This window comes from Nipponia nippon, unplaced genomic scaffold (genome assembly GCF_047370975.1).
Source record: "Nipponia nippon isolate SJK-2023a ecotype South Korea unplaced genomic scaffold, ASM4737097v1 scaffold_1, whole genome shotgun sequence".
Classification (NCBI taxonomy): Eukaryota; Metazoa; Chordata; class Aves; order Pelecaniformes; family Threskiornithidae; genus Nipponia; species Nipponia nippon.
In genome coordinates this window covers 37,667,404-37,772,774 of record NW_028262290.1, presented here as the reverse complement: position 1 = coordinate 37,772,774, position 105,371 = coordinate 37,667,404, and the positions used below count along the sequence as shown (strand labels likewise).

General features: G+C 41.1%; 1 protein-coding gene across 1 annotated transcript; it reads right to left on the bottom strand.

The window, feature by feature from the left end:
• Positions 1 to 15,946: 15,946 nt before the first annotated feature.
• On the bottom strand, positions 15,947 to 102,341 carry CPA6 (carboxypeptidase A6). The gene is made up of 11 exons (XM_087735154.1): positions 102,244 to 102,341; positions 63,937 to 64,012; positions 50,494 to 50,618; positions 46,847 to 46,961; positions 45,786 to 45,887; positions 44,838 to 44,942; positions 29,412 to 29,522; positions 29,071 to 29,161; positions 24,201 to 24,403; positions 17,769 to 17,853; positions 15,947 to 16,134 (listed from the first exon to the last, which is right to left on the bottom strand). Exons 1-11 carry the CDS (start codon positions 102,339 to 102,341, stop codon positions 15,947 to 15,949), a joined length of 1,299 nt encoding a protein of 432 aa, XP_087591280.1.
• Positions 102,342 to 105,371: the final 3,030 nt, after the last annotated feature.

Genomic DNA, 105,371 nt, shown 5'->3' with positions numbered 1-105,371 from the left:
CAGATACAGATAATCAGTGCGTGATGGATCAGGGTCCAGATGGATCCAGCAGATGGGAACCTGGAACAGGAGAGAAGCCGCGATTCTGTTCTGCAACTGCAGGCACGTTGGTGGAGAAGTTTCCAAGTCTCTTACTGAATGCATAAGATTTAACAGGTCTGCTGGTGGTGCTTGGTCATGTAATACTGAGGTAGAACAAAGGCATTTCTCTCTGTCCCTTTGTGGGGTCCTAGGCCTGCCACTCTTGTAATAAAATAAGTGAAGCATAATTAAAAATATCCACTGTATCCATTATGCAAAGGATCACAATCTATCAACCAAACTGCAAGAAATATACTCACCATAAATGTACTTCAGTATTTTTAAGAGGGGTTTTTTTTTAGATAAATTCTAGAGCTGAAATTAAGAGTTCATAGTTTGTTCGTAGCGTGAGTATTCTAAGAGGTTAAAACAGTATTCTAAGATGTTCAAACATCCACTGCTGCACTGAAAGAACAAAAAGCAAATGTTTATTAGCACAGGGAATATTAATCAATAGGTAATTCCTAGGTTGCTTCCAGACGTTTGTACAAAAGCGTATGACACCCTGGAGTGACCAATAAGAAAATAAACATCCATCACTGTGAGGAGGCTCTTGCAAGGTGACAAATTTATTCCTTAAAGCTAAGAAGTACGGGCTCTTGCTGTATTGAAATACATTCTCGATACTGCAGTTAAGTGAGGATACATACTCCTAGTAAAGCATGATATTTGTCAGTTTGTGACAGGTGCAGGAAAAATGTCAGATAGCAGTGAAGAAAAAAAAATACTTCTTGTGGTTGATGGAATAAAGTTTTGAATTGTGGCTGGAAACTGTGGAGGATATCAAACGTTCCCCGCTGTACCTTGCATTTATGCGCTGGGAGCTTATACTGCTGCATTTGCTGCAATATGTGATCCCTTTTTGCTAGGAATTTTTCTGTGGGAATACATTTTCTTCTAGCCTACCTATAGGAGTTTTCAACTTCTTTCTTCAGCATTTTGCTCCTGCTAATAGATGAATAATTCAGTTCCCGGCTCCATGGCACTTCAGCGTACCATTCCCTAATATTGTGAATGAAGAAGGAAAACGAGTACACATCTTAAAGAGAGAAGGAAATATATTTTTAAAAAATTGGTTATATAGGGGTTTTTTTTTAAGTTTCTTTAGTAGTTTTTCAAACTCGAGGACCTGATTATGGATATATCGGCCATAAGTGTCTGAGAAGGTGATACCCTGTCTGAGAAAAGATAGAGTGTTTCTTTTGGGGAACATAGAAATGAATACCACATCTTCACCCTGAACCAGGAACCTACTACACAGTTGTTGTTGTATGTGAGGCTATGCAAACGCAAAGGTAAATCCAAGCTAGTATAGTGACTCCTTCATAATGGCAAGTATCTCTTTCTCTGAATACCAAGAATACAAAGTTCTGGCCATTTTCTGGGAGCCTTGCACTGCAGAAGACGATGTGTGGAGGATGTATGGCAAAGGTAGCAATAAGATCCACTGATTTATTGCTTCTCCTAGCCAACTGCAGCAGATAAAATTGCTAAGGAGCTGTTATTGGATTTTAAGGAGAAACTATTGAAGGGAGGGAGCCACAACATGATTGCCTTCTTTCTTGGGAGGTCACTACCGTTATGGCTTTCCTAGATTACTCTGGGTGTGAGCCTGGTTAATTAGTTATCTCCCCAACCACCTGGAATAGAAAGGACTACCATAGTGTATGGTTATCCCAAATTCTTAATCTCCAGTTTCAGTTTACTAAATAGGAATATTCTGACTTTTAACAAATTAGAAAAGTAACATATTTACTGAAAGTGATGACTCTCCTACCGTTAAATCCTAGCTTCAGACTCCTGCAGGTCTTTGTAACTGATGTGACATGACCAGCATAATGCATGCTGAGTTGTCTTACAGATTAGGCATTAAATTATAGAGTCATAGAATCATTAAGGTTGGAAAAGACCCTTAAGATCATCGAGCCCACCCATGAACCTAGCACTGCCAAGTCCACCACTAAACTATGTCCTCAAGCACCACGTCTACCCTTCTTTTAAATACCTCCAGGGATGGGGACTCAACCACTTCCCTGGGCAGCCTCTTCCAATGCCTGACTGCCCTTTCGGTGAAGAAGTTTTTCCTAATATCCAACCTAAACTTCCCCTGGTGCAGCTTGAGGCAGTTTCCTCTCGTCCTATCGCTTGTTACTTGGGAGAAGAGACCGACCCCCATCTCGCTACAACCTCCTTTCAGGTAGTTGTAGAGAGCAATAAGGTCTCCCCTCAGCCTCCTCTTCTCCAAACTAAACAACCCCAGCTCCCTCAGCTGCTCCTCATAAGACTTGTGCTCCAGACCCTTCACCAGCTTCGTTGCCCTTCTTTGGACACGCTCCAGCACCTCAATGTCCTTCTTGTAGTGAGGGGCCCAAAACTGAACCCAGTACTCAAGGTGCGGCCTCACCAGTGCTGAGTACAGGGGCACTATCACCTCCCTGGTCCTGCTGGCCACACTATTCCAAGTCTGTCAACAAGCCAGGATGCCATTGGCCTTCTTGGCCACCTGAGCACACTGCTGGCTCATGTTCAGGCGGCTGTCAGCCAACACCCCCAGGTCCACTCGTGACTGGCCGCCAACTGGATTTGACTCCATTCACCACCACTCTCTGGGCTTGGCCGTCCAGCCAGTTTTTAACCCAGCGCAGAGTGCACTTAATCAAGCTGTGAGCAGCCAGCTTCTCCAGGAGAATGATGTGGGAGACAGTGTCAAAGGCCTTACTAAAGTCCAAGTAGACAACATCCACAGCCTTCCCCTCATCCACTAAGTGGGTCACCTTGTCATAGAAGGAGACCAGGTTAGTGAAGCAGGACCTCCCTTTCATAAACCCATGCTGGCTGGGCCTGATCCCCCGGTTGTCCCGCAGGTGCTGCGTAATGGCACTCAAGATGATCTGCTCCATGACCTTTCCCGGCACCGAGGTCAGGCTGACAGACCTGTAGTTCCCTGCATCCTCCTTCCAACCCTTCTTGTAGATGGGCATCACATTTGCTAACTTCCAGTCATCTGGGACCTCCCCGGTTGACCAGGACTGCTGATAGATGATGGAGAGTGGCTTGGCAAGCTCCTCTGCCAGCTCCCTCAGTATCGTCGGGTGGATAAATAGCTGTGCTGGTTTTGGCTGGGACAGAGTTAATTTTCCTCATAGTAGCTAGTATGGGGCTATATTTTGGATTTATGCTGAAAACAGCGTTGACAATACAGAGACGTTTTCATTACTGCTGAGCAGTGCTTACACAGCATCAAGACCTCTTCTGCTTCTCACCCCACCCCACCAGTGAGTAGGCTGGGGGTGCACAAGAAGCTGGGAGGGGACACAGCTGGGACAGCTGACCCCAACTGACCAAAGGGATATCCCACACCATATGACATCATGCTCAGCATATAAAGCTGGGGGAAGAAGAAGGAAGGGGGGGACGTTTGGAGTGATGGCGTTTTGTCTTCCCAAGTAACCACTATGCGTGATGGAGCCCTGCTTTCCTGGAGATGGCTGAACACCTGCCTGCCGATGGGAAGTAGTGAATGAATTCCTTCTTTTGCTTTGCTTGCATGTGCGGCTTTTGCTTTACCTATTAAACTGTCTTTATCTCAACCCACGAGTTTTCTCACTTTTACCTTTCTGATTCTCTCCCCCATCCCACCAGGGGGGAGTGAGCGAGCGGCTGCGTGGTGCTTAGTTGCCGGCTGGGATTAAACCGCAACAATAGCCTAGATATTGGGAGCACGAAGCATTAGTTTTAACCTAATTTTTACATGCTGAATGACTCTCTTGCCCTTGATCTGAGGTGAATTCAGCTTTAGAATTTGTGCATTTTCAAAGGTTTACGCAGATCTTTTTCAATAAGCTGATAATAACAAAAGAAGGGTTGAAAATGAAAAGGAACTGAGAAAAGTTGAATGGAATTCAGCTGGAGAAAAATATCCCTTTAATCTGTGGGCAGGGTAAGTGAAATGAATAACAAGGATGGTTTCCAAGTATTTTAATATCCGTGTTGAAAAGCTTAGACAGAGAGGTCGTAAAAGTCATGTGAATTAAGGTGAGAAGCAATGAGACTGGAGCAATAACCACTTTTAACTGCCATGAAGTGATCCTTGAATCTGCCTGATTGTTTCCTCCAGCAACTGCAGTGGGTTATTTCCTGTCAAAAATGCAATAACTGGTATTTCAGCATATACGTTATAAACTGTGGGCTTCGTGGCAGGAATGAAAGATTTTGCATATGAATAACTAGGAAGATAAAATTGAATGGGAGTTATGGATATTCTTGCCTAGAAGAAAGACATTAAAGAAGCACTGTAGTGATTCATTCTAGTACCCCAATTAACTCCCTAAGTATTTACTAGATGTGTATTCACTCAAATATCTTTACAAGACATTTTGAAATACCTGTGACAGTTTTAATTAGAATTCCAAGATGTTTCTAGTTTCAAGTCAAGTGTCAGAGCTGATGTGCAATCTGGATCATTAAAAACTTGACTGACTGGTTCACAGCATGTATGATGGATGGTTTCTCATGACATTCAAAGCTGCTGCTGTCTGGGTTTAGATCCAGGCAGATCTGGAGTGTTTAGTTTTAATATCTGAAAGTGTGTATTGTGTGCTGTTTCTTGCTAAAAGCTTTATAATTTTAGATCTCCTCATACAGGAGTAGGGACAGTGGCTATCAGAAAATGTTGCTATGCCACTGGTGGGACTGTTGAGGTGCAATTTATAATTGTTTGTAGCTGAGAAGGCCAAGCAAATAAATGTTGTTGGGCTGGTAAAAATCTTCTTTATCGTAGTTTGTGAGACATGCAGCAGATAATTCTACAGGGCCAAGTTCCTCCGAATCCATAGAGCCATTACTGATTTTTGTGACTGCATTTCTTCTTTGCAGTTCCTGACAAATGTGATTTGAGGTAAGTTGTGCTTACCAGTACTGCAACCCTCACTTAAACAAGGAGTCTGTGAAGAGGAGGCGTTGCACAGGGCCCCTATAATAGATACCTAACAATACAAGTCAACACTAATGATGATTTTTATGGCGTTTTACATGTGATTGGACCAAACTTGCTTCTTTGGCTAGCACTGGGACTAGATACATTTTGCAATAAAAGCTTGCTTACATGAATTTCATAGCAGGTTATGGCAGTGGGGCTTGAACTGGTCTACTTGTGTGTCCATGGGATGGGGGTCACACCTCTGGATAGCTGCAGGTGTCATCCTTAAAATGCTCACTTGACAAACCATTTCTGTTCATTAGTTTGTTCTTCCTTAACTTTTCCTGGATTAAACTCTTGTCAGCACATTGCTTCGCCTTTGCTCGCGATTTTAGAACAGAAATAATATGTGGGATATTATCGCGCACAAGCGGCATGAACACACATGTAAGAAGGAAACAATATGGTACGGTTTTTCAAAACGAAGTGTGCTGGCAGTAAGCTCTCTCACATGGATGAGGTCAACCCAAATCTGGATACTCAGAAACGAGAACACTCAGCACAGGCAACTGGAATTTCTGCCTTTTTTGGTGCGGCTGCATGTATGGCACCTGCAAGGTAACTTCCTTAATCTTAAGGCATAATAGTCCATGGAGAAATATGTAAAGGAGGGTAGACAATTGTACATAATTTTAAAATAGTAATTTGAGGCATTCATGTCACAAAATGTGAGACCCCACCAGAATTTTCCCCAAGTTTGTGGAGGTTTAAATTCATGGTTTCACTTCTTTTCATTGCAGTGCTGGATCAAAGGTAGAAGATTAAAATCCAAATTGCCTTGAAATTCACAGTGTACCGTATAAGAATGAGGTTGTGTCCTTCGAAATAGGTGTGAGCCTTCTATGGAAGCTGACTGTGCTCTGTTTTAAAAATGCGAGAGAGAACAGCAATGTCTTATAAGCAGGCTTTGCATATTTGTGCACATTTGGTAAATGTGGTCACCGTGTGAAATACAATATGAAAACATTCTGGTGTATTTGCAAACCTAAATGTTGTTGCAATAATTGCAAACATTCATTTATTTAAAAAAATCACAGAACACAGAAATCTGTAGTCAATATTCTACGCATAAATTCTGAGGTTATTTTTACTACGTCATTTACTAGAAAGCATTTAGTTCACTCATACAATTCTAATAAATGTTTTACCACGAAGCTATGACTGCATTTTGGTTTTGCTGCTCATAAAAAGCTCAGAGCGGATTTTCTTTCTAATGAAGGTATTGGCTTTTGTAAGAACAAGATTGGTTTCTGCAGTGGGAAGCTGAAGAGGCTATAGCTTACTTTGAATATCTGTTTGCTAATCTCAATTACTGCTCACTTGCACCAAACGTGAAATTCTTATACAGTCTTATACAAATAAGATAACATTTTCACTTTAAATTCAGGGAGCGCTTTAAACTCAGTAGCCTTTAAATATTGTATAATGCCTGCTAGAAGCAGGAAAAAGAGATAATTAACAGAGGAGACTGACTGCTTAAAGGGGCGTCTCCTATGGATTCAGCAGGCAGCTGGTTGCCAGTCAGCTGCTGGGGTAAAATCCACAGCGTCTCACCAACCCTGGAATTTGCTATTTTCGGTGACAGATTTAGAACTGCCCTATGATAGATTTTGAATACTCTACATTGCTTGATTATTCATGTACTGGTATGTTGTGTGTCTTTGGTATTTTCTGTATGCTGTACAGTAGCATTTGTTTAACTTGTAAAAAATCTGTCCAGGAAAATAGAAGAAAAAGAATGCATCAGGCAGCAAACTCAAAGTTAGACAGCTAATTGTTATTTATGGGGGCTCTTACATTTTTGGCTCCCTCTCCAGCAAACTACAAGGACGAGAAATTAAATGTGAATGTAGCCTTACAAAAATAACTGGCGGGATTAAAAGAGACTTGAGAGAGAAGGACAGAAAAGGAGAAGCATTCATGGTCCACAGAACCTGAAAGATGCCAGGCTTCACTTGTGGTGGCTGAAGAAATTAGGTCTGCCTGAATTATAGTTGAAGTTACATGACAGAAATATATGTAGACAGTTTGCTGATTATGTGTACATTATTTTCTATTAGACAAATATTTACAACTGAAAAAAAAAACACATTTATTTTTAAGAAGGCTTTTTGTTCACTGGATCTCCCCTGTGCTATGGGCAGCCCTGAGATATAAAGAACTTCAGGCATCTGAATTCAGCCAGAGCTGGTGTGTAAGCATGGTTGATGTACTGGAAGTTAAAGGATATGTCTCATCCTAGGGTGGAATGTGTCTTAATTTTGACAGTGGGAAAAACTAGGCACCTAGTCTAAACTGTCATCTGGACTCTTGCTGTGCAAAAAGACTAACATCTAATGAGTAACTCATGCAGTACTGATGGTACCAAGTCTAAGATAGATGTGACCCATCATCCTCTACATCCTTGATTTTTCTCTACCAACTACAGAGGGAACCAAGTCAATTTAGTTTAGATGAATAGCTGTCATACAGTTGAAGTCGGATGAGTTAAATCCCACCTTCAGAGCAGAAGGACTGTGAAATTCACCTCCCAGACAGGTGAAAGTTGAGGCCTGCAACCCCAGGGGATGAATACAGAAAAAACAGGAGGTGAATGGCAGCATTGGTAAGCCTGTAACTCTAACACCTCCTTATTCTTAGTACCCTGCTTTACTGGCCCTTAGGAGGAGGTACAAGGGCTGCCTGTTTTTTTTTTTTTTTTCCAGACATGAAAGAATGGGATGATTTACTGGGATATCTCAGAAATCTCAAGTAACGCTTTTGGCTGTATGATTATTGCCAGTTGTTGTCGATATGCTGAATAACAGTGATTGGGTTGTTAAAGGTTTGGATCTTTTTTGTGGTGGTGTGTATAATTGTCAGGGAACACCTAAGGTGAAGCACAGAGAGATTTGTAATTGATGTGTGTGAGCCTTGATAAGTAATACTTTTTTGTATAGCAAAGAAATTTGCAGAGGTTAAAGATTATTTCTTATTTATTGTTCCTTTTTTTAAAAGACATATACTAGGCAAATAGACTGATTCTGGCTGTGTTAAAATAATTTCCCACACTGAATGGCAAGTAAAATGATACATATCCAATAGTATTCCCTTTCATTCCAGCCTTGACTTCTGTACTCCAGTGAATTTGAGCATAAAGTGTGGTTTAAACAGATATACATTGTCAAGATTTAGTGAAGCCTAGGAGAGCCTTCCTTGGAAACATCCCATATGTGTCTCATCTCTTGGGTTCCAGTACTGCTTTTTGCTTGGAATTTATTGCATGTCTTTAATTTCATTCTGTATATTGGTGGTAGTGCAAGTTTATCCTTTTCAGCTATAGTATCAATCTATTCTTGAAAAGCTGTGTACTTATGAAATGCATTGCAGTGCAGAAGAATAGAGAAAAATCATCATTGCGTGGCGTTATGGATGTCTAATGAAAAGTGGAAGAATAAATGCACTTCTACCATGCAATGGGATCAATATTTTGATGAATTTTATGACAAGTGAGGCTCTCCATAAAGGAAGCTAATCTTAACCCTCTTCACCTTTTGGTCTCCAGTATCTTGCAGGAGATATATGGCACTTTTTACACTTGTATGCATTCCCTTGTGGAAATACAGCCCAAATGTAATGCAGATGACTTCTGCTACCTCTGTATGGAATCTGCTCCCCTGCTTCTTCACACAGCAGATACCCATCCTGTTTTGCTGTGTTAGGCTTTATCCACACGTACAGCTGGAGAGGTGGAGATAAAGGTGCCAACTGCATGGAGTGGGAAACACTGTAATTGGCAGGGAAGGTAGTGAACGTTCCTAGATACCTTTACCTCTTTGCTAATATCCACATACACTAAAAATTAATTATGTCCCAGGGTTCCTGAATATTAATTAACTTTGTCCCCATGGGAATACTCCGAAGGCAGGTAATTTTTTAGGTAAGAGAAGCTTGATTGTGGGTTCTGACACCATCAGATGAACGGAGAAGTGATTCTCTTGATTTTAGTGTCCCTTTGATCTTCTCTGCTTATTACTTTTAGAAATAATCCCAGCAGTATCTGTTTACTTTACTTACTCAGGAAAAAGATATTTTTATACTTCTCACAGAGTGTCATTCAATCTAAAATGATTAGTCTCTGCTTGTTTGCCAATTTTTTTCTAACTTTCGTTCTTCCAACTGTTTGTTTAGTCACAGATAGCCGTTTGCTCTCCCAGCAGGCCATCTGACCCAGCAGTCCTCTAATTATTCAACACATTAACATTATTCAACATTATTTCCTTTCATCTTTCTTAAGTATTGGTGCTTCAGTGATTTTATTCCTGGTTAAAAATAAACATGCCTTTTTATACTATTCCAAGTAATCTCTGCTGCTCTCAGGGCCGAGAGTCTTGCTATTTAATTTGGACTTTTTCCTCTACTCCATGTTAGACTTCTGTCCTTTGCCTTTATTTTTAGTCCTTTATTTTTACCGAGTGAAAACGGAAAACATGCTCCAACTGTTCCACCTTTGGTCTGTGCGTTCAGAATTAGAGTATGAAGATGATTGATACATACTGTACTTGGTATGGTTTTGGATAAAACTTTTCGTAAATCATTTGTCTCCTGGGATTTCGTTTTCTCCCCCTGTGCGTACAAACTCTTAGTTTTCAGCAGAATGGAAATAATTGAATCCAAAAAGGATTTTTTAAGAAATCAGCTTTTTGTGTGTCCTTCAATAGACACCTAAATGCATGAGAGTTATTCTTGCGCCTGTTCAGGCTTTAGCACTGACAGATTGTTTCAGATTCTCAAAGAGGCAAAAGCAAAAACCGGGTGATTCCAGCAATTTTAAATACGCTGTTTCTGATGGGCTGGGTGCCAGCAGATCTGCAGCCAGGCTCACCAGCGAAGGAGCCCTTCCCCTGGTGCCGTGCAGAGGAGTGCGAAATGAGCGGGGACCTTCCTTTCTCTGTTAAAACTCTGATACAGACTTTAATGTTTTTTTGAAAAGTGCAGTCCTGACAGCTGTGGAAACGTGATGTTCCTACTCTCAGCTCAAGAGGAGAGAGTTGTAGACGAGCTTCCCAACATTCATTAGCCAGTCTGCATCAAAACTGCTCTCTGAAGAGTAGCCCTGTCTTCAGAAATGTTTGCTGTGAGGTCTCTGCTGAGACATCTCCTGAAAGTTGCACTTATTATCAGCAGTGTTGGTAGCTGTGTGTTTGACAGGTAGTGGACTGCATCCACTGACTCCCTGAACAGCCTTCAGCATGACAGCAACGTCAGGTTATTTCTACCTCAGCTTCTCGGAAAAGAGAGCTAATTTCTCAGAAAAGAAACCTCATTAAAATAATCACAATAGCTTTAACAGGAAACCTTTAAAATGTATAAGAAAAGGGTTTTTTGGTCTAAAATTATTGTTTTACAAATGTATTCCTGCAAATGGCTCATATATGGAAGAATTGTCCAGAAGCAGTCCAGAAGTCCTGGTGGCAGCTGGTATGGGCCTGTACGCTCTCCAGTGCTCTCCGTAGTGTTTCCAGACTTCACAGGAACAGCCTTAGACAAACCTTTGGTCAGTATGGACAATGGTATAGAGCCTTCTTCATAACCCACGAGGTAATGAAGGCTTTCTGGGATGCAGTCCACATTGGGAGTTGAGGGTGTAACACCTTCTTACAGCCTCTGCCCTAAGCGTTTGCAAAAGCAAAACCCAACCTCTTCGCTCTATACGGTTGCAACACACGAAGGGCTTGGCCCGTGATCTGAGCTTGTAGCTGGTATATTAATGGTAGTAGCAGATAACCCACATAAATATGCTGCAGCAGCCTCAGGAGGAGAACTTCTTGCGTTGCACCAGTGAAATAGTGTTGGGGGCTTTTAGGGAGCTGGGCAAACAAGCTGAACTTGCGTGTGCTTACAGCAGGCAGAGGAGAGATGCTGAACACATGCTGCCTGCTATCAGCAGCCCTGTGGTTGCCAAGAATTGCAGCTACACCATTACGTAAACCATCACACAGTACACATTGTGCAGACAGACATCTTGTTTGTGTGTGAATGGATCTGCGTAGGTATGTGGGGAAGTTCACATATTTTAACAGGTTCATGATTTAAATTTAGTACCAAAAGTTAGGGACTTTCGTAGCCTGAAGTCGTCACCGACAGACAGTATTCACTTCTTTTTTGAAACGGAGGAAGAGAAATGGAGATGCATGCAGCATGATATAGCAAATTTATCCTGTTAGATAAGGCTCAAGTGTATTTTGCCTTTTTGACAGATTCTGTGCTAACAAGGCCAAAGGGCAGCTCTGGTTCTCCTACTGCACTAGCAGGCATTTCACTCATTTAACCCTTAGAAAACTGGCTGGCTCCCAGGAAAATAACAATGCATCATTCCAAACCATGATAAGTTCTGTGAATGTGATAATTTAATTCAAACAGAGTAAAGCAATTAGTCTGTATAAAGCACTTAAAATATAACAAGTTGCTTTTTTTTTTTTTTTTTTAAAGTAGCTATTTCTAGCTCATTAAGCACAGAAGAACCCTTTACACTCAGCTTTTTGACTGTGATCCTTCAATTCAGCCCAATCAACCCAGATTTTCTCAATCTAGAAACAAAGTGAAATGGAACAGGGGAAATGAAGCAGTAAGTAGATCAGTCATTTCTGCTCGGCTTTTCAGGCTGCTATACTGTTTTTTTCAGTTATGACATGCTGAAAACAATAAGCCGCCTGAAAACTCTGGCTGTGATTTTAACAGATGCATTATTTTCAAGAAAACTGAAAATTCTATTATAAAATGAAACTTTCTCAGGCTCTTTTGTGTGTATATATCTTCAAACCTAACTTGATATTCTGCTCAGAATTGGTAAAATAAAAAGGGTTCATTATTTAGTTAAAAAATGAGACAGCCGTCCCAGCATCGAGCCATCCTGGTATGCAGAGGAATAGCCTGGCACATAGTCAGCATGAAAGACTAAAACACCCACTCGCAGTCGTGCCACAATATTTATTTCAGAAGCGGTTATCTATTATTTGAGATAAAGTATATGCTCCTACAGACCTGGGGGTAGATTAAAATATTTCATTGTTATGGCTATTCTGCTGCATGTCTTTTTCAATAACGCCGAGGAGTGCTAAGGTGGCTGGACTCTAAGAGCAGGCAGGACAGATGAAATATATTACTTCGTGTCTTTACGGCAATGGATGGATTCTCTTTGTCACAGGCAAAGTGCAGTTTCTGCATGGCTGGGGACAGTGGCAGATTTTTTTTAATTAACATTTGAATCTATTATGTATGAGTGCATTCCCTGATGTCTAAATCCAAGGGCAAGCCCTGCCATGCTTAACTCAGTCTCTCAGGAGAGGGCTTGAAAGGATCTGCAAGCGGAGAGAGCCGAGACTTTCTGCTTGACCACTCCTGCCTGTCAGGCAAGGACAAGCATTCAGGGGCTAAAGATTTGCCTGTTCTAAACGTCCTTGGCCCAAACGTTTGCTAAGGAGAACCATGTGTTAGCTCACTGCGCTGGAGTGACTCTGGTTATCCCGAGTTTGCAGATATTAGCAGCAGACCTTGTTGTTAAGGCAGGCCCTTTTGACACCGCATGCAGCCTAAGGCTGTGAGTTTCCAACAAGCTGCTCAACCAGTGCATCGCGCTTAGGGCGACAGGCACGTTCAGCCGAGGACTGCGAAAACCACTCTGGAGTTGTTCGCCTTCCTCCAAGACAGATCCGCCAACAGCATCAGTACTCGTGACTTCATGGTGTTGATGGGGCTTGAAAGCCTACCGGTGCAGTCAGCCCGAAGGCAGCTCTCTCTGCACCCAGCTTTCCTCCTGCGCAGTGAAGGAGGAAGCAATTACAGCTGTTCGGACCTTAATTTTTTTATCCTGAATGAGTATGAGAATCGGGCGTACGTTAAGCATGCCAAATGGCCTACGTTTTCCGTGGACAGAAGTCTTTTAAATTTGTAACTCAGAAAAGCTATTTTGTGCGGTGAAAACGTTTTTAAAGAAGTGTAGCTACTATCACGGGGTTTATATTTAAAACGTCTCTCTGTAATTTATTTGAATTTTTGTTCTCTTTTCTTGTTTTCTACAGCAGAGGGGTAGTTGTATCTCTACGCATCTAAAATATTATCCTGGTGTTTTACCATCGCTTAAGAACTGCACAAAAATGGTAGCATCTGGTTTTTAGGTACAGAAGCCAAAACCATGAAGTCGTTATGTGAGACTAACATTTTTTAACAATGAATGTGACTGCTATATAACAACAAAGTATGGAAATTATATAGTAGGTTTGCATAGGCAAACGACAGCTCAGAGGGCTTACAAAAATACTTATTACACTACCTATGCTACTGAATTTCTTATTCTTTGAGTGGTACCATTAAATTGAATGTAAACATAAAAAGGGAAGGAATTGTTTAATGTGAATAAACTCCAACAGTTGAATAGTAACTCTTGCTGATAAATTGTCTTACAAATTCTTAATTCAGGACATAGGGCTAGTTCTTTTCTAGTGACTGTCTTTCTGACCAGCTTTAGTGACCCTGAAATTAAAGGGCTCAGAGACTGTTTACTGTATTCAGTTATGGGGCACTAAATTACCCTGCACAGGTCTTCAAAACTCAGCTCAGAGTTTTCAGTTGCACATAATACATAGTATTCAGGCTGAGTCCATCCAGATACCAGGTGGTAGCTTTGTTCATGGACTGTTTTTGATATCAAGTACTTCTAAATGTCAAAGCTTCTTAGATAAATGTAAGAATACTTGCAATTATTCCTGTCCAAGAAGGTCAACTAGATCTACAATGTTAGGTCATTTTGGTAACTAAAAGAGGGGTTTTATTTTTTTTTCTTTCTTGCTCCAAGAGTTCAATTACTTTTCAGTACCAGTGGAGATGTGATGGTATGAAGATAGATGGAATGTTTCATATGACGAACTGCTGGACTACGAGCAGGAATCAAACCATCACATCTGAATCTGGTTTCCCCTGGCCCTTACTTGGAAAGGTTTGTACTGTAGCAATTCAGAGGTAAATTTGCCTCATGCTGATTAGGCATCTCTCACGCCTTCTGTCCTTCACTTCAGTCTTTTATGTCCTTGTAGGAGTTCAATCATGTCACCTAAATCCAGAATAACTCACAACAATTGGTGCTAATATTTAATTTACACCACTATCAATACCGTTGGTTAAGAATCTGTGCATAGCAAAAGACAGTTATTGCTGTCTTCAAAATATTTAATGATTATGGTCATAAGCCATTGGAGATGACTAGTGGATAGATATTTTGAAATCTTCTGTCCCCTAGGTTTTTATTAAACCCTAATAGAAACTTGCATTACTCAAATAAGTCTGAACTAATCAAATCTGAACAAACTTTCAGAAACCTTGTTTAACAGAAATACTTTTTATTAACAGAATGTTAAATAAATAGAATGCAATTCGGTCATCTTTGCTCACTGATTGCCTTTTGCAGTCCTGAAAACAATGGTATTCTTAATTAAATACAGGGCTCCCTAGTCTCATAAAGATTGCTCATTTGCTAAATTCAAGTATGTATTTAGAGAGGATGTGGGTTTTTTAAAATATCGCACCCTTGGTGTCAGTAATGTTTTACAGATAGGTAAAACTGTCACATCCTTGAACTAAAGATTTAACAATTAAATGAAATATGAGGAATACTTCAAAAGCCTTTGATGATTTTATTAAGAAATATGTTTTATTTAACATGTTATGGCATAAGATTAAACTCAAAATTAATAAAGTAAAATATATGCTTTTGCAGATATAAGAAGATCAAAAAATAGTATTTTAAAAGTACCAAAAAACCCTCAATAAGTTGTTACATTCTCTGTGCTTTCGTTATTATTCTTTTAAACATGGTGCTTATTCACTGTATTTCAGCTGTAAAGCTTCTGCTTTCACTTCTGGCTCACTTAAGAATCTATTATTAATTCCTTTAAAACATGCAAAAAATACAACTTCCAAGAAGAACAGCCACATAGCCATAGAGCTACAGAACTCACTGCAAGAATACTGATAAATAAAACATCAGTTAAATACAGTTTAAGGCTAGATCCTTGGCTGGTGGAAATGGGCAGCCACTGACGACAGCAGAACCCAGATGCACCAGTCGACTGCCGGCTTTCAAGTTCCAAGTCATGGCAAGTTGCTTTGTCTCTCCATAAAGCAGAGTATTGTATACCTCAATAATATTTCATTATCATTCTTGCATATCTCTAGGAAAGTTACATTTTCAAAGGCAATATGTTGATTTTGAGTCCCTCCAAATATATACATTTGAAAATAGGTTTCTCTGAACAATTAAAGGAAACCTTGGGTCAAATTCTTGCATTACATGAAAAAAAGAAACCACAAAAGTGCATATACATATGTATGTATACATGCAGAAGAAAGCCGCGTTGCTACTTGCAGCGTGGCCAGCTGCAACTATATGCCATTTACTGCTATAGACATGGACCTGCGTTGGGTCACAGAGTACATATGCATGAATGTAAACTTTATCCCTTGGTTCAAGAGACCCCACTAAGGGAAGTCTTCCTGGTAGGGAAACCAGTAAGGCCAGGGACTGTCTGGAAGTGGAGTTTTATTTCAGGCACCTGTGTATGGACCTGGATCTGCCCCACTGAAGTTTCAGAATCAAAGCTTTATTGCAAAAAGAACAGACTATTTTACACCAAACTTGTAACTAAGTTAGTATATCAACTTTATGGACTTTTGTAGAGCAGATGTTAAATGATTTTTTCCATTTTCCACCAAGTAAATCTGGTAGAAACAATACCATATTTCCCATTAGCGTCTATAATTTTGAAGTGGCCAAGCTTAGAATGGCAACTGAACACGCTGAAGGGCAGCAGCACTGGGAGTAAAACACTCACTTCCAGCTCCTAGAAATAGCTCTCAATGACATTTCTTCAGCAGATGAAGAGTTATATTTTTAACTGCAAGCATGGTCTCTGTGCAGGTTGGTTTGATCAGCGTCTCGGGAAGTAAAAATCCAAAATGGCCAGTGTCACGCAGCTCAAACGCAAATGCGTAGGGGATGCCATTTTTGTAGGCCCAGTCCATAGAGCTCCCAGAACTCACATCTGAAAGAGGGAATGCAGAGAAAAATTTTAAAAAATGTTAAATGCAGGTCATGTTGAAAGCACCACCGGGTTCTTGTGGCATTTTGTTTCCAGGAGTCAGTGAATATACTTGCAACTCCAGCTGTTACTTGCCCTGATCCTGAACACCCTTCAGAGAAGGGCATGGGCACCCAGCACCTGGTGAAAGGTGCTCAGCACAATATGGATTAGACCCTTGATTTTCACAGGAAAAAAATTAATAACTGACTTGTTTGTGTAAAGCAAAACTTTAATAAAAGAGAACATTTAGAATAAAGCCTCAAACCGTGCTTGTTCCCAGGCGAGTGCAGTCTAAAGCTTTGCTTCCACAAAGATTTCCCAGCTGGACTGGAGCTCTTCACGCTCCTAGGTTTAACATGGGTTTTTTAGGCAATTCCTTTGCAGGGAGAAGGGAGAAAGTTGATAAAGTAATCTACATTCTCCTTTTCAAAGTGCTTTTAAAATTCTTTTCATTTCTGTCTTATTTTCTCACCATTTCCCTACAGCATAGAGAGCATTTGCATAGGTGGTGTCTAATATTAACAAACCTTCTCGAGGAAGTGTGCTTCTTATGCTTTCGTTATCTCCATATGTTGATTACCCAAGATACTTATATTTATATAAAGATCCATCTCTCATGTGGCCTGCTGTCTTCTGTGCAATTCGGGCATTAATTCACACTGCTCTTTCTTTGACATCGCGACTGACTGCACTGTAATGAGCACAAGATGATGACCGTGCTGTGAGATGAGGCCCACAATAAAGTGGAGCTCTAGCCAAAACATGGCAACAGCAGAGGAGATGCAGGAGGTTACTTGTGAAAAATCTTGCTATTTACTTAAGCTTCTTACTTTTCCAGTGTCTGTTATCATTACTGAGAGCATTCAAGCCTCATAGTTTCAGTAAAAAAAAAAGTGTTTTGTTGAAACCTGTTGAACTTCTTTTTCTCTTATCTGTCTATGCGGAGAGCTTCCCTGAAAATGTTGTTACATATTTAAAAGGCGTATTTTAAAGATATTTTGTTATAGGGAAAAATGCATTTGAAATCGCTCTCTGAAAAATGGAAGATGTCCAAATAAAGATACTGTTGCTATTATTTATCATCATCTAGACACAGAGACATTTGAAACCTAGCTTTTAAAGACATCACCCTAAATTTTAGAATGAGCTCCATGAATAGCTGTATCTATCACAATTACACGGAAGGAGAGGCAAAGTAATGGTGAAAAAAGAAACCTACTTTGAATTATTTCCTCCCAGATACTTTATAACTTAGGAGTGCATTTACAGTATCTGATAAAGACATACTTTTTAAGATCTTGTTTTATCTTTCTTTTTTTAAAAATCTGGTTTTATACATTCTGAACATGTTATTTTCTGGCTTTGCCTCTCAAATGCATTGCATTTTAATCCCTTTTATTGCATCAATGGAGTTAATCTTACTGCAATCAACTGACTGAATCAGTTACAAAACTTCATCTTCCGCCTTCCTCACCACATACAACTGGAACAAAGTTCACTTTAAACAGTGTTTGCTTTCTTTCTTATAATTAGGATAATCTCCTTCTTACTATAGGTAGGTCAAAGTCACAAACCTGTGCCAGAGGAAAACTTACACAAAGTGCTAGATGCAGGACCGTATCTGTATCTTATGCCATAGGCTGACTGAAGAGCGTTAACAGCATTATAGGCTGCCGATTCCTGTGTAGAGGGGAAAAACAAATATGTAAATTAGACTTTGAATTCAATACTGTAATGGGACTGGAAGCTGAGCTATGGATCATTGACTTCTGGTGCAACGCTGTGTTCCATGAGCCTGTGGCAGTTAATTTAAAATTATTTTAAAGGATAAATGCATTATTTATTTTTATTGACAGCAATTCCCTAATTCCCTGAAAAACCTGGTTTGGTATTATCTTGGCATAAAGCAGCTCACTGCACTGTGAATGATCAGCCATTAACCATTTGTAATTATAGGTATATATACCAATTTAGTGACACAACAAATTTAGGCAATATGTAAGACCATGAGATGAAATAATCTCTTTTTTATGCAGTTTAAATGCATTTTCTGCCAGTACCTGTGGATGCATTTCCCATCCACTAAACCTCATCTCTGCTGGGCTTGTGAAGGAGAAATGATCTTTGGTGACACTCCACAGTGGTTCAGTCAGCAGAGTGGGAAGAAGGAAGGAGGCAAATTCCACTCCTGAATCTCTGAGGGACAGGTGAATGTTCAACGCTGGTCTAACTTTCTCTGGGGCCAGATGATGTAGGCTTGGAGAACTCTTTCCGCTATTGCAGAAATGTGATTTCAGTACTGTCTGGGGAAAATCAGCACCTACATTTCAACATCCATATGGATGCAGTCTGTTTAGGAGGTTCATGGCATCCTGTAAAACTGGATGCAGAGGGCCTGGCCCATGGCAAATTCTGAGGGTCACACACGGATCATAGAATCATAGAATCATAGAATGCTTTGGGATGGAAGGGACATTTAAAGGCCATCTAGTCCAACCCCCCTGCAATGGGCAGGGACATCTACAACTAGATCAGGTTGCTCAGAGCCCCATCCAGCCTGGCCTTGAATGTTTCCAGGGACTGGGCATCTACCACCTCTCTGGGCAACCCGTTCCAGTGTTTCACTACCCTCATTGTAAAAAATGTCTTTCTTATATCTAGTCTGAATCTACCCTCTTTTAGTTTAAAACCATTACCCCTTGTCCTATCGCTATTGGCCCTGCTAAAAAGTCTGTCTCCATCTTTCTTATAAGTCCCCTTTAAGTACTGAAAGGCCACACTAAGGTCTCCCCGCAGCCTTCTCTTCTCCAGGCTGAACAACCCCAGCTCTTTCAGCCTTCCCTTATAGCAAAGGTGTTCCATCCCTCTGATCATTTTTGTGGCCCTAGTGCATCCTTTTTGTGGATAGTGCATCCAAACACAGAAAGGACACACATATTCAAAAGAAAAAGGAATATTATGATCTCAAAGAAAAGGATCCTGGAGACGGTACAGTGAAGGCTGGGAATATCTAGGAAAACACAGAGCCATCTCCCTGTAGAGAGCAGGAAACGAACATCTTTGGAGCTAGAAACTGCTGGACTTTGAACCACCGGGTAGAGCTGCAATGCTTGTTTGAGTTCTTTTATTTCCATGAACTGAAGAGCTGTAGGTTTCGGTTTATGCAAGTCTTCATGGACTTGGTCCTTACCTTGTTATTCTTCAGCCACTAGATGAATGCACTGGGGAAGGATTACTCTATACTTGCCTTTCCATTTATATGTTTTCCCTTACCTTCCACTTGTTTGCCATTGTCAGGAATAGGGTTTCTGGCTTAATCCTCTGTCTGACCCGTGCAGGCTTTCCTGCTGTGGGTTTTTGTCTGCCCGAGTAGAGAAGCCAGAGAAAACTGCTTTAAAATGTCATTTGAGAAAAAAAAAAAAGTTCATTTTCAGTTACTGGCCAGCAAGTAGGGCTTTGGAGAGTTTATTTTACACTGAGAACTGCTCTTAGCAAATGGAAGAGCACTTTCTTACTCAATAATAAAAATCGATTAGGCACAACTAGATTTTTTGTTTGGTTGGTTCTCAGCACAGGGATGATAGTGCTGGAGACAAATTTTTAGCTTGCCCCTTCTCTTCCTCTTGCCACCTCCACGAGAGAGCGCGTGGAGGCAGGGACCGCTGAAGTCAGTGCTGCTGGGAACTTCTGCCAGGTTGGGATGTGGTTGCCAGCCGTTGTGAGGGGTAACCTCTGACTCACCCTAACACCAAAGATGAGGAGGTGGGAGGAGGTCTGAGAATGGGGGAAGCGCTGTCACTTGGGAGTCTTCCTCCTCTGACAGATGCCTCAACTTCTGTGAGTCATCACACACAAGACCCATGATGGGGTCAGAGGTGTTGGACCCTGTGAGGGCAGTGGGGTGGCAATGCGAGGCCACGGCGGTGGCAGTGGGGCCTCGCAGGCCTCCGGGGAGTGGGGAGCTCCAGCTGCAGCCTGGGACTGTTGTCAGATGCCTGCACTGAAGCCCCAAGTACCATGCTCAGTTGCCCAACAGAAATTTGGCAAGCAGCTGTGCTTACCAGCAGTAAGTCACTTAGCAGCAGTGCCGGATTTTGCACTTGGGACATGGCGACCCTGGATGTACAAACAGACTGGGGAATGAGAGGCTGGAGACCTGGTCGATGGCAAGTTGAACATGAGCCAACAGTGTGCCCTGGCAGCGAGGAAGGCCAACCGTGTCCTGGGGTGCATCAAGCACTGTAGTGCCAGCCGGTCGAGGGAGGTGATTGTCCCACTCTACTCTGCACTGGCGCGGCCTCATCTTGAGTGCTGTGTGCAGTTTTGGGCGCCACGGTACAAAAAGGATAGAAAGCTACTGGAGAGTGTCCAGAGGAGAGCCATGAAGATGGTGAAGGGTTTAGAGGGGAAGCTGTATGAGGAGCAGCTGAAGTCACTTGGTCTGTTCAGCCAGGAGGAGACTGAGGGGAGACCTCATAGTGGTCTACAGCTTCCTCACAAGGGGAAGAGGAGGGGCAGGCGCTGACCTCTTCTCCCTAATGACCAATGATAGAACCTGAGGGAATGGCAGGAAGATATACCAGGGGAGGTTTAGGTTGGACATTAGGAAAAGGTTCTTCACCCAGAGGGTGGTGGAGCACTGGAACAGGCTCCCCAGGGAGGTAGTCATGGCACCAAGCCTGACAACATTTAAGAAGCATTTGGACAATGTCCTCAGATATGTGCTGTGAATTTTGGGGTTGTCCTATGCAGGGACAGGAGTTGGACTCAATGATCCTTGTGGGTCCCTTCCTACTCAGGACATTCCATGATTCTATGATTACCATCCCAGAGCCATGATGTGGAGCTGGGATGGCCTGACAACAGGCCTGATGTCAAGGGAGCAGGAGGCAAGGCTCAGCTGAGGGAGCTGAGACAGGTGGAGAGCAATGTCCTGGTAAATGCACCATGGAAAGAACATAGCCACAAAGGAGAAGACTCCCTGTGCATGAGTTACGCATTGTACAGCAATGAGACAACAGAAGCAAGGCTTGTTGAAATCTTTCTGAAAAAACAGTTTGGCAATGCCCAAACAGTACACAACAGTACTGGGTTCTGTGCAGAGGCAGCAACCATCTGGAGGCCAGACCAGGAGTGACCCAAGTCCATGTCCACCACATAGGCAGGTGTCCCTGGACACTGTGAACTCAATGCTCTTAGCCTTGAGGGGTGCTGCTTCCTTCCACTGTTGGAGTTACGTGCCCAAAGAAGGGGACAGTTCTCAACTGCATCATACTGTACAGGTTGGATCCTGAATAAATCCAGGCCACCAGTCTCTGAACACCCTCAAGGAGAAAGCTTCACATAAAATTACCCGAATTTTAAAAAGACATACACAAACTCAGTAATGCCATATAAGTCCACTGTAAACACTAAGACTGTACAGGATGAAAAGGGATGAAAAGTAGGTGAAATTTAAAACTCTCGAGATGGATGAATGTTTCTGATGTTTTTTTCAATCTAAAAGTGCACCTTCATTTTAAGTATCTTAAAAGAACAGATTTCAGGAGAGTGTTAATAAGAGAGTTGTGCCTAAATTAGAACAGAATATGCATGTTGTGATCAGTACACAGCTCTCCAGTTTCAAAGCAACTCTGAATAATTGAACACTTTAATCGAAATGGTAACTGACAGCTCACTAGAATGATACGACCCAGACAGAAGCATTCTTCCTTCTGCTCAGGATTAATTGTGGCCCCCTGTTAGCACCAAATGTTATTTATCTGCTACGCGTGTGGAGTCCTACAGTTGTCCACTGTACGCAGTCCATGTAGACCAACAAATCTTGTTCCGTCAGCAGGAGGAAACAGAGATCTGCTGCGTTCCAGCTCACTCTAATTTCCAAGAGACCTGGAGAATCTGAAACCTCAGCCTAAGTCGCCATTTTAGACACTTCAAATATTAAAGACTATTCATTTAGGAGCCACCAGGTGATGGAGCCTCCGGCTGTAGGCAAATATTAAAACGCACAAATAAATAAGCAACAGTATTCCATTCATTTTCCCCATAATGAGCTTTCTAAATAACAGGAAATTACTTCAGTTTCTTATTCCAACCTCCCTGTTCTTTTTGACCCACTGCAATAAAAAGAAGTATAGAGTCCAAATACTGGCAAAATATTTAGAAATGGGATTTGGCTTCCATTTGTCCAGGGCTGTTGTCTAAAATAGTGTCTGTCTTTGTCCCTTTAGGTCTGTGTTCCACTCCCTCTGATGAGAAGCCTGATCCAAGGTCTCACAAGGCTGGGGAACACCTACTACATATCAAAAACTGGGTTCCTTTGGTCTAAAAGCTGTGGATGGAAAGATAGAGTGCGTGTGCTGAGGGGCAGTTACTCCCTGTCTCAGAACAGAAATAGCCCTTGAGCAACAAGAACAACATGTACTGAAGATTTACTGGTATGTGTGAAAACTCTCAGTTAAAGACTGCTTTTACTTACAATGAATTTCCTGACACAGTGTCTGCTGTTGTCTTAACTCTGGACATTTTCATCAGATACTCACCTCACTCAATAATCACCTACTTGCAGAGGAGATGCTGATTCTTCCTAGCACCATGTCTTTACCTTCTGCTGTGTTATCTGTTCTTAAAAAAACATTCTTGCACCTGCTGGTCTTCAAAGGAATGAGATCCTGTGGTTTTAAATTCCCAGTCTATGTTTTTTAGTAAGTAAGAGTCATCAGTTCACCTGGGGAGATCCTTTCTCTTTGCCACTCCCCAAAAGAGGGTGGAGAAGGTAAAATAAAAAGAAGATTCATGGATTTATTCAAAGTCAATGCAGGGCTGGGTGGTCAGTCCCCACAAGTCTCATATTTTTAGCTCCTTTGGCTGCTTAGTTAACTTCTAATTTGCTCTGTTTCCCAGGAATGACATCAGAGAGGAGAATTTTTAGTAGCTGCTGAAATTAAGTGTCTTAACAGAAATAAACCCACAGAGTTTAGTTTGTGGAGTGCTGGCTGCTCAGCCTCCTGAGAGGGCAGCTGAGTGAAACTTCAGCGAAGCTCCAGGGACTGACTACATCATTTATTCTGCACAGGATAGATCTAAGGTGCAGTTAAGCTCCTTTGGAGTAAACTAGCTTAAACTAGTAAGTTGAAAGTCACTGCAACTGTCAAGGCCAAAATGGGACATACATGGACAATGTAATTTTACTGGGGACTGAAGGGGAAAAAAAGAGGCTTGCAACTGGTTGGTGCAACGTGTGCCTGTGAGCAGGAGCAAAGAGAAAGTAACACTTAGCCACCTTTCCCTAAGAGAATAAGCCATAGGGAGGGTTTTATGTACAGGAGGCTGGCTAAAAACAGACCTCAGACTGTGAGCAGAGGGAATAGTTCTGCGTTTGGATGAGCACGGAATACGTGAAATGTACGTATCTGTAAATCTGTACACTTGCATCAAAAAAAGTATTCTTATTAATTTATTCTTCTAATAGACAAAAGCCTCTGATGTTAATTAACTGCTTGTCTTAAAGGGTTAAAAACACTGCATCTGAGAAGGATGATACATAAAGCAATTGAAGCTTTACTTTTGGTGAAATCTATGAGATTTCTCCTCTAATTGATAAACATAAACCATTTCAATTTTATTTTGTTCATAACATTGAAGACAATCTTTTTTGTGCTTCTAGTGTTTAAGTTCTGAGCATGCGGGGACAGAATTTCAGCTAGATGCCCAAGGACTTAACTACATAATTCCCATTACAGTTAATTAAATAAAATGATAATGACTATAATTAAAACCCAGGGATTTATCCTATAAAGTAATTTAAAGGGACTGATGGATGGAAGGCACTATACCATTTTAATCAAATTACCGTTGACTCACTTTGAGTGAAGGTTATATAACCAGAAACGTGATTGCAAGCGGATCCAGAATAAATACCGCTTAATATTAAAGACGTACAAAGTATCGAAGAAACAAGTCTCATCTCAAAACAAAACGTACCAAAAAATAGGGAAGCATATTCTCCCAAGTTTTAATGTACTTACCACGCAGCTGAAGTTTGGAATAGTTGCATATTTGTAAGAGTAAGGGTACAGCAGCATCTGTGCATAGGCATGGAAGGACAAATAGGCCTTTATTTCTTTCCGGTGTTTGCGGAGAAAATGAGCAACAGCCTTCACTTCAGGCTCAGACTCAGGAAAGGGACCACAGTAGGTGTCATCGCACGGGTGAAATGAAGCACCTTCATCTAGAGATTGAAGGAGAAAGTTGATGGTGAATGATCACAGAGCATTTCCAAGGGTCAGCTTCTGGCTCAGCCTGTGTGGGCCCACGTGCAAAAGTGTGGAAAGCAATAAACAAATTGCTTTCTTGTGACTGATGGGCATGAGCCAGTGGGACCTCAGTACAGCAATCTGCTTGTTCATCTAGTAGACACACCGAGTTGCCAATTGGCCAACCACACACAGTTCTCCCCAAAGGACATATTTTTAACCGAACAGAAAAAGGAGAGCCTGACTTCATTGTGTTTTCTTCCCTGGCTTTTCATATGAGCGGCACATTTTATGATAGCATTCCAATATTAAAACCATTGAAGTGTCTCAGTTGGTCTATTTGAAATCAGAGAGCTATACCTCTTTCACTAGTCACTGCCAAGACAAGTCTAGCCTTCAAGAGCATTTTAACGTACTAGCTCCTACAGTGGTGGTTACAATGGTAGGTAGATAACCTCAACAGGCATTATCTTAGAGACTGCTTTAAAACATGAGAATAGCTCCTGACTACTGCCTCTTTTTACTTCTGCAAACCTTATGGGAAAAAAATGACAAGCCACATGGGATGATTGCTCAGTTAGCTAAAATAGAAATCATCTCAGTTTGCACAGGGCTTAATTTTCCTTCAAGTTTGGGGCAGGGGTTCAGTTATGAGGATATCTTTCACCACGTCAACCTGGTCAGGTGGCAGTAAGCTGCAGAAGTATAGCCTGCCTGTAATATCCCATGAAGTACTGAAAGATGAAACGCAGAAAAGGAGATGTGGCAGTGGCTCCTTTATCATTTAGCAATTCTGGATCTAAGCCACCGTCTCATTTACAGCTTAGGGCCTGGGCCTAAAAGAACAATCTTTATGCAAAGCCACTCTGCTCTTTTATCCACTGTGATTTCAAAATGCCACATGTTTTACACTGACCCGCAGAATAATAATAGTTTTTTTGCGACATTCCCTGGTGTCATCAGGGATGTACAAAAGCAGTGATTTATTAGCTTTCCTTTGTATAGCAAGTACTGCCATCTTCAAACAATAGGAAAAGAGCAGTGTGTGAGAAGGCATAATAATATGAACTAAAACAGGGTTATGCAATCAACCGAATGCCAACAAAATTAAAAACTGGAAGCATTTCATGGTGCAGCTTCATTTGTAATATGAAAATTGAGGCTACCATTCAATGGCCACAGGTGGGGATTTCAAAAGGTATTAGTGCTTAGATTGTGGTGGATATGGAAGGGCTATATAGAAGGCAGAAGGTCTCCTCCCTGCAGAACAGATGGCCACCAAGTCATCCAAATCCCAAGAGCACTCTGCCTTGATGTCTTGTCAGATAATATAGCTAAAGGAGAGCTATTGAACAGACCCTCTGGAGCCTTTGCTTTTTTTTATGGATACTTCATCTCCTGTAACAGTGTTGTATACTGAATCATGAAAATGGACTTCACGTAATAAACAGCAGAATCCTACAAGCTAATGGCAAAATGACCCAATGGTAAAGTAAGATTCAGTTTAGTGACTTTCAGTGAAGAAAAAACTCTCTAAACTGCCCAGCCTACTTCCATGAGCCATTTGCAGTCCCAGCTGTAGTTAATGCTTTTCCTTAAGAGAAGCTGGCTGCTAGTAAAAAGAGAGGGTTTCCGTGGTGGCCTTGGATAATGTAAGGATATCCTCAATTTTCATACTGGAAGTTCTTTTAAAGTAACACAAGAAAGAAAAAAGTGATACAGTATGTATCAACTCCTGTGAAATTTCTGAGTTACAGTCATGAGAAGAAAATGGAATTGCATAAAATATTACCGTGCTGCCTTATTTTTGTACCTGATAGCATACTAGGGGAGGACAAGTATCCTCCAACATCTATCATGAGATCGAAGGTACAACGGAAATGTGTACAGAGACTGATAAAACCAATGCCTTGGTACAGAAGGAAGACAGGGAGGATGGACAAGCTGGAGCATGCTTCTCAAACTTCCTTGCAGCCACTTCTTCTGCCAGTATAGGGTACTGTTCTCAGTGAGCAATGGGGTGCACTGGAAACTGGGATGCACTGGAAATTTTAACTCCCACTGCGCTCTCTTGGGGGCTTCAGATGCAACCCCTTTAACTGGATTTGCCCTATGACATAATTTAGTTCTACGTACCTCATTATTGGCTTTAAAGTTGCTATTTATTTCATGAACGTTAAACCATTATGCTAGTTATCGCACATATATATATATTTCAAGGAGCATTTCTACCCAGAGATCTTGCTGTCTGTATTCACCTGGGTCTGTGTGCAATTTCTGTGCACTATTTTGGGTACAGGGCGCTGCAAAGTGAAATCTACCACAATCAGTGACACAGCCCTTTTTTTGGTCCCTAGAGAATACAGAAGCAACATCATAAAGCTTACATCAAAGTCCTAGACTAGAAGGGAAGAGGAAAGCAGAAGGGATGCTGTGTTATCTTTACCAAGTAGCTCACTGCAGCTAGCATCCAGCGGCTTTGCTGGGGCCGGATTCTGCCCCAACACACCTGCCTGGAAGCCCCACAGTGAAGTTCAAGCCTGTCTGCAAACTGTAAATGCGACTGAACTGAATTAAAAGGTTTTTGCAAGCATACGCAGTCTTAAATGTTAAACACACCATGATTATACAAGCCTCAAAGTGTGATATGATCCAGATTCTTCTCTGCCTCATTTAGTGTCAGATTAATGAGAACATAGAGCACCAGGTGAGGATCTTCTAAACACCAGTCAGCCCGGTTCATGAAAGAGCTCTCTATTCTCTGGCAAAATAGAGAATCAGACAGGGTTTGGGGTCCGCTGTGGGAAGCAGAGCATGTGCTTGGTGGGATGATGAGCAACCTGGAAGGACTTTTTATTTTTTAAACTCGGGGTGGGGACTTGTCTTTCATGTTCAGTGCAGGGGAGAAATGCAACAAGTAGAGGATTCCAACACACAGCGCAGGTGTGTATTGTTATAGTTTCACTCAGTCTAGAAAAAATGTTTTTTACTGAAGAAACTGAAGAAAATTTTCAGGACTGAGTAAAAAGTGTGCTTTAAGGCAGTGGCTAGGGAGTAGGAAGAGGGAAGAGCAGAGTGATCTGAACCCAAGAAAGATTAATTAAGTCTAGAAAAAAAATGTACTGTGTGAGTTTTAACGTTGCACTGATAGGTACCTATAATATGGCTCTGAAGAGTTTGTAAGAGACCTGTTCATTCCAGCTATGCCAGTGGCTGTCTTCTGAACAGTAAATATATGTTGCCAAAATACCTGCAGTTTTGACTTATGCACTTAAGTACAAGATGGTAACAGTGATGCAGGACTTTTTGGTTCACTTGTGCATTATTTTTTCCACATAAAACTGCCTTAAGGATCGTGATAGCAGCCCTGGGACTGTCTTCTGTAGTGGAGGGATTCTCAGCTAACATAGGCTTTCTGTAACTGCTTCTGTGTCAGTCCTCTCCTTACTGCAAGTAGAGTCGAAAAAAATTGGAAGCATATTTCACAGGTCCATACTGTATTGAATGTATGCTTCTGCTCACTCTCACCTCATCTGTAATCTCCCCAGGCAGATTATTCACACTCACTTTTATCCTTACAGTTCTCAGAAATCTACTTAGAGAATCCAGTCGCTGCAAGCCAGGCTGTACAGTGCTTACTCCTACTGCAAGTCATCAGACTATCGTGGAAGCAATAGAGAGAATTCCAGTGGAACAGGGATGGGCCGAAGGGAGGGCTGTTGTGCTAGCGTTACGCAAACACAACTTCTGTCTTTACAATTTTATAATGTAAATAAGGAAGGTGGGTGAATGCTGGAGGAGAAAATAGCTGCGCAGAGAGGTGAAGGAAGTTGCTCAAGATGGGAGAGCAGGTCAGCAGAAGAACCAGGTATGTATCGCCGTATTTCACAACAAAGTGCTATTACTTTCTGCTGCACCAGAACTTGTATGGCTGCTTACTCCTTTGTGAGTCGCACTGTCTTGCTGTAAGATTTAATAAAATACCATTTCTTCTTCAGTGAACCCATTCCAAATCTTGTGCTAGTATTTCATTACTGCTGCATTCTCCATGCAAAATTGAGGTCAATTTTTATGAAAGTATTTACAGGAGTGCTGGGAGTTTAAAATTGGATCTCCATGCCTTTAGAAGCACCTTCTTTCTTTATTAAATCACAAATAATAATGGCCTTACAATATTCTCAGACATTTCTCTGTGAGGCCAACAAAGCAAGTTTGACATTTCCAAAGATAAAGCCATTTCAGAGAAATGAAAAAAATAATCAAAATGAAGTTTGAAATGTTTCCTAAAGCTGTAGTCAGGTAAATTCTGAAATGTGATGGGCCAGGCTCAATACTGTGCTTCGAATTCTTTACATGATTGCAGAAATACAGAATAGTTGTGTGTGTGGTTTTTCACTTTTCCCACACTCGCCATGAAAACTTTTTACTTGTGATGAGATGTGTTTTTCCAAAGTTCAGGACTTTTATTTTTTCAGAAGCTAGAAGGAAGATTTGAGCCCTGGCTTGTGGCTTTATGGGAAAGTAGCTTCAACTTTAACTATGGAAAAGAGAACACAACGGATGTGACCTAGCCTACTTACTCTGTTGGATAATTAAATATGGGGTAATCTGAACTGGTGGACCAAAGTATCTCCAGACTTACCACACCATTTCACTTTCCAGTTGCGATTAGCATCAACACCATGACACCGAAACCTTGTGTTCTTTGATCTTGTTTTTCTCCAAAATCGATCCTAACATAAGTTATAAAATAGTTAAATAGCAATATTACTATATTTTGGCAAAAATCTATTTGTACACATAACAAACTAACCCTGGTAAACATATTCAGTATTATATTTTAACTGGAGTAATTTACTTCCATTTTGCACGCCACAAAGTGATGGACCAGATTATACAGAAAGTCACCTTTGAATGATGTAACGACCATTCGATCTTTCCCATCTGAACAATTTTTTGAGTAATACTACTGATACTACTTACATTTGTCCAGCTAAAATGATATCCATCCACATTAAATACAGGCATGACATAGAAATACAGCTGAGTTAGCATCTTTCTCATGGCAGGATCGGTCTGGTATGTCTGAAGAGCCTAAAGCAGAAAAGCCAAAGAAAGTAGTTTCCGTAACAAAAATAATTTCCTGATTAAGTATTGTGACAGGCTAAGACAGTCACGTGGCCTTTGGCAGTACAGAGACCTGATCTTACGGCACCACTGGCATCCTTAGAGCTGTACCTGAAAGGTTGACATCTTCCTGCAAACACGATGAAAGGCAGCATGCGAACATGTGAAAAAGGTGTTCAAAAGGCCCTATTCTCTCTGGTTCTCAGTTGCTTTCAATACCCAAGAAAATACGACTCACGTTACAGAGAAGCAAATGCATACAAAGTGTTTCTTGACGTAGGAGCTGAAAGTCAGCGGAATAGATTCTGAGTTGAGGAAATGAGTTTAGCTCCTGTAAGACAATGGAGTGCTGTTGTTTCCACCAGGTGATGATTTGGTGAGGTCAGAGCATGTCTTAAAGCGTTTAAGGCTCTCATTACATAAGCTTTTGTTGTATGCAAAGTAACTTACTACATGCACAATCATCAATACAGGCAGCTTATTCCTTTATAGTTTAGAAAACCCTCTGCTTTTGGAGAACCTCAAGTGTAAAAGTTAGTAGAGGAAGTCTAGGTAGGGAAAGTATTTTTTTTTTCCATTCTACAACTTAGAAAAATGCAGCAAACTAGAGGTTCCTCAGCAGTTCTGTTTGCTAGTACCAGAGATGCTCCTATTCCAGTTTCAGAAAGCTTGGACTCCACATGCTGTAGCAAGAAGTGTCCCTTGTCTTAGCTGGGCATCCAACTTGCATCCTTCAAAGTTTAAGTCTCCATTCTATAAGGTGAGGAAACAAGTGCTTCACCTGGCAGGCAGAAAGCGTATCACACTGACACTGCGTTCAGAGGGATGCCTGAGGCTGGCTCCTCTCCTCCTGGTGCTGTGATTGCAGCCTTCTGCTCTGCAGCATTTCTGGCCCTTCAGATCCAAGAAGTAACATGTATTTGGGAGGACAAAGGGAAACATTGGCTCTGAAATAAACTAAGCTAAAAACTTGTCAATTGACAAATGCCAGGGAACAGTGTGAAGTACAGGAATTCGATGCTTCTGGGCTCCTAACCATGCAGCTGTTTGGATTATTGAAGCGGCCACGGAAGCTGACAGATGCTTTTTGTGGAATACCTGTAAGAAATACCCATACAATTGGACATGTCTGGGGCTGAAATTTACTCATGAGGGAGTCTAAACATTTTTTTCTTTACTGAGGGCCTAGTGAGACTCCTAAATACTTTTTCTAAGCTGTTCATTAACCACTTCTCTATTGTGCAGTGCTTTCTCCTCACCCGGCCTCAGCTTCCCTTGCAGCAGTGCTCTGCACATGCAGGTCCTTCAGCCTCACTTGCGGATCCAAAGCAGCCCGTCATCCCTGCGCAAAGCCACCAAGTCACCCAGTGATACTCCACACTGAGTTCCTCTTCTGTTTCAGCCAGGCAAGAGGAGGGGACGGTGAGCAACAGAGGGCAAAGGGGGCACAGTACAGAATGAAGTGAGACTTAGGCAGCAGCTGGGACAGCATGGCATGGAGCACCCCAGGGTGGGACGAGATACTGAAAGAGGGTAGGGTTATCACAAGGGAGAAGAGGATGACAGCGGGCTTTTGAGGGGAAGCTTGGTGGAGCCATGGGCTGCCTGGAGAAGGACCCTGGCCAATGCAGACGTCACAGGTCCCCTGGCCCATGTGCCAGAAATTCCCCAAAGATTCTTAGCTGGAATGATATTGCATTTAAATTCAATCTACTTGTATTAGGAAGCCACATCAAGGCTACAAATACATTTACATAAAAATACTGGTATTCAGGGAACTGCAGCTATAGTAAAAAGTAATTTTGTCAAAACAGAAAGCAATGGTTACAGAAAAATAATGACTGTGAAAACAAGGGCTCTGTTTCATTGATGTTCCACATGCAGAAAACACATACTGAAGTAACTAGGGCTACTCTGTGCATTAAGCTGGCCCTGCACTTTAAATCTTCACAGGATTAAGAGCCTATATGGTAAACTTGGATGTTAAATCTGTAAGACTGTTCTTACAGTGGAAACAGAACCAAGACGTGCTCCAAAATGTAAGTCAAGGAAAATGAACATTTGTATCATGCTTGTTTGAGGGAGAAGTAATTTGGCTGGGGAGGAACTAAGGCACCACACACCACTTCCTTGACTTTTTAATGCTTTTCGCTTTTTAGACAGTATTTACAAATTAAGCTCAGGTTGTGTCTCCACGGTGGGTATTTACATATCAGTGATAATGAGATTGGCATATTTGCCTGTATCTGTATTTACATATGCCATTCTTTTGCTGTCAGTTACATCTGCAATTATGTATTTTGTTACACTCTAGTGCTACATACTGTATTATAAACTGCAATGCTATAAGATTAAGCTCTTTAAAACACTTTTAAAATCATCTCGTTAAAATAACTACAGACAATTAATTAATTTAAGGTAATACACATGTTAAAAATTGCATGGGTGAGCTTTGCAAATTTTTCAGAACCTTTCCAAATTTGCAAAAAGTGACATAATGAAAATATTTGAATTCAGACTTTTTAATGTTCAATATGCTTTAAATCCTGTGACGAACATATTTTTCTTGCTAGGTAAAAGCACCACCATTTAAAAACCGGAACAAAACATAGACTGCAGAACGTCAAGCACCCTTTCATTTTTTAAAGCTACTCTGTGTTATTTTAATATCTGCTGTCATTGACAAAATACTAGGAGAGACTTTAGAAAGCATTATAGTCCACAGTAATACTCTTCAAAATTTTAAGTCTTAAAGTTGATTTAGAGCCGAATATGTCAATCATTCAATTCTGTTCTTTAAAGCATATATGGTTTATCTTAATAATTTGGTTACCCTTTTAGAGTAACATTTCATTAAAAATGTAATGGACCTAGTGTGGTTTCTTCTTCACGGAAAGCAAGAGCGTAGATAGATAGTGTATCATATTCACTCTTTCTGCTGAAAACATTTTGTCCTTCATACTGTTTTTATCTGGCAATTTTATCTGATATATGTAATCAGGCAACACAGACTGTGTAATCTTACCTCCCTTAACAGGGAGGTCTTTGGCAACGTGCCTTACAGTTACTAAGGTGTGTCCTTGCTGGAGCAAAGCCCACAACTTGCCTTTGGTGACGTGACTCTCGTAATCCTCCGAACAACGATCATGTGAACCACCCCCCCACCCCCGCAGTGTTGAAACATTTTCTCTTCACTATGATACAAGCAAGATGAATATAAACCATTAGTGAATTAACTGCATTGTAGTTTGCACAGAGCTCTCGGAATACAAAGTAAAGCGACTTTATACGGCTTGATTCTGCTTCCCCATCATGCAATCAATAGCAGCTTTGCTGCCGAATGTGCAGAGCGCCAGCCTGGCCCAATAAATGCTGAATAGTGTTATTAGTGAATGAACAGATGATACAGGAACTCTGCCAACACCGTGCAAGCAATCTGCCTGGGGGATGGGGGAAAGGACCAATGATTTATAGGAGGGGGCTCGATCATCTGGATCAGCAGAGCGGTGGTTGTTGATAGAACTACGCCAGCTTAGGCTGGCTGAGGATCTGGTCCTTAGGAAATTTAATCTGGGGGACAAAGTGAACAAAAGAGCTATATCGTAAACTGCCAAGGCAATGAAAGGCAAGAGTTTAAAATGGATTTAGGATGCAGTTGGGCTTTTTATAAAATAAGGGGATTGACTGAGAAAGACAAAGCAAGGAGACAGGTTTGAGAGAAACTCTGAAATTGCAGTTGAGCTTAACAACGATTTGCTGTCCCACAATTCATTATTATCAAATTTAAGGCAACAATCAGCTTTTGTTGTTTCTGTTTTTGAATTAAACAATCACACCGAATTAAACAGTTACTATTTTAGCACAGGGAATTGAGTCCATTGCTGTTCTTCCAGAAATCGCATAAAACTGCTTCTGACAAGACAGGATTAACTCTTCCATGCAATTATTAAGATATCAGTTAAAGCATGCTTTCTGATGGTAACATACAATGGTTTACTATTGTCTGTATATCTCACACTTTAGCAGGGTGACACTACGATCTGCCATTCAGGCCTTCCTTGCCACTTTATCAGTTTGGCAAGCTAGCAGTTAGCTCTGTCTCTGTACTTGGAAGCAGTACATCTTGTTATCTCCATTTTCCCTTTTACTGCTAATGCCCTGCTTTGACACTCAAATCACAAGCAGAGTGGTAAACCCGTTATTACAGGTAAGATACAACTGAGTATCTAAAAACAAATGGCTTAAAACAAAGGGTCAAATTTTCAAGGCTGAAGCTTGAACTGTGTCTGATTTTTTTTTTCCCGCCAAGCAAAATGTCCCTTCCTCTTTGGGAGCATTTCCCACAGGAGGAACACAGAAACAACAACTGAGAAAGATGACGGTGTGCTGCAACTACTCTGCAACACTCAGAAGGGAGCCCACAAAAAGAGTCTGAAAAGAAGGACCTGCAGGATCCCAAAGGCTTGCTTATGCTGGTACTTAAAGATGCAAATGGAGAAGATGCTGAAGCAAAGAGGCAGAGTGACAATGGCATGATTGACAGGTTAGAGAAGCAAACAGCAGTTGCAGGAAGCTTGTGGAAGGCTGGGACCTCCCAAGTAAATGAAGGATCTTGTGGGGAAGAAGCTGGATAGAGTTACACAGATCTTAGTGGAAACAGGAGACACAACTTCTTGGTTCCACTCTGAGAGGTAGTACATAAAAAAACCTCATAGGTCTCAAGTAAGTCAAGGACTGCCTAGCAGGGAAGAGAAAGGCTTGAGTTATTCTGAAGCACAGTGAATACTCTGAAAGGTGCAACACAAATTTCTCTAATAGAAATTGTATGAAACGAAAGCCCACCAAGTTGGTGGAGACCCCCTGAGATATCTACCACAGAAAAATTTAATTCTTGAATTTTTACACTCTAGTTATGTTGGTCCAGAGTAGTACATATTGAGGGCAACCCAAGAGAACTCACTTGAATACATTGTTTAATTAAATTGTTGAGACACAATTAAATAATTTAGATGCAAATTATTGTTTGCAATTCCATTTCTGGAACAACTAAATAGTCCAATACACAGAATTTTCTTTCACAGTCCTTTCTCGTGCTCAATAGTGCTTCTGCATATCAGTAATTACACTGAGGCCCCAAATACTCAGCATTGTCATACAGGAGTGGACTGCTAAAATATAAAGCAGAATTTCTTCCCTAGGGCAAGTAATATGTTGGAGCAACAATGTGAATTCTCTTCATGCCTTGAAGAAGAACATACCCAACAGCTTAAAAACCTTCACAGGGTAGAATTTGAATGTCCTAGTGATTAATACTTACATAGGAGTTTGCACTAGCAAGTGTCATTGAAGAATTCCTACTACAGGCACAACACAGCTGCGGGGTTACCTTTATTTTATCAAGATGTATTCACATTGTGAGAAATGAATAGCTACAAGCAAAATGAAAGCAATTTTTACCTTCTTAAGGTCATGGGTAGGCAGGAGGATGCAGCTGAGTAGTTAAAAGTGCGCAAGAGAAATAATGCATTACTTATTTCCTTTTGGAAGAGGAAAACTGGAAACCATTTTAACTGTTTTTTTGCCATTGTGAAGATGCCACAGCAAAGGAAAGCACCTTCTCTAAACTGCCTTACCATTGAATAGAACCTGGGAAAATCCACCACGGACCAAAAGAGAAAGTAATACTGCACAGTATAAAAATGGTTTGCCACAGCTGCTTCTAAAACAATGCAACACATGCCTCGTTGTGGTTATACCATGGTACTGCACTCCATCTTTTTGGCATTGGCTTGGATTTTATCCAGTAAAAAAAAAAGCATCACAACTGAGGGCCCAGTCCGGGACACTCCTGTTGGTAGTGTTCACTGCTGCTTTATTTTCCTTCCCCTCAGACGTGGTGCATATTAGCAACCTCTGTTTTCAGTAGCAAGGATGTGCTGGAGAGATGCAGACACTCAGAGTGAAGTGGGATATAAGATGGCTGCTGAAATAACCAAACTCATTCAGAACTGAACCAGCTGTGGAGCGGAGGGGGGATGTTGAGTAGAAGCAGAAACTGCATACACATAGCTGTGATTACCGCACAGAAACTTCAAATGGCAGGAACGGCATTTGGAGGATGAAAAAAAGTCATGAGGATAAAACAGATTCTGCATTTGCACCAGCGCCTCTTGCTGTTGAAAGGCTGATGAATGAAGTACTGAATGAAGAGGCTGGAAGAGGTGATCTCTCTGATGGAGAAAAAGCAAATAGCTTTGCAGGCAGAAGCTCCTGACAGAGAAGAATGAGTTAGCTAAAGATAAGTAAGGCTGAATGTTTCAAATATAGATGCTTGCAGGATGAAACAGATGGATTTTTCCTCCAGATAATGGATATATAGGGAGCACTCAGAGAAGTCTATTTTTTTCTGAGGTTAGGCAGCTAAAAAGACAGCTGGGGAGATTAGAGACTGGCAAACAATAAAAATTAAGCTCCAATGATTGTATTGCATTTACTGAAAGAGCTGCAGAGTTTGTGGAGAGATCAGTCACCAGGTGACTGGTCCTCCAAGGTGAGAAGAGCCCAGTCTTGATGGTGCCATCATCACTGGCAGCTGTGAGGACACCAAGATGCAGCCTTGAGGGGGCCAAGATGCAACCCTGAGGAGCTTCTAGCCTTCCTACAACAAGGGTGATCTAAAACTGATGAACAGGAGGAAAACCCAGACAGGAAGATTTCATAGAGCAAGAAGATGCGATGGTTTAAAGGGCAACAAAAAATTTCAAGTCAAACCAACATCAGCTGAAGAACTTTAGCTGAAGGGAACGGACCTCGGAAAGAAGGAACGTATCCAGCTAAAGGGTGAAAGGAAAAAGCTACAGGTACAGTATTTGTTTTGGCCTTGCATGCTTCTGATTCACTTTGGAATATTTCAAATGATTTCAAAAGCTCTTGAGGTTTCTGAGAGCCAGCACTTAAAGTTATGTTAAGAACAGCGGTGTATCTGTCCCCAGGAACAGGACTGGCATAAATGTATGGCATATAGGGAGAGGCAGTCAGGCCCTTGCTTTCTTTCCTGTACGGTTCAAAGCTTCTGCTTGGAAAACTCCAGAAAATGGAGATGGAAAGCATATAATGGGGGGCAAAATAACTACATTGTCTCAAAGAATAACTAAATACAGGTGTAATGAACATCCTTTAAATTAATATTAGTCTGAAATCCTGGATTGTGGGAACCTGGCATTTCAGCTGTACCTGCTCAAAGGATTTATGTCTGTTGACAAGTGACAGGTCAAGTGTATAATCTTTAACAAACATTAGTGTGTTGCTTCACATAACTATCTTGCGCACTGCCGAGATTAGACTATTTCTGAAGTGGGTGAAAAACTGATATCTGAATTTCATAATCAGCCAGTATTTTGAGGCTCTGGTAGTTACGGATAGCAAGGGGAAATAAATTTTCTGACTCCTAAAGGATTGATGGAGCTCTGCAAGAACCAGAAATGATCCAGAACTTGAAGCTGTTTTCCTGACAGTGTGGACTTCAGCACTGGAATGAATGACTGAGTACTGCTCTGACTGTTGATGCAGCATATTGCAGATGTTTTGTCCATCAGGACACAGACTATGGAATTTTGCACAATGAGTATAAGTGCTATACTGGCTTTCAGCAGATCTTAAAGTAGGAATACTTATAACTTTATGGCCTTCTGACCACATGGCCTGCACAGTGCAGAAGAAGAGCCAACCTCTTTTAACACTGATGCTGTCTGGGTCTCCTGCTTAGACCTGCATCTGATAGCACATTTGTCCTTATTCAGTTCTGTATGTGTGTATGTGCTGTTATTTTAGGTATCCTGTCTTTACAGTCAAGCACTTAATAAACATTCAGGAGGAAGAATCTGAGGTCTTGAGTCCTGCAAAATTCCTGGTAAAGACTGGTCTCTGGGGCCTGGTCCGCAAGCCCAATGGTTGGCTAATTGGCACTATGCATCCCATATGCATACTACAAGGTGCCTCATAAATCAGTCTCAAGCTTAGAATAGTGGAGGCAGGTGTTGCCATTCTGCATCTTAGACAGTGTCTCTCTTGGCTCATTATTATGGAGTGAAAAGATGGGATTCAGGCCTGGTTTTGGCAGCAATCAATACCAATGTCAGCATTAAAAAAAAATTTTAAAAACTGCCCCCAGCCTTCAATTTCTTTGTCTAAGGTTGCCTGTCTGCTCCCTGGGTGCATGATGAAGCACAAGCACATCATCTTGGATAATTTGGGAACTTGTATAACAGGGATCATAGGATACACACATTTCAGAATTCGGACTTTCAACCACGCATCTCACAAACTAAAGTATACAGAGCATACTGACATTCTTTTCAGATTTGGGATTCTTCTGAGATGAGACAGTTACCATGGCCCATCTTTAAGGGATGAGCAGGGCTTCAGAGGTGCGGATTTGGATTCCTTTACTATACAGCTCCTTTCCAGTGGGCCTGTGGATAGGGATGAGGGAACTGTGATGAGTAGTCTAGCAAGGTCAATGCCTGAACCAAACTTATCAAGTCACCTTGATCAAATCCAGAAAGATCAGAAGTAGTTCTAGACATTTTTTCAGCAAAGACCTTAGGTATTGGCTAGGTTCTGTCCCAGAAGAAGCAGACAGTAGCATTGCTCATCCAGGAAAAAAACCCACAGCAGTCTCACATTAAAGAAAAGTGGCTATGTGCAATGCAATGTAAGCTGACTCACATTCAAAAAATAATAATATTATTTTGAGGAAAGTCCTCAAGACTTAGACATTTGAAAAATATAAGAGCCTAGTGAATCTATGGAAGAGCATGCCACGGTTCACATTTGAGATGCAGATGTACTGATTCTGGTCAACATATGTTAGTTTTCCTTTTTTCCTAAAAAGGCCCACTTTTGAGGATGGGAGAAGATGGTGATGGTGGAGGTTACTGCATTTCCAAAGTGTGAGGCTATTTGCATCTTCATTTGAGGCCCTGATGAGGCCACTCCCTTAGGGGGATGCACTTGATCTTAATGGATGTTTCCCTTACAGTTGCCATTGGATTCTTAGAACATTTTATCAAGAAGAAGTACAATCAGTGCTTGCTTCTTGAAGGTTTTTAATTACATTTCTTGAATTTTCTCATATACAAATTCCTGCATCAGAAACAAAGAATAGTGCATCTTAAAGTCACATCTCTTGTATTTTGTTTTTTGAAAATGTTGTATGAATGACATTTCAAGGTTATACATCATTGACATGGATCAAATGGCAGCATTTATTAGAGGGAAGAAAGTTAAACCAGATGTAATGGGAATCTTCATCTGCTTCCACTAAAACTGAAAAGGAATCTAGTTTTGATGTTAATTTGAATAGCAGCCTGTGAATCATATTTCAGATTTTTAAAACAATGGTAAAATCCTAAATTTGAGGTCTGGATAATTTGATATCCAAATTCTGCTTCTGCTTCTGCTCTCACAATTGCACATCCAATGAAGAGGAGTTAAACGTTCTTATTTAACACATATACATATATAATTGTACTATTGCAAAAAGTCTGTGGGTTTTGCTTCTTTGTTTCATGAGGTCTATTTAATTTTGGATAAATACATGTTATGTCTGATAAAGAAAATTTTGTTTCTAAAGTCTACTGCTTTCTACAAAGTAATAACACATAACAGAGTCCCTTTCTTTCCAGTTTGTAATATTTACATTTTAACGTATGATTAGATCTTGTGCAGTCTTTTTAAAAGTCTAGACTAACAAACCATTTTTCTTTTTTTTTTTTTCCCCCTAAATCTTTTGCTGTGGACACAAATTCTGGGTTATTAGATCCATTTATCTTTGCAGGTTGCCTTCAAAGTAGTCTACACGTAATCAGCTCCATTTCCTTTTACAGTTCCTCTTGCTTCCCTACTCCACCACAGGTCTCAGTATTTCCACTGTCAGGGCCTTTTTTCCACCCCTTTCCAGATGAGTAAGGCTTGAAGTTGGGTGTAGATTACTCCACTGTAGCCTAACTGGTATTCTACTGCATTACAGGTGCAGACACTTCTCTGTGGTTCATTAGCTGGTACCTAAAGCTCTGATCCTGTGTGCGCAGGGCGTCCCCTTTCTTAACTTGAAATTCAATGACCGTGAGGTAGGGTTTGTCAGAGGCCACCAGTATTGCTAACCCTGGTAGAACATCTGATAATCTTTAGCTGAGAGACTACAGGCATCCAGGGACGCCTTCTACAGAAACAGTGACGTTGTTATTAACACCAGACCTATGGAATACAGAGCCAAGGCTAAAGCTCATGCTGGAGTAGATTATAATAAAAAACCACACAAAAAACCAATCCCCCAAACCAAACAATAGTCTTTGCTCTCCTTTTGTTTGTTTCAAAATGTGAGTGGGCTGGTTTTGTACTTTCAATTATATTATCACATAATGCAAAACTCTTTCCTGTGCATTCCTTTTCTCTTTTTAATCTTTAACTTCTATACCTTTCTCCCTTTTTCTCTAGTTCATCTGTTCTTTTTCTCTAACTATTGTATTTGCCCGAATACAGAACAAGCCTGCGTAGCAGGCAGCCTCTTGCCTTCCCACGCTCTAGCCTCACATCCTCACTTCCCAAGTCTGATCTGCCTTAGTCTGCTTTGCATTTCTAGGTAGACGGGAGCCGGGTGCTGCTCAGTCGAACAACTCCAGATGCTTTGTAGAAAGTGGGGAGCCGCTGCCTGTACCCTGGCAAGCCACGCTAGCAGCCAGCTGCTCCGTGGCACCTCCACCCTACGGGAGGCGGTGTCTCCCATTGCTTGCGGCAAATTCACTGCCACTCAGAAGCTGCCGCTTCCAGAAGTGCAAGCAAGATACTAAGGATTCCTAAGCTGGATGGGAATATCTGGCCAAGTTTGCAGCACCCAGTCTTGAGCTTGAATGTTAAGTGAGATTCATACATAGAGGTTGTTTTTTAAGCTAAATCACTTGAAAAGCCTAGTCGTACACAGGAGCATGGATACATCAATAAAAACAAGTGACAGAGATCACAGGGTGAAGTGAAAGCTTGACAAAATTTTTCAGGCTGCCTGCACAGTAAAGGGATACGTGTACGCTGTTCCTACTAGAAAAGAAGCTAACACTACATAAATCCAACATTTCCTTTTGCTTGCCTTAAATCAGTGGGCTTGTGGTGCTATTCCTTAGAGTCAACAAACATGCCAGGAAAAATCTGTTTCCAAGCTGACCGTCCTTTCTCAGAACTGCCCGTAAACGCCAGGGAGGATGGAAAGTGGGCTGCCGGGCTGCAGAGGTGCTTAAGGGAGGGGTTTGCCAGCAAAAGAGAATTGCAGAGTTTGAAGCACGGAGAGACCTTCAGTTTTCCCAGAGTTCTTATGAAAAATGTCTAATTCATGTAATGAGAAAAGCAATATCCTAAACCAAACAATCTAATCATCTTGTCTCTCCTCTCCCAGTCATTTTTAATATAACGATGGAGACTGTGAGCAGAATGTATTCTTATCCTGATGCTTTTTGCTTTAATGCTGGATTGAAAAATTGCTCTAAGGAAAGAAGAAAATTTATGTCATTTGTGAACAAAGGCAATGCATGACTGAGAGGGGCAGACAAAGGTGGTACATTCTTGTAGTCTCAAGGAACTCTGCAGAAACTTTCTTTAATCTAGGAAAATGCTTTTACATAGTTAGCGAAAGTCTTACTAGCAAGCTACTCTCCAAGGATCTCAAATAACAACGAGAAGGTTTTTATATATACATGCACAGCCTATGTTCAGCCATAAGCTCTACAGAGAAACCTTGTGATTTTTACCTTGCGATTTTTACCTTGCTGCCACATTGCGCTTTATGGGAAAACCTTGGTGAGGATACGTACTTGAGTATTAGGCTTTCCCACCAGTGCCTGTCTGTCCCCAACATCTTCCTTCCTTACTGCAGCCTGTTCTCCTGGGTAGGACAGCTGCTCAGAAATAGTTGCAAGTTTGTTCATCTTCTACACTAACAGAAGTCCTACTAAGAAGGACTGCACATCATTGCACACCGAACTTTGGAGATCAGCTCCTGGATCTGGTTTAGCCTATCCATGCATCAGCAGTCATGCTGACAGGCTCATCCAAATTGCAGTGGCCTCATTATTTCTGTACTTGCCCTATATGCTGCTGTGATTTCTGAGGGAAGGCCACACATGGTTACATGATCATCTCAGCTAACGCATTAGGGTGTTGATAATGCAGAAGTTTACCATCGTGAAGTGACTTACAGGGCCAGGATCTTTCTGCTGAGTGAAGAGATCCCAGAAAATCAAAGGCAGATCCTTTAAATCAAAGGAGGTATTAATACATTGTTGAGTTCCACAGTGATGGGGTGGAACAGAAGTGAGAAAATTGTGTGTTGATAGGAAGAACCTTGCAAAAAAAAAGATGCATCCTTTATTTTGTGCAAAAAGTGGTATACAAAATATTCAAAGCACATCTGTTGTTTTTTTTTAAGCTTTCTTTGACTTCTGTAAATTGCATTGCAAGGTAGTCACCACTGTGCAGCCAATATCGCATCTTGAACAAAAGTTTGTTGGCTAAGGGGAAATGTCAAAATCCTGCAAACATATCATGCATCTGAAATAAATCTCAAATTAGAAGAGATTAAGCACTGATATAAAAAAAAAAAGAAAAGACAAGTGAACAAGTGGAAAGCAAAATTCCAATTCCATTTGATTTCACCGATCATTTGAAAAATAGCAAATGGATGGATATGAAGGCTAAACCCTAGATATCAAAGATAAAGAGAGCATAAATCCAATAAGATAGGATCAAAGAAACACTGGAGGAACCACTTGATATTCAGAGAGTACGAAATCCATCATTTGGGGTGAAATCTGTCTATGAAGAAGAATAGCCAGCAGATCAATACCTGGCTGAACAGTGAGCTTTGGCTGGAACTCAGGAAAAAAAAGGTGAGTTTATGACCTTTGGAAGGAGGGGCAGGCAACTCAGGAGGACTACAAGGATGTCATGAGGTTATGCAGGGAGAAGACTAGAAGGGCCAAAGCCCAGCTGGAACTTAATCTGGCTACTGCCATAAAAGGCAATAAAAAATATTTCTATAAATACATTGGCAACAAAAGGAGGGCCAAGGAGAATCTCCATTCTTTATTGAATGCAGGGGAAAACATAGTGACAAAGGATGAGGAAAAGGCTGACGTACTTAATGCCTTCTTTGTCTCAGTCTTCAATAGTCAGACCAGTTGTTCTTGGGGTACCCAGCCCCCTGAGCTGGAAGATGGAGACAGGGAGCAGAATGAAGCTCCCATAATCCAAGGGGAAATGGTTAGTGAGCTGCTACGCCACGTAGACAAACACAAGTCTATGGGACCAGATGGGATCCACCCAAGGGTAGTGAGGGAGCCAGTGGAAGTGCTCACTGAGCCACTTCCAATCATTTATCAGCAGTCCTGGCTAACCAGGGAGGTCCCCGTTGACTGGAGGTTAGCAAACGTGATGCCCATCTACATGAATGGCCGGAAAGAGGATCCGAGGAACTACAGGCCTGTCAGTCTGACCTTGATGCCGGGGAATGTTATGGAGCAGATCATCCTGAGTGCCATCACATGGCACAACCAGGTGATCAGGCCCAGTCAGCATGGGTTCATGAAAGGCAGGTCCTGCTTGACTAACCGGATCTCCGTCTATGACAAGGTGACCCGCTTAGTGGATGAGGGAAAGGCTGTGGATGTTGTCTACCTGGACTTTAGTAAGGTCTTTGACACTGTTTCCCACAGCATTCTCCTGGAGAAACTGGCTGTTCATGACTTGGATTGGCGTATCCTTTGCTGTGTAAAAAACTGGCTGGATGGCCAGGCCCAAAGAGTTGTGGTGAATGGAGTTAAATCCAGTTGGCAGCTGGTGAGAAGTGGTGTTCCCAGGGCTCAGTATTGGGGCCAGTTCTGTTTCATATCTTTATCAATGATCTTGATAAGGGGATTGAGTGCACCCTCAGTAAGTTTGCAGATGACACCAAGTTGGGTGGAAGTGTTGATCTGCTGGAGGGTAAGAAGGCTCTACAGAGGGATCTGGACAGGCTGGATCAGTGGGCCAGGGCCAATTGTATGAGGTTCAACAAGGCTAAGTGCCGGGTCCTGCACTTGGGTCACAACAACCCCATGCAACGCTACAGGCTTGGGGAGGAGTGGCTGGAGAGCTGCCTGGTGGAAAAGGCCCTGGGGGTGTTGGCTGACATCTGGCTGAATATGAGTTGGCAGTGTGCCCAGGTGGCCAAGAAGGCCAATGGTATCCTGGCTTGTATCAGGAATAGTGTGGCCAGCAGGACCAGGGAGGTGATTGTCCCCCTATACTCAGCACTGGTGAGGCTGCACCTCGGGTACTGTGTTCAGTTTTGGGCCTCTCACTACAAGAAAGACATTGAGTGTGTCCAAAGAAGGACAACAAAGCTGGTGAAGGGTCTAGAGCACAAGTCTTGTGAGAAGCAGATGAAGGAACTGGGGTTGTTTAGTCTGGAGAAGGGGAGGCTGAGGGAAGACCTTATCGCTCTCTACAACTACCTGAAAGGAGGCTGTAGTGAGGTGGGGGTCGGTCTCTTCTCCCAAGTAGCAAGCGATAGGACAAGGAGAAATGGCCTCAAGTTGCACCAGGGGAGGTTTAGGTTGGATATTAGGAAACATTTCTTCACCGAAAGGGTGGTGAAGCATTGAAACAGGCTGCCCAGGGAAGTGGTTGAGTCTCCATCCCTGGAGGTGTTTAAAAGATCTGTGAATGTGGAGCTGAGGGACATCGTTTAGTGGTGGACTTGGCAGTGTTAGGTTAACAGTTGGACTTGATGGTCTTAAAGGTCTTTTCCCACCTAAACAATTCTATGATCCTATTCTATGATTCTATGATTTTAGCTTCCTATTCCTATGGGATTACACAAAAGAGAAATGTCTTAATCTAAGTCCTTAAAGCAAAGATATTGCTGAACTGATCTGAAGCAGTAAACACTGGCACAGATTTACCTGGACCATTACCAGAATTAAAATCTTCACATTTTTAGGTCTTGGAATAGAATCTTACTTCATATCTCTGACAATATGTGTCTGGCATATTTTTGTCCTGTGCCTAGCTGTGTCTGGCTGTCACTATCAGCTTTGTTTATCAAGCACTTAAGTGTTCAACAAATAAAAAAAAAAAAAGCAGTATAATAGCTAGTTACTTTTCTTATTAATAATATGTTAGATTGATTACGGCAAAAACGCAATGTTTATCGAACTGAAGGCACTGCATGACTGTAAATCATTAAACACTTACTTCTTTCACGAACCACTGGCAAAAGGCAGGGCCAATCCACTCTCTTGCATGAATCCCACAGTCTATCCAGACAGCTTTCTTGTAGGGCCGCGATCTTTTACCTACCTTGAAGTGTGAATATTCATAGAAATATCAATAGATCTCATGACACGAGTGAGACACAATAATGAGAAAATAATAGAATATTAGAAACACTAAACCATTTTGAATTTCCTCATACAAAGGAACACAAATTTATTGTTTTCAAAGGTATGGCCACGATAATGATATGCAGGTATGCCAAGATAATGAAGCTGATCTACGGAAAAATAATTACAGGGAAAGTGAGATATGTCAATTCTTCTTTTATGAGGAATGATATCCTTAAATATCTCGTGGAGCAGGGTAAGGAAAAACAATTCTACAGGAAAAGCCTGATGCAGAATCAAATTTTCAGAACTCTGCAACAGCAGATGAAAAGAAAGTACATTGAAAGTAAAATTTTTTTGCACCTTGCTGACACCCTCTAATTTGTGGTCCTAATAATGTGAATTGAGAGCACACAGCCCTGAAATTGTGTCAGTAGCTAAAGAGGAAGCGTATGTGGCACGTGCTGAGAAGGGCTCCAGAGTCCTCTGGGGTCCCTCTCCTGCATAACTGCCTTCCAAGTTGTCTATAAACACAAAACTTTCCAATTCCCTTAAATCCAAATCCTGCTAATTGAACTTGTCCTGTAATTTATCTCCATGCATATCCAATTCAAGTCAACAGGATTTGGCTTTTAGTTTTCCAGCTTTTTATTTTTTTGTTCATTAAAGACGACATTCAGAGAGAGACTTAGATCTTAGCAGCTGATCCTTAGGAAACACTGTTAACCTGCCTCTCCAGTGTACATGCTGTAACATAAGTAACAAAATGGCTGTCTCTGATTCCAGATTTTAGTCTGATTAATGACTATTTAATCTTTACCTTGAGTACAAACAGTGGTCTCCCTTCATAGGATTTTCCAACAGAGAACATGTGAACAAGATCTGAATGAGTTTTATTCAGATGATGCATCCAACCCTGGATCTGCAAATACAGAAATAAACTTGTTGCTTCAGTCTTTCATTTCATGGGAAGCAACTGTAACGTGTTTATTAATCTCAGCTCTTAGTCCTCTGTATGTTTTTTGATTTTCCTGTAGTTTTTCTCTTTTTGGGTTTTGTTTGTTTGTTTGTTTGTTTATTCTTGTTTTCACACTTGAACTATCATCGGGCTCTCATAGCTCTGTTGCCAGAGGCTGGATGCCGCCTTCAGTCACATGGGATTTTTTTTCCCATTTTATTGTCGGACATTACTGGAATGCATTACCTGTCCATTGAAAATCTGGGGATGGGGCTAATTTTCCATTCCCAATAAATATTAACGGCATGAAGAAAGTAGGTCCCTGAGCCTGCCTGCCAGGACACAGAACGGCGAACAGGTTGACCTGCAGGATTCAATGCTACCTGCAGTATTTGTTTCATGGGCACTGGATCTCACTGAGGTGCAGCACCTTGCATGCTCAGCCTAGTGACTTTGTTTTGGTGCAGACTGAAACTGCGTATGTCAGCACACTGGAATCAACAGAAATTATTTACCCAGCTATCTTCCAGGATAGTATCCCTTATACATGAATTTGTATCTAAGTGTTTTTAAGCCTTTGGGCCTTTTGTGCAAATAATACTTAAGCACTTGCTCATATTGCTTACTTAAATGGCTCAGTGAGACTAATCACTCACTGAAATCTCTTATTCCATCAGAGAAAAAGGCCTACTTTAGAAACAAAACTCAGAAGCTGTCAAAGATAGTTACATGTAAAGATAAGCCTTGGATACAAATATTTTTTTAAAAAATATTTTCAAGAAGGTGCCTATTTTTGAAGAAGAAACATTTAGAACAGTTCTGAAGATGAACAGGTAACCATAACTTTTAGAGAAAGTGAAATCTTAGCCTTATTAAAATCAACAGCGTAGTGGATAAGAGGAACAATATGAATTTTCACATACTTCTTCCAGGGAGTGATATACTTCGTAGTTATAACCAGAGAGGGACCTTCGACTCCTATATGACCTCAGTCCAGTTTGGTTTTCTATTGCCTTCTGCAGGTCTGATATGAGAATCCTAGGTAAAAAAAGATAGCGGTATTACTGAAAAACTAGTAGAACACACAAACTAAAGCAGAATAACAATCACATTTAGAAGAAATACAGCAGGAGTTAAACAATCCTGACATTACTTCATCTGTTATATTTGGACAATAGAGTGCTTTGGGCTTATTTGAATATATGCTGCCAAATAAATATTCCAGCTGCTTTGAAATGTAACAGTGTCTTCAAAGAACACAATGAGCTTGTTAAGCGAATAAACCAGCATGATGTAAATAACGTAACCAATGTGAAGAAGAAGCCACTTTCATTTGTTTACGGTACAGCATTTGCTGTCTTCTTTTATAATCCAGTTATACTACGTGATCATGGATCTTCAGAAATGGATTTAAAAACCATTAAAAAAATCTTTTTAGACTTAGAAAAACATGCACATACTTTCTCTTGGGAGTTATTGTACTGGCACGGAACATTACATATACCTACAAGTTGTAGAGGCAAACAAAAAAAATTTAAGGACCTGGCAGCATTATAATTCTGTCTGAAACACAACAAACAAAAAAATCTTAAGTGTAGTTTGCTGTTTACATTACGTACTCTGCAATAGTTGTTTGCCAGTTATTTTAAAATAACTCAGGAAAAACATGAAACAATACTAAGTGAAAATTAAATATGCTTGCATAAAAAGCGAGAGGTTCTTTGCATTAAGAGCAAAATGCAGAAACAGTGGTGTAAGCTGTAAACTTTCCTATTTTATGGCAAAACCAAATAATGATACAAATATAAAAATGTAATACAGAAAACATCTAAAAAGAATTATATTGAAGAGGTTGGAGCATCTATCCTTCCCATCACACCGTGGCAGGAGCTGGGAGTATCGTCACTGACATCAGTAACAACATCGCTGTAAAACTGAGAGCCATTCTTGTATATCTCCTTCTCCTAAAGCATGGCAATGTGTAATCAACATACCACTAATTCATCATTCCTGTAAAACAGTGGTCACATTCAACCTTTTAAAGTTTTATAAGCATTAGCTGCAATGATTGGAAAAGAGGGAAAGAAACTGCATTCACTCTGATCCTAACTCAGCTGTGCAGCAGATATCTCAAAGAGAACAGGTCTATCTACATATAATATCAAAGTAAAGATTATCCCCATCTTCAAATGTACTAGTGAAGTAATTGCATAATTAGGAATTACATTGTTCTACATCAGCAACTTTCATTAAGCGAACTAAGGGCTTATAGTCTTGACTTGCAAAGAGCTATACACTCTAAGACCAGTACTGTAAAGCATTTAAGCCTGTAGTTAGATTAAAGCAGTGATTTTATTCAAGTCATTAGGACATCTAATATGTTAAAAAAATACTTGCTTGCTTTGCTGAATTCTGATTAGTGTAAGTACCTACCAGGATCAAGCTCTGTTCACTTAATAATAGATTTAATTTCACAGCTCCTGATTGTTCATGTGTCTGTATTCCAAATGAGATTTGATAATCTTTCTTTACTCTTAAATGACTGTATACTGTGTGTGCTTGTAACACAAAGGCTCTTAAGTAACGCCAGGTCTCAATACAACCTAAGTGGCCTCGTTGCCAGAGTAGTTACAACTGAGGCAAGTTGGTGCAGTAAGAGTTTATCTGATGCCTGGCTTGTTTTCATGACCATCTTCGTGTCATAAAGTCAAACACTGGGACCGATAAGCTAGCCTGTCTTAACAGGCAAAGGATGGTCACCTTGTTCATATTTAGGGCTGCTTAATGCTTCCTGTCTTCAGAAATTTGTCATAATTTAGGCAAGCGTCACTCCGTCATGCTGAAGTTTTATATGGTGTTTGCCTCAGATTTTCCAGTTCCAAAAGGGATGTCGCAATTTAACTCCTTTGTAAGTAAGTAGTGTGTCAAAAATAAAATAAAAAAAAATATTGGGAAAAGCAGCCATGAGCAAAGGAGCTGTATGAAACCTTGCCTGGCGCTTCAGCCCCTTGGCTGTGGAGCTGCGCTCAGCTCAGGGCTGTGGTCCCCACCCCAGCTGCGCTGTGGGCATGGCCGTGCCCGGCCGTCCCGGCAGCCCTGCTCCTGCGGCTCCCTCACTGCATCTGTTGCTGCTCTCATGGCGAATCCTGCTGGCTCTTGTGGAGTTACAGGTCTTAGGAGGCTTCTCAGGACAAGCACATGCTCATCCGAGGCTGGGCAGGCTTTTCCTTCTGATGGCTGGGACCCAGCGGACAAGGAGTCCAAAACGGGCAGTGGGGAGATGAAGAGGGAGAGCAAAGAAACAGTCTAGAGCCGACAAAATACTGCCCAGCTTCCTCCTAAGTGCACACTTGTGTGCCAAATGTCAGAGAGGAAATATTCCCTGTGGAAAATCAATGTCATGTTGTCCTAGTATTTGTAGCACATTGTTTCAGGTAAACTGCAGAGACCTTTCGCTCTCACAGTTCTTGCGCTTGCACACTGTGCTCTGCAACCTAAGTAAAGGTCTTCAAGTGCAGGGAGTGTTTATAACACATATAAAATGGCCTTCTGTCATTTCATTAAAGGTGATTACTGTGAGCAGGAACAGCAGCAGACCTGAATACAACTGTTGGGCCACAGTAATTAGGGGACAGTTTTTGTATAAGCACAGGAAAACAATTACAGAAATCCCCGTCTCATTTTTAAACACGAACAAAACCAAAGCAGTGTTGAACCTCCATGAAAGTCACTCTGAACTTCTGCTACCGGGCCTGCATAATTAATTTCCTTATGTTTGTTTTGCTGTTTTTAGAAAGACAAATTAATAAGAGACCATTGTTATAATAAAAATGGAATTCTGGTAAGAGTACATATGATACACAGTATGATTTGTGCATACTTTTCTGAGAAATACATATAAATAGCCTCATGTAGGGCTTTATTCAGCAAATGTTTGGGAATTCAACTAACTCATCAGTTGATTATCCAGATGCTTCAGCATCTCACTGAAAAGGCTTTAATGACAAGATCATTACTCTTGTCTAGTATATCATATTGATAAATATGAATGATAAGTATACTCCAAAGCCGTCTTGAATGCTTTTAAGAAATGCTATAAATAATGTGTGATCCTTAGCGTGTATTTGTGCTGTATGAGTTGCATAGGGTCATGAGGAATGGAGAGTTATAAAACAGAACTAGTACATTCCTTTATAATTCATGAAGAAGGCTTGCCTCCGTGTTTGCAGCACACTTGTAAACAAACCTTGCTCCTGTTAAATACAGAGAGAGGCAAAGCAGGCTGCAGAATTAGTAATTACCATCCCTCTCTTAACAGATGTGATTCCATATACATTGAAAACACTTCAGCTTGACTCCAAAGGAGGACATTTAATTAAAACTGCCTGCCTGTGGGAGATTTTCTGTTCTCCCATTAAAATGGTTGTTTTCTTGGCAATGTCTAGCTGTCTGCCAGTCTAATTGCTATGATGTGGAACGTATTTTGAAGCGCACTTGGCGTGGTAGATGCAGACCTGCCTTGGAGGCCAGATCTCTGGAGCGAGGCACAGAAAGCGAAGCACAGGCTTACGTGTACTGGATGTTTGCTTGCTGGAGGTAGGGCAGCAGACTTCGGGACGTGTTCTGTGGTACTCGCACGTCGGTGACCGTACCTTCAACGATGTGGAAGGGGCTGCTGGGCTGCCACAGGTCCACCTGTAGTGCAGGAACCAACCTGTAATTCATATGCATTCAGTGTAGGTGGGGAAATCCAGGAGATGGCACGCTTGAAGCTATGTAGGCAAACACTCTAGGCATGGTATATACAATAAAACTGTATTGGCTGGTCCAGCTCGACATCTATGCTAATGGAGCAGATTTTGAGGAATGATTGCGTCCAGCTTAGCACAACTCTCGTGGGAGATTTGCCAACGGGAAGAGAAAACAGTCTCAGGAATGTGCCAACATTCCTCAAACAGCTCAAAACAAAAGCTACCTCCAACTTCATGTGCCTCCTCAGACTACTATACATTCCCTATGTATTAGCTCCTATGGAGTCCATGAGTCTTTTTTATTTCACAAGGTATTTTCTATGTTCACTAGGGCAGTAAAAGAAAAGAACGCTAAAAAGAGGTGGAAAGCGTAGCATATACCAGTGTTGTTTGCAAAGTGTACCCAAGTTTTATTCTTGATGATAAGCAGATCAGAGGTCAGTAACAGAAGGTCACCAATACTATGAAGGAAGCTGTGATCTACCCAATAATTTTATATGAAATGTCAAAATAACAGGATTAAGATAATCAAATGATTACAGTCTCGTAAAAAACAATAGCTACTAAATGATACGACAATTATTAATGTGCCATCTATATCTGCGCATACCTAAGGGATGCTTCGTGTCCATTTTTACTTTCTTTTGTTGCCAAATCTGAAATATACACTGAGAAATTTTAGCCCAGAACATGAATTTTCAAGAAAGCAAGAAAGTTTGCAAACAGGGATTTTAAACTCAGTGTTCTGCACCCTGTAGCAAAATGGTGTTGTCCTGCTCAGCCGTACCAACAGCAGATGCAGGTACAACAGAGGTGAGAACAGTTCCTCCTCAGCCAGTGTGAGGACAGTGGCGAGAACGCAAGTTAACAAACCTCTTCCCAGAGCTACTGGATAGTCACAGGAGACGATGGAAAGGAGTCTCAGCAACAACCTCTGTGGCGATGTGACAAATAAGCGTGTCAAGATCTACAGGCCTTAAAAATATATAAGTTTGTGAGCTGAATACAAAGAGGGGAATTGATAGGGACTGCCATGTCCCCACATTTCTTAAAGAGAATTCAAAAAGAACTAATACTTGATAAATATCTTTTCAAGTTTACTGCAATCAGCTGTGCTAGGCTGCATTGATGAAAGTCATGGATGCAGCTCATGAGCGTCCCTTGCCTTACTTGCTTTCCAGGTTTCTAAGAAGGTTTTTATAATCTATATTTTAACAGCTCCTGACTTCTGCTATGACATACAAGCTATTTTGGAAATATCTAATGCATTTCACCTGGTCTTGCTACGAACCTTGTTTGAGAAGAGAGCACAATCTTGCAACATGGGTTTAGTTCCCACCATTTCTCAAATGGAGCTGAGTAAGAATATTCTCATTACCAAGAAGGCATCTGATGCTACCTCTTCAAGCAGTACTGACTTTAGTCCAGTTAATCCAATTAAATGCCTGCTACTTTGGAAGGAGAAAAACTGAAACACAGGGGCAGCCTCTTCTATTCCTGCCAAAACCACTCTTTGTTTCATGCTGCCACAATATGGTCTATGGATCCATGTGATAGTGATGGGTGGGCACAGCATCTTTTGAAGTCTAACACCAGGACTAGCAAAGTTCACGAGGCTTGTGAAGCTGACAGCAGCTATGACAGATGGTCAGTAGAAACCGAACTCGTGCATTAAATGGTGCTAAAGGCTGCTTCTAAATAAAGATCCTCTCACTGCGCTAACACCTTATGTTTGTTAGTTTATCTATCTTTCGTATTTTGATTAATTATAGACATTCAGTGAAATTCCCCCCCTAATTCAACAGGGTTGATTTCATACATGGTTAATTAGAAATGTGTATTTGACTTTAAAGATTTATGCCTAAGAACACATATCACAGAGGGTAAATTTGTTGCTCTTGGAGTAACAGCGTATCAATCAGCTCAGCTTGAGCCATCTTAATAAAAATAACAACAAATTGTTATACACAAGCTAAGAGCAACTGAAGTGAAGTGTCTCCTGGCCAACTGCAATATCTAAGCACACAAAACTGAAAACAGAAGTTACAAAAATGGAACAAAAAAGTCATGATTGAGATACACCTGAAACTTGTCTTTGTTCTTGATAGTTACTTAGGATTAATTTTGGTGAATTTCTCCATCATCGTGGAGGGAATAAACCAACCAGTATTCACACTATTGGTTACAACATCACCAAGCTTTTTCATTTCTGAGGTATTCTAATTGTCCCTCACATTACTGGCTGCAAGGGAATATCAAAAGCAGAAACAATCTTCTTTTTAATGTTTCTTTTAAGCAATCTTCTTTAATCAGCAGTATATTGCACACCGCTATCCTCTTTTGGCGAAAATGCAATATTTCACTCCTGGCATTGTCCTGGAAGTGAAACAAAAAAATTCCATTTTTAGAATGCAAATCACTTCAGCTCAGTTCCCTATTTGGGTAGTTTGGTTCCATTTGACTCCCACTTCTCGTCCTTTGCAATGTAGACGAAGCATTCGATGCTCATCTGGGAGATGTTGCCTGTGGTATACAGAGCACCACTTCAATTGCTGACTTGATTTTGCTTTATAAAGCATATAACAAGAAACACATTTCTCCAACAGACATCTTCTTTATATTGCAGCTTTCAGCTTGTCCTTGGCGTGACACAGAGACAGCACATGAAAACTGACAAACAGAAGATGGATTTCAGAGCAGGCATGTTTGGACTGAGCAAGTCCAACTATCCTTTACTCACTGTCAACTTTAGGAGACTTCATCATTGCATCTCCCATGGATACTGAGGGCTCCATTGGAGTCATCACCCTTCTTTCAGCATTGTTCCTCTGGCAAGCACGCCTTGGATTTCCATGCTGGGCTCTGCTGGCTAGTGAGTGGTAGCGATATTAATTGTTCTCCTATCCTCTCTACTATCTGTGATGGGGTGTTGTTATTCCCACACATTAACTATTATATAGTATTATGGATGGTATACCAGTCAGTGCCAAAAGACATTTATTTGCTGTGTGAGTGGTGGGATATGCTAGGTGGGGGGAATATTCTCCAGCTACAAAACAAACAGATGCAGAAATCCTACAGAACCCCCTGAACACACAGCCAAATATTTGAACCTCACAATTCACCTGGTATCTTGAAGCTAGAGGAAGAGAGATATGTTTTAGAGTGTCTTTGCAAACCTAAATATTCTCATCTTCTTTGCAGAACTGTCTCCTTTGCACATCTTTTCATATCTGTCAGGAAGCAGGTTGCCTTTAGAGGGTCTTGGGATGTTTTAAGCCTCTGGACAATAAGCAGAGCCCGGGCAGGATTTTTCAGCAGACTTAGACTTGGGAACTGGAGACCAATTACTTGGCACCTGCTGCTGCACTCAGGTGTGACTCCGGGTACCTCTTCTCAGGGACAGTGGTGGCTCCGCAGATGCCCAGCGAATGCTCTTTCCCAGAATCTCACTGGAGGCATGAGCATCCTGACTTGCTTTCTATGAGAAGAAATGGTAAGTAAAAGCATACAGGCAGCTCCCTTTTCCCAGAGGATTTAAAAACATTATTGCTTTATTTAACAAAGATGGTATAAGAGATTATTAATCGTGACTACATAGTAAGTATTCTTTTTTAACTGCACATTCTTTTTTTCAACCTCACTCATCCCATAAAAGTCCCTGGGATTCCACTTGTGCTTAGGAAAGCCAACACTCTTTGGGTTTCCTTGCAGGCAGTTTCTCTTTAAACCAAGGTGTTAAAGACAGCTCAAGAATATAAATATATCAGCTCTTACCTGGACACCTTCCAAGCTACAGCTACCCTGAACTCATTAGTCATGTCTTTAGCTTTTGGTCAGTATGGTGACGAAAAGTCAGCACAAGGCAAAGGGACAAATATTTTTAAAAGATTTGGGTGCTGAGCTAAGAGAATTCAGAATTTCTTCCCAAATGAAAACCGATGCAAATAATTTTCCAACGATACAAACATTTTGTTGGTATAATCCTACATATCACAAATGGCGTACACAAAGCTCTGTTTCCCTGCCAAGACAGAAACCCGAGCAGGGAGGTTTTTTCTTCATTAGTTCCAGGTTTTCCTCCAGCTCGTTCTGTGCCTGTAGAAAGGGAGCCCAAGGTTCGTTCTGTGCCCTGCTTTTCCCCAGAAACACACTCATGGCTGCATAAATCCCCCAGTCCTTTTTTTCATTCAAGCCACTGAAAGAAATCCCCAGCTTCTTTCGACCACAGGGCTTAGTCCAGCTCATACTTTGTAATTAAAGCCATTTTCTTGGGCAGTGGCCTCCAGTTGTTCCTCACTACCCTTTCATAAACAGCTGTTTAATTTCTTCTTCCATTTAGCCTGAAAGGAAGATGCTTAGTGCTCTCATCAGGTCTGCAATAGTGTATCGATCAAAAGAGATGATTGATGCTTGTAATTGAAAGTAACTAGAATAACTCTGCCATAATTTACATTTAGTATCTTGGCAAAATTGTTTATATGATTTATCTGTGTTACACCCCATGAAGACAGTCATTTTGTTATGCTTTATTACCTAGCAATTCCAGTTTTTATACTTACTGAGTTGTATACAGCAATACATTTGCCAAAGCTGGCCTTGTCCTTAACATCACTATGAACAGATTTCTTTGAGAAATGCTGTCAACTTTAAAGTTCAGAATGTAATTATTGTTATGATGCCATCAGCTAAAATGGCTTGGCATTTCTGAGCCTCTTGTAAAAGGGAATGTGCAGTCAGTAATGCAAGCAGTGATGCTCTTTGCTCATGGGCTCTATCAACGTGTCATGGGCTCTCTCAGGATCTATGGGTTTTCCATTTACACCCATATACTTGTGTATAGACACAGAAACACCCTAAGCAGTCCTGAAACTCATTAGATATGTTTTCAATTAGAAATCTGATAGTAGAAGGTAGAGAACAGAAGTAGAAACTGCTCTAGTCTCACTGATGTTGTCAGAGGCCTGACTATCGGAGGCTTCATCACGTAACACACGACAAACATAGTTACATATGTGTGTGTACACAAACACCCCTCGCATGCACATATATAGTGTGCAAGAGAATTTTAGGCTTCTATTGGTATATTTGCAAAGAAAGAATGAAGGAAGAATGACTCCTGCTGACTGACACTGGTGGATAATTATAGCTGTGCTGTAGTTCACCTGGAAGGAGTAGAACTGCTCCTCTCTAATGTCTTCACCCTTAAAAATATTTTCAGGATCAGGACTGATTTCATCCTCACTTGCTCCTGCCAATTAAGGAACTTAATTGACAGTCCTGACTGCAAATCTCCTTCAGCTGCCCTTTATGTGCAGCAAAATCGTCCAGTGGCAATTAAGTGTGGGATTCCCTGTGCTTTCTAGAAGGACTTACAAGGTAGTCCTAGTCGCTGGTGCAAAGTAATTTAAGTTGCTGATTGAGCACCCTAGACATTTAATTGGCTCTAACTTTTCAGTATTTATTTGCTTTTCAGTGAGGCTGGTAAGAATAATTGTGCCAATAAATCGGGATTGATTCATGGGATTGCAGCAGCCGTAACACTGGCAGGAACAGAATGCGAACAATGCACAGCTTGAAGTTTTGAGTTTTGCAGATCTTTGTGGAACGATAACATAGTAATGGCCTTGCCACTCTACTTACACTGGTATAATTTTACACAGGGCTCTACACTGCAGAAAAGAACTCGTAGGCTATTCCTCAAGAGAGTCACCGAGGAAAAACTCATACACAATTATACGGTAATTGAATAACTGTTCTTACAAGTACAGATGCCACTGGGCTAAGTATATTTGAAAGACGTGAAACAGTCTTTATCAGAGTCATTAAAATAACCCAACCAAAACCCTATTTTGTTTCTTATTCATCTATTTATGGCTTGGTTCATTTTGTAGTTGTTGCTGCACTGCATAAGAAATGGAATAGTAAGCCCTGGGTCTGATCCTGCTCCCACTGGGGCTGTGCTGATGACTTTGTTGAGCTCGGACTCAGGCTTCCTAACCAGTAAAAGAGGAAGCAGATTCCTCCCATCTCAGAAAGTCCAGGCTTTCTGAGTCTTGTGAGACCAATACACTCACTACCTGGGCTCTCCCGTTCTATCTTGCATCTTCCTACTAAAGTTTTCCTGGAACAACAGTTTCCTTCTGAGCCTGGCAAGTGGTTTACAGACACGTATTCTGATATATTGATGAATAACCTCTGTTGTCACCTGATGTTCCCTGTGTATCTGAAATATTCTACGCATATCTGACTGGAACCCTAACTATGAGTTATGGTAAAATCTGGACTGATGACTAAAGCATCTGGCTATATAGATATATTTGCCGTATGTGCAAAGTAAAATGCACACAGCCCTGGCTACTGAGCTAATTCTTTCCTTCCACAAAGTAGGAAGAGCTCCATTTGGGCTGACAGGCCTTCTTACTGCATTTTCAGACAAGCTTTTGTTCTCTGAAGCCTTTTTCAGCATTTGCCTATGGAGCTGTAACTATCAGATTTATAGCCAAGTGATCCTTTCCCCCTATGAGATATTTTTCTGATTCCCTGAACTGCAATGACAGGATCAATTCAGGGATTACAATGGATAAGCAGCTGCTGTAGGGGCTAGAAAACAAACAAAAGGGAATGGAGTTCTGGCTTCAAGGCCTGCTAGACTCGCTCCTCCCAAAATTAAAGAAGTGCCTGGCTGTGCCCAGGAATTTCTTTTGTAAAAGCTACTGAAGAATGAGTGGTCTAACTCTATTATGCCAGGAATGTTCACAGAGCAGTAGCTTCTTTGCTACCTATACAAACAGCCCCGATCCCAGTCAGGCGTATGTGATAGAAAGTGCTTGTAGACCACCGATGGAGTAGAAGTTATCAGTCAAGGCTGAAATGAAGTAGCACTTCAAAAATAACGCTTACAAAGGAAAATTCCAGAGCAGATAAACAGAATCTGCTGGGTCTGAGGACCCAAGCAAATCCCAGTTTCTTTGCAAAGCACTTGGGAATGCGACATTTGTTTCTGTCAGTCAGGTCCAACAGAATTAAAACCATGAAAGGGCTCATAAATCAGCAACAGGCTCCTCAAATTGTCTCCTAAACAAGAAAGAGCAGGAGACAATAGCCAATCATTGGAGAGGCGTATGAGGCAGAGGGACAACGGATGGACAAGAGGAGCCCTGGGGGACAGAGAGCGGGCAGTTCTGTAATACTCAGGTCACTGTGGTACTATCATCCTAAATATTTCTCTTTCATTTGTTGATTACTGTAATCATTTGCAAATGATTAGTGTGAAACAGGGAACCTGCAAAAAGGTATTTCTGGTCTTAAACACCGGGCCAGGAACAAAGATCTGTATCTATAAAAAGAGAGAGTATTTATAAGAGCAAAGGACTGCAGCAGAACATCTAAAATTTAAGATCAGTGCCTTGATTGCGTTAGAGCAGCAGCCAATCCAAAAACTGTGGCAGTGATCTATAGCTAGAAAAATAAATAACTCCATGAGTTTGTACTTGAATTACTAAAGAATTTGCTGCATTTTAGTCTATCACAACCATATGAAAATGTTCTTTAACACTGCTATGCAACATACCTGTCATCTTACATGAAAGCTAGAGGAGGAGCTCCACCATCGTTTACCCCTGACATACTCACCGTCGTATCTGCTCCAGTGGTCTTTGGCACAGGGACTGTGCAAAAGGTGTTCAAGGGTGTGGGGCGGTGCTGCTGGTGGGAAGCACAGTTAGCAGGCTCTTATTTTTCTTCCCCACAGAAACTGAAAGAAACTTGATGTAGGAACATGCTGGAGACAAAGAGATACATACTGCTGTATACATACTGATGGCATCTCCCAGCTGCTACTACCTTTGTCACTTAGTGAAAACCAGAAACTGGCATCTCCTGCCTTGAAAAAGAGCACGACTGTCTGCTCCCCACCTACCTCATTTCTTATGACCTCAGACACGTATTACCCTAAGAAACAGTTGCATACACGGCAGTGCACAATGCACAAGAGCTTTCTGAGAACTTGCTCTGGAGAGATGGTGGTACTGTGGTCCTAGAGGGGGGCCTGGCAGGGGGAGCGTGGGGACCCTGCTCTGCCTGGCTGGGGCAAGAGCGGTCAGGGCCAGAGCCACCTCCTGCTGCTGCTTTGCGGGCTGGGATGGTGGCCGATTGAACGCAGTACATTTAGGCGTCCTTTTTGCTTCGTTACTGTGGATGAGTTTATTGGTTGAATACATGCAAGTTTAAGCAACTTTACAGAACTCACAGCAGACAAATTTTAATCTGGAGGGCTGGCTATTTTTACTGGCAGTGCAGGTCTACATGCTACGTTCACCCCATCAGGGAAAAAAAGCAATATTTTGTTACCTACAAGTTAATAGAACCAGCCAATGAAGGAATCAATTTATAATAATGATTAATAACAAAGCACTGTGGGCAATGGAGCTACAGACCAAAACTAATTTGTGGAAATTACTCAGCAAGTGATTATGACTAATGTGATTTGCCTTTGGGCAATTCATGAACCAAAAGTTAAACATGTGGAATGAAACATTCATTATCCATTATTCACTCAGAATAGGCAACGGCTTTTGCACTGTAGCAGAGCCTATACACTTCAGGCACGTTTTGGGGGTTTATTACACTAAATATTATATGGACTTTTTTTTTTTTCTTTTTAAAAAGGGGGCAAATATCTCTCCTAAGGAGCTCCAGATGCTAAATTTAAAGTCTGAAGGGACTACACCTTCTGCAAAAGTGTATGAGTTAACCTTACAGCTCAGGTATTGGTAGAAGAGCAGTCCTGTTTGAGATCAAAAGGTTTCCATGTGGACTAAAGCCCCTGAGAAGTCATCCAACCTCTTCTGCGAGCTTTGTCGCTTACGCTGTGGCTAGACTGCCACTGCTGCCCAAGTTAATTACTGGGGGCATATTCTAAGATACTTCAAATACATCAAGACATATAGCCAATTCCAAGATGATCCTTCAAGGATGTCTCAGTGTAGGCTTCCGTAAATGCACATTCAAGAAAGGACTCCTTTTGTGTCTGATCCTCTTCCCAAAAGGGATGGACCTTGCAACCTGCTGACTTCTACAGCATTGGCTTCAGCGTGGCAGAAGGCAAAGCTCTCCCCACTTCTTTCCCCACTGCCCTGGTGTCTGTGTCTGAAAGAAAGCAGCTAGAGCAGACTGTAAATCTACTCAGGAAAAATCAGTGGTAAGGACAGTCATTAAGAAACAGGCAGATAAAACAAAATGAGTGAAAAGATACATTGCCACTCTTTCCAGTGCCCGTTTATTTTCTTCCTGATTGTTTTCCCTTTGTCCAAATCAGTGAGCGATAAGAGGGGCTATTTTTGCATTTGCTTTATTCTCTGCCTGATGCTGAAATACACTGTTTTGTAATAGGACCATCAGGATAATTTTCTCAGACTTCTTTGCGATAAAGCCCTTCAGAAGGATATGCTCATTTGAACTGGACAGAGATGAGTTTTCCTTTTAATTCTTTGGATTATGAAAGATAGGCCAGAGGCAAAGGCTATGTGACTCTGCCTTACAAGTGTAGATTTTAAAGGCAGAACGAAATGGCTGGAATAAACACACCACCACGAGTCTACACTAAAGGTCCCTCCACCAGACACAGTGAGAAGGGAGCCTGGGACAGGAGGGATTGTCTTCTCTTTCCCTTGCCAGCACAGATGGTCTGTTGTATGTAAGGAAATCCCGCAACAAGAATATGATCCATTTGTGCAGAATCTACTCTGCACTGTCCTGGGAATTTATTCAAACCATTTAAGTTGTGCATGGATCACACTGGGGTCAAACTGGGCTCCCCAAACTTGACTTTTGCACTGCAATTTCTTTGGGTTGACTAATGGGGACTAATCCTGACATCACTAGAGAGCATAACTTTTGGCACCTTTGAAATATACCTCATCTCTAATAGACCAACTTGCCAGGGTAGAGAAACATATATCTGAATTTAAACCCAAGTGCAGGTATCCTTCTCACTTTGAGAATGAAAGTGATGTAACTTTTATTTTCACTGGCTTTTCTTGTTCTAATACTGACAACGGTGGAGAAAACTATCAGGCCATATCATAACTCAGGTTGAAGTCTTCAAATTGCTTTAAATAAAACCTTAACGTTCTTCAATAGACCAACTACTTGTTGTTAATCCCAAAATACTTTCTCTGGAAAAAAAAAAAAAGTTAAATTGGTGCTATTTGATGGTTATATAGGTACAAAACTGTTGTGTCTTGAAAGGATCCTGGTTCCAGCTTTATTTTTCTCTTGAGGAACGGAACATGTGAGTAATATGACAGATTGCTATTAATTTACTGCTCAAACCAAAATGGATTCAAAGGAGATGTGTCTTAAATCAATTCTGGTTTTCTGACTCTAAAACGTAAAAATCCAAAGTGCAGTACTTGTAATTGCAGTAATTTGTATCTCTCTGTTGATCCCTCTGTTCACATCTCTGTTGTTTGTCAGACAGTGTGTTAAGACAGCAACAGGGCTATATCTGGGCTTTGTTTGTAGCTTATTTTGCACTATTAGTTTTTTTTGGGTGCACTGTCTTCTATTTTCTCCTGAGCACATTATCAGCATTGTGCTTAAAGACTCATATTTAAAAAATTGAACAAAGTCCACTATCAGTTGAGTTTCCAACTCTGGAAGTCTAGGGATAGGGGAAGGACAGGGGAGACTGACATGGAGACTTAAAAAATTGCAGAACTCTAAATACATCCCTCGCATCCACATCTAAACACATCCTCTTCAGAGGGGTTGATGACTTGCAGCCGCTACTGACTTTTCCTGGTATTGAGAGTACTTGGCACTTCTAAGAAGTGTCATTGCTGATTCACTCCTTCATGAGTGAATAACTTGAGATAATTTTTTTTTGGGGGGGGGGAGGGGAAGATAATGATAAGTTAATGTTAAACATATCCATTACTTGTTAGCCGCCCAGGTGTCTCTTTCTGTCTGACCCCATGTAGATGGGCAGTGAAGCAGCTGCAGATGGAAGAGCCCTAAGACTTGAAATGCAGCCAAACCCAGCCTGTGTTCATGAAACTGGGTGTCAATACTCTCTCTCATTTTTGAATCTTCCCTTCAACCTCCTCAGCTTACTACCTCATCAGAATCAATCACTTTCTAATTAACTAGTCAGATTCCGATGCGGTTTGCCAAAATTTTATTATCCTGCTCTCAGAGTTATAGCATGCAATTATTTATTCAAGTTTCTACTGCTCCCACTTTGATGGAATTGGGTGAAGGAATCTCTTTCTGGGAGCCTAAGGGAGCTCTGTAATGAGAAACAGTTGCAAGAAGGTGAGTAACCCTTTTGCTTCTCAGGGTTTGCAATATGAGGAGAAAGGAAAAAACACATGTGCTCCCTCTTTATGTTCCAGCATCCAGGGGGAAGAAATTAATGCAAAAACCAGCTTCCACATGTATTTCTTGGGTTTATGGCTAGAATTTTTTTTCCTAATTGGGAGTAAAACAATCATCCTTTTTGGGGTATTACAGTAACATTCACAGTTGAGGGTCAGGCCCTTAGTAAGCACTGCAGAAACAAATATAAGACAATATTCTTTAGCAGGGTTGGGCATTACAGTACAAAGTGCTATAATACGTAGCATTGTTACACTGCCTCTGTTGAACATTGACATTCCTCATACAACATATGCACAGGCTGGATGTCTCGAGACTGGGATTTACAAAAGATAGCATCTTGAGTGGGGAACTAACTGAACATATCGTTAAGAAACACAGAGGTGATGAAGAGAGCCTCAGCCTTCCTACTTAAAGCTACTAAGGCATCAGTGTCTTGACTGATGGAGTATTCACAGCAGTAAGCCTTCTCCTGGGCTGAGGTACCTAAGGTAGCTCCGTCCACTTTCTTAAAAAATGGTAGCAAGAAATCTTCATCATAACTGAAAGATGGAATGCTTTTCAGGAGGGTGTAAGAGCTCTTCTAAGATCTTCATTTTGTTTGATTTGGTATGCGGACTGAAATTTGATTTACTTGTATCCCAGATGTTAACTACTGGACTAGAAAATTATATGCACCTGCATTCTTTGCCTCGGTGAGAACACAATCATTTACATGAGGTTTCAACAATGGAGACAGAGATACATCACAGACCGCCTAATAGTTTGCTGGAGTTGAAGGCAGCGAGCGGCGCAGAGGTTTTGCACATGCTCCCATCACTTTGGTACCACCAGTGTTCTGCTGTGACCCAAAACTGTATGTCACAGGACTGCTGAAGTTACCAACGTGTTCCTTCGTCTATGTCCATACAGCTCTTTTCAGCCAGATGCAAACGAAGGATTGAGTTTGGTGTGCCAAATGACTTTAGCTTGTGCCCGTGCTGCCTGTAAGGCTGCCTGTCAAACTCCTTTACCTTCATAGGTACAGGGAGAAGTCAACTCAAGCAGAGTATGAGCTAACACGGGAAGAAGCAGAGCCTGGGACTCGTGTTCAACTCCTGGAACAAACCCAGCATAGTGATCAAGTTGTTACTTCCCTGGTTCTGCTCTGGTTCGTCTATGTTTTGGAGCCTATTAACGAGGCTTGTCCCTCTGCCAGTGCCTGAGGGCAGTGCATGTGCATGGTGCAGCCCTGTCCATGCTGTCACAGGGCCCAGAGGCCTGGCTTACAGGTACTCCCCATCCTCGTCTGAGATCATGGGCCACACTGCTGTGGAAAGACTGCCTTCGTTAGCTGTGCCAGCAAAGCACCACGCTGCAGAGTGCTCTTGCGCTACAGTGGTACTATTGCTCTTCATTTATATTTGCAAGAAAAGGCCAGGGAATAAAGTTTTTGGCTTGCTAGTGAGTCTCGTAGACACTCTCTCAATTGCCTCTAGAAAATTATGCTGCCAGGGAGATTCTCAAACTGAAGCCACTTCCTTTTTCCTATTCCTGTGTGTGTCCACGTCTTGAATTAACTCAGTGTTTTAAATAAAACCATCAGCCAGATAGTGAAACATGGGACTATGTATGCTAGCAAGAAGTGGAAGAGCAAAAAAAGCAAATTTGCAAGCGTGGCGCCTGTATTATTTTAAGGCAATAAGTGTTTCTTGTTAAAATTGTCAGGCATGGTGAATCTAATTCCTACGCTATTTTATTGGGAAATTAGGAATTTAATGGGCAAAGGCTGCTTTTCAGAGTATAAAATAGCTTGAAGTGTCAAATGAAAGGCATGTCAGTTAACCCACTACAGTCTTCAACAAAGATCAGAAAAAGAAGATGAAAATAATGAAACTCACCTTAAGCCTGTTAAACGTAGCCCTCAGGATCTGCGTTTCCCTCTCGCTCTCAGGAACAACTCGTATGACTTTATCACTGCCAATAAGAAAACATTGAATTGACAGTTTAAGGCTCTTTGCAGCAGCACAATGCAACAGTAAACAGGTTCCAATAGCTACCGTACTTGTGCTCTTTTTCAGCGTCTGCAAAATGTCTGGTGAACTGGAGCTCTGCTTCTAAACTTGCTCCCTGGATTATGCACTTCCATAGGAATGATTTGCTCTTTACAGAGCAGGGTGTCAGCTTGACCCTCCATTTCTGTGTAAATGCTTTTGGTCATTCCTTCTAATTTAAACTATTCAGGCTGAAATCTTCCATACCAAGTATCTGCCTCAGATCAAAACAATTCTTTTTTGCCAAAACAAATAATCTGTTTCTGAGGACAAGATTAGATAAGATACATTGCTTTTGTGTGTTTAAACATTTAATGGGCTTTGAAGAGTCCAGTGTTCCCATGCATTAAAGAGGGGACTTTAGAAGAGAGGTGACCTTCATATGAGGGGCAGGCCTTTTGCTTTATCCATTAAAGCTTGCACAAATTTTGTGAAGTAAATAGCTGTTCATACATGCTCAGAAGGTTCTAGATAATAGCACCTCATTTTATGTACTTTCTTTAGCAGATCTCAATGAACATAACTTTGCAAACAGGAAACAAGAAGCTGAATAGCTGTCCATTCAATGACCACCATCCATGTCATGAACTATGGGAGGCCGGAGACCATAGGAAATATAGGGAGTGATCATGTAACTAAGACATCATCACCATAATCCGTACACAAGAGGGCTGAATAAATTTGCGTGGCCAATGCTAATTCTGTCATTTTCCTACATTTTGAGTTTTTGAATTTGTACTGTTGATAATCAGTACTTCTCCTCTTCCAAGAGACCTTGGAGGTCATGCATATCTTTATTTCTACAGTTCTATCCACTAGCCAGAACCCCCTTTTAAAAAATTTCTTTATCTCCAGTTTCCTCATTATCTGGGAATTTTATGCAATAGAATTTCCCTTGACATTGACAGAAGTTTGTCCCTTAAATATATTGTGAACTCTCCTACTTTCCTGAACCTTCTGAGTCTGCTCAGAAGATACCTGGCCAACTAGAAGCAACACTGGTGAGTGTGCATTTGCCAGCCTCGCTTTTTTAGGAAGGCTCCCAAGCTGCTGCTGTTCTCAGCAAGCAGCCACCAGGTCTTGTCTTTGGTGTACTGCAGCTACAGCTCTGGTAGGACTCACCTTTGTTGCAAGAATCCTTAATGCATATATGGGTAAGCATTAAATATTGCCAGTAAGTGGTTCAGAAGAATGCACTGGTTGTTGGGTTCAGTACTGCTAATAAATACTGAATTCTGAAACAGCTTGCTCCACCTCTTTCTGGCAGTCTTTTCCCTCCAGTCAACACCTGCTCCCACTTGGTTAGTCTCTGATCCTTCTTTCTGTCTGAGCTCTTCAGTTCTGGTTCTCACTGCTGCTGAGCTTTCCCTGTAGACAGGTCCCAAGCCTTAAAACATCTAAGTCTTCCAACAGCTTCATGGCCTTAAAGTTTTTGGGCCAGTTAGACTCCAGGTTATGGCTGCAATAACACTGATGTACCCAGAGATGTGGACCTCAGTCCATTCTGCTTGGCTGCTGTTGACCTTACTTAACAAATGGTCTATGCCTAAGAAGGAAGATTTCTGAAAGCACTCTTGTTATAATTTGGCAGCTCTAAAATTTTAGGGGAAATTACTATGCTTCCAAGCCAAGTTTAACCTCCTGTATAGGAACTTACTTACACAGAAGGGAATAAGCCTCTTAGAGTACTACAACTGCTGCATCTTTTCAAGGAAAATAGATGCTTTTAATTTATCATACATACAACAGTAATATTCTTTCCCATTACTCATTTCTTTCAGAGTATTAAATTGCTGTTAAGAAGGAAATGGGTAAAAAGAAGTAATGATTGCCCAGGACATGTGAAGGTGAAGTAACTAATAAAGATTCATTGGACATTTCTGGAAGGATTGGGACAACCAACACATAAAACTCAGATTTTAATAAGTAGCTAAGCATGTGTTACGCAGCTGTAATGGAATTTCGAAGGAATGGATATCACTTAGGTACAGTCTTGTATTAATATACACCACTCCAAACTGTCTTGGATTAGCTCAGCAACACTGGCATTTCCAATGTGATGAAAGACCTGCCTTAAAGAGGAAAATATTGGTGCTGTGACAGATCACTTGACACATTGTTGGGAAATGCCTCAAGCTATGGCTGGGTCTGCTGCTAGAGAGCTCAGAGCAAGCAGTTTAGCATACCTGGTACTGTTAGTATTTTTTGAAAGGACGGTTAAACCATTATGACAAGGTGGTTTCATTTTTTGTGCATGTGAGATGCAGGAATACACTGAATTCCTGAGAACTATCTGCTAACACCCACTTCTGTAGGTGGATAATCATTACACATTCTTCAAGAAAGCAGATACCGAATCCGGCTTTACTCCTGATATCTACCAGTCAAAGAACATAGTCCTAAGGTTATTTTTTAGCTTTACAGCTTTCCTAGTTACATTTCACAATAAAGGAATCAAACGATTACCTTAAACACTATGCAATACCCATTGAATTTAGGGTAGAAATCCAACAGCCTACCCAGTATTTAAGAGCCAACAACAAAATCTACCAGATCATGGACTAAAGTGGCTGATAAATGGCAGCTGTACCCCAAACACTCAGAACCACCCCCTGGCGAGGTCCGCTGCCATCCCTCATGTCTAGCTGTTGAGGAGAAAGAAGCAGGTGATCATGGGTACATCTAGGGAAAGTTGTGTTGCCTGAAGACATATGTCAGCACTCTGCTGATTTATGCAGGCAAAGTTATTTTTCTAACCACAATGTATCTCAACTTTTTTTTAAAGTTTATTTTTTTTACATTTCTAAACAAACAGCAAGATGGGATATATTTTGTAGGGATTAATATAGAACCTTACATCCACTGGGACAAACTTTCAATTTACTCCTAGCAACTAGGGTAATGGAATTTGAAGCTAGGACTTAGTGAGATCATTTGAATTTTGTGTAAACACAGTTGAAAGCCTTTGCAAAGAGCAATACACAAGCTTTATGAAACGAACTTACCAGATGAGAGTGGTGAGCAAAGAGTAGAAGCCAGACCGCTGGTGTCCCCAGGGACAGCCTTGTGTCCGAGCAAAAGGAGTGACCAGCTGTTGGCTAGCACTGACATGCAATGATTTTTTTTTTTCCTTCATTACCCCCTTATATTTTCAAGAACAGCATGAATGATGACATAGCTGCTTTTGAAACACAGAATATGCTACATGGGCCTGGGAAGGGTGATATTCCCTGCTGCCAATGGGGACTAAAACCTATTGGTTTATTTCTTTGGCTCTTTTAATTTACTTTTTTCCATTTACTTCATAGTTTTACTCGTCTATGAACAGACCAGATGGATTCAATGAAACCGTTCTGCAGCACATATACAACTTATTTACTGACAGAATTAGTAGTTCTTGCTCATGAAACTTTCCTGATGAAGTCACATGGCATGAACTGCATTTATGTAAATTCCCCATTTCCTTCAGGAAAATCCTTCTTATAGTTTTATTTTCCTGACTAATGTGAACCTTAATCAGCTCTCTCCTCTGCCATTGAATTCAATAAAAGTATGTTTACAAAGGCTTTACAAGTATTTTAAACACAGTTTGAGGAATATGTTATAAATCAAATACCTATAGAAAAAATCGGAAAGAAAATAAATCCCCACCTACAAGCATCCATTCCTAATGGTAGAGGTGCGATTATAGTTCTTGAGAAGAAGCTGGCATAGCTGCTGCACTTAAGTGGTTCATTAAGGCTTGGGCACTAGTTACACACTGAAAGACACATCTGAAAAAAGCTACAGCATGAAAGCTTCCCGTCAACTCCCAATATGCCATCAGATATCATTTGTGATGAAAGATCGACTGCTTCATTCCCTTTTCTCTGCTAAACTCTTCTGCTAGTCAAAATGTTAAGAAATATTCAAACATTAATTTTTTTTCTCTCTCTTCATCACTGGGATGAAGAGTTTCAACCGGGGACTTTCTACTGTTACAAAAACTACTTACTTAAATAAGGCTGGGCTCCTTCCTGAGACCTGATGGGGACATTTGGAAAAGGAGTTTCACAAAACTTCCTGAGCCCTTCTTTATGGTTTTCTGTATTACAGGAGGTGCTGATCCAAACAGAAGAGAGCACCACTTGTATTTTCTAGATAGCACTATATATATTTGCTGCCTTTTAGTTATTAAGGCAGGAAAACTGATGTTATTCCTGGTATAAGGAAGAGCTAGCTAATCTATAATTTTGAATGAAAAATATTTGCTTGGGTAATGTAGGCAGAAATGCTGAGGAGGCAAAATATGTTATTGCATGATATTTATCAGTATAGCACAGATGAATTCTCTGAAAACTGAATTTATACACAAGTTGCCCGCTAATTCCCAGGCATGGGATATCTGAGTTTCATAGATGTTCTTCAGGTGCAAAAAAGGCTTCCTACTTTACCCGAGCAGGAAACTTTAGGGACTAAACCAATGCTACATTACTAGCACTCTTCCTTTAAACAGCTTAATTCCAGAGACAGATGGTCTGGAAAGATGAATGTCTGCAGAAATTCCAGTTTTTGTTACAACTAAGGAACAATGCTTTTCCAAGCAAAGTTGGCCTCCAGTGCCTCATGAACGTTGCATACACGGCCATCTAGCTCAAACACATAAAGTGGGAACCAGTTGCTCCAGTGCATGTCTCTGTCAGAAAAAAAAAAAAAAAGTGTGTGTATGGTAATGGATTCCATCTTGCTTCACCAAGTGTCATCCAGTCGTATGCAAACAGACGAGAGAAAGAAGGCAGCTATTCAGGGCAGAAAATAAAATAAGAAGCAACAAGAGAAAGACACACTTAAGAGAAACAAACAGGCCAAAGTAAGAAAGTAGATGACAAGGAGATATGGTGCTAACTGTGCAGAATTAAGGTATGCAAAAACTTGGGTGATACCCATTTTGACCCAAGGGGGAGGCTGCAGTAGTCTGCTTAAATGAAACAGCATGTATACTCCTTTGAATTCACTTCCTAAGAAACTTATTACAATAACATGTTTGCATGAAACAGCTGATGATTGTTTAGCTTGGATGTAATCCTTCCAATGACATACTGTACCAAGCACAGCTACTTTTAAAGAAAGGACCATCATCATTCCAGTAACTGAGATTATTGAAAGGAGCTTCTGCTATAACCCCATCTGCTTCTTTATTCCCGCAGCTCATACGTTTCTCCAGCTCTGTGCTTTGTAAGGAAGTGATGAGTAGATGGTGATGCTGGCAGGCCTGGCGTGGGCCTGACAGTACCAGGATGCTTATCTATCTGGGTGCTCCCCTGCCCAAACATGAAAACTTCCCCCCCATTCTCCCTCTTCATCCTGACTGCAAAGGCATGTTGGACTTGTGTGGTGTAGCCAGACAAGCTTGGTTTACTGTCCTGATTAGGTTGTGGCAATCAAGCACAGGGCTGCCTGGCCAGTGCCCCTGGACAGACATGATTACATCAGTTGTATGTATTTTTATCCCTTTTCCTGTTCTTGACCTTGTTCCTTTCACATGCTTGTACCTTGCTTTCTCTGTCCCTCTCCTCTTAAATAAACAACTCAGCCCTAATTACTTTTTCACAGTTGGTCCCAGCTTTGCTACATCTGTACCCAAATTTGTTATTAATTTGGTAACCTCAGCCTCATATAGTATTACTGATAGGGTTACCTAGGTATTGTTGCCCGCAAAATGTCCCCAGTACTCCCCTTCAATTACCTGTGAAATTCAACCATTTCTCACTTAACTCCTCCTTCACCTCCTGCAAGATCCAGATGTCCTTCACAGTGCTATCTGAAATTTTTATCAGCTTCTCACATTGTCATATCCAGCAAGTTCTCATGTCATGTCCCATAGTTTATTCACGTCCTGATCAGTTAGCTTAACCTCAGGTCAGGGTCTAGTCCACAGCCTGCATATGTCTGCATCCCCAGCCCTCCTCCATGCTAGAAGGCCACACAGAAGCTCATACGCTTTTCTGAACTTCAAAATTGCTTCAGTTCATTCTAAGTCCCATGTATGTTTTCAGACAACTGCAGCAACTATTTCCAAATTAAGTATCTCGGGACTCTGCACAGCAGATTTGCTCTTGACCTCAGTGAAATCAAAGAAAGAACACCAAGTCTGAAAGAGGGTTGTTACAGAATGTAGATATCAAGAGCAGAAGGCTGAAGGGGAAAATGGCTCAGTGTTAGAGGTCTACATTAAACTTCTTGCACTCCAACTTTGTTTAAGACGTTGAACAAACCATCACAGGTCATCTACAAGTGAGGGTAAGTGCAGGCTTGGCAGAAGGTTTCTTATACTGAGTCCCATATGCTTTATATCCACATTGCTGGCTGTCATTCAATTGTAAAAACCACACACTGTGTATTTGGCTAGAGATATTTGCTGGTGGACTGCTTTGTTTGGTCCCTCTCAGCCCCATCCGTTCCAATGGCCCGAGCAAGAGTCTCGGCTCTGTCCTGGTGGGTGCATTTGAAGCACGGGTACTTGCTAAAACACGGCATTCGGCCTGACTCTAGCTGAGTGCACACCTGCCTGTAAAGCATGATGGGCAAGCTTAGAGCTATGCTTAGCTGACAATGTAAACATGGCTCAGCTCCCCACCCCTATAAATGGGGTTGATAGCATCTTTTAAACTTGTGGGGGTATTGAGACAATAAATAAATTCATGACTTTTAAGCTTCCAGATGGCTATGGTAATGGGAGCAATGCAGGGACCACAGATGGAAAGCAGTAAATACACATTTTACTCAAGTTAAAGAACAAAATTCTACAACTCTTTTTAAGTCTTGAAACATTGTGCATTTACCCCATAGACTTCAATGGTGTCACAAGCACTGTAAGAGATCATCTCTAAGCCTAGAAAGATATCACACCTCCAATGGTCCATAGGTCTGACTTGCCACGTGGCTCTCAGTTTCCTCTGCTTGCCTTTGATCTTAATAGAGAGAAGCAGATACACTCAGAGATGTACCATGCCGAGAAATGGATCAGGCTTCTTCAAGCCGTTTTCTATTACAGACACTCACACACACATACACACACACACGAGGCAGAAGAGCACTTTATTTGTTCTAAGGGCTATATTTTGCCCTCGAGTTATCAAAGACTGTACTGCATGAAGGTGGACAAAAGCATCAGTTGCCCAGCAGGTCTCATAATGCCTCAGAAAGACAGTAAATGCCATTGCTTGTGATTCACTCATGGTGGGGAAATAAAAATCAGCATTTCTGCCTGGTCACCTGAAAACTACACCCTTTCTCAGAAGTTTAAACCTCGCTATTCCTTGACAACTTTGCTTTTATTAAAGCCAAAGTAACCATCACACCATGTGGACATGGCTTTGGCTTTTCTAGTAAATCTCTTTGAGACTGAAAAAATCAAGACTAATCTGCACAAAGAAAGTAAGCAATGTTAAGCTACAATTTATGTCTTTTAAAAAATTTAATAGGGATGCTTTATTATTTGGTGCTATTCCTTTGCATCCTTTTTTCAACTTCATACTTTCTTCAATATCCTATAAAAGCTTTTTTCCAAATAATCTAATATTTTCCACATCTTGAGCTTTTTCCATACACGAGTCTCCTGATAACACAGATAATTTGCCAAAGTCTTGTCTGTAGGCAAAGAGGGCATGCAGAGGATCCTTACTTTTCAAGGTTCAGTGAAAAATTAGTAGGTGCTATACTTCTTTCCTTTTATGCTTTTCTACAGACAATGAACTGATACTTGTAAAATAATGAACAGAAAGGAGTCCAAACAAGAGATGTCCATGCTCTCTTCCTTTGGAGTCAGCTATGAAATTGTGAAATGTGCCCAAAGGTTGGAAGTAACCACCATATTTGGCTGTTCAGGGAAGCTACAAACCTTGAAAATATGAAGTACTACATTTTCAATGAAAGCAGTCTTCTACAGTCTTTAAAGAAAATTTTAAAGACTGGTGGGTTTCTGATAGAATTGCATAAGTTGTCACCACCACATACTAAACCCTAATATTTTACCATGAAGAAAACATGGTAAAAATTATTTACCATATACTGTTTTAAAAAGTGTTTATATTAAAATTCTCATATACCCAGAAGAAAGTAAAATAATTATTTTTTTCTGATACTAATAAATAGCTTACCACACACAAATGTAAGGTCTAAAACCTTCCTTTAGAATGTTTGAAGTTCATAGAAAATCCTTAATTTATAGAACACAAACTATGTGGACTTCAGTTTTTATGAGCGATGGTTTTACTTGACCTGCTACAACTGAAGAAGGGAACATTTCAGTCGAATACCTGCACGTTTCCAACTGTGTGAAACCACTGAACGGGGTATGTAATTTATCTGCCTTGATGACTTTTTCTCAAGGACCAGACAATAATTCAATCTTTGAAAAACAGAAGGGAAGAAATTGTTACTTTTATTTTTATGAGTCATGCTCTTCACTTAAATTTGTATTTCTTTTTCTTTTTTTTTTTTTTTTTAAATTTAAACACAATCCCTAGAGGAAACTCATAAAAAACATGCTAAATTTATTACGCAGTTTCCTTTAACAGCAAAAAGAAAGATCTTATGACCAGCAGGTCTTTTCTAGTAGTCTGTTCCTCTCATTGTTTGTAATGAATTCAATCCAAAATGATTCCCATCTTTGGAGAAGTAATTTCATAGAGTAACAGAACAATTTTGGTTGATGGGATATCTGGAGATCATGTCATCAGATACCCTTGTAGCTCTTCTCTGTACCTGTTCCTGCTTTTCTGCTTTTGAACATGGACTGAAAGTGCTGTGTAAACTTTGTTACTCCTTTGAAAATTCTCCACTCCTACAAACTCAATTTTATGGTCCTAACACACTGGAGCTTACAGTCATCCTATGGCTGAATACTACATTGCTATTTTTTTTTCTTCTTGATCCAACCCAAAGATTTGTGGTTATAGAAGAAATTCCTGTATGTATGATCTTTAAATTTGAACTACTGAATTTCATCCTAGTTCTTTTAATTCAGTCGTTAAGTCCATCAAGTTTTTCTAATACCTGGCTAGAAGCTTCCTTGAATAAATAACTTGAGAAAATAATTTGGGGATAAAGAAAAACTCTTTGTATTTTTGTGGGTAATGATAATTCAAGGCACAGAGAATGAGGGATAAAAGCATGAAGCAATTCCTGCTGCTGAATGGGATAAAGTCTGGAAGTATTTGGTTATTCCTGATAGGCAATCTCTTGAGCTCAATTTAAGACCCTGATCCTCAGACTCTCATGAATGTATAAAGGCTTTCAGCGTTAGCAGGAGGAAGTCTGTACTCATTACTGTCCTTGGCACAGAAACACAAATAACTGGTAAGTGTGTGAGTTTGTAAGTGTAGAAAAAAGAGATCAGAGGAATAGTCTCATACATATTTTAAAAAGGAAATGTCAAGATGGTGAGCTTAGTTTTAATTTAGGACTTATCATTAGTGTTTTCTATGCATTTATTCATTTATGCAAGTAACAGCAAGAAGGATGAAAATATTTATGGAGTTAAAAAAAATGTTATGGCGTGAAATACTGTTGCATCGAGATGTCTGTAGCATGTTAATTTTCCCCAAATTATTCTGTCATGACTTATTACCTAGTTTGCTTCCACAGAGTGATTTTGTATTTTAATTCATGGAAAGCACACCTTTAACATCACCGTACAAATAAAGGACAAACAGGACATGCCTCTCCACAGTTTTGTGGGAGGACAGGATCCACACATTTCAAAGCTGGGGAATATACCAAATTTACTGAGTGTGGTAAGGAAAATCCTGGGTCTACTTCTCCTTTTGCTGGTGTTACTGCAGTCGGCTGGTGTAATTCCATTGATTCCAAGGGAGTTACCTCTTCTTGCAAGGTCAAGCAAGAAAAAAGCAGCAAGCTTTTTTTCCATGACAGGACAATCAGTTATTCCTGTGTTTCAGATAAGGGTAATAGAGACCTGGGCGCTGAACTGTTCATTCACTCAGTATGCTATTTCAAAGAAGAAATTGTAAATCTGCAAGCGCTAAGCCCAGGAATAATTATACACGATGCTAACTGCTAAATCCTACAACAGCAGACAACTGTGAGTCTCACAGGGAGCCCTCTTATTTTCCCCACAGGGACATGAACAAGGTGATGATGCTGACCTGAAACAGCAAAACTTTGTGCCCAGGTGGAGCGTCTCTGACAACGGGGACGAGGAGAGTCCCTCAGCAAGGGGACACCTTGTACGCCTAGACCAAGGTGAAACAGTATTTGCAAATTTGTCCCCGAACAGTCTGTATGGCAGAATATCTTCCCATCAGCTGAAAATGATACTGCAGGACAGGAGTGGATTAAATATATATAAAGCAGAGATGTAAGGTAGAGTCTTTGAGTTAAAAATGCCGGACAGTTGGTCTCCATGATCCCTGGTACACAGTGTCATTTTTGCTCTCTACCAACTGCTTTCAATAAAGAGGTCGATGAGACAAACCTAGCAGTAAGTCGAGCTGCCTGCGAAAGCAAACAGCTATACCTGGGAGTATTTCCCAGTTTAACGCACAGCCTGGATGTATCTCGGCTTCAAGCTGAATCGCGAGTGACCGCGCTGCACTGCATTCAAGCATCGTTTCCCTGCGCAGGGATGCAAGGTGCACGTCGCCGATGGGAGTCTGTGCGTGCACCAGATTCAACCTGCATCACTGGGGAACCAATATATACAAATCCCACCAAATGCGCTTTTCCTTTAGCATTGTCAGATTTTGTGCAATAAAATGTTTTGAAAAAATTGGAAATGTTTTCGGATGTTTAATTACGTCATGGGTTTTCTTTAAATCACCTTTCAAAAATATTTTTTAAAATAAATATGAAAATAAAAATGTTTAATTATATTTTCAGTGAACACGGAAACCAAACGTGTAAGGCAGGAGGAAAGAGAAGTAATTTTAATGAAAATTTTTTGGTTTCTAATCAGTCATGTCACAGAAATCTAGGGCTTTAAAGAATTATACACTGAAAAGTGCAGCTCCAGTTCTGCACCACGTACACTTCAAATTGCAGTGTATTTACTGAACCATCTTTCCTTACTGAAATCAATCCAATTACCTGTGACGGCAAATTAAGTATGCATGTGCCTGCAGTATGACGGGTTGTTTTACTAACTATAACAGATATTTAATGATCGCATTTTTGTAATTTTCAGATAAAGGTCAGATTTTTTTTTTAACGTGAGAGTTCAAAACAACATTTTGGAACTCGATGCAGTACTACAAAGAGAAACCTTATGACTCACAGCATGTCCTCTCTTGAGGACCGCTTTTCCATGGTGATGAATTTACAGACAAGGTTTAGAAACCTTCCATGGTGGGATATTTTCAGCACGCAAACAAGAAATCACTTATCCAGCTGCTCCATACAGGTTTATGGATGCATATAGTCTTTTTGCTTATGCATACATTTAAGCTAGTTTCAGGCTCTGTAACTTATTGCCTGAGCCTTTTTGTTTGGAAACCAGGTTTACATCCTTTTATACCTTACCCCATTTCTTTCTCGTACCATAGGAGTTAGGTGATAATCTGCCCAAAGGGAGGAACCGGCCACTCTGGAGAGCGGGTGCTACCAGCCCAGGTGCGTGCAGGCAGCCCTCCTTGCCACACTCACTGCTCACAGGCCAGCAGCTATTCAGATGACTGCTTGCAGCACTTCTATCAATACTTTGTCAAAGGCATAAATGATAAAAATAAAGACAGAAAATATATGTTGATATTTCAGTGGAACCAAATCTAGGACCTGCGTGTAAATATACATGTCACCTTACACATCAGTAAAATTAATAGTACACCTCATTGCTTGCAGGATCTGAAAATTAGGATGTATTTGTATACATCAGTGGATTAAAAAAACAATAGCCAAAAAGCGTGTTTAATGTGATCATCATCAATATCTTCTTCTTCATTACTTATTTTATAGGCTGTGAAAATCAGCCCAATAGCTACGCAGAAGTGCCTTCGCTTTGATGACCTCCATTTTGAACATACTGGATTTTGTTTGGTTATTTTTTAGGGAAGGAGGAAAGCAGGGTTTTTGTTGTTTTTTTGTTGTAAAAATGAAGTGGTTCTAAGTATCAGTAAGGGCCATTCAGATGCACCCTGGGAAAGCCTGAGGTCAGCTGTATTTAGGAGCTGGGGGGTGGAAGCCAACCAGACTCACTTTGCTGGACATGGGGCTCCCTTCACAAAGGCTGTGCAAGACTCCCAATGCCTTTGCATTTGTCTAGTCCATCACGATACTACATTTTATCCTTCTCATGCATTTTTATAGCCATAAATTTAGGTTCCAATCTGGCAGAAGGTTTCTCAGGAGCAGACTACCCATTCAACATTGCGATGAGTAGGATTGACATTTTTGCTGGCCAATTACTTGTTAAGATGGGCTGCCATACATTTTATTGTTCATTCAGCTGGATCCAGCCTGTTTTGTTTTTCAGTGTCAAAAGTGAATGCTTAAAAGAAAATCCAAACAAAAGTGGTAAGTAATGTGGAGTAAGTGGCGGGGAAGAATTAGAGCGGAGGGGCTTCCTGGCCAGGCTCCCCAGAAAATGAAAGGCGACCCAGGTGAGCTCTGCTCATGATGTGATCGCAGCTGCTTCTCAGGGCAGTGCATTTCTTCAAGTGGTATTCAGTATTTTCTTGCGAGAGGCCCTGTGTAGGCACATAAGACAGTCGTAAGCCCTAACGATGTTGTAATACATACATCACAGTTCTTGCACATACTTAGCTATGTGTCAATAAAAAAGACTTCAGGATGGTAAATTTAAACATGTTTATAGTAGTTCACAAGTTTGCAGTCTCACTTAACAGCGAGCAACGAATGGGAAGGAAGTGTATAACAGTCACACATATAAACAAGATAGCTATGCATAATTTGATGGGTCTGAATCTTTGAACTTACTCTTGATATGCATATACGCAATCTGACTCTCCTTTGATCTGGATTTTCTAAAACTAACTCTTTTCTTCTTTTTCCTCATGGCACAAACCAGCCCTGAGTATATTACACATAACTGACCTGCTATCCTATCATTGAAAAATGGAACCTATAGGGCTGAAGAAAACCAAAGCACACCAAATGCAGAATACTATTTAAAAAACAAAATCAAACTGAAGGCTTGGGGAGGGAAATAAATATTTCAGTGGCAATGAAATTATTTATTCTCTGAAGGCAGTTCCTCTAAGGCAGCTGCAGCAGCCATTAAGGCAATTATATTTTGCCATTTTCATAAGCTGCTTGAGAAATAATTTTTCTCCACTGGATTAATGCTGTGTCAGTTCTCTGCAAAACCACTTCTGACTTAAGGGAATACTGGAGATATATGTTGCATAATTATGGAGGTAAAATCTTGGGATTTACTTCTTTATTGTATTAATAATTGTTTGGGTGGGACAACATGGAATCCTACAGAAACTTCTGTGCCTCTTAGTTTGCTAATATCCTGACCTTGGAGGATGCCATAGTAAGATTTCCCTAAGCAAAAAAGTGGTAAGTCTGCTTGCGGTTAAGATAATAATGTTTAGCTTAACTGCACCTATGTAGCTTGTTGTATTTTCAATACAATTGAAAATGAGGCGAACTCCACAGTCTTCCCTGAGCAGTCCTGTAACACTCCCGCAACTTCTAGCAGAGTGCTCTGAATAGACAGATTAATTTTGTTATAACACGACAGTCTGAAGATACATGGGAGATGATGTTTGTAGGTATCTAAGAAAACGTTGCCCCTTTCTACCAACACGAGTTCATGAATAGACCAGCCACAAAACCGAATTCTGAATTGCTGAGAGGAAGTGCTTTGTAAAGAGAATGGCCTCAAGCAGGTATCTTGGCAAAGCACCTCTTGAATAGCTGTCTTCTAGCAGGTGCTCGCAGCACCTGTGTCACAGGCCCAGGTCCATTCCACATCGTGCTAGGCCACCTGACCCTATATGGCCCCTAATGAGCAATGGGCATCTCAAGACTATTCAGACTGCTAAAGGTATCAATCACCCTCTGGAAGTCCTCTCTCCATCATGTACACAGTGATATATTTGCAGAAGAACCGATACAGTATAGAGCACAATACATTTAAGCTATTTTATATTCTCTTCCTCTGGCGGCTTTACCTTCAGGCTATTTGTTTTACTGCCTTTTTCCTCCCTTTAAGGAACCCAAACTTGCTGTTCTCTGACTCCAAGGATACGACTGCATTGAGCATTTTATTTTGAGCTTTGCACACTAACCTAACCCCTCTGCACATTCTGACACGCTTCCTTGAATCAGCTGAGAATGACTTTTATTCCTGTTCCTCATTAGCACAAGATAAATGTATATTTTTAAAATAAGGGTGACAAACAAGGATTAAGAAGCAATGAATCAATTAACAGGTCTTGGTGAGTTTATTTACCTAACCAAAGTGAGGTAACATACTTCATCAGGGAATAAATGCAGTCCATTTATTACAGCTGTGTTGTGAGGCTGATATTTAACTTCTTGGAAATCTGTGTTTATGACTGTAAGGAGAAAGATTTATATTGCATATTTAAATAATAAACTGCTTCTTAAAGTATCTTCCAAAAGAACTAGGTGTTCTTTTCTTTTTTGTTCGTGTTTGTTAATATACATTGTTTTACTCAAGGCAATGGAGTTACTTCTGCTTGCATAAACTGAGAATCTGGTCTTGAGTTTTCGTATCTGCTGACATCTGTGATGTGCAGATGTTAGGGCAAAATGTTTATTGCAGGTTGTTTATTGCCCTGCAATTCCTAAGTTTATTATTGGTACTCATTTAAAAGATACCTACCTTGCATGGGCAAATAAATCTTTCTGCAGTACAGCCCTCACAGCAACATTTTCAGTCCTGATGGCTTTCCTTTTTTTTCTTCTGCTTAAAAATATCCTGATTGTAGGGTAGGTTAGATGTAATACCCAACAAAGCTGCTAACACCGAGGTTCTCCCCATGATACCAGGCGGCTTACTGAGCTGAAGCACATTGGAATAATAGTCTACACCTGAAACACCATTTGACAATGCCAACAATTTTGGGTGAGCAGGAAATGATGGAGGATTCCAGAAACTTTCCCATTCTGCATGGAGAGAAAATTAAAACTTTTCTATTTTAAATCCAACAGAAAGACTCGGTAGCCCAGAATAGCATGGATATAAATCAGGCAGCATGTGAAAACCCCTGTTTAGATGCCTGATCTTAATGACATAGTGAAGGGAGTTTACCACGTCACAGGAACACCCTAAGTACAGTGTATTTTAAGGATTTTTTTTATTTTCACTGTTCAATTTTAGTTTGAAACTTCTCACAGGCTGTTCTCTTCCTCTGTGACAGAAAGGGGCTCTAGGACTGGGAGTCACCAATATTCATGCAGTCTGCATGCAATAAGGAGTAGCAGTCTTCTGACTCGTCATAAAAGAGGCTGTAGCAAGATCAGTGGTGATCAGTGATGATTAGGTTATATTAGGAATGTCAGACTAATCCAAATTACTTTCTAGCCTGTTCCTAACAGATCCATATAGCTGTGCTTAACATTGTAATTACGTATTTTACATGGTCTGTTAATACAGGCATAAACTGCTTGTATTGTGCTACAATAAAGCTGTTCAGATCTGCCCATTTGCCAGAGCAAAATAAAGTCTGCTTTTGGACCTCATTGTTCACATGTAGCTCATCTATCACATTTAGCATTTCGATTTTGTGAAAATGGTTAAAAGTCAAGCTAGTCTTTTCTAAATCCCTTTCTGGTAAGGACAAACCTTTGCAAGCTGTAAAGGAAAATAAATTACAGCAGGATGTTAGATCACCTGCTTTTTATTATCTTTTTATAGGAACAACAAAGATGATGTTATTAAATCTTATTAATATTGTAAATAGAGCCAATATAAATATTAAAATTAATAAATATTAAAATTAATAATATTGAGAAAATATTTTTTTAGTAGTAGATTTCCAAACTCTTTAATGCCACTCAACTGTGAAAGAGTGCACAGTAAAAGTGAACAACGCAAGGAAGTAGCAGATTAAAATGTTCACATCAAAATGATGTCAAGTAGAAGCTGGGTAAGGCACTTTCAGCACAACAGTAAGGAACTGCTGAAAAAGTGAAAGAAAAAGGAGAAAAGCAGTGAATTTTTTTGTTTGGTTTTGTAAATAGAAAACTCTGGTAGCATTTTAGCTCAAGGAGTGCAGTCTTGAACATTAAGAAACACATAGTGAATGACTGAAAGTACAAATAAGTATTAAATGAATGACTACCACACTACAGGTCTAGTGAAGTGTCCAGCATCGCTGTATGAAGGACCATACTGCAGGAGCCTCAGATATCCCCAGTAGTCCCACTTGCCCTGGTCAGAGCCAGTTTCCTGCCTTCAGCAACTCTTTCTGCCATGATGCCCACAGCAGGACACTTTCCTTTTCCTTTCCTTAATGCCTCAAGTACTTTAATTTCCTTAAATACCTCTTGATGTGCTTCCGGAAGGCATACGCAATAGAAAATTGCTTTGAGAGTCTCTGAATGTTAGTATGGGTCAGAAGGTGGTTGTCTTTATCAAAGCATCTCAAGGAAAGCTGTTTATTTTGGACCAGTCTTCTAGCCCAGAGTCAGCAGGACATGTCTGCGGTAGGTGACAGCCAGCCGGACGCTCGGTTGTACAGTGTCACCCGGACGAGGAACAGCAGTGTGATGCTGAAGCCCTTTGAATTGCCCTCACAGAATCTGTTCACTTTTTTTCAGTAAACCGTAAAACCGACGTAATGTGGAGAATAATGCTGCGTGGTGTGTAAGGGGAGGTTTTCCCCCTCTGCCCTCAAGCAAGAAGCTGTGAACAGTTGTGCTCGGTTTACTACAAGGGAAGCTGCCAATGCCAGACAAGTTTGTGTCTTCTCTTAAATCTTCAGCCCAGCCTCAGTCCCTCTCCAGGGCTGTTGGGACTTGCCTTTCATTTCTTAAGCCCCCTCATGGTAATACGATTCCATTTATAGTAACTTCAAAAGTGAAAGCCTGGTATTAACCACTTTTGTTACTGGAGAATTTGTATTTCTTGTTACTGATATCTTGGTTTCTCTAAAGGATGTGTTCAAAAGACACCTTTTTCAAGTGAATTCAAGGAAAAAATGGATACTGAGAGTTCACGCTTTGCTCTTTTTTGTGTTGGGTGTGGTGTGTACATAGCTAACATATATGGGGCTGGTTTATGGGGATGCACAGCTGTCTCACGGCAGGAGCTGAGAAGGCAGAGAGCACCCAGCCGGACAGTGCTGGGTGGGCACTGCGGCGTGGTCACAGCCACGGACCTGAGCAGACCGTGCAGCTCTCCCCAGCCACGCGAGACCTGCCACCCAGGCCAAGGTTGACGGGGTGTTTCTCCAAGGTCCACTCAGATGGGTGGCTCAGGTACACACAGATAAACATTTTGCTTCCCCCAATATAATTTTTTACTGAAGGACAAATATTGTTCACTAAATATGACCCACTTCAGTCCTCAGCTAACAAAAGAAATGGTATGAATGATCCTGAACTGCTTCAGTAGTTAGTCAGCCGGATGATTTCTAACCTCTGAGGACAGTGATTTGAGGTGATCCGGATAATTACTGACACAACATCTTTCATCATACAGGTCCCAACAAACAGGCCGTATATGGCAATGCTTTATATTAACTACATTTGCTTCTACAGTTATCATGTCTGGGCCACAAAGCAAAGGAGAGGAAAAATTTTGCTAGTTTAAATACATTCCTGGTACAGAGCAGGCAGTGACTTCATTTTTAGGCAATACAAATCTGATTACAATGGAAAAGTATTCTTCTGAAAAAGGAGCCAACAGCTGAGTAAAGCTTTTAGAAAATGTACAAAGAAAGGAATCATGGATCGCTCTGGACAGAAGCTACTCCCCATTATACCCACAAATTACAAAAACAACTAATCACAAATAGAACAATTTCATATCCTCCTCCAAGACAGGTCAGAGATTTCAGTCTCTCTATCAATGATAAATGATGGCGATTAGGAAGAAACCTTTGCATGCAGGCACGCTATTTAACAGCTGCAGTGTTTCAGACATTTTATTCTTTAGGACTTAGTGCTGGAGAGGGACAGAAGCATCAAAACCATTTTATTTCAGATCAGATGTGCACTTCCAACTCAAGCCTGAGTGTCCCTTCTTACCAACGTGTGGTTCACACTATGAAGCAGCCTCCGGCTGCGGGTCACACGATGGACCAGTCTCAAGGTGCATGAACTGGATTGAACATGAACTCAGAGATGTACTCAGGGTGCATGTGATTTGCCCCAACCACAAACGGGCTTTCAGCCCGTGGGATCAGATCAGCCAATCCAAAGCAAAACCCAACCAGATTCATATAGTGTGGAGAAGGTCTGGTCCTCAGCACCAGCTGATCCAGTCTCACCGGCATGTCTACATAGCACTCCTTGCTAACACAGACATACCCTGAACAGGTGGTTATTTTGACTCAATATGCCAAGACTTATAAGTAGATCTTTGCTTAGGTTCAAACTTAACCCAAAGTCATACTTTAAATTTACCAAAAGTAGTGTAACTACTGGAGGGCATTTTTCCTACAGAAGACCACTGTGTTTGAGAGTGTGGATGTATAGCCTACGCTACCACTTGCAGAAAACTTTTTTTCCTCACTCAAATCCATGTCATTAACACATGAGCTACAAGTCATCCTGCCTTCTGGTGAGAGAAGTTTCACTTTGAGAAAGAGAGAGAATAGTGTGGCCAGCAGGACCAGGGAGGTGATCGTGCCCCTGTACTCAGCACTGGTGAGGCCGCACCTTGAGTACTGTGTTCAGTTTTGGGCTCCTCACTACAAGAAGGACATCAAGGTGCTGGAGCGTGTCCAGAGGAGGGCAACGAAGTTGGTGAAGGGTCTAGAGCACAAGTCTTCTGAGGAGCGGCTGAGGGAGCTGGGGTTGTTTACTTTGGAGAAGAGGAGGCTGAGGGGAGACCTTCTTGCTCTGTACAACTACCTGAAAGGAGGTTGTAGCGAGGTGGGGGTCGGTCTCTTCTCCCAAGTAACAAGTGATAGGACGAGAGGAAACGGCCTCAAGCTGTGCCAGGGGAGGTTTAGGTTGGATATTAGGAAAAACTTCTTCACTGAAAGGGTGGTCAAGCATTGCAACAGGCTGCCCAGGGAAGTGGTCAAGTCCCCATCCCTGGAGGTATTTAAAAGATGGATAGACATGGTGCTTGAGGACACAGTTTAGTGGTGGACTTGGCAGTGATAGGTTGACAGTTGGACTCAATGATCTTAAGGGTCTTTTCCAACCTTGACAATTCTATGATTCTATGATTCACCCTCAGACTTTTGTCATAATTGAGGTAAATTCTGATTTGCCAATAACTACTCTGGAAATTTATTTATTTCCAGTGAAATAGTAAGAAGGAAGTCAATATATTTAGCTTTCAGAATATTTTTATTAAATATATTTTAAATACCTCTGCTGTCTCTGTTTTGGGGTCAGTGAAAGCATGGAAAAACTCTCACAGAAATTTCTATTCTGTTTAAGGCCAATTTAATCAAAAAACACCCAGAGTAACTTTTGTTTTTACCAGCTCTACTTGACAGATGTTTTCTGCCTACAGGGGCACTACGTTACACAAGTGTTGAGATCTGAATGCTATCAAAGTCGGTACATACTTAAATGTGTAAAATAAGCTTTCTCAGTTCCACATTAGACTCTTATGTGAAATATTACAGTTTTAAGCAAGTGCCAATGAAACCGAAGCACTCTTCTTCAAAACTTCTCCATAAAATATTTTAATGATCCAGCTACGCATGAACATAGCTTTCTAAAGGTCTTTCGCAAAACCATAAATTCTCTGCTCTTACAGATTTTAGAATTTCATGCCATTAGCCTAACTTTTAAAATTAAGTGCTGTAAAAGTTTAACTACTAATTCTGATGCTTCTAGCTTCTTTCCTCTTTTCAGTATTCATGTTTAGCTATTTTTGAGTAACATACAAATGTCAGCCTTAAATTAGGAAGTGCTTTGTCTGAGCCAAAAGTGATGGATTTTACTAAATGATTTGATACATTTTAGAGGCTCTTTATATGCTCCGAGGTTTGCATTTCACATTTATTCTGAAGGTCAATTGCCAAGAGAATGAACTGTGTAACAAAGAGGCTATCCGTTCAGTAAAGTGAACAGATGCCTAATTCCCTGGGGTAGACGAATATTTGGGTGCTATTTGTCCTCAGGAGGCCTGGTAAGCTGCTAGAGCTTGATACAGTTTGCCGCAGCAGTAAGTGGCATCCTGGTGCTGTGTTATTACTGCTGTAAATGACCGTGCTATCACACTTGACCAGCTAAATACAGTAAAATACAGAAACGCACCGGATCCATGGCTGTTTTAGGGAGCAGAGCAGGGTGGCTGCTAGCTTGCCATTTGCTGTCACTTTGGATGTGAAAGTGAAGAGATTCCTAATGCTGTAAGTCTCCTTAATGCTCACACTTAATGAGCATTAAGCATTAAAACTTGCCGTTGGGCATCCTCTAAAGAGCAGAGTAGCTGCTGACTTCCCTTGTCCCACTGCTGTTCACAGTGAAAACAAGGGAAGAAGCAGAAGCCCTTTTATTTACGCTCCCTTTGATACCAATATTATAAGTGAAACTGTTTTAACGGTTTTCAAATCAGTTTAATACCATACTTAGTAATATCACACTACAATGGTTTTTATATCAGATTATGAAAGATTCATAATCCATTGTGTGGCCCATCACTGGTCTAAGGTTCAAGGGCAGTAGCAATTTCTAAATGAGCACTAAATTGGAAGAGAAGTGGGAGCATCATTATCACAAGAGCAGGGAGGACACTGCAGAAGATGGAGGTTGGGGCAGGGCTCAGCAGCAACAGGAGTGAAGCAGAAGAAAATGGGAATCTGGACATAAAGAGGTGGGCAGACAGTCAGAGGGACTGGCGTAAAAACAGAAGGTTTTACATCGTTACAGAAAATACAATGGGGGAAGGTGGTCTATCTGTAACGGTTAGAAGGTATTTGTACGAAAACACTTGACTGTCACTCAGTGTAACATACTGGCATTTAATCATTTTCTGGGGTACCGGAGAAGTCAGTAACACTCACGATAAATAACACACAGAGTCAGAGAGGAGTGCTAACTGCAATCCTCTGGCCTGATGCTCTTCCACTTTCCCAGTCATTGCTGACTTAGAGTATTCAAACAATTTGTGCAGACTCTAAAAGAAGTTTAAAAACTTATGAGCAAAGGAAAACAAAAGCATTAGGCTATTTATCTGCTGTGTTTGAGTACAAAGGTTGACAGTGGAGACCCATTTTCCATGACATTTCAGATGACTACATATTCTCTTGATTGCATCATCTGAGCAGAAAACAAAACACCAACTAATTCTTAAGATCAGTATGAATAAAACTGGCTCCATGACTCCAGAAGGCCTGATGATACATTGGCCCTAGACCATTCAGCAGAGCAGGTATGTCATTCATACCCTCGCTTGAAGTGTCAGATGTAGGAGCAACAGTACTAGGATGCTGTAATCAATACACAAATGGAAGAGATTAAGAATGAACTATCTCAATTCCTCTATCTCCTAGCTCACTTAATCTGGAAACTACTGATGTTCCTTCTAAGCAATTTTATGTTTTTATTAGGGTTTAATATCCAACAGATAACTATCAGAATTATTTTTCTCCCTACCAGCAGCTTCTTCTACTTTTACAAGCAGTAAGGGTCTTCTTTGCAGAACACCTTGAATCAAGATATACATAAATGGGACTATTTACACTCTGTGTTTCAGACAACATGCCCAGTTTGATCCTAGACCTCATTTCAATAACTGACAAACACAATTCCTCCAGCTGACTTCCTCTAGTAATGGATTTCTGATAACTGAGCCCAACACTAAGCTGGAAACACTTACATAAACTTCAGACTCAGTTTAGTACAGTAAGCGACCGAGAAGTTTCTGACCAGTCAATGGACGTGCTAATGGTCTTGTGGTTGGGAAATCTTCTTCTAATTGCTTCTTTTGAATGTCTGCAAGCGTAGAACTGCAGGTGACGCACAGGAATATTCAGGATCATAATTCTTGCAGTACTGTAAATTTGTCCCAGTCCTTAGAAAACCAATTAAAAATGCGTATTTAGAGGCTTAGAAGAGCAATGTTGTAAGCCCTAAATACTAGGGCTGAGTGCGAAGCTTTACCTATGTGGAGATCCTCAAGAGAAAGAAGGGAGGGGAATAAGCCTAAACATTAAATGTCAAAGCTACCGCAACCAGGAACACATGGCAGTCCAGACAGCCCATCGTCAGTTAAAGCATGTGGCAAACTCAAAGGTCCAATTTAAAGCTGGCAATATAAAGTCTGTGTAGGCTGCCAAAGAACCAGATGTCTCATTCCTGGAAGACTCTCTTTCCTTTACTGACTCTTTGCTTATGGGTCCTGTGATTGATATCCCAAAAGGAGAGCATAAAACATTCACAACCTGAGGTACTGTGGTCACTGGCACACCTAAGAGCTCTTTCTTTCTTTTTTTTTTTTTTTTTTTTAAAAAAAAAGGTTGAAAATCTTCCTTAAGAATTTAGAACATGAAAAATGACCCTTTAAATAGTTCATCTTACTACTTCAAACAGTGCTTTGGACTTCTGTGGGCTTAGAATCTGTTACCAATATGACTTAATTTATAGAGAAATGTTTGTAAAATGGATTATGGAGTTTCTTATTTAATTCAATAAAGTCAGTTTATGGCTAGATAATATAAATATTTGTGTAGATATGTGGGGTGAGGTTGGGAAATTCTGGTCACAACATGAATTAAAATGCATTACAGTTTCATTCACTTTGGAGAATTTTGTAACTTTTGGAGAAAACAGCTTGTTTACTATCAACTGTACAAAACGTGAATGTCCTGAGCCAGTATTCCCCAGTATTCAGGCTCCTGAATCAATGTCTGCATTTTTCCCCAGCAATTCAATAGGTAAATCAAAAATCAGAAAATAAGGTGGCAGAGTTATTCATGTTATTCAAAGGAACAACAAAGTTATAACCTTGAGGAAAAAGCATGACTTGAAAAATATTCTTTGAGCAGAGAATTAATGCAGTAAGGTTTGGGATTCCCTTATGCTACCAAGAAAAGAAACGTAATCTACTTTTGGGGAGCTCTGCTAAACGAAAAGGCCAGAGGTTTTATTAGATGCTAAGGTTTTTGTTTCCACCCAGGTAAAAAAAGGCTTACTATGCTGAACTGAAACTTGTGAAAATCTCACCTATTTGTCTGGTAATCACTTTTTCCTGAAATTAAGGAGCGTTCATTTTTGGCTGGATTCTGATTTCACTGCTGTAACTCCATCAAAGCTGCCCTGCAGTACCTTGGCTGCTCTCCTGAAACTCTAACTGGCAAAGCAGTGACTCCATGTTTTCGAAGTTCAAGATGTGGTTACAACTGAGTTATGGCTTGGACTATTCATGCTGAATGTGGTGTGATGAGTTTGGCTCTTCTACTGGGAGAAGGCACGGAAGATGGTGGAGGGGCTACTTTGAAAGACTCAGCCCACTGACAAAGCACAGCAAATCCCATTAATCTGCCAAGTACCATTCTCTGTGCTGGAGACCTGTGGCATCTGTGGTAGCAAGCAGACGTTACAGGCACTGCTCTAACAACCTACAACTGATTTCCTGAGACATGCCTTTACATTTGTTTATTACTTGATTGTTAAAAAGCATTTACTGCACTGGTTATTTGTTAAACGTCCATCTGGAATGTGGTTTGCTAAACCAAGAAAAAACACAAACCCAGAGATCTTTAAATATTATGTCTTTGTCACTGAAATACCAAACTCTCCATTCCAGATTTTATGTCATTCGTTTTGTTTAGACAATTCACTGCTGTGCTCTTATAAGAAAACACTCCATGCTGCAAAAGTTGAATTTTTGAAACATGGTGCAAACATGTTCTGCCTAACAGCAGGCAGACAGCAAATGCCTAGGGCATTCTGTAATTGTCCTGGGAATATGGTTTCTAAAACATCTCAGATTTATTACTGTAATTTTCATCAGATACCTGATACAGTAAATGTTTCTAAAGGTTTTATAGTTTTTATCTAAAAAAGACAGATTGTTTAGTCTACCTTACTGAATGACATCATGCTATTCATACTTTCTGTATGAAAGACAGTTACCTTTGTGTGTGTTGCTTTGACTTAACAGGTTTGGAGGTATAATGGACGCCTTTCCCATCTCAGAAATGTTGATGAACGTAGGTGTGTGTATGTATAAAAATACACCTAACTTTCGGTGAAAAAGGACATTTCTACCAACTTCATTCAGGATGTGCGTTACCTTGGGCTGAAACGAACAGAGTAGATAATGTCTCTTAGAGCTATTGTTTATGACCTCCTGCTTACTCGTCTCTTAACTGATCACAATTTCCAACTCTCACATCCAGAAAACTACTAAACGCAAGCAAATAAACCAAGAAAATCCAATGGGATCCAGGAGAACAAGATACCGAGTTTACAGGGTGTCAGTGGAGCCTTGCGCTCAGGTATCAGCTATTTCTCAAGCTTGCTCGTATCAACGTGTTAAGAAACGGAGCTTTGTCTGTTAATACTTGATGGAAGCTATCAGTTTATTTCATAAATGCAATTTAGGCTCTTTCCTGCTATTATAATTCTCAAAAATTAACAAAATGCTGACGAGAGCTGCTAGCTCCTTAAATCATCTCATCAGCATTTGTTGCCTTCTGCCCAACTGAAAACAAATCCCTGAACCGAAAGCATGCTTATTAATAAAAAATTGTTAAGCTTATTTTCGCCAGTATAAGACTGCTATTTGTCATACTGCCTGGATCCACTGTCCAAAAGACGTGTCAGAGCTGAAACTACTATTACTTGATTATACCGCAGACACAAGACAACAAAGACCTGGAGTTATCTGCTGATCCAGCAGGTGGTAAAATGCCAGTCCCTACCCAGAACAGTTCTGCAGGCTGTTTACAATGAGACACGAGGGCAATGAAGTAGAAGGGGGGTGAGAACTGAGAGGCAGGTATGAGGAAAATGAGCAGGTTTTTACACAGCAGGCTGTAATCTCAGCTCGGCACCTGCACAGCCAGCAAAAGGAAAGGTCCTTTGAAAACGACAGCTGAGAAACTATGTACATAGGCCTTCTGTGAAAGAACTTTTGATGCCAAATGCTATTTCCATCACAGAGCTGTTGCTTGCCAAGATATGTCCCCCAAGCGGCATTTTCACTGAAAATCTGCTTCTGCTGCTGTAGCACCCAGTGATTTTATCAGATAGAGCCTCTAATGTACTTGCTCCCCATCTAAAGGTGAAATGCTGGAGTGAGGGAAGGGAAAGATTTGGTTGGTCTATTTAATTTTGCTGAGTTTTTGGTAGATAAATAGGATGTAGCTCAATTTGACTGAAATGGACTAGAAGAGTGAGATGAAATTTCACATGAAGAAATACATAATGTTTGTATTGTCTTACGCTATCTTGAGCGCACAAATTTTGAAACCTGTGATCAATATTGAACCTTAGCCTTGCTCTATATTTTGTCCTAGAAGAGGACAGCTGCTTTGGTGTGCCCGAAGGCATGGGATTTAGCAAAATTATAAACTGAAGCTTTTTTTTTTTTTAAATTAGCAGCAATAGTACATTTCCACTAAACACTAAAATCAGAACCCAGATACACAGCTGTGTTTATTTTTGTTGTCAGGTAATTTTAAAAAAATCCAGCTAAAATCACATTCTCTGCTTTTATATGAATATACACATACAATTTACACTGTCTTTTTTACATTGTACACTGAGATAAATTCATAAAGTGAATTAATTGCCATTTGCAATTATTTCAGTCTATAAAGCTGGGATGTGAAAAATATGTGCACACTGAGCTACACTTGGTATGTTACGTGAATTAATACCACAGAAATTTAGAGCTGTACAAATCCATTAATTGTCAGCTCCATATTACTGCAGCTTCTTTCTTGTTATACTCTTTTTGTGCCCAGCTATCCTTACATAAAGTTTCATGGAAAATGGAGTTGGCATGCTACATGGCTATGAATAAGCTGCCAAAAACTTATATTATGCAAGAAGCAGCACAATATATGAGGTGATACTTTGCGTTTATATCAGAATTTTGTTTTTTCCATCTCAAATGAAAAATATATCTTTTTGTTGTACTTCCATTTTTCTTTTGTAAAACAGAGAGTGGAGTGACCTAAGCCATACATCAAGACAACGCGCGGCCAAAACAGCGAAGGCCTCTCAGCTTTGGCTGCAGCACTCATCCAACTGGCAATGTTTCCTTTGGTTAAACCCTGCCATAAGATAAGACAACTCGTGCTTCTTCCACCATAAACTCCAATTTTAATCTCCCCCTTCCCTGTTTCACATGAATAATAATTACACTTAAAACAACAAAACCCCACAGGCAATGGGGAGACAAGTCTTGAATGCAGTGAAGAGTGTTTGGTGTCCTTGCACTGAAAGCAAACTTTCTTGTTTTATGGGCAAGACGTCGCCGCTGAAAGCGAGCATCTGCCTGTTCCTCACAGACAACAGATTCCAGTCTTCTAATATTACTTCATTGTACAACATCTGGTGTTTTATAGCCATGCAGTTTAAAAAGAAATACTCTGCATGCAATTTGATAACTTTAAAAATATTACCTTAACTTCACCCATTTATTTATTCTTGTAAGCAGCAAAGCTCTTTATACAACAACTAACTTAAAAATTCCTTCTTTGTTTGCTTGAAGTTTGTGTTATTTTTTCTTCTGTAAAAAGTAATGTTTTCCAGCGGGGCAGAGGGACTGTCGGTTGCTAAATACACCCCTAGTAATTATGTTTTCCATTGGCTGCTGTGAAACTGGTCCTCCCAGTGATATCCCTGCATTTTCCTCCTACATAAAGTCCTTTTTTTGTTCTGTTTATTTTATCTGTTTTAACAGAATGATTATTTAGCATTTTTATTGGCCAGCTATTAGCTACTCCATCATTAAGGCTGTATTTCATTAGCTCTAACAAGATAACTGAGATCTGGTAGATCTATTACCTGTAGAATAAACCTTTAAAATGTTATATCTCACTTCCCTCAGTTAATGTCACATGATAATAAATACACCTGAATATTAGAAACCTCTTTCCTCAGACCTCCTAGTTTTCATGGACCTGTCCTCTTTAACCATCCAGGAGAATGCTTTTTGTCTCCTATTTGCTTCTTTTTTTTCCTGTATAACGGTGCAGCTCTGCGAGCAAATGCCTTATAATTCAAAGACCACCCCCAGTGCAGTTGCCATACATAAAAGCTCACGTGTATTTTTTCAGCAGAGATAATGGATGCTGGATTAAAGAAAAACAATGCAGAAAGATCAGATGTCACAGAGCACAGTGTGGACCCCTTGTTCTCTCTAATTCTGTACCCTGAAACGTTTCATGGCACTGTCTCACTGTCTGCACATTGGTAGGACTGATCTGGTCTGACAAGGTAAAATCTGCAGGTTTTCTCCTCATTCTTACCGCTTCATTCAGCAGAAGCAAAAGAGCAGGTTTTCCTGGTCCCTGGACCCCTTCACCCACCATTCCTCGGTGGAGCTTTTATAGCATTTGGAGAGGTTGCCCTTCATAAAAAGGAGACATAAGGCTTAAGTCCTCTTGAGCACTAGTCTATACTGACTTCTTACCATGTAGGAGACTGGCTTTACTTCACTTTTCCATCATCTCCAGATGCTTAAGCTAATTAATCTTTCTATGGTTTTGTACTGTTTTCCTGCCTGTTTGTGGGTGATACATGCTAATCGTTACAAATCATTCTCCACTTCGGTCACAAGGGGAGCCAAAAAATGCCAGTTATCTAATGGAGAAGAGATGATAGGTCCAAGGAAAGAGGGATGGACATAGGAAAAACAGCACACCAGTGGGTTGCATGCTGCCCACTGGCTAAGGACTAAGCACACATGGAGGGCCTGGATGCTAGGGTGAGACAGTGATGGTAATAAAGTCTCCAGGTCTGTGACACCTGCTAACCTGCTTCTGAACCGCAAAAGCACTTGAGCTCACTGGACACCTATTTCCTAATTTGATTTACATTTTTGGCAGGTGAGGCTAGATGCAAGACCTTGAAAGACATAACTACCTCATGTGACAAACAGCATACACCGTGGAGGGGAGGAAAGGCTGAAGCCCCTGAGTCCTCCCTCACCAAATCTGAGCCTGAGATACCCACATTTCTGTCTCCGCGTTGGCCCAGAACCGTCTGGCAAGAGTAGATCAGCATCATTGTCATGCCTCTGTCTGACAGAGGCTGATGATGTTGACCAGGTGATGTTTCTTTGCCTGGGGCCTCTGAGAGATACAATACACCAAATGCGCTCAGACACTGCATAGCCCATGCCAAGCAGGCAGGGTTCTTTGCAAAACGTGGTCACCCTTCTGCTGAGCAGAGGAGCCCTGGGTTCCTGTGCTTCCCGCTCCATGCAGCTGCGTCGGAGGGAGAACCACCACCCTCCCTCAGGACAACTTAGTGTTGAACAGAAGCAACTCTTGCAGTAGGGATCAAAACCTGCATAATTACATATTTCACTGCAGTTACAATTCTAGGCTAGGTCTCAGAAAATACATCAGGAATTATTTTTATGCTGTTGCATAGTGAATATAAAAGCTTTTACCCTTTATACTCCAATACTTCGATTTTCTCTGAAGCTTTTTTGAATAGGCCATGATTTTAAGACTATATCAAAACTAAGATAACTGCTTCTGGTACAAGCAAAACAAAAGAACCTCATCTGAACAGACTGAAGGTGAAACTATTTAATTTTTCACAAAGAAAGCAAATTACTTAGACTTTATGTTCTGTGAACAATCTCCATATATATTTTTTAGCATTGTCACTACCACAGGCAGACGGATCAGGGATCCCGCCTGTTGATAGCGGAGTAGGATGAAGACACGACGTGCTGTCTTTGTACCACAGGATATGTTTACACTGTGTACTGCCGGCAAAGACACGAGCTCATTCTGCTGAGACACTTGGCAGTGTGCTTACGTGGTGACTCTTGTTATTTGGTATAAATTTTAGGCAGAGTATGTTCTTGGCTGCCTGTCCCATACAGTCCAAGTGAACCCAAGGTTATTTTCCCTCTTGAAACTGCACTGTGACAAAAAAGGCAGAGCTCTTAATAAAACATCCTCATTTAAACATCTTCCCCGTTTCCTTGACAAATACAGCTATTGTACACCAACCTATTTAATAAATATGGAGGCTATTTTTCTGTAGACACTACCACGTCAGTCTTGTCTGTTAGGTAAAGAAGGACTTACAACTTCTTCAGACATTAGGAATGAAGAAGTCCCATTGCTTCAAAAAACCACATGTGATGATGGCTAGTACCAAGGTTCACTTTTTCTTTGGTTTTGCTCTTTTAGGAAGGTGCTTATTTGAAAATAAGCATCCCACTAATCTCTCTATAATCCTGAAACACTCATTTGGGATTGTTGCATTGACATCAGTCTGGAGAGGAATCTGGCAGTCGGGACTGATCAGAAAGCCAAATGCTGACGAGGTAAAACCATGGTGTGCTCCCTGGAGTTCACACCTGGAATTATCTGGTTTCAGACAACCATCTCCAGTGCATACGTGGACAGGCAGACTGAGAGGGTTGAGGTACGCAGGCAGGTACCAAAAAACCAGCCACTCCCGCCCCTTCCCTGCGCCAACACGAACACCCCAGAGGCTCTGCAGCAGCCAGATCACAGCCTGACAAGCTGAAAGTTAGTCCAGGAAAAAAAAAATAAAGGGAAAAAGTTCTTTTTTGCTCTCTTTACTCCCATAATTGGCTCGCTGTAGGCAGAGGAGTGCCAATCCCTGAGCAGTGGCTGCACATCTGGAACAGCGGGAGCACAACCGCCTGCCCTGGCAGCAGCCGGCCATTAGCGGGGCTTAGCGGGGTTTGGCTGTATCACTGCACTCCAGCCTTAGAGTAGCATCTGGTGGTAATCTTGGTAGGAGTATGATGGAGTAAATCAAAGAGTGCACCAGTTTTTCATCAGGCCTGCTAAAGTCATTTCTCACATCTGTCCTCGAGGCTGGACTTTCTTTCAGGGTCCTATCCCATAGTCATATAATCCAATGCCTGACTTCAGTGCATTAATTTGTTCGTTTATTTCAATTAAGTTAACAACTTTAGTGCTTTGGGAGAAAAAAAATGAAAATGGCCAAAACATTCACATTTAAAACCCATCTACAGACTATAGTTGTATCATGTATGCTACCTGTCCCTCAAAAAAAAAAAAAGTCTTCTAGCCTTCTGGCCTAGCAAGTTGTTATGTTGTCTTGTATTTAAGATGTACCACCTTTTATGCTGCTTACCTGAGGCTTTCAAACCTGTAGGATACTGTAATCATGAGTTATTATCCAAATGCAATACAAAAACCTAAATTAAAAATAAAAAGAGCCTCTTTTTCTCTCTCTGAGTCAACAATGAGGTGCTGCAAACTGTATCATTACTCTCCTGAAGGTATTTGAAATATGGTATGATATAAGAAACAGTAGGTTTTTCTTAGAATAACCTTACTGTAATAAACCCCCTACAAATGCATTTTCAAGGTCCTGCTTTGATAGCCTTCCCTGTGTAGAGGCCTTAACCAAGCTGCAGGACATAAAGAAAAGAAAAAAAAAATTAATTTGATAAGATGCTTCTGTTTTTTTCATGGCTGTACTTAAGCAGTCTAGAACGTCATCTCCTTAGCAAGTGCTGTTCTGCGTATTGCTTTGCCTGGTAACTTTATGGTGCGGCTTCTCTTTAAATAAGCACACTTGCAAGTCTCATCGTTCCCCAGGGGAAGAGAGGGCTCGGCAGAACCTTGTTCTCCAGAGCATTCAGCCTGCACAGAGCAGACGCAGCCAGAAGGAACCAGGCGTCCTTGCTCCTCCTGGGTGATGCGCAATGCCTGGCTTTTAGTTTCACAAGAAAGCCAGGTCACAAGGCCCTTGGCCTTCCTCCTCATTTGGCAAGCTCAAAAGGTGCAAAGTATTAGAAAAAATGGAATATATTGTCCCCATCCATTTGTTGGTCTGAATATCTTTTCAATTCAGAGTACTTTGGCTCACCTACCCTCAGGTGCCTTGCACAAAAAGCAGTTTTAGAGTTTCCTTTGCAGATACTTTCCTTACAATCAGTGTCCATTTAAGGTCTGATTCTGATCTGATATACTGAGGTGTAAATTAGTAGCACCCTTAAAATCCATGCGTGTTTTGCTGTAACACCAATATCAAATCAGAACCACACCTCTGTACTCAACCATGTGAACAAAGCCTTTAAATCAGAATCAAAATTTACTGAAAAAAATTAGGATTGGGCTTAATTGTCTCCAGAAGTTTGCTGACTGTAGGTCTGTTCCTGCAAATCTGAGATCAGCAAAAGTCCTGTTAAGTTCTGCAAGGAGTTTTGCCTGCAGCAGGGTTTTCAGAGAGAGGTCTAATGTATAATTGTAATTATTCATTCTCATTTTGCAGCCAAACCTGATTATCACTGTAAATAGAACAAAGACTACAGGATTCACTGAAAGTTGTTTTCTGCATGAAAAATAATACTGATAGCATAAATACGTAAGCTAGGTGGGCAGGGAACAGTAACAATGCTGTTTATTTTAATTTTTTTTTTTTTTTGTGTAGAGGGTCAAACTGCAGGAAAATTCTCCTTATCTCCTGCTTGGGAGCAAAACAAATCATACTGTTTGAACAATAAAAATACTGAATGGTGAACTACACTGCCTGTTTTCAGTTTTTACTGCTATATGAGTACTCACAGCAGGTTTTGCTTACATGACGACTGAACAGACGCCCAATATCTGCTTCTTTCTTGACTTTTGCCTGAACATTATAGACACAGTGCACCGTTAAATACTATGTTCTACAATAGAAGAGGGAGTACGATTTCTGTTATGTATTCAGAGGTAAAATTAAGGAGAAAAGATAAGTGAAGGACAGTTCTGCAAAACAGAGATGACAGAGTTTACCTCCTGGAGATAGTGAGAAATGATTAATGGTGGCCATTCACCGTCAAGTGGATACAGCAATAAATGTTTCCTACAGCATTTTGACCATGTAAGGCTGTTTCAGACATATGGACGACATTCTTACAGATACTAGAATTTCAGGAGACCTTGAGATCCTGTTTATTGTGCAGTGTGGGATACAGTCCTATGCAGTGTATGAAACTAGAGTTCCCTACAAATTATTAGCAATGTATTCAATGTATTAGCAATGTATTCAAGAAAAGCAGATTTTAGCTTCCCTTTTTCAAGTTTGCTCCTTCCAGAACCATGGTTTTCCTTCTCGGCTACAAGTAAGTTCCACTGTCTTTCATGTGAATTGCTCACCTATTTTAGCTTCCAATTTTTTTAATAAAAAAAAAAATCAGTATGCACATAATTTATATAGTATCTGTCCCCTGTTAAGTGCTGTACAAAACATTCAGAGTTGAGAACTTCATTTTAAGAAGCCCATGAGTGACTCTGGGCAAGTAAATTTACAGCAGCAGCAGCTGGAAGTGGGTATAGTGTAGAAGTGGGAGCTTTGGAGTTCACTGCGACTAGTACCAGAAGCTCTGGGAAAAGCTGTATTTCTTTGGCTGCTTATTTCCATTGGACAGTGAAGCTGGTGGATTCAATGTGGATGCTTTAGACTGAGGGTCTAGATGGATTTGATATATGAATTCTCTTTTTTATAAGTATTTTTGCCTAAGCACACCTTAAATGTATCCTGTTTTTTGCAGAACATAATTGTTGGACTAAAACCCAAGCCTGAACATGAATTTTCTTTAATAATATACTACATTGCCACTTGTAACATATATACTTTTAAAAATCAGTAAAGTGTAAATGTTTACTGGAATTCATTTTACACTTCCCAAAGAACCATTCTTACTGGAAGACCATAGATTGCATCTAATGTAGGAAACCTAGGAAAGGTTCAGAGCTCCCAAGTATGGCTGCAAGCTTTGCCTATGTCTTCATTTTTTATGTCTTTCATTACTCCCCATGCTTTCTGCCTCTCCCTTCCGCCTGCAGAGGCCAGACAGGAACCACAACACCATCCAATGGGGTCCCAATTTGGACAAGTATGGGACCAGGCTCACTTGGTGACATGAACCTGAAGATCAGTTTAGACACAGCTGTAATGAACTGGGAGCCTCCTTGCCTGGCATTCACTTCACCTGGGTGATGTGGATGTGCACTGTTGTTCCAATTATTTAAAAAAAAAAAAAAGTAAAAAGGAAAGAAAGAGCAACTGAAACACTTCATATTTCTCATTTATAATGAGGAGGGCAGAGAGGCTTTAAAAGGTAAATTGATCATGCCTGGACTTAGAGGAGAAAAAGAATCAAAACTTGGCAGTAATTTTTTTTTCCTCTAGGAGAACATAAATGGTATTGTGCAGGGGGAATATCGTGTGATGAGAAAGCTCAAAGTTAGAGTTGAGGTGTTGGGACAAGAATGGGTATAGAGGTTCCAGAGTTGTTGTGGATTTCACTGATCTGTGCTCTTTTTAGGAATCAGTGGTGCTTTGATTACAGAATTATTGGCTATTTGAAAAGGGGATACTTAAAATTGTTTGTGCTAGAGAGCTTACAGCTTTTCACCTTTTAGAAGCTCCCTGACACCATCCAAGAAGCACTAAGTGTGGTTTTCATCTTAATGAATATGATTAACTTCCATCTAATACTGGTGGTGTGCTTTCCAAATGCTTTTTTTGCCAGTTGTGTGTATGATATTTTACTTTGACTTGGGGGTGGGGAAGGAGAGTTGAGCAACAGAGAGAAAGAACATTTTTTACACAGCAAAGCAGATCTTTTAGTCCCCGATTAAAACATTTGGAAAAAATCTGCAGAAGGGAATAGCACAGAAGGGGTTCCTTTCCTCTTCTCAATTCCCTCAGCAACTCTTTTTCGTCACACTCCCATGTGTTTTTTCCATGAGACAGAATAATTGCCAGCTATTGTGTGTAAACTATTGGGGGATCAGAGGCACTTAGCTATGGTATGCAGGGATATTAATGGGCATTAAAATACTTGAAATTTGCTGAATGCTGTCAGATTTGATATCTGTGCTTATCTACATGAACAGTTGGTTTATGCAATTTTCAGGATGTGATGTCCCAGTAGCTGCAGCATATTATATCTTGGATTCCAGAACATTTCTTTACTGTCTTCAGTTTCCTTGTTACCCATCTCAACATCACAGTTGTTACACAATCATGTAAGCATGTACCATAGCCTTCACCTGACCAAGAGAAATGACAATTATCTGCAGCACTGCAACCCACAGAAGAATAACATTTTGGAGGAGTCAGCATCTCAATCCAATATTTAATAAGACTCCAAAACCTCCAGCAAAAACCTTAGAGAAGAACTGGCCAAGTTTTTTTCAGCCTTTGCCTGCATTTAGTTATTTGAGGTGAGAGCAGAAGTGAGATGAGGTGCAGTTATGAAAAGGCTTTGGAAGAACAGGAAGCGGGGTAGAAAATGGAGGGAACGTGCCCAACCGCCATGGACAGCTGGAGGTAGATGAGCTGGAGTAAAAAGATCTTAGTAGTGGTTTTTAAAGAACAAATGAGAGAGATGCTTTTTGTCCTAAGAAATCTTGACCTGCTAATGGGAAGCCATCTCCTTCTTCATAGGCTTCCTATGAGTAGGAAGTTGCTGCATTTGGTCAAAAAAACCCTACAAAAAGTCCATGTGCTGCAGTACCCTACTCTGGAAAACTATCAAAAGACAACTACCCAAGGAAGAGGAACAACGAGGCAAAAGTGTATGATCTTACCACTAAGTACCCTCCCAACCTACACTTACTTTCAAGGCAGTGATCTCGTGGGCTGGATGTCATTTCAGTAGCATACCTAGTAATCCGCCCTTCCACAGACCTGTCAAGCCCCCTTGAATCCTTGTAAACATTTCACATCCTTCAGCAAGGTTTTCAAAGGTCTCACACCTGTGGGGTGAAGAAGTTTCTTTTCAACCTGGTTCCTACTAGATTTGTTTTATGCCTCCTACTTCTTGTAACTGGAAGAAACAGTGAACAACTGATCTCTATCCACCAGCTCTATGTCACTCAAAACTTGTAGACATCTGTTAGGCCCTAAATTGTTTCTATTAGAGACCAAAGAGTCCCAGCTTACACGGTTATTTCCGGCACTTAAACCATTCCACACATTTGGTTGTCCTTGTTGCCCCTGTTTGAACCTCTGGTAATGGCCTTGTGGAAAATCCTCTTGAATATACCACATCTACTCTGTCCAAACCCTGATGTGTCCCGTCCCCCCCTTGCCTATCTGCCCTAGAACCTTTGGAGAGAGCATGCAAATGGGAGAAGGAAAAATGTGTGTGTGTGAGTATAGTTTTGAGTTTGCTGTAGGGTAGCTGATTAGCAGTGTCTTTTAGACGCAAAGGCAGTAGCTCCAAGCTCCTCTTGAGTTCCTGGAGGCACAAGAGCACAGAGGCAGGCTGAACTCCTGTGTGTTGTGTGAGGCAGCAGAAGGCAAATAAACCTGTTCCTCAGTCTTTGCAAGAACTCAGTGGGCATGAGAGCTGCTGCCTCTTTGCTGAGACTTCCCAACTATTTGTTGACTTCCCAAAGGTATCTGGAATGCATTTGCTTAAAGATGTGTCCATATGGCATACCTGGCCTGCTCTGAACGCAGTTTGGAGAAGTTAGTTTGGAGAAACATGTGCAATACCAATTAATTGTCTTAGGTCAGAGTCCTCAGCTAAAGAGCTACAATTGCTCTGTGCCTCCTAGTGCTGGTCTGAGTTTATGACAAATGTTTGCCATTGCTTCTTTTGTTCTTTTTTTTCTCTCATCCTTTTGCCTTGATTATATTTATGCCTTTCCCGTATATGGCACAGCTTCTGACACAATAGAAATGACTAGGATCGACGTATATTTCTTAGCACAAAATGAAGTCAGGTGGTTGGGACACCCCTTTTAATGATGAACTTCAGAACACTATATTCACCTCCTGATTGCCTTTCTCAAAAAAAAACCTACCAAAAAATTTGTCCCCTTGGGTGATGACCAGGTTCAGTAGTGATGGCAATACCTGCTCAACTGTTTCTAATCAACTGCACACAGAGAGGAAATTAAATGATCCTGCCCAGGACCCTGGGCTGATGACAGATGCCTCAGAAGGACAAGATATATTTGTAATTCTGAAGAAACCTTCATCCCGCTTCAAACTACTTTTTCATCATCTTTTATTGACACAACTAATGCCAGGATAGTAGAAATGGAAAAGATTGGTAGAGTGTGAAAAATATCAGGTTATTTTTCCAGTTTGCGTTACACATGTGGTACATATTCTGGTTTCTGTTACAAATGTGACCACAGTTTCAGCAAGGCTTGTAAATGTATCTTGGCCCCCTACTACAATTGCCTATTGACCAAGAGTTTTTATAATGAACTCTAGCCTTTTTTTTGAGTAGTGATTTTTGTTGTGCTTGCCCAAATCCTGGAAGGTGATGAGAAGTCTCATTTTTCTGGACTAGACTCCATGCAAAAGCTTCTAGGACAGGGATCAACAGGGAGAGTTTGGGTGGTTCTTTCACACGTCACCCAAGGAACATAAAATGCTTAAACAAGAAAATTATTGTTAAAACTTTAAGAAAATTGGTGAGTCACATAAATGAGCAGAGGCACAATACTTGAATCTGCATGCATTTTTTTCTGTTTTAACAAACTTGATTATAGATTGACAATATCTCACTTAAACGTAGAGGATATTAAAATGTGTATTTTGACATCTCATACATCGATCAATAGATAGCTCATGTAACTAATACTCAGAAAAAGTTATGTACCAGCACTGGGAATGCATTATTCATCTCAATGTCGTCTGCAAACAAATTGAATACAATCTTGAATTCCAAAAAAATGGGTCTTACTGAGACCACGACTGTGCAGAGGGCTCCAGACAGAGAGAACAGTGCTGGTGCTGCTGCACAAAACTTGGGACAGGACCCTGGCTTTAAAGAACAGTTTATTTTTTTGTCCCGTTCCTTTCTGGCACTGCCAGGAGGGCTCCTGACCGGGGTGGCCGGTTTGGTTTCGCCGTGCAGATGGATACCGGGATCCGAGGAACTGAACAGAGATGGCGAAACAGCTGTCAATCGTTTAGCTACTTTCTATCACTAATAGTGACCCAGGGGTGAATGGCTTCATATCACATTACCAAATCCTTGAAGCTCAGGGAATGTTATTTTTTAAACTTCATTTTAGTAGTGGAATTTACATGCTTGGCTTGACTACTTTAATAAAATAAAAAGAGTAATACAGCTTCTACTTCCACAGGGAGGTGTGCTTATCCTGAGGAATTCGCTGGTCAGTTTGAATGAATTTTATACTGTATGTGAAAAGATGCCACTGCCTTCTCATGCTCCTATGTTTGGCTGTCTTTTCATCTGCATCATAAACCTATTTTGTTAAATACTTGCTAAAAACAAAGTCTCTAAACAAGGCAAAAAGGACATACCCTTTGGAGGCAAAGCCTAGCAATGATACCGCAGTTTGCCTTCTACTACTACTTAGTTCAATCTTTCCCTTTCTAACATAAATTTGAACTTCAAATGAAAAAAAAAAAAAAAAAGTTGTTTGAGCTACATGTAAACGTCTTCACTTGCTTACAGTAAGGTTAATCAAGTTCCCTCATTGGTTGAGGTTTTTACGCATTCCGTCGGACTGCACATTGTTCAACTTTTATAAAAAAACCCTTAAGTTCTATTAAAATTGTCCCCTAAAGGAAAATACAAACCTTCACTCGTTTCAGCGCACGGTGAAGCCTCTAAAACTTCCCCCCTCCCCCGTATACTGGCAGTTTCTCTTTCTACAAGGACACTAAAACTTCCCCCCCCCCCCCCCAGCGTAGCATCCTTCCTATTGCTAGCAGAGACTCACAGTACCTATCGCAAGAAAGCGCCGCAGCACGCTACAACTGAACGGAACCAAGCGCACAAACGGCTCAGCGGCGGGAAGAGAAGCCCGAACACGCAGACACGAGCCGGTTCTTGCTAGCGGCGCCGGGGAAGGTTCGCGGAGGGAGCGCGGCTGCGGGGCCGCGGGGACTTACCCGGCGTAGCGGCCGCGGGGGCCGCGGAGCGGCAGCGCAGCCTGGAGGCAGAGCAGACAAAGGGGCAGGAGCGCGGCGGGGCGCCCCGGGAGCGGCATGGTGCGGGGCCGCCACCGCCACCTCCGCCGCGCCCGCCCCAGGTGGCGGCGGCCGCGCACACAAAGCCCGGGCGGAGGCGGGGGCCGGGAGGAGCGGGGCGGTCGGAGGTGTCGCTGGTCGCCAGCGGCGAGGGGAGAAAGTCGGGGGAGGACGTCGCCCGCAGCGCTTGGGCACGGGGAGGGCGGCGGGACGGGATGGGACGGGACAGGACGGGGCGGGGAGGCGCCCGCCCGGGAGGGCTGGGGGGTGCCGGGGGCTGGCAAGGGGCGGGCGGCGGCGAGCAGCCCCCCGCGGGCGCGGCGGCTCCGTCGGGAGCGGCGGGAAGCGGGGTGCGGCGGGGTGGGCTGCGCCTGCAGGTGCGGCGGCGGGGCAGCCGGCCAAGGGCGCGTTAAGGCGCAGTAAGGGGCATCGCGGGGATTACCGCCGTGGTTTTCCCGGCTGGGCGAAAGCGTGGAGTCTGATGAGAGGGCAGAGAGACGCCTACATAAAACACAAGCGGTGGAGAGTCCTTTAGGAACCACGAAGGGAGGAGAAAGTGGGATTCCCAGTTCCCAGTGTTGCCAAAACTCTTGGGCCTCAGTAGTGGGAAGGGGAAGAGAGACTGCTATAATAAAATAAAACCAAATCTCAGCATTTTTTTGAAAACTGGGGGTTTGCTGTCTCTTTTCTGCACTGGTGAGGGTGAAAGATCCACATAAAGGTAAGTCACTGGAGCACTGCAAATAGGAGGGAAAATTGGGAGAATTTTGTGGCAAATAATTGTAGTTTATAGAAAACACATGGAGTACTTGTTAAAGAAAAAGTCGGTAAAAGTATAATGCCAATATGGAATAAATTGATAGCCCCTTCAATACTTTTATGTTGACTTCCATAAAAAGGAGCAAAAAGTGCTTCAAAACCAACTGACTCTCAGCCTGTCTGAGAGCAAAAGGAACGAGTGGGCTGTAGACAAATAAAACCAGCTGACATTTGAACACGTGTGAGAACTACTGTAAATCCCTGTTAATGTTTCAGAGACGCAGGGAGCTTTTTGAAAAAGGACTGTATTAAACCACACACACTTCGTAGTCTATGGCTGAAAGGCAAATGAAGGTTTTCCTTTCCCTCTTTTCCATACTGGCACCAAATCTGACACTAGTTGTGTGATAGAGTCTGGAGATGGAAAAGACTTGGTCCAGGGCAGGATTATTCCCTTCTGTTTGGTTACTGGCGTTCTCTCCCTTGAGCTGCCCGTCCCCCCATAACATACGCTGCTTAAAATCTGAAACTCATTTCTGGTGAGGCTACGCAGAGGTGAATTTGCGTGTGTGTGCACTCATACACAGATGTGTGTTCAGCATGAGATGTTGTACACCTCCGGTTGAAAACACTTTCTATTTACTACAGGCAAAACCCCAAACCTTTTCTGCAAATCTTCAGCCTTGTAATAAATGCAGCTTTAACTTTACAGACACCTATTTAATAGAAGCTCTACTGTACGTTCAGAGGTGACTTCAAAGGTAAAGTCAGCTGTCGTGAATTGGAGGGCATGAGTATGATATTGGAACAAATGCCACTGCTTTATTTCACATGCTGTTAACACTCGGTTACTTTTCTTACTATGTATCCTTGCTACACCTGAAGTGCATCAGGTAATACACCAACTTATTAAAATGTTTGCAAAATGTAGTTTGGCTTTTATTCTAAAATATTTGCTTCCAGGATGAAAACCTGGCTCTATTGGAGTTAGGAAGAATTTTACTGTTGGCTTCTGTTTGCAAAATAGTTTGGCTATTATTCTAAAATTTTTGCTTTCAAGAGGAAAACTTGGCTCCATTGGAGTTAGGGAGAATTTTATTACGGGCTTCTGTGGCTCTAGATTTCAGTCTTAAATCCTACCTTTCTGCAACGTTCCCTGAAAATAAAATGCCAGAAGATATGAGAAAGAAAAGGAGTTCAAGCACCAAAACCATATAGTGAAGATAAGTAACAGAATGTGAAATAAACACTCAAAGAAAGGTATTGCTATCTTTGTTAATATGTACTACTTCTGCCTGTTTAAAACAAATTGAAAAATCTAAAAATATACCTTTAGAGCTGTGGAGAAGCTGGAGAGAAAAATAGCTCAAAAATATCAAAAAGGGCTTTAACAGAAGTAGGGATAGCGATGGGGATACAGATCCCTTAGTCTCTCTCTGATCCATCAGTTTAAATCATGGTAGGCGACGGGGCAGACTCGAGGGAGGGCTGGAACTCCATCATGCTGGCAGCTAGGAAAGGATTAAAACGCTGTAGTTGAGCCTGGAATTTACGCGTGTGGTAAGCCTACTTTCCTGACAAGATGGGGCTATAAAACTTGCACCCAGCTAAGCAAAGGATTTGGGAGAAAGAAAGTAAGAGTTTCTTTTCCTTCACTTGTTGGAGCCGAAAAGAGGAATTGCCAACACCAAGGGTTCTGGTGTGCAGCTTTGACTTGGAGGTGATGAGAGCCTGTGAAGGAACAGGAGAAAGACGACTGAGATATGCTTTCCCTCTTAATGAATCAAAATGTGGGATTTATCACAGTATCCCACACTTTACAAGGAACACAGGCTGCCGAAACAGAGGCAGTTCTACATGGCATGAAAACAAGAAAGGCTTCACGTAAAGTGAGTGCGCAGGCAGCCTACATTTGGTACCTGAACTTGAGAACATGCCATTTATTGAGAAGCCTGTAATTGCACAGAAGAGCAGAAAACGGGAAATAGTTTCTTATAAACATGTTTTATACCTTTGAGCTGTCCCAACTCTCACCTTCATGAGAAGGCTGTGTTAGCTTGAATAAGCAATCCTTGCTGTACATTTGTTAGAGCCATAATGGTTCAGAAACAGGAGTTTAAACAAGGTTTATGTTGTTCTAGTTTAAATCATACTGGTTAATAATAAATTGGAATAAGCATGTTCATGCTGGGATTTGCACTCCTGTAACTGGTTAAAGAAGATTGAAGTTGATTGAGTGCAATGTCCTTTTCAAGATCCGGTCTCCATTTCTTTTAACTCACACAGAGACC

Excerpts from the sequence above, each read along its gene's own strand:
- CPA6 (XM_087735154.1), bottom strand. The coding sequence starts at position 102,341 with ATGCCGCTCCCGGGGCGCCCCGCCGCGCTCCTGCCCCTTTGTCTGCTC. Across the intron at positions 46,962-50,493 it reads CAAGCAAACATCCAGTACAC|GATTCTCATATCAGACCTGC; the intron begins GTAAGCCTGTGC and ends TTTTTTACCTAG. Across the intron at positions 29,162-29,411 it reads ATCATTTTAGCTGGACAAAT|GATCGATTTTGGAGAAAAAC; the intron begins GTAAGTAGTATC and ends AACTTATGTTAG.